The following is a 144,179-nucleotide window of genomic DNA, read 5'->3' as shown; positions in this document are numbered from 1 at the left end:
TGATACGGGAGGGCCTAGTCTACTGTGAGCAGTACTAACCCTGGCCAAGTGGTCCTAAGATGCATAAGAAAGAAAACTGAGCAAGCTGTAAGCAGACGTTCCTGCCTCTGTTCCTGCTTTGATTTCCTGCCCAAATTTCTCTCGGTGATGAAGTGTTGCCTGGAACTGTTAAGATGGAATAAACCCATTCCTCTCCAAGTTGCTTTAGGTCTGTGTTTTATCACAGCTACAGAAAGCAAATGAGTGCAGAGATTATTTCAAATGCCTAGAATAGACAATGATGAGCGTCTAAGAGAGAGCCCCAAGGCGATGATATGAGCATTACAAGGAATCTGATCTCTGTAAGATTCTTCACATGGGTTTCACGTGAGTAGGGGACTAATTAGAAGAGAAGAAAAGCATGGGGCTGAAGATGCTGCTCAGTGTATGGCTGTATTGAACTGGTGTCTTATCAGAGCATCAGCTGAACTAGATAGTACAGAAAGAAAAGTAGAATTCGGGAAAACAATAACAACATTAGTTGAAGATATTTGAGATTTGAAGCAGAAATATTCAGGCTTGCTTCCTTTATGTTTCCCCTAACTATAGTCTCTCCGTGGCCATAAGCAGACCCATGTATACGTACTTTGAAGCTCTGTGGCTTCAATGCTCAATTTCTTTTTCTACCGCTAAGTGAAAAATTCCCAGAAAAGCACTGACCATAACCCCAGGTCAGACAAGCATTGTGAGCAGGGTGCCATTTTTGGCTAGAATAGCCTCACTTTCCTACCCCAATGACTAGAGAGATAGAAGTATGTGTATATGAATTCCTGCATCTAATTTCTCAAAAGAGGCTTGGAGTGCAAGACACGGTGGTGCATGTGCACATACCTTTAATTCCAGCACCTGAGAAGGCACAGGCAAGCAGATTTCTGTGAGTTTGAGGCTGGCCTGGGCTACATAGTGAATTCCAGGTGAGCCAAATCTACATAATGAGACCCTCTCTCAAAATAATTAACTGAGATCTTTTTTTTTTTTTTAAAGCCTTTCATGCTGGGCAAGCTGGTGCATGTTTGCACTCCTAGCACTTGGGAGGTTGTCGGAGGAGCATCACTGTGGCCTGAGATATAGAGTGTGACCTTGTCTCAAACAAAACAAAGGAGCTGTGGAACTGGAAGGACGAACCCATAGATACCCCTACTATTTCAATTACTCTAAGTCTCTGTGACTTAAAACATACTCCAAGCTGGGCGGTGGTGGCGCACGCCTTTAATCCCAGCACTCGGGAGGCAGAGGCAGGCGGATCTCTGTGAGTTCGAGGCCAACCTGGTCTACAAGAGCTAGTTCCAGGACAGGCTCTAAAAAAGCTGCAGAGAAACCCTGTCTCGAAAAACCAAAAAAAAAAAAAAAAAAAAAACATACTCCATTATAGAGAGTAGGGAATGACTTGGAGGATAAAGTGTTTGCAACATGTTAGGATTTCAATTTGAATCTTAAAAACCTACACAGAAATTGAATGTACTCAATGAACACATGCGATCCCAGCACACTTCTACCCAGAGATGGGAGGTAGAAATGAGAATTCCAAGAGAATTCATAGACGGTCTCACTATGTAGATTTGGCTCACCTGGAATTCACTATGTAGCCCAGGCCAGCCTCAAACTCACAGAAATCTGCTTGCCTGTGCCTTCTCAGGTGCTGGAATTAAAGGTATGCACACATGCACCACCGTGTCTTGCACTCCAAGCCTCTTTTGAGAAATTAAATGCAGGAATTCACATACACATACTTCTATCTCCTTAGTCATTGGGGTAGGAATGACTACCCCATATCAGTCCATAAACCTGGCCTAGACAACGGAAGACTAGCAGACCCTGTCTCAAACAAGGTGGAATGTGAGGACTGACATTTGAGGTTGTCAGGTTGCCATCTGACCTCCACATGGGTGCTGTGGTACACGTGCATCTGCATTCACACACAGGAATGCGTACACATACATACACTCATACATCACACACCCACAAACACACTACACCCTCCATTATTGAGACATTGTCACCAGACCGAATTAAGCCAGAAGGAAGATTTGGCTTCAAAACTTTTGTGACTTCGAAGTCATTTTTACCCTTTGAATCTATTTTCTCATCTGAGAGATGCATTATAAATACATCAAAGGGCTATTATGGGATGGCATGAAATAATGTGTCTAAGACTACTTTGAAAATTGCAAAGCTCCATAAGTTGAGAGATCTTTCATTCAATGAGCATAGAGTACCCGCTGTGGGCTGTGAACTCTACTAGGTACTATGAATGCAAAAACGAGTACAATAGAGGTTTTTTTTTTTTTTTGCCCTCATATCATATAGGACCTTGTTAACATCTAGTACATAAATAGGCTCAGTACATCTTAACTTGTTTAATCTTTAAAATAGATCAAGTGGTTGAGAATTGGGTCAGAGGTTATATTAGTTTAAGAAACACGGGCATAGCCTCTATCTTATAGAGATGTTTTTCACAATCTGAGTGTAGCCTGAACTACTTGAAGAAAATCTTTCGTTTTACCACTATCATTTCATAGCATTCTCTTCTATTCGGTTCACCTCTTAAACAAATGATTTCCTCTTAAGGCAGGTGACAATGATGGCCCCTGTCTGGCATCTTTCTTTAAATAAGCTCCTGAGGCTTGTTCTGAACAGAATGCATCTCATTCCCCCATGCACAGTTAAACACCGATGCAGCAGTTTTTACCACAGACCTTCCCCCCCCCCGCCACAATTTTATTACTTTTCCCAAAGAAGCCAATTTTGAACTTTATTCACGTTGGGTTTTGTTCTTATCTTTTCTTGGTATAATTCTCTTATTAAATTATATCACCCTTGCCAAGCTCCTTCTTTGAGAACGAGCTGATAAACGTGAGATCTAAGAAGTTATTTTACAATTCTTTAACCATTAAACCTAAAATTGCCCATTATCATTTGCGTCAGTCCAACTGATTTCTCTGAGAGCAATTTGGATTTTACAAATCATCTTGAACCACATTTTCACAGATGACTTCTTACAAATTTCAAACTGATTAAACAATAAATTATAGCCGACTTTTTTGAGAACTACTTGTCAAAAGTATTTGCTTGCCTGTGCAAAACATTTACGTGGCCAGCACATGCTTTTGTAACCCGAGCTGAGCCTATTACATTAAGCTCCTACCGACACCAGAACTGTGTGAAATTTCCAAGCCTACGGCTGCTTAGTGAGCACGAGATTCATTTCCATGGATGGCAAGCACCAGTCATCTGTTTGGTCATAGCTTCCTAACATACTTTTCTTGAAATTCATTGCTCCGGTTTGTTTGTTCATTTCTTTCCTCAACAAGTATTTCTTGAAGGCCTGTTCTATGCCAGATGATATCCTTGGTAGACACAAAGTTAACAAGGTAAATTCTTCACCCTTGAGATCACTATCAAGCAGTGCAAAGGATGGAGAACCAAATGTAAGTGCAGCACAGGATTCGAAGTGCATGTGCAAAGGATAGTTTCCCCCGTGTGATCTTCCTTTGAGAAGCTTAGCCTATGCTATTGAACTGAAAGTGTTGACAGTATTGGTCAGAAATGGCCATAAAATTGTTTCAGAGTAGTCCAAGGACTCTCGAGATTTTCTGATAGAATTTTAAAGGAGGCACTGTTATTTATCCCACCAAGAGCCCCTACGTTAAAGGCTTGATTGCCAGCCTGTGGTGCTGATGGGATGTGGCACTTGTTGAAGTGGGATCCTGAAGTGGACATCTTTGGGTCAATGGAACTACCTGTTTGAAAGGTCTGGGGAACCCAGTCCCTTGATGCCTCTCTCTTCTGCTCCCTGGCCATGAAGAAAATGGAACTTCTCTCTCCATTGCATGCTGCTTCACCACAGATTTGAAAGCTGTTGGGCCAAGGGATTATTAATTACATCCTTCAAAACTGCTAGCCAAGGTAATTTCTTCTTTTTATAAATTTACCACCTCCCCTGCTACTGAAGATCATGTGGAGCCACACACCTCACACAAGTAGCACAGCCCACCCCTCGACTTATTTCTCTACACCCCACATGTTTTTTAACCATAGAAATTACATTTGGAGTACTAGATGAAATCTCAAAGTAGCTTTAGTTGCCATTTTCCTAATGGCCAAGGGTGATGAACATTTTTTTTTTTTTTTTTGGTTTTTCGAGACAGGGTTTCCCTGTAGTTTCTAGAGACTGTCCTGGAACTAGCTCTTGTAGACCAGGCTGGCCTCGAACTCAGAGATCCTCCTGCCTCTGCCTCCCAGTGATGAACATTTTAAAAGTTATTTCTCAGCCCCTTGTATTTCTTACCACGTATCCCTGGCTATCCTGTAACTTGCTGTATAGACTGTGCTAACCTTAAACTCACAGAGACCCACCTGCCTCTCTCTTTCAAGAGCTAGGATTAAAGGCATGTGCCACCATGTCTGCTACATGCTCCAGTTTTAATTGGGTTATTTTCTTTTTATTCAGGTTTGTTGTTGTTTTAGCTCTTTTTTTATATTCTTGATAATAGACCTTTGACAGATGTATAGCTGGTAAAGACTTCTGTCTACTCAGTAGTATGTCTATTCCCTGGACTGCTAGTGTTGTCTCCAGTAAAAAGCTTTTTAGTTTCATAAGCTTTTGTCAGTTGTTGTTTTTAATGCCTGTGTGACTCGGGTCCTGTTCAAAAGTCCTTTCCTGGACTATGAGTTGAAGTATATCTCCTGCTTTCTCTAAATATATCAAACTATTAGGTTTTATATTGAAGTCTGTGGTAGTTTGGATAAAATTGGCCCCCAGAAGTTCATAGAGAGTGGCATTATTGGAGGTGTGGTCTTGTTGGAGTAGCTATGGCTCTGTTGGAGGAAGTGCATCACTAGGGTTGTGGGCTTTGAAGTCTCAGAAGATCAATTCAGGTCTAGTGGCTCACAATCTCTTCCTGTTGCCTGCAGATCAAGATGTAGAACTGCCAACTACCTCTCCAGCACTATGTCTGCCTGCATGTCACCATGCTTTTTGCCATGATGGCAATGGACTAAATCTCTGAACTGTAAGCCAGCACTAATTGAATGTTTTTCCTTTATAAGAGTTGCTCCATATATGGTATATAATATAGTATAGTCTTGTGCGGGATAAGAAACAAAGATCAAGTTTTATTCTTCACCATATAGCTATCCAGTTTGGCTCTCACCATTTGTTGGAAATTCTGTCTTTTCCCCAGTATAAACTTTGGCTTGCCAAAAAGTCAGGAGGCTGTAGGAGTGTGAGTTTTTATATGAGTCTTCAATTCTGTACCATTGATCATTGTGTATTTCTGCAAGAACATGCTGCTTTTATTACTGCACCTCTGCAATATAACTCAAAATCAGAGATGGTGATACCTCCCAGTAGCGGTTTTATTGTTCAGCTCAGCACAGTTTTGACTATCTTGAGTATTTGTGTTTCCATACAAATTTTAAATTAAATTAAAAAAATCTGTGAAAAAAGTATTGGAATTTTGATGGGTGTTGCACTGAATCTGTAGATTTCTTTTAATAGGATGGTCATTTTCACCTATCCATGAATACAGGTGCTCTTTTCATCTTCCGGGGTCTGCTTCAACTTCTTTCTTCAGTGTCTGAGAAGTCTTCTTCGTACAAGTCTTTCAATTCATTACAGATATTTCTGAGGTCATTTTTTTTAATGAGACTGTTTCCCTGATTTCTTTCTTGGTGCGTTTGTTCTTGGTATGTGGGAAGGCTTCTGATTTTTTAATGTTAATTTTGTGTTATACTACTTTCCTGAATATGTTTATCAGTTGTAGGAATTTTCTGGTGGAATCTTTAGGATCTTTATGTATAAAATCATATCATTTTCAAAAAAAATACTTTGACTTTTTAGATTATTTGTGATCACTTCATCTCTGTGTCTTGTTTGAGTCCTCTAGATAAGACTATAAACACACTATTGAACAGAAATGGAGACAGTAAATATTCTTGTCTTCTTCCTGATTTAGTGGAAATGCTTTGACTTTTCCCCCATTTAGCTGTGGGATTTCTCCATGTTGGCTGTGGGGTTGTTTTAAAATGCCTTTATTATGTTGGGAAATGTTGTCCATATCCCTATATTCTCCAGGACTTTTATCATGGAGGGATGTTGGATTAGCAGAAATCTGACTAAGATGGACTTCATGCACCTTCTTGAAAATTAAGCAGCATTCCAGACTTGTCCTTGCTCTCATCACCCCTATTCTCTTTTTCTTTTCTTTCTTTTTGTTTGCTTGTTTTTTGTTTTGTTTTGCTTTTGAGACAGGGTTTCTCTGTGTAGCTTTGCAGCCCGTCCTGACACTCGCTTTGTAGACCAGGCTGGTCTCGAACTCACAGAGATCCGGCCACCTCTGCCTCCCAAGCACTAGGATTAAAGGCGTGTGTCACCACCATCAGCCTTTTCTTCAGACCTCACCCCAGGCCTTGTCCTTTGCCCTCAGTTGCTTACATCTGACACCTCGTTCCTTTGCCTCAACTGGGTGTGTCATGCAAACGACACACAGTCAGACTGGTTGCAGGGGAGGGAAAATCCAATTGTCTTCAGGGTTGTAACCCCTGTCTGTAGAACTCCAGTAGATAGATCTACATCCATGCACACACAGAATCACTAAGTGTAGTCAGTGAGTTTAAAGTGTTTGTGTGTGTGTGACGGGGGGGAGAAAGAGAGAGAAAGATGAAGGATGAAGTTGGGACAGCAAAGTGAGGGGTGTAGATGAGGGAGGAAATTGGAGTGGATTTGATTAAAACACATTGTGCATGTATGAAACTCTCAAACAACTAAAAAAACAACTGTAGATGTGAAAGAAATTCAATAATTCCCTACTCAAAAAGTCAACTACATGCAAAGATAGTACAGGATCGAGAGACAGGAAGCAAGGAGGCATATGGAAAACAGCCAGTGTAACCAAGATAAACTCTTATTATTAGCAATTAAAGCACTTTACAGTACATGCTCTCAAAGACAGACTGACGGAATGGATTGAAAAGCTTTACCCAAGTGTGTGCTGTCTAAAAGATTCATTTAATAGAAAAAGGACAAAAACTATTTTTAAAAAGGGGGAAGAGGGTGTACAAACAAATATGGTCCATTCAAACAAATTATAAGCAGAAGAAAAGGGGTGGCTGTACATTAAGAGACAAAATGAATTTGAAGTCGATGCAGAGAAGCTATGTATCTGCAGCCATCTAAACCTGGAAGGAAATAGCCTCTTTATCAAAGGAGCTCACTGTTAAATCTGTGAGATGAAAAACAAAGAGAACTAGAACCCTGCCAGAGCCGAGGGGGATTTTGCTCATCGTTGAATGAGTGGCTGAGCTCCAGGAGCAGTGAAATCACTGCTTGCCTAAGCCAGTGGCCCCAAGGTTGCGTTTCCTATTTCCTGACTCTTAGAAGCAAATAACTGGAGGATGACAGACATTTAGTCCAGACTGCCTGCATTTGATCTGGGAAAGTCTGGGCCTTGGAGGGGAAGTGACAGCTGCAAAGTCATACGGAGAGGCTGGAGAGATGACTCGGTAGCCCTGAGCACTAGCTGCTCCTCCAGAGGACCCAGGCTTGATTCCCAACACCCACAGGGCAATCCACAAACATCTATAACTCCAGCCATGGAGGATATGACACCCTCTTCCAGTCTCTGCAGGCACTGCATACACAAGATAGGCAGACACACACGCAGGAGAAAACCCACACACGTAAAACTCAAGGTTTTTAAGAAGTGATAGGCTGAGTCCCAGGAAGAGCCTCCATATACTCTGAGTGGCCTCCACACACTCCCCATTAGACCAGGTAATGTTTAATCCAATTTAAGCAGCCAGACTGATTCATTGATCCTTTCAGTTATGCTCAGACAGCGTTGCTGGTTTCATATCAAATTCCTAATTGATTTTAGATCTTTTGCCCTATTAAAAGTGATACAGTTGCTGGGCCGTGGTAGTGCACACCTTTAAGCCCTGCACTTGGGTGGCAGAAGCAAGTGGATCTCCATGAGTTGGAGGTCAGCCTGGTCTACAAAAGCTAGTTCCAGGACAGGCTCGAAAGCTACAAAGAAACCCTATCTTGAAAATCAAAAGAAAGAAAAAGAAAGAAAGAAAGAAAGAAAGAAAGAAAGAAAGAAAGAAAGAAAGAAAGAAAGATAGGGCTTAATTTTTTACTTTTATCTACATGTATTTTATGCCGAGTCTATTCCCATGCCATAAGATTGTGTTTCTTCAGTTTCTTCTGGGCTATCTTTTTCCCCTGTGCACCTCTCTTCTCTTCTGGCTTTGGAAGAATTTGTTCGTTTTCTGTGAGTTTCATCTCAGATTGGCCAGGGAGCGCATGCACGGGTTACTCCATCTGGTCATTAGCTCTGTTAAGTTCCTCGGCACACCTTGGGTGCTTTGCTCACCTGGATATATTCAATGACTAGAGAATCTACAGCTAAACCTTTAAGTTCAGTATTACTGTCTGCATCTTTAAGCATGTGCAGCAAAAATTCAACACTCTTTTTCGGGCCACCAGCCCTGTGTCCTGCCCTGCTGTTTGATCTGGGAGCACATCCTGACTGCACTACCATACTGCTATACACTACAATGTGTGCAACAACTGCACACACTGCTTTTTTAGGGAGACTTCTAACAAACTTCAGACTTTGGGCGGCTTTTCAAATATGCCTACCCTCAATGGACTGGGCAGTTTCACGGACATTCTTAAAGTGAACACGAAGATTTGAATCTCTTGATTTGCATGATTTTGTAGGGTTGTCTGGGTCACTAGAGCAGCAAACCATCTTCACAGGTCACCTCAGGGGCTTATGGGAAGGGGACAAAGGTGATAGGGTTCTAAAAGAGAGTACAAACCAACACAAAAGTGATGTTTGTATCTGGCAATACTTTTTCTTTTCAAGTAGTATGTAAGTGTACAAATAGGGGTTTTATTAAGACATTTTCTAGCATATATATCAGGTACTGTAATTATATTCACTGTTGGGAGCAGTGAACACCCAGATCCTGAATTTCTTGTAAACAGCTTGTTTTCCCCTAATCAGAGTGCCTACAGCTGCTCTGAGCACGAGACCCTAGGAGTTCCTGATGGCAGGGGAATGGTTTCTGGTGTGTTTGGCTTGGGCGTGGCTATCCCTATATAAGCTGCCCCTGAACACAATAAAGGGGGTATTCTTGGGGCATTCCTGTTTCAAGGAGGACTCGTGTCTCTGTCTGTCTTTGTGTGTTTCTATCTCCAGCCCCTTGCCCGGTTCATGAACTGTATGGTGTCACATAGAGTGCAGACGGGCGTGGTGCACTGCACTTCATGATCCTCTCATGCCCCTGGACCACTGCTGCTCATCTCTGTCTAGTCATAGACACTCCCCTTCTGCTTTCATGTTTTCTCTTTGCTTTTTTCTAATGCAGGTTCCACATAAGAGAGAAAATGTGCTATTTATCTTTCTTAGTCTGGCCTATTTTGCTAGACAGGATGATCCTCAGTTCTATCCATTTTCCTGAAAAGGATATAATAGCATTACCCTTTGTGTATATGTGCACTTTCTTTACCCATTCATCTACTAGTGGTCGTTTGACTTGGTTGCATAATTTGGCTATTATAAGTAGTGTCTCAGTAAAGGTGTGCTAGTAGTCATCACGACTGCATGCTGACTTGGATTCCTTTGGGTGTATATCCAGGAACGTTAGGGTTGGGTCATTTGGTAGTCAGTACTTTCATTTTTGTTCTTTGAGCAACTTCTATTCTAATTTCCATAATGGCTATTTTAATTTACATTCCACGGGAGAATATAAAAGAGTGATTTCCCCCCTGTAACCTAACCAAATTTTATTGTTTTCTTGACACTAGCTGTTGGGGGAGGCTGCTCGTTTGTTCCCAGCCTCACACAGAAACTGTATTAATTAAATCACTGCTTAACCTATTAGCCCTAGCTTCTTATTGGCTAGCTCTTACATCTTAAATTAACCCATTTCCATTATTTGATGTATCACCATGTGGCTGTGGCTTATCGGCAAGTTTCTGGAATGTCTGTCTCCTGCGGCAGCTATGTGGTGTCTCACTGACTCTGCCTCCTTTCTCTCAGGATTCAGTGTATTTTTTCTGCCTAGCTCTACTCTCCCCTATCACAGGCCAAAGCAGCTTCTTTATTCATTAACCAATAAAAGCAACACATATACAGAAGGACCTTCCACATCTGCTAGTCACTCTGGTTAGAGTAAGATGGAATCTCAAAGAGTGGGTAAGGATGTTGAATGTTTGTTCAAATATCTATTTTTATTTGTATTTCTCTTCTGAGAATTGTCTGCTTGTTTGTTAATCCATTTACTGACTGAATAATTTGGAATATTTGGTGTTTTGGGTTCTTTAAGGAGTCTAGATATTAATTCCTTGTTCAGGAATATTTGGCATAGATTTTTCTCATTCTGTAGGCTGACTCTTCATTTGGACAGTTATGTCCTCTGCTGTACAGAAGTTTTTAGTTTGACATTTATCCTGTCAATACTTGCTCCTATTTCTTGAGTTACTGGAGTCCTAGTCAGAAAACCATTACCTGTATCAAGAACTCAAAGAATTTTCTCTAGGTTCCTATGAGGAGTTTAAAAGTTTCAGGACTTACTTTAACCCTGATGCATTTTTTAAAAATATTTATTTATTTATCATGTATACAATATTCTGTCTGTGTGTATATCTGCAGGCCAGAAGAGGGCACCAGACCTCATTACAGATGGTTGTGAGCCACCATGTGGTTGCTGGGAATTGAACTCAGGGACCTTTGGAAGGGCAGGCAATGCTCTTAACCACTGAGCCATCTCTCCAGCCCCACCCTGATGCATTTTAAACTGACTTTAGCACAGGATGAGATATGGGGGTTTGGTTTAGTTTTCTATGTGTAAATGCTTTTTAAAGCAACATTTGTTGAAGAGATTGTATTTTCTCCAACATGTTTTTGCCACCCTTATCAAAAATCAGAGGGCTTATTTCTGTGCACTACAGCCTGTTCCATTCATCTACTTTTCTGTTTTTGTGCTAGAACCACATGAGTTCATTACTATAGCTATGAAGTACAATTTGAAATTGGCATTGTGATACTCCTAACACATCCTCATGATCTTAAAACATCCTAAGTATCTACCAAAAAGCTCAAGCTACAGACATCATCTACATATTAATTGGTGATTAAGTCTCCACTAGAGGAAAGTTGGGTGACATATTCAACTCAAATTACCAAACAAATTTAGACGTAAGAAGAGACAGACTCTATGACAAATGGATGCCGTTGCTGTGAACGCTGTCTCTATCCTCCATGTCTTCAATCCCGTTTGGGTAATTTCTAACCATGTGGAGTAGAAGGCAGAGAGCAAAGAAGGGCAGAAAGAAGACAATAATGGTGTACTGAAGAACACATCTTGCCACTTCCAGAAGTAACGGCTAGTTTGTCTGTAAGCTGCCTCCACCGCAGACCACATCAACATCACAGCAAGTGCAGCAAGAATAAATATTGAGAAAGTCCGACTATCACACTTCAAATCTCTCCCAGGAATGTCTTATCTTTCATCCATCAACACGGCCTTAGGCCAAGGATGTTCTTTATGAACTGCATGCAGATAAGAAATCAAATCCTTAACATTTTGAATGAGCTTTGGTTTTTATAAGTCTTTATAGCTGCTGGCTTCATTTACCTTTCAAAGAAAAACAAATGACTGCATGCATCATTATAGCTAGGGAATTTAAATTCTTTCAACTCTAAAGGGATAGGGAGGGCAAAAATTGAGATCAACTTTTGGCATGATACTTAGGGCAAGTAAAACATGTGCTAATAAAAAATGATTCATTCAGAAATGTTAGTCTACATCATGAATCAGTAGGAGAAAAAAGCCCTTGAAGGTTAATGGTTTTAGAAATAAGATTCGAAATTGAAAAATAGACGTGATGTAAAAACCTCAATAGGCTATAAGAAATAATTCAATTTATTATTGTATTACTATGGCCATATCATGTCCAGAAAAGGAATTGAAACTGAGAAACCATGTTACTCAGTGTTTTTTCAACCAGATATAACTGAATTTTAACATTGTGTAGTTATATGTGAATGGCACCTACATAGTGAGTTTTGACATGTTGCATTCTCCATGTAAAGGACATCTTTATCAACAACTGGCTTAAAAATAAGTAATTTTTCTTGTTGTGACAAAACTCTTCATCCTTTCCCCTTTCTTTTTATTATTAAATATAGTGAAACTCAGAGTTGAGCACAATTTGATTGAGATCAAAGATTATAATCCAGTTGATTGACATAATTTTATTAATTGAGCACAAGACATTTTTAATGTAAAGTCAGTATGTCATACATTTTTAGATAATTACCCCAAATATAGTCTTTTTTTGTTAGTGTGATAAAAAGGTGTTGATAATATAGGTAAGCTGTATTTCTGAAGAATTTTTAGTAAGACCAATGTAACAGAACAAAGTCAAAAGCATGTTAAATTCAGTGTAAAACCCTTCAAAACATTCTTTTTGCCAATAGGATAGTGTCTACAATACTACAGATTTAATAAAAATTCAATTTTAAAATTGATCATTTTCATTCTTTGTTTAAAAATAGCTCTTATTCTTAGCACATAAAAAAATAAAAAAGTGTCTTTCATAAGTGAACTCATGAGGAAAATCTTGAATATCTATCTTCTTTGTAGCCCCAGTTTCAAGACAAGAGATTAGGCAGGTGTCCGTGTGACTTAAGTCCCAGCTGTATAAGCTGCTTCAGAGGAGTTTAGAAGATTGCTTATGGCAGGATAGCACGGTCTGAAACATGGTTTTCTGGACTTGTTGAGATCTTCTAAGCCTCCTTATAGTGATGAAGGCAGCTGAAAGGCAGTAGCTGAATCTCTCATTTTTCTCCAATAAAGTACTCTGGGAGGTTCTTCTGTGATATCCAGTACAGCCGACAGCTGAGTCTAGATCTCAGACTACTTGTATATGTGTATGCAGTTAGGTACCTTAAAAATAAAACTTCATAGGTTTTATTTTAAAGGTGGCACATGCCTTTAATCCCAGCACTTGGGAGGCAGAGGCAGGCAGATCTCTGTGAGTTCGAGGCCAGCCTGGTCTACAAGAGCTAGTTCCAGGACAGCTAGGACCACAGAGAAACCATGTCTTGGATAGATAGATAGATAGAGAGATAAGTAAATGAAACTTCATTTGGTGGGCAACTTACAGTTAAACCACTAAAGCAATACACATGTGAATTATCAGCATATAAAAATAAATATGCAAATGACTGTAATATATTTTTCCAAAATAGCATCTTTAATAGGGCACCTTTCATAAGACTCTTTATGAAGTGATGTACTTTAGGTTGTTTTATATTTCAGAAGTACTTAGAACCAGCGGTTCTTATTTTTAAATAGAAGTGTCTTTCCAGCCACACCCAAATAAATGGGATGTGTGCACATGAAGAACCAGTGCTTATAAACACGTTTATTGTAAATTAAAGCATCAATTAAACACGTTTAATAAGCACTTTACACTCATAAGCAGCTTTTTACAATGCTGAATGCTCTAAGGTACAAAGTCTGATATAAGTTTTCCACCCCAGGAGCAGCAAGCCTTCAGAGAAACTCAAGAGTCAATACAATGGGTCCTATCAGGTGCCGTTTGCTTAACGAAGCCCCACTAAAATGTAGTGTTCTGCAAATATCATAAGAAGAGTGAAGAAAGTGTAAAAGTGATTTTCTTAAATTGGGTAGAGAATTTAAATACTTCAGAAAAATTTACTTCAGAAAAATTCTATCAAGGGCAAGTTCAAGGAACAGGACTATTTAAACATACAACGTAGACTGTATCCTCATGACTGATTGTATCCACTGTCTTCCCTACCCTTTAAAAACCCAGCAATCTAAGAAACCATTTTGGGATGCTTGCGGATGATGTGGTGTGGGAATTTGGACAGGACACAGGATTTGTTTGTCTCTTTCCTTGATGTCTCTAGTCTCGTGTCAAATGACTTAAACAACTCAGGGCCAGAACAGCTGAGAACAAAGTTGATTAATGACAGGGCTGGGATGATGGGAAGACTTGGCTGAGCTATCACTATTGACCATGTCTAGGAATGGTCTCTGCTTGAGGTTCCGTGTTCTACAGAATGGTTCCTGAGTTCTAGGAGGTTCAAGCTAACAGAACGTGTTCTAAGAACTTACGGCGGCTTTTAACTGCCACAGTTATTACATTTGTTCCGGGTCCTAGAGAAATCGATGGCTGTAGATTTGGACTTGGAAAGTCGAATGCTTTGCTGATGGCACAAATCCCTGAATATATACAGTGGGTACTACAACTGTCCGTCAAAATCTACCTGGCCTTCTTGAGGAAGAGTTATGGGTAGGCCCATGACATTGCTCAGAGACATTCTTCAGCCTCACCTGAAACTAGACACAATCAAGTCACTACCTTTCCACAGCGAAATGTGAGTAGGAATGTCTATTTTTGAGCCATAGCCTTAAGACATAGAATGTTATCACCTTCCATGATCTACTTTTCTTCTCAGAAAGTAGGTCATGGAGTTCCCTGACAAGCTTTCAGATGCGCAACTGCAAAGATGCCATAATTACTAGTAGAACAAGAAAGAGAAGACAAAAGTCCTCTGACGGCCTCAAGCGGAAGAGCCAGCCTGATAACTTGCTGTTCTGTGCACAAATATTACTGTTTCCTTACAATAACAAAATACTTTACGTAGGTTATTTATGAAAAGTGTTTTTTTAATAATAAAAAAAATCAAAACTGAGCTCACAGTTCTTGAGGCTTGAAGTCTAAATGGCTTCACTTCTGCAAAGAGGGTCACCCCTTGGTTGCACTGTCTCACGGTAGAGAGAGATGCCAGCAAAGCATGCCAGAGTGTGCAGTTATGATTCCGGTTCGGGGCTGTCAGCTTGGCCACATCTGGAACTGACTTAAACCCCAAGTGGCCAGATACAGCTGTAAGGGGTTTTTCTTAATTAAATCTTTGCAGTGGGAAGACACACTTTAAATCCAGATCCTTTGAAGGGGCATGGTCCTTGGAATAAGAATTGCTCCCATTGGCTCTTGGTGAGCTGCTTGGAAGGATTAGGAGGGGTGCCCTTGTTGGAGCAGGTGTTGCTGGGTGTGGACTTTGTCGTTTCAAGTCTGGTCCAGGCCCAGTATCTCTTTCGGTGCCTCTGTAGACCAGGATGTAGCTCTCGGCTACTTCTCTGGCATCTTACCTGCTTGCTACCATGCTCCCTGCCACGATAGTGAACTAAGCCTCAGAAACTGTAAGCGAGTCTTACCTCACTTAAATGCTTTCTTTCCTGAGAGTAGCCTTGTTCCTGATGTCTCATCACTCAAAAGAACAGTGACTGGGACAGGTGGGAAGTGCCACCTTCCATATGGGAGTCACCTTCTGGTGCCAGGCTAAATAGAGGAAAAGGAAGAAGGGCTTGCTTTCTGCCCGCTTGCCCTTGCTCTCTCTGACATGCTTCTTTATTCACTGGTGTAAGAGCCCACTTCTTTAGGATTCCAATATACACCGAAGGCCAGCTGAGATATATAGCCTCCAGATGGAACAGTTACTGGACTCTTTTACTTTCTATTGGTAGGCAGCCATTGTTGGACTAACTGGGTCACAGACTGTAAGTAAACCATGCTAATAAATCCCTTTCACATATATGTGTGTATGCATATAATTATATATGTATATATCATATATAACCACACATATCACATATAATCTATTATATATGTATATTCCAACACACACACACACACACACACACACACACAGAGTTCTACTCTTCTAGGGAACCCTAACTCATACATATGTGAAGCCTAGAAGCAGAAAGCAGTGAGTGGGGCAGAAAATGATCAGCGGGATTAGACTTGCTTCTTTTAAAGCAGCCTCAAGAGAGAACCACCACAGGGTTACATGGGAACTCTCCTTATTCTCAGGTTCTCCCTGCCAGAAGGCCAATTCCTGAAAGGTTCCACAGCAACTCACAGTACTGACACTTTAGCGAGTGGGTTCCAAACTCGGGAAGCTTTAAGAGGACATAAGGCACCTCCAACCTGCATCAGGAGGAAACATAACCAGTGTTCTGGAGTCTGTTACAAAGGGCAATTTACCATATACATTGTTACAGTAGCCTGATGCTGAGGAACTGATCAGTTCCGGAGTCTGTTACAAAGGGCAATTTACCGTATACATTGTTACGGTTCCAGAGTCTGTTACAAAGGGCAATATACCATATACATTGTTACTGTAGCCTGATGTTGAGGAACTGATCAGTTCCGGAGTCTGTTACAAAGGGCAATTTACCATATACATTGTTACGGTTCCAGAGTCTATTACAAAGGGCAATTTACCATATACATTGTTACGGTTCCAGAGTCTGTTACAAAGGGCAATTTACCATATACATTGTTACAGTAGCCTGATGCTGAGGAACCATCAGTTCCGGATTCTGTTACAAAGGGCAATTTACCATATACATTGTTACAGTAGCCTGATGCTGAGGAACTGATCAGTTCCGGAGTCTGTTACAAAAGGCAATTTACCATATACATTGTTACAGTAGCCTGATGCTGAGGAACTGATCAGTTCCGGAGTCTGTTACAAAAGGCAATTTACCATATACAGTGTTACAGTTCCGGAGTGTGTTACAAAGGGCAATTTACCATATACATTGTTACAGTAGCCTGGTGCTGAGGAACTGATCAGTTCCGGAGTCTGTTACAAAGGGCAATTTACCATATACATTGTTACAGTAGCCTGATGCTGAGGAACTGAGGGGGGGGTGAGTAAGCTTCTTGCCATGCTCTTCCTCCTCAAACTCTCTCAGGCATTCTGCATGGTCAGTGGTTTTGGCACTTATTCATCTGGACTGCCATTGGACAGTTACAGTTTTGCTTTAAAACAAGCACTAGTAAGTGGCCATGATTTTACATAAGCTGTCTCGTTTTCATGTTCCCTTTTCATTTTGACAAAGACAACTCAAATTTCTCATGTATTAACAACTTCTCACAGGAAAAGCTCACAATGCTTGATATGATTTGAATATGGTATGGACCCACTTAACACTTGTGTTGAAATTTGGTTTCCTCTATAGCAGTGTTGAGAGGTGGTGGGTCTTTTACAGGATGCTGTGGATGTTAAGAGAATGGCTGTTGAGCGTAGTGATATCCCTATAACTCCAGCTCCACTTGGGAGACTGAAACCAGAGGGTTGAGTTTGAAATCAGAATAGGCTGCATAACAGGAGCCCCATCTCAATAGATTAACTCACATATAAATAGTGAGTCCGAATGAACGAGTGTCTTTCTCATGGGACTGGGTTAATTCTCATGGGACTGGATTAGCTAGTCCTACAGCAGGCTGTCATTAGTGAGGGTGTGCTGGAGAGGTTATGTCAACTAGAGGAGGGAACCTCAATTAAGATAATACCTTCAAACAACTGGGCTGTAAGCAAGCCTATAGGGCATTCTCTTAATTAGTGATTGATGGCAGAGGGCTCAGCACATCGTGGGTGCTGCCATTCCTGGGCTGGTGGTCCTAAGTTCTATAAGAAAGCAGTCTGAGCAAGCCAGTAAGCAGCACGGCCTCTGCATCAGCTTCTGCCTGCTGTTTGAGTTCTGGTCCTGACTTCCTTCCAGGATGGACTATCATGTGGAAGTATGAGGCAAATAAGCCCCTTCCTCCCCAGCTTGAATTTCGGTCATGGTGTTTCATCACAGCAATAGAAACCCTCAGACAGAGGGTGTCACTTGTATGTGACACCTTTTCTATCTATGAATGTTTTCCACTCTCTTCTTTGCATGAGACCTTCATCAGGTCCAACCTCTAGAACTGTAAGATACAACCTGTCTCTACTTCATACCTCACCCAGTCTCAGGCGTTTCTTTATAGCAACAGAAAATGAACAAAGGCCGAAGTAAGTCAGAAGCTCTGGAAGCACAGAGATCCCGTTTCATCATTCACACGGAGCATTGCTAATCCAGTCACCAGCCGCAGCCCTACGCTTTAGCAGCTCTCCTTCGGGGCCTGCAGAAGACATGCAAGGTCACATCCATTTCCTTAGCAGTAGTAGGATGCCCGTTTTCTTTTTCACTCTGATGGCATTTTCCAGGGATTGTGTGGGAGAGGATAGGGCCATTACTTTTAAAGATTAATGAGCTGTAAGCCTGTATACTCTTGTGCTTTAAAACTTCTTTGGTTTTAACTTCTAAAGAGTAAACTTCAGAAGATGTAACTCATCAGGTCTTTGATAATATGTTAATACAAGAGATCTTCAATGTTTATATTATTTCCAGGTGCTAAAACAAAACACAGAATAGATGGCTTACCAAAACAGAAATTTGTTTCTCACAGTTCGAATGGCAGGAAGTCCCAGATGAGTGTGCCATGGCAGCTGTACTTCAGTGAGAACCATTTTCAAGTTGAAGAGTGATGGATTCTCCCTGTGCGCAGGAACACGGGAGTTCTCCTGAGCCTTTTCTACAAAGACACACTTCTTGTCCACAAAGGGGTCTGCTTGTTGTTAGAACATGAAAAGTCCTCCACAGGCTGACAAGTTTGCACTGTTTTGGGAAGTGGAACCTTATGGACATGGATAGCTGCTGAAAAAGCCAGGAGTCCAAACAAATCCCTTGTTTCTTGTCAGTTATTTGGTCACATCTTGACAAGAGTAATCTAGTCTCTAGTCATATGACCTAAGTACTGTCCTAAGGCCCTACCTCCTAACATCACAACTATTAGGCTTCCATGATGGGGGGCATTCAGTTCCTGAGACTGAGGGTTCCTGAGTGTGCATAATGAGTGGGTCTCTGCATTTATATCTGGGCTTTGTGTGTGTGCGCACTCATTTTTTTTTTTTGGTTCTATTCCAATGTGTTAGATTTTTGCCTTATCTCATTTTTTACTTTATTATTCTTTAGAAGTCTGTTTTTTTTTTTTCTAATGAGAGACAGAAAGGGGTGGATCTGAATGGGAGGGGAGGTGGAGAGGAACTGGGAGGAGTAGAAGGAGGGAAAACCATAAACAGGATATATTATTGTAGGGGAATATTATTTTAAGGTGTGTTACTTCGTTTATGCTATGGAGCATTTGTTTAATGTTTAATTATGTAAAGATGTGTTGCTTTTGTTTGTGCTGTATTTCTTTAACTCTGTGAAGCTGTGTTACTTTGCCTGTCTAAAAGACCTGATGGTCTAATAAGGAGTTGAACAGCCAATAGCAAGACAGGAGAAAGGATAGGCAGGGCTGGCAGGCAGAGAGCATAAACAGAAGGAGAAACAAGAGGAGCAACAGAGAACAAGAGGAGGAGGATGTCAGGAGCCAGCCACGGAGTCAGAGTGAAAGTAAGATACACAGAAGAAAGGAAAGGAAAGCGCTCAGAGACGAAAGGCAGTCTGGATAACTTAGGAAAAGCTGGCAAGAAACAAGCCAAACTAAGGGCAGACATTCATAACTAAGAATAAACCTTTGTGTGTAATTTATCTGGGATCTAGGTTGTGAGACCCACCAAAAGCTAAAGAGTAAAAAAGAGTTAAAAAATTAAAAATCAACATATTATATGGTTAAAAATTTATTTCCTGTCTTGAAAAAAAAAACAAAAAAATTATTTTTAATAGAAAGAAAAAAACTGTAAAGACAAAATAAAACTTTACTTTCCAATCGTGGTTTAAAACACCTTTTCAGGACTTCAGTGACTGTACCAAGGGAGAAGGTGGCATTTTCTGATATCTCTTTTCCCAAATAATTTTATTTGGGATAACAACTGAAATATCAGAATCTGAGAATGATCAAACTATAACAGGAAAAGGACCAAGGTTAACTTGTTTGTGGAAGCTAAGAAGAGGCATGGACTCAGCACTGACGTGAAAGGTACCACAGCCTACTGTGTGGCCTTCTATGCATACTTAGTAAAGTCTTGAAACGCTAGTGACTATAAGGCTGACTGGTCGTAGATTGCATTTCTGGCCCACAGCAATGTAGGCACTCAAGAAATACAAGCAGTATGGATGCTGTGGAAATATACGTGGGAAAGAAAAATAACAAGCATTTGAAAATAGCCTACCAGAGACTTCTGGAAACTGGATTGGAAGAAAGAGGCCCTTGACTTTAGAGGTTATGCCACTCAGCATCCAGAGCAGAATAGTTCAATCTCTGGTTAGCAAGGCCCTGGCTAAGATTGTTATACCTTCAGAAATGTAGAACATAGTTATTTACTACTTGTGCAATACTATAGTGCGCTGTATGAAACGTGTGCCTTTTTAGTGATTAAAGTCCAATAGAAGAGCTACATTACATACACGGACTCTACAGAGAAGGAATTTAAGTGACTATAAAATGCAAAAACAGAGTACTGTGGCAAGACTCCATCAGGCCCAAGATGTAATTATTATTTATAATCTGCCCAGCTGCTGGTGCCAGGAACCTTGGGGAACAAGCACGCCAGATAGAGGAGGAGTCTCAGAAGCGAAGGCTGCACCAGCTGAACTGCTGCTGTGCTTACCTGCTTGTATCCTAGAGCAGAACTGTGGTCACACTTTCACTTATGGTTGTCACCTGGACGAAATGGTTGGGGTGTATGAGAACACGCATGCACACACAACCATACATACATATACACACAAAATGCATACACATACATACACACAAGCTTATATATGCACACAAACCTTCATACACATACACACAAATATGCATGCATGCTTATATATGACAGATTTATAAGAACAAGCATAAACATAAACATAGCAATGGGACTTCCCGGAAACTGGCAGTCACAAGAACCAAGTTGCCTGCTTCTTCTGCCCTCTGTCAACACAGGTTCTCTGCTTCTGTTTGTACGTCAGTTTATTCTCCCAAATATTTTTTGCTGTGACTTGTTTGAAACAAGGTCTCACTATGTAGCCCTGGCTGGCCCTGCACGTGGGAGTTTTATCTGCCTCTGCATCTAGAGTGCTGGGATTAAAGACATGTACCACCATGCCAGGCTCTCCTATTCATCAGTAAAATGGGCATTTTCTGCATTTTTACTGCCATGACCCTATAAAGTACAACTTTCGGGGGGTAGACGGGGGGGGGGGGGACTGAACTGACCTAATTTTCTTTCTCAAACTTATTCTCCCACTTCCCAGCTGTTGCTTTCCTCACTGTGTTCCAGCATGATTTATTCAAATGAGAAATTTAGTAACTGTTTCCCCACCACACTGTTAGGATAAAGTCCTAAATCTCAATGTGTTATGAAAATTATCAGAGTTACCTGCATTTGGTCTCCTTGGTTGTGGTGTTCCTCTGTGTCTGAGGATGACATGCCCTGTCCTTTTGTCCCTTGATGCTCAGCCTAAGAAAGGGTTGGCTGCTCTGCTAGTCTGCTAGTCTGCTAGTCTGGGTTCAGACTGATGATGACATGCTTTGATGGCATGCAGCAGGAGACAAGCCTTGTCACAAACCACTGTGAATCTTTCAGAATATTTTGTTACACAGCATAATGTTGCTTGTCCTGACTGAGGTACATAGTCTGTGAGCTCTTGCATATTATCCCATCTCTTTGCTGCAGCTGGACTGGCCTTTCAGTAATAGCAAACTGGTTTTATTGTTTCTCCTTGGAGTTTGGTTTATCATTTCTTCTTTTGCCCGCATTTACCCACAAGGGAGATCTCAGCTGAGATCCCAAAGGTCACTTGGCCTTTGTGTAAAATAAGCCAAGACACAGACTGTGGCACAGGACTGTAATCCTAAAACTCAGAAGGCTGAGGCAAGAGGGCTTGCAAGTACAAGGCCAGCTTGGCAATTCAACGAGTCTGTCTCCAGTTAAAAGTGGGCTGTTGGTGTACCGCAGCGGTACACTTGCCTCGTATGGGCAAGGCCGTGGGGCACCACAAAAAATGAATACTACATAAACCTGCATTTAACTTGTCATCATATCTGGTTCAGGAAACAGCAAGTTCCATGAAGACAGAGATCAGATATTGTAGTGGCTTAGCATCCATGCTACTATGTGTACTACAATCCTGTAGCGCCTGTAATATAAGTACCATGGCACTATGCTTGTAGCTGTTGCCTGCACTACAGGATGGTTCTCGAGTAGGCCAAGGGGCTGTAGATTGAAACACACACACACACACACACACACACACACACACACACACACACACAGAGAGAGAGAGAGAGAGAGAGAGAGAGAGAGGGAGGGAGGGAGGGAGGGAGGTCATCCTTGAAACAAAAACGCCAAGAATGCACCCTTGAATCAAGAATACCCCCTTTATTGTGTTCCAGGGGAGCTTATATAGGGTCTCCTTGACCAATGGCCATGCCCCAACTTTCAGCTGCAAGCCCATCCGAAACCACTCCCCTGTCTTGTGCTCAGAGCAACTGCAAGCACAGGAAAACAAGTTGTTTTGCTCAGAGCAGTTGCAAGCTAACAAGATGTTTACTCTGGCAGGCAAGGGGCTCCACAGTCCCCACATAGTGGAACTTAATTTGTATTTTAATAAATAAAGCTTGCCTGGAGATTGGAGAAGTAAAATAGTCACACTGGCCAGCCTTACAGACCAGACAGAAATACACACACCTTTAATCCCAGTAGCTACACTAACTTGCTATCGAAACCAGGTGGCAGTGGTGCACACCCCTAATCCAAGCCCTAGAGAGGAATATAAAACAGGGCGAGGAAGCTCTCACACACAGTCTTATTCTGAGATTCCTAGAGGCAGGATTGCTGTTTTGGACTGAGGTAGAGATAAGAGCCAGTGGCTGGCTGTTTTGCTTTTCTGATCCTCGGGCAAGTTTTATTTATTAAAATATGAATACAAGATACGCTTTAGAATCAAAAGGCAGGAAATGCCATTCCAGTCCTAGTACTTTCTCCCTATTCTAGCATCTTCAGACTCTTGTGCAGATTCCAATTGTGTATGGTCTACCAGGGGAATGGTCAGTTTATTGGAGGATCTAAATTAAGCTCAGTCATCAGGGCTTCAGAGACATCTTCTCAGTGGGGTAGATTTTCAGTGTAGGGAGTAAGGCTCAACTGATATTCTCAGACGCATCTGCTACAATCACTACAGTTGCTTTATCTATTGTATGTTCCAGAGTCAGGCTTTTCTTCAGTGATCCTCATACGGTGTACAAGGGAATGTTTCTACAAGGAGGTTCTTAGGAAGGAATGATGATGATGAGATAGCTCTTTTTAAAATTTGTGTATTTGTGTGCACACCCAAGTGTGCAGGTGCATACGGGCATAAAGAAGAGAAGCTCCTCTCTCAGCCGCCATCCACCTTGCTTTTTGAAATAGAATTTCTCACTCACCTAAATCTCAGCCAATTAGACTATGATTGGCTGGACCCAGAGATCTGCCTATCTTCCCCCAAGCCTCCCTAGCCCCATCCCTGCATTCCCACGACAGATGTGTACCACTGTACCTGACTTTTTAACCTGGGATCTCTGGGATGCAGGTTCTCATACCTGTAGAGCAAACACCCTACTGACTGTGCTTTCTCCCTGATGGCTAGGCACTCTCATTTTGTCTTCCTGAGTTTTAGGATTCTTATTGTTATTACCATTACTCTCTGGACACTGGACATACAATCCATCTGAATAGGTGCTTCAACAGGACTGAAAAAGCACCAAGTCAATTCTACCACAATTTCCCTGTTAAAGTTATCTATGGAAAGGAAAAGATATCACAACAAAGGAAGACAGAGATAACATGCTTTATATAGTTGGCAACTGAAATTTTATATAGATATGTCTGGTCATTTCTATCTAAAAATCTTTAAAATATGTGAAAACATTTAAAAGGTGCTGAATAACTAGTGGTACAAATTAGGTATTTTAATGACTTTAATAGAAATTTAAATTTCTTTCCTCCTTTTTAATATAAATTAATAATAAAGTGAACTTTACTTATGATTCTCTAAAATCATCTATAAACGGGGGCTGAAACATATTTGAACACAGTTCTGAATCAAATTTGATAAGCATTTCCATAAAAACTTTTCCAAGCATGCATCAGTCTGATAAGAAGGATTTATTTTCTTTTAGCCCTCCCCCAACCAAAAAAAAAAAATAAGCTGGGTGATAGTTTTTAGCTTAATTTGCTTTGAAAACTATGATTCTGAAGTTTTTATGCTTGCCTCCACTTTGGGTTGTATTACTTTCCAGAGCAAAATTTATCTCAGAAGTAATTCCTACAATGTAGTGATATTTTATTTGCATTTTAATAAATAAAACTTGCCTCAAGATCAGAGTGCAAAGCTAAGCCACTAGAGGTCAGGAAGTGGTGGCACACACCATTAATCTCAGGACTCAGGAGACAGAGGCAGATGGGTCTCTGAGTTCAAGGCCACCCTAGGCTATACAAGATTGATCCGGAAACAGATCGAGGTGGTGGCGGCTCACATCTTTAATCTCAGTGTTTGGGAGTCACATACCTTTAACCCCAGCACTAGGAAAGTGGCAGACAGGAGTGATATGGCTGGGCTGAGAGAGGACTATAACGAGGAAGAGACAGGAACTCACCGGAGTGTGAAGTCTGAGGTTTGGTGGAGACACAGTGTAGTCTAGGCAGTCTGAGGATTGCCCCTTCAGTCTGAGCATTGGTAGAGGTTAAAGGTCTCTCGTGGCTTACTGCTCTTTTTCTCTGATCTTTAGCTTTAACCCAATATCTGTCTCTGGGCTTTATTATTCGTGCTACACTGCAACTTTAAAAACCTTATGCATTTGTTGTTTATACTTACAGGTGATCTGTAAGCTGGAGACTATCATACTTGATTTAACATTGGAACTATGAAACATTTGAAGTTTTACCTGTGGTAACATTCTAAGGGTACATAATGCTCTCTGAGTTTATATGAGGATTCTATTTTAAAGCACAGTGTAGATTACAACCAGTCAGAGTGGCAATGGGACACAGGTTCTAAGACTTAGCTCTTTTTCTGTCTTGTTTAGTGATAACTATCTTTTTCCTAATTAGTCAAACTAGGGCTTATAATTTTCAACTTACTGTAAAATCTAGGCTACATATTTAAGTGCCGCCTAGATCTAAAATTCCAGGCTGCTGAAATGTGAACACTTTCTCTTTAGATCTAAATTTGTTTTCCTAACAATGCTCATCGTATGTGTTTCTATTTTTCTAAGATCTTGCTTGAGTTTGTTTACCTATTAATTTGAGACATGGTCTCACTAAGCAGCCTTTTTGATCTGAACTCATTATGTAGACAAGGTGGGCCACAACCTCAGCGTTCTGTCCACCTCTCCTTCTTAACTGCTGGATTAAAGGGGTGCACCACCATATCTGGGATCTTAGTTTGGGTTTTTATTACTGTAAAAAGACACCATGGACACAGCAATTCTCATAAAGAAAACAGTTAATTGGGGTGACTTGCTTTCAGAGGTTCGGTCCATTGTCATCATGGCAGAGAGCAATCACCGTGTGCAGGCAGATGTGGTGCTCGAGCTGAGAGTCCTACATCTTGACTCAAAGGCAACAACTATAGCCCTAAATTGACACTTTAAATGATATTTTGTTATGTATCTTTTACAATAAAAACCATACTATTCATTTATTAACTTGTCCTAACACTTTGTACCTACCACCTAAAATCACATTATAATTGTTTTGGACACAACGCTGCTTCCCCAAAAGTATCCCCACCCTTGTTATGGACTCTTTCTTAATCCTATTTATAACTCCAGGGTCTAACTCCCCTGGCTATAGTTTCTAGGGAAGGTAAGTATATATCCTGGCTTTTCCAAGTGCTGTTAGTTCCTTGTTTCTTTCTTGATTAATAAAGACTCCATATTACTAGCAAGAGTTAAAAACATTACAGACATTACAGCAAGTATGAAGACAAAGTAATGTATTTCAGATGTACAGATTTCTAAAAGCAAAGGATATTAAAAGTCGATTCCAGACCTAAGAAACTATTTCAAATTCTGCACTATGATTAAGAAAGAAACTGGATGCCAGGTGGTGGTAGGGCACACCTTTAATCCCAGAACTTCAGAGGCTGAGGCAGGTGGATCTCTGGGTTTGAGCTCGTCAAATTGAGTTTCAAAATGGCCAGGGCTACACAGAGAAAGCCTGGCTCGAAAACCAAAACCAAAACCAAAACCAAACCAAACCAAAACAAAAAACCAAAAACAGAGAGAAACTGGATGTATGTTTACAAATTAATATTTCATTAAAGTTATAATCGATGTCTAGAAGTGAAACAGTATTAGCCACTAAACGCATTCTAAAATTTATTATGTAATTTAATATTTAAGTACTTGTTACTTTTATCATTTTCACTCCAGGTAATTCATTAAATATAAATAGTAAAATTTTTGAAGAATGCACCAGGCTTTGTCATATATTGTGAGTTGCAGTCACCGAACTCCAGATCATCAATGTTTGTTGAAACATACCCATCCGACTCGGAGCTACCTACCTAAAGCCTGCCTTTTAACGCCTCATCTTTACCTAAATATCTACGACCACCTTGTCCACACAGCTTTTAACCAGCAATGTATACTTAAACTTCAGGATCCCAAGTGAAGCAAATGCAGAGAATGTCCATTCACTGATTAGACAAAACAAAAGCTACAGTTTTGAGACTCTGTGCATACTTGCGAAACATAGTGTTACTTTTAGAAGACTAAGTAGACGACTGAGTTCTCCCTGATCCCTCTCCAAGCACAGTTGACTTTTGTCCACTCTGGACCTTGATTCTGCCTATCTCTTTCCATTAAACTTAGTTTTTTGTTTGTTTTTTTAAAAAGCAACAAATGAGCCGGTTCGACTTTGAGCTCGGTAGTTTCCCAGCCCAAACCACCGTTCAGAGTAGCGCTCGAGGAAAACGCAGTTTGTAGGGATTGCACTCAGAAGGTGTGGGCGCTCTAATCCCTCCCACTTTTTTTTTTCGCAAAGTGCCTTTTCCGGGCCAGCCCGGCTTGCGGGGCACCTGACTGGTGGCGAAGTGGCGCGAGCGCACGGCAGGAGGATGACAGGTGGGGGAGGGAGCGCGGGGCAGCGCCGGGTCTGGGCGCGGCTCCGGAGCAAGGCCTGGGGAGCGTAGGCCCGACCAGCAGCCAGCGCCCAGACTTAGCGTTCGCGCAGGGCCGTTAAACGCGGCCGGAGGTGGGTGTGGCCTGCACGCTCTTCCCGCCTCCCGGCGACGCGAGCCGGAGCCTCTCGCCCCAGTGTCACCCCGGCCAGCCCGGAGCCGGCCCCGCCCCTCCCCGCGCCTCCCGCCCCTCGCCGCTGGCCCCGGGGTCCCCGCCATTCCCCCTTCTTCCCTTACCCCGCCCAGTCGGGGGAGGGGCCGCGGCCGTCACGTGTGCCGGCGGCCGCCAAGCGAGGCGGCTTTTGCGACGCGGTGACAGCCAAATGGTGCGACAGGGGGAGCTGCCGCCGCGGCCGCTGCGCCCCGCACCGAGAGCTCCGAGGCGGCTCCCGGCTTCGCCCTGAGGGTGCGGCTGAGGGGACAGAGTCCGGCGGGCGGCGGCGGGCGGCGAGGGGGAGCCGCGCCGAGGGCCCTCGCTCCCCGCCGCTCTCCATGAGCCGGGCCGCCTGAGCCGCGCCTGCAGTCGGGCCGCGCCTCCATGACTCCCTAGCTGCTGCTTTCTCTCCGGTCCTCATCCCCCGCCCGGCTCCCGTCCCGCCTTCTCCCTCGGCCGCGCCGCTGGCCGCCTTCAGGTGCGGAGTCCCGAGTGCAGCGCCATGGCGTCCAACCCCGACCGGGGGGAGATCCTCCTCACCGAGTTGCAGGTAAGGGCCGCGGCCCTACGGGAGCGCCGGCTGGGGAAGCGGGGCGGGGGGAGGGACCCCGGGGATGGCGGCCGCGGGCTCGGGGACGCTGCGCACCGCGCCCCTGGCCCGCTAAGTGCGGAAACTCGCGTGGTGTCAGTCCGGAGCGGCTGCCCCACGCCCGGGACCGGTCTCCCGCGCGCTCTCGGAGGCCACCGGGCGGAGGGACCCTCCGTCCCCGCGGGCGGGGCCGTGTGCTCGCGCGGGTCCCCTCCCGGTGTCACCGCCCCGCCCTCCCCCCCATCCCGCTCCCGAACTCCTTTGAATGACTCCCTGGCTGTGGGCGGTTCCCTCCCCTTCCCCTCCGACTGCACAAAGAGCGCCCCCCAGAACTTCAGCCCCCCGGAGGGCTCGTTCGGAAGTGACGGCCTCGCTCCGCCAGTCCTCTTCAGGTGACCAACGGCCTTTAGCGGACCGTGCCTGCCGTGTCTTTTTCCACTTTTCCTTTCTAACTCAGGGAGAGATAGGTGGTCCTCCCGGATGGCTCCCTCTGCTCAGATCCGGAAGTTCAGATGCTGATGGGTTTTTTTTTTTTTTTCCCAGACTTTTATTTTCCCTCCCGTTTGGTCACAAGAGAAAGAGCTCCAGAAAGTTGTTTACAAGCCAGAGAACAGTTCACAAAGTGAAAACGTTAGGCAGCACATGTCCGCAGACGATAACAAAGTAGATGCCGTAATTATTGTGGTTGGTGTCGGAACAATATTATTATTCTTTCCTATTTCCAGCTAAATATTTGATGATGTAAGCGCGATTTTTGTTTTGAGATCTCTGTGGTGTCGGAGACTTGAGTTCATACACTGTTGGTTATGTTTCATTACTTTGGAGTATTCAAGAGATGTTTACATCTGGATTTAAATTTTGCCTCTAAACTGATTTTGGTTAATGTTTGGTTTGTTTTAATATACTCATATTTTGGCCACTCAAAGCTTAGAGAGAGGACTGAAGCACTTGCGTTAATTCTGGAAAAGTTGGACAGTTCATTTTTTTTTAACACGTGAATCTAGAGGGTTGATTATGATAACAAAATTATTCATTGCTTCTCCCTGTAAATTTCTTCTTGAAATGCCTTTGTCTTAGGTCCCGGCGTATAAGTTCAGTATATTGGGCCATCAGATGTAAGCCTGAGTGTCTTGGCATGATAGTTGGTGCATCTTTAAGTTAGAGACCTGAGCAGGGTACAGCTGTACACTACTGTGCCTGTGGAATCCTTTGGAAGTGCAAAGTGGAATTTCCTGTCATTTGAAAATGTCATTATATAACATTTTAATTACAATTAGCTCTTAGTAAGCAACTCTTCACAGCATGCTTTTGCTAAATGAATAGATTCTGTTCTTAATTTGCATGCTTCTAAAAGGAAAATGCCCTGAAGTTTTGGGAAAGAGCATATATTGCCTACTTTTGAAACATGAAAAACACACTTTGATTTTGATAAGATGCCATTAAAATGGCATTTTTTTTATCAGTGCTGTTAGAATTATAAATTTTATGGTGTCCTTGTATTTTCTGGAGGTAGGCATAAATGCCACTTATTTTGGCACTGTAGGAAAAAACATTTTTGTGTTTATTAAATTATATTTAGGGCCTTTTTTGTTAGTAAGGTCAATTTTGGCAGTAACAAGCAAGCAAGTTAAAGAATGAAAAATAACTTTAAATATGACAATTTAAATAATGGAAACAAAATAAGGAACACTAGATGCAGTTATGCTTTTCAATAAGAAAATATAACTCAGCTGGGCAGTGGTGGTGCATGCCTTTAATCCCAGCACTCGTGAGGCAGAGGCAGGTGGATCTCTGTGAGTTCCAGGACAGGCTCCAAAGTTTCAGAGAAACCCTGCCTCAAAACCCCCCCCCCCCCCAAAAAAAGAAAGAATAACTCCCTCTGAAAAAATAATAGTTCTTATTAAGTGTTACTTTAATATTAATCTTTATGTTGTCAGTATATATCTAGTACATATTTCTTGGTTTATTGTAGTCTCAGTTGTAATAAAAGCTACTGCATATAAAGTTTATACTGTTTATTAAAATATTTATATCACTTAAGATACATGACCATAAAATTTACTTCATTCAAATATTTATTTCATTTGGTCATGAAACAAATGTAATTGATCCAATATTTGTCAAAAGTTTACTTAGAGAGTTATATTTTTAAAGCTTCTAAATTGTTTGAAATTTTTTAGACTGAAAACTAATATAAATTTCTCAATGTTTATCTGTCAAACACACTTTTAAGTATTTAAATATTAAGTTATACGTGTTTAATGCCCGAACACTGTTACTTCACCATGTCTTGACTTGGGGATACTGTTTCACTCTACACATTGGTTTAACTTTAATGAAATATTTGTTTGTAAGCATACAACCAGTTTCCTTTTTAATCATACTGCAGAATTTGGAGTAGTTTGCAGGAGTTGGAATTGTCTTAATACAATGTTTGCTTCTAGACAGGCAAAACTATACATTTGAAACCATTACTTTGTCTTCATACCTACTGTAGTGTTTCTGTGAGTAACTCTTTTGACTCTTGCTAGTAACACTGAGACTTAGTAAACAAGGAGGCATTAGTAGAGTGAACAGGAGCTTTGATGGCCAGAGACTGGAAGGTGTATGGTATTACAGAAACAACAAAAATAGGCTATCAAAAAATTTAAACTCCATTGTCAGTTTCCAGCTTTTATATCATAATATATATTAATTTTTTATTAGAAGCATGGCAGGAAACTTATTTTTGTGAGGCCAAAAACCCTACATTTTATTTTTAAGAAAACTGGGATTAATGAAAAGTATTAAAAAATCTCCAAATGGCTATTGCAGTAATTTTAGAAAATCCAGAACCAAATTTGATTAGAACCAAATATTTAAATAATCTTACTGATATTGACGATTCATCACTTTCATCAAAGTTCCCAGTGAAGTGTTGCCTGGGTAAAGGAATTTGCTCAGTTGAAAAGTTTTGGTACTTAGCCTTAAACTGCAGATGTTAATGTCAACTGAATATCTATCAAAACTGTATTGAAGGATCTAAATATGACAGGGATTTTTTTTTTTACTTTCTAGAATAGCACAAATAGCTTTTGTACTAGTGGAGAGTTTTATGAAAGTACAGAGAGCATTTATTATTTGCTACATATTGGCCATTGTTCTTAGGTATCTTGTGTACTTTATTTGATATTCACAAAACACTAGTAAGGTAAGGTATTTTACTTCCATTTTATGAATTAGGAAACTAGCCTCAGGAGTATTAAGTTGTCTGGTATGACAGCACAGGTTATTAATTCCAGCACTCAGGAGGCAGAAGCAGGAGGATTGCTGTGAGTTCAAGGTCAGTCTAAATAGTGAGTTCTGGGCTAGTTAGGACTAAATAGTGAGACCCTGCCTCAAAAACAAAAACCAGAAAACCAACCAACAGACAAGAATGTTAAGTAAATTTCCTATGGTTATGCTGTTAACTTTAAATTTGAACTCTGATCTGTGTGTTTTCAATTACATCATTAAGTTGTCTCAGTTCTTTGGATTCATAAATGTTTTCTATTCCAGTGTTATATGAAAATTTCTAAAAATTGGTCTATATGTTGTTAATCAGAGTTAGCTTTGTTGTAAATTCTAAGATCCTGCTAGAAACAGGAAAAGTTTCATTTGATAGTGTATAATTTAACTATGCTTGATTAATTTCAAATAGGATACATTATTCCACAAAGAGTAGTGATATAAACAACCTTCTCCAGACTTTCTTCTCTTAACAATGACTGTTTCTGATGAGAGACATTAAAAGCTTGTTGAAAATCTGCCAAAGATTGATTTCTCAAGTTCATAGGTTAAATTTTAAGTTTGTGTATAACCAAGTTCTGTGTTGGCACTTAGAAGGTGTTTGGTATATTGATAAGAGGCTCCATTTCTTACCTACAATGAGGACTGTCCTGATCATTTTATGAGAAGTTCATTATTATTACTGCTCTATGCAGTTACTGTTAACCCTTGTATCCTTGGATTCTTCATCCATGGATTCGACCAAATGCCTCTGTTCCCAAGTGCTTGAATCTCTGAGTTTGAGGTCAGCCTGATCTGCATAAAGTTCAAGGAAAGCCAAAGCTACATAAAGAGACTCTATCTCAAAACAAGGAGGTGGGGGTAGACAGATGGCTCAGTGGTTAGGAGCTCTGGCTGCTCTTTCAAGAACACAGGTTCAATTCCCAGCACCCACATGACAGCTCACAACTGTCTGTGATGTAGCTCCAGGTGTTTTTACACCCTCAGACAAACATGCAGACAAAACACCAGTGCACATAAAGTAAAAATAAATAAATCATTAAAACCAACTCTATCTGTATTGTGCACGCACAAACGGTTTTCATCTCATTCCCCAAACAACATAGCATTTGCATTGTATTGAAGGATGTGTGTAGATGATATTATTACAGTTAATCCTTGAAATCAGTAGGGAATTCATTTCATAACACCTCTAGATCTCAGAATTCTTGGATGCTTAACTCTTATGTATGAAATAGCATGGTATCTGCATGTCTTCAATTACCTCTCAACTGTTTACAATACCCAATTCATATATGCCAAAGTGATACATTATAAAGATGAACTGATATACAAGAATTATATAGTATTGAGTGTAGATTTGTACACTCAATTTGTAGATAAAAGATTTGCAATGTCTACTTTGCCTAATTAGTTAATGGTTTACTGTCTTAGCACGTAGGCATTTTAATTTATTGGAAAGTAATTATGACAGACTTTGGAATTTACTTTTCCTTGTAGAAGATATGCCACCTAGTATGCTGATATATGTTAAGTAGCACGTACTTTATACCTTAGTCTTTCTACTGTAGTTGCAAAGGGATGGCTATTCTGGCTGTTTGAGAGCTTTCACTGAACAAATTACACACAATGTTTTTCTTTTAACCTCATGCATACTGTACTGAATCATTATTTGTCATAGTAAGTACTCCTGAACCACCACTTTTCCCTCCTCACAATATCTGCGCTGTAAACAGAAGTTTCTGTCCTGCCCGGCCCCGCAGCTGTTCAGTCCCAAAGAAACACACAGAGCTTATATTAATTACAAACTGTCTGGTCTATTGTTCAGGCTTATTACCAACCACCTTTTACAACCTAAATTAACCCATAATTCTTATCTGTGTTTAGTCATGTGGCTTGGTACCTTTTCTCAGTAAGGCATTCAGTTGCATTGAATATAATCTTTTTAACTTGGGTTTCCACCTACTTTAGATACTTATTCATATTATTGCTTGTTGATTTGTGTAACAGCATTGACTGTAGTTTCATTGAGTAGATATCTCCCATTGCTTGATATTTGAATATTTAACTCTTATTGGTGATTTATTTATTTTTTTGCTTTTCATAATGGTGAGTAAAGATCCTATGGACAGCGTGTTTCCTGTGTTTATGAAGGCTGAAAGCATATGTGGAGGCTCACTTGATGCTTTACAGAGCAGGCTAATGCTTTTAGCATTAAGAGGTGATACTGAACTTCATTGGGGTTATATGAATTTATAATTATGCCAACAAATATATGAAAATAAAGGTTCTTTTGTTACCTGTCCTTTCAACACCTTTTATTATCATTTTTAACTTTTACAAATCAAAGGGCCATAATACTTTGTCTCTTGATCTTGATGTTTCCTGATTATCAGGATATAGAATATTTCTCTTTTTAAGAATTTATTATTTTGAAGTATGTATAGGTGTGTATGTGTTCGATATGGATATTTGCATTTGAGTGTAGGAGCCCACAGAGGCTAGAAAGAAGCATTTGGATCCCTGGAGCTGGAGTTACAGAGGGTTGTGAGCTTCCTGACTTGGATGTTGGGAACCAAACTTTGTGTCCTCTGGAAGAGAATCAAGTGCATTTAACTACTGAGCCATCTCTCCAGGCACTCTGGAAATTTTCTTTTTGTTTTTTGACCTTTTATGTTTTTTTTTTTTTCTTCAGTTGAATCCCTTTTCTTTCTTGCCCACTTTTTCTTTTTGTTTGTTTTGATTTGTAAGAGTTTCTTATATTCTTTATTCTAAACCTGTTTATTGTGAATACCTTCTTTCAGTTTCTAAATAGTTACTTTCAGTTCAGAAGGTTGTTTAGGAGGAACAGTTATAAATCTTTTACCATTTTGGAATATATTCAGAATCATAATCTACAAGCTTGCAGTTATTACTTGTTGCAGGTTTGGTGTAAAAATAATGAAAGTATAATTTATTTCTATGGATTTGTAAACTTTCCAAATAAAAAGCCCCAGGCAGTTGGTAAAACATGTAAATCCCACACATGCTAAGCAATTAAATGTTAGTTAACATAGTGTAAATGTAGAAATAATGAGAATTATTTATGTGAATAGTTGATAAAGCTGCTCGTTTTCCATTCCATTTGTCTTAAATTACTTAATACTTTGTTATTAAGTAATGATATTTAATTCTTACGGTAGTAGATAGTATTGTATGATTATGAATCAGTTATATACATATTAGCACAGGTTATCAGTTTATTTCTGGAGTTGGTTAGATTTAATACTGAGTATAAAGCAAAAAAAAGTTACTCCTTATCACAATTTACTAATATTTGCAAACCTAGAATCCTATGGGCAATTTTTCTTATTGCTGTGGTATCCTTTGATGATGAAAAATTCTTAATTTTTAACATATTTGTTCATTTTTTCTTATAATTGTCTTACACTCTTAAGAAATTCCTTCTTAAACCCAGGAACTATATTTTCTTACCTGTATTTTCTAGTAAGATTATTTTTGAGATAGTCTCCCTAGGAGAGCCGCCAGAGACTAGTGGCCCAAAGAACCGGGCGCCAACTGTAGAAGTTAGCTTGATTTGGGAAATAACCAGGCTAGCTTAAAGATAAACAATTATATTTTTACTTATTATAAGGGGAAACTTATGCCACAAGAATGGAAAGTCCAAGTTCCGCTGTGTCCTGCGGGAATCACCCAGAGAGAGCAAGCACCTGGTCTGTCTCAGTTTTTCCTTCTGGGCTCCAGGAAGCCACTCCTTAACTAGGTTCCACTTCTTAAAGATGATTGGTTAACAAAGCTTCCCCCATCACTAGGCAGCCTAGACTGGTCTTAAATTTACAGTACTTCTTTCTACCTCAGCCACCAAGTGCTGGATCACACAGATTTGTGCCACTACCTTTGGCTTCTACTAAAATCTGTGATGTTTAATTTTATTTGTTATGTTTAAGTCATTCGGTAGGCTTTTTAAAAGAGCAGCTTTATGTTCACAGAAGAACTGAGGAAGACACAGATTTCCTAACTACCATAAATACATGTAATGACAGCTTCCCCTATCACCATGCTGATCAGAATGATATGTTTATTGACAATGATTAATATGCATTAGTATAGCATTTTCTTCCAAAATCCATAGTCTATATTAGGTTCACTTTTGGTATTGTTTATTGGATAGATTTGCCCAAATGTATGATAACATATATTTACTGTTGTGTTAGGGTTTCTGTTGCGCAATGAAACACCATGACCGAAAACAACTTCAGGAGGAAAGGATTTATTTTGCTTATACTTCCATATCACAGTTCATATTAAAAGGAAGTTCACATCAAAAGAAGTCAGGGTAGGAACTCAAACAGGATAGGAACCTGGAGGCAGGAGCTCAAACAGAAGCCGTGGAGGAGTACTTACAGACTGGCATTTCATGGTTTGCTCAGTCTGCTTTCTTATAACATCCAAGACCATCTTCTTAGGAGTGGCACCACCCCCAATGGGCTAGGCCTTCCCACATCTATCACTAATTAAGTAGACATGGCTACTAGTCAGTCTTATGGAAGCATTTTCTCAGTTGAGTTTCCTCCCTCTTAGATGACTATGGTTTGTATCACTGACATAAAATTAGCCAGAACAACCATTATACTATCATTCAGAGTAGTGGAGTGAACTAAGAATCCTCTGTGCTTCATCCCTTCATTTCTCCCTCTGCTCTGTTCCCTGAGAACAGCTGATCTTTTCTTTGTTTTTGTGGCTTTTCTTTTCCAGGATGACATGTAGTTGAAGTCATTATGTAGCATTCTAACTTTCACTTCTTTCAACAAAATGAAACAATCTTAAAAATTACACCAGAAAAGGAAAAAAATAGCATAGCTATTTCCCTAATAATCAAAATATAAGAGTCAACTGAAAAGGCTAAGATAGCAACTAATAAAAGTGACCAGATCTCTAGCATAGTCGGTAAGATTTTAGAAATTTAGAAGTTTCATATAGTAATTCTTTCATATAGTAATATGTACTTATGTTTCCTCTATATCCTTTCACGATTTGATAATTTTTTTTTCTGAGGGAGGAGGATCTTATATATCACAGACTGGCTTCAGACTTGCTACGTAACCTAGGATGACCTTGAGCTTCTGAGACTTTTGCCTCCATTTCCCAAATGCTAGGATTATAGGCCTGTGTCATTCCACCCAGATTATGTGGTGCTGGGGATCAGTCTCATGGGTACTAGGTATGTAGTCTACCAATGGAACTACATCCCCAGCCAGATGAAGTTTGTATGGTGATATGCAAGATATTCATCAGAGTGGCTATAGTATAGGGCCAGTTCAGTGGCCCTCTCCTCATCTGCTCAAGGAACAAGCGGGGGATATCTCCTTGGACACCTGGAAACCCCTCTAGAGTCCAGTCTCTTGCCAACCCTCAAATGGCTCCCTTAATTAAGATATATACTTCCCTGCTCCCATATCCATTCCTCCTCCATCCCAACTGTCCCATTCCCCCAAGTTCTCCCCATCCTCCCCTTCTCATTTCTCTCTCCTCATCTCCCCTTACCCCCCCCCCACCCCCAACCCCCAAGCATTCTTATTCAGAACCTTTATTTAAGAAGAGCAATTAGGGCTTATGTTGTTAAAAGAAGCTACACATCTGAATGGAGCCATAAAACACACTACTTACAGCTTAGGAAACTGATCTAAATCAACTCTGTTATTTAAAAACAAATGTGTAAATACCCATACAGTATAGAGCAAACGTCAGAATTTATAGGCAATTAGCTAGCTGAAGGTAAATTTGGTGCATGCCTTACGGGAATGAATGACTGGGGAACTGGTAAGTGCATAGGCAGTGAGTTGCAACCAGCTACTCTTGAGCTGTGGGCATTTATTTGTTTTCATATTACTGCTTTTCAAGACTTAAGCAAACAAGATGTGTTGGTGGAACTACATTTGCCATTACAGTGATGAATTTTTATCAAATCAAATATTTGCTAGCCACAGAGGCTCACACCTATAATTCCTGTATTTGAAAGGCTGAAGTGGGAAGATTTTTTTGAGCTTCAGGCCTGCTAAGGCAATGTCTTGAAACCCAGAAACCTTGAAAACTTTTAGTACTTACCATTGCCAGGTATGTTATGTCAAAAACTATGATTTGTTGAAAGAGACATTGGATCTGGCCATTAACCATTAGAACTGTGTTGCTCAGCAATAATGCCTGTTGTGATTAGTAACATTCAGTATGGTAGCCACTAGGCACACATGGTTACCCACACCAGAATTAAAGCTTAATGTGACTGAGGGTCTGACTTTTTAAAATTAAGGTTATGTTTACACAGACATGTGATTGATACTACTGACTTAGATAATGGCAATCTAGATTCTAAGTTCTCTTGCTGAGACAGTTGTGATAAAGCTACCATTTAAGATTTGAACAGCAGGTTGGAGAGATGGCTTAGTGGTTAAGATCACTTGCTACAGGCTGGGCAGTGGTGGTGTGCGCCTTTAATCCCAGCACTTGGGAGGCAGAAGCAGGCAGATCTCTGTGAGTTCAAGGCCAGCCTGGTCTACAAGAGCTAGTTCCAAGACAGGCTCCAAAGCTACAGAGAAACCCTGTCTCGAAAAACAAAACAAAACAAAAAACCAAAAAAACAAAAAGATCACTTGTTACTCTTGCAGAGGCTATTAATGTGGTTTCTAACATCCCCATCACGTGGCTCATAGCTGCCCGCAACTGTAATTCCAGAGGATCTGTCACCCTTTTCTGGCCTCCATGGACTTGGACATCTGCATGCTCACACACATATACATAAATAAAAATAAATTTTAGACATGTAAATTACATATCTGAAGAGCAGTAGTTAGTTCAAGGAGGATGGGATGAGAGCCAAATACATGAAAGCAGGAAACTGATATACTTTCATTCAGAAGGCTGCCCAGAGTTCTTGTAGTTTTTTTTTCCCTTTTCTGACAGACAAATTATTTAATAACTGCGGATGGCCTTGATCTATTTGCTGTATCTAAACCTGGTCAGCAACATGAAAAGGGGGTTTTGTATTGTTTTCTTTCTTTTAGTCAAAGAAGCAACCACAAAGATATAAGAAATACACATTTTAAAAGAACAGCTGTGCTTTGCTTTATGTTCTTGCTCACTCTTCTGCTTGGTAGACCTCCGAGTTTTACCACCTGAAGGTCTTCAGCCACTTTTATGCTCCTTACTAGGATGACAGCTTAAGTTGAACACCTATGGAGGAAGGCAATTGATAATTCAGCACCATGATCATCGTAGTTCTTAAAAAGAACACATTTAATTGACTTTACAGTTTTGGTCCATTATCATCATGATGGGGAGCATGGCAGCCTACAGACAGGTGTGCTGATTACATCTTTACCAAAGTGCAGCAGGAAGTCAACTGGACTGTCACACCAAGTGAAACTTGAAACCTCAAAGCCCACCCCCACAGTGACACACTTCCTCCACCAAGACCAGACCTACTCCAACAAGACTACATCTCCTAATAGTACCACTCCCTTTAGGGGGGGGGGTCATTTTCTTTCAAACCACCATAACTGAGGGGAAATTATCTGTTCAGTAATTGTTCGCTTTGTTCTTTGAATTATGTTTAATTCTGTAGCATTGTTTTTGCCTTTGAAACATGTTGTCCTTTTCTTTGGTATAAAAGCTATACTCTTACATTCCCCTATATCTTTTAAAAAAGATCTTGAATAAGGCCAGGCATGGTAACAAATGTCCTTAATCCCAGCACTCAGGAGGCAGAGACAGGTAGATCTCTGTAAGTTTGAGGTCAGCTTGGTCTAAAAATCAAGTTCCAGAATAGCCAAGAACTGTTAAACAGAGAAACCCTGTCTCCAAAAAAACAAAGTAAGGAAGTAAGACTAATGATCCAGTGCTACTCTGTGTAAAAATTGATTTATTAAAGATAAATATATTATTAAAATGTCTGTGGGAGAACATTTATCTGATCATCTTATATAAAAATAAAATGAGTTACTTTCGTGTATTACTATAAAATCTAAGGCATATAAAAGTTTTGTTATTTAAACCACTACTTTCTTATTAATAGTTATTTTAATTACCACTACTGAACATATTTTATGTATCATCCATATTTTGATTTTAATTTACAATAAAAGTTAGATATTTGTTGATTTCTGTTACTGATTTTTGTATAGGCTGGAGAGATGCCTCAACTATTAAAGACTAGGCTTATAAACAAAAATACAAAAATGTTGTTTACTGTGCAGATTAAATGAAATGTAGCATTATTTATCTTATGTAATTGTTCTTAATGAACAGCCTAAGCATTGTTGCTGTCTTAGTTTATTTTTTATTGCTGTGTTAAGACACCATGACCAACTGGGCGGTAGTGGTGCACACCTTTAATCCCAACACTCTGGAAGGACACCATGACCAAGGCAACTGATAGTTCTGAGTTTATTGGGGCTTATAGTTTCAGAGGGTGAGGGCATGACCATCATGGCAGGGAGCTGCTGGCAGCCATGGCACTGGAATAGTAGCTAAGAGATTACATCCTGACCCACAAGCACAAGGCAGAGAGCTAACTGGCAGTTGTATGGACTTTTGAAACCACAGAGTCCAACCCTAAATAACATACCTCTTCCAATAAGGCCATACCTCCTGATCCTTCCCAAATATTCCACTAACTGTGTACCAAGCATTCAAATGTATGAGCCTATGGAACTATTTTCATTCAACCCACCACACTTGCCTAACCTTCCTCATTCATACTAGCAGCTGAATAATTCTTTTTAATGTCAGTAGTTATATTTTAATTGATGTTATGACAGTTTCATGTAATACTATAAAGTCTAAAGCTGTAAAAGTTTTTATGATTTAAGGCCTGGTAGTGGTGGTACACACCTTTATTCAATCCTAGCACTCAAGAGGCAGAGGTAGGCAGATTCTGAGGTCAGCCTGAGCTGTTCTCTACAGGGCAAGTTCCAGGACAGCCAAGGCTATCCTGGAAACCCTGTCCACTTTAATGCTCCTTCCTAGGATGACAGCTTAAGTTGAGCACCTATGGAGGAAGGCAGTTGATAATTCAGCACCATGACCACCGTAGCTCTTAAAAAGAACACATTTAATTGACTTTACAGTTTTGCATTCTGATCTTCAGGCAAACTTTATTTACTAAAAAAAACACACACAAAAACAAATTTACTAAATAAAACATCGTGTGTGTGTGTGTCTGAGTGTGTGAGTGTCTCTGTGTGCTCTGTGTGTGCTGGAGATTGAACCCAGGGTCATGTTCATGCTAGGTAAACATTCTATCACTGATCTACATCCTTAGCCTTGTTTTTTGGCTCCTACCCCCACACATAATGTCTACTGATGTTCTGTACATAGACAACGGTGGCCTTGCTATTATCCTCTGATTTGGTTTGTGTGGTTGAACCTGTTAAACCTGTAATTCTTGTATTATGTGAATAAGAATAAGGAAACTAGTTGTGGGTATTAGCAGGTTCTTTATAGGTTTTTGTTCAGTTCCACCTACAATGGAATGTGTCACATTAGAAACTTTATTCTGTTTAATGATACAATATACTATAGCTCATGTGAGACTTTTGAGTACTGCTTGTGGAAAAGTTGATGAGCTAGTATATTTTTTTCTCTTTCTTGTTACTTTTAAGTATGCTAATTTACTGTAACCATTCCTCCATTCATTTAATGAACATCTGCTCTATTCATTATTTTGAGGTCTGGTCCTATAATAATTAGCAACATACTTACTAATAGTATATTTTCTTTTCTCATGAAGATTACAAATGGCAGAGATAGTTTTTAAGTAATTAAATAACTAGGCAAGGATAGTGGGACTTGAAGGGAACCAGGAATCACCCTCTTGAGAGCTGCTGAAGGTAGAATAGTGACTAGGGATAAAAAGAAAGCATGCAGTCCAAGTTGCTATTAAGGAAAAAACATTGATTTATTGTTTCAAAAGCCTATATGTTTTTTAACAAAATGAGAATTAATATTGGGAACATACATACCATTCTAAAAATGTCACTGAGAGTAAAAATGATACAGATTTATGAAAACACTTAAGTGTCGACATATGTTGAGACTTAAATTTATGATTTATTAGACTGTTTTTTCCTTTCATGGACTAAAAAAATTTAACTTTGGTCATCAATTGACCAGTGACAAATTTTAGAAAATATTTTCTCAGGACAATACACCTTTGACTATAATAGTGTATCAAGAATTTTTGCTAAGAGAATGAAAAGTGGTTAATGTAGTTATCTGCCTATCCATTGACTATGATGAGTGAAGGAAAGACAGTTTGGAAGTTTTCTGTGGGACAATGGTTTTACCCTGTGAAGATTTGTTTTTTTGTACTTGTTTAATAAAATGCTGATTGGCCAGTAGCCAGGCAGGAAGTATAGGCGGAGCAATGAGAACAGAAGAATTCTGGGAAGAGCAAAGAGTCAGTATGCAGTCGTCACCCACAGAGAGAAGAAGCCAGACACAGAGCAAGCAAGATGTGACTGCCTTGCTGGAAAAGGTACCAAGCCACATGTCTAACACAGACAAGAATTATGGGCTAATATAAATTATAAGAGTTAATAAGCCTGAGCTTCTAGGCCAACCAGTTTATAATTGATATAGACCTCTGTGTGATTTCTTTGGGACTTAACGACTATGGGAACCAGGCAGGACAGAAACCTCAGTCAACAGAAGTTGAAGACTTTGGCATCTTTAACAGAAATAGGGCGATTTGGAAAGACTAATAAAGTATTTATTTTGAGGCATGCTGAGTTTAAAATCCATAAAACAGCATATGTAGTGAGGTGGTATGTAAGCAGCTAGAACTGAGAAACTGATTCTAGGAATTAGGGGGTGGGATGTACTCTAGGAAGTCATTGGGTAGTATTGAATCATGCTGTTAGCCTGAGTGTATGAATGTTACATAACTAGAAACAGTTTGCCTAAGATGAGTTAATGAAAGGAGGCTTCCTAGAAGTGGGCTGAGATTCTGCAATGATAGGAAGGAAATTTTTTCTAGGGCTCTCTCTCCATCCTCCACTTTGTTACTGGTTTTTTGTTTGTTTTAGAGACAAAGTCTCTCTGTGTAGCCTTGATCTGGCTGTAGACTAGGCTGGCCTTGAACTCTCAGAGGTCCCTTTGTCTTTACCTCCCAACTGGTACGATTAAACACATGTGCCACTAGGCCCAGCTGTGCACTGTATTTTATACTAACTGTATTATGGAGAATTTTTATAATATCACCTTGAATTCTATGACATTCATTCTTTTCATTCTTTTCACAAGATTGTTCAAATTCTTAATTTGAAATTGATGTTTAGCACTGTTTTAGAAAAGAAACAATTGAAACATTTGAAAAAATCCTAGAATAAATCAGTGACAGAGCTATGACTAGAATTTATTCAGAATTCCCCTTGTCTTAGTTACTGTTCTTTTGCTGTGAAGAGACAAAATGACCAAGACAACTTTTTATAAAGGAAATCATTTAATTGGGGACTTGCTTACGATTTCAGAGGCTTAGCCTGCTGTCATCATAGTGAGGACATGGAGACATTTATTGCACTGGAGCAGTAGCCGAGAACTGCATCCTGATCTGCAGAGGGGTTGGGCCTGGCATGGGCTTTTGAAACCTCAAAGGCTACCCTCACTGACACAACAGGGTCACACTAATCCTTCTAATCCTACTATTAAAGAGATCTACTTCATGGTGACTAAACATTCTATATATGATGCTGTGGGGCTATTCTTCTTCAAACCACCACTCTCCTTCTTTTAAAAAAACAAAACAACAACAACAAAAAAAAAAAACAGTGCTGTGGGATAATGCTCTTGTACCCTGTAAAGATTTGTCACTTGTTTTGGTTTAATAAAACACTGATTGGCCAGTAGCCTGGCAGGAAGTATAGGCTTGGACAATTCTGGGAAGAGGAAAGGCTTAGTCTGCAGTCACCACCCAGACACAGAGGAAGCAAGATGGGAATATGGTGTAGGAGTTCCTTCTGTGTGTGTGTTGCTTTCATTGGTTAATGAATAAAGAAACTGCCTTGGCCTAGTTGGTAGGGCGGAACTTAGGTAGGCAGATAAAACAGAACTGAATGCTGGAAGGGAGAAGGGCGGAGTAAGAGAAGCCATGGGTCCACTGCCTGAGACGGACGCTGGTTAGAATATTTCCCAGTAAGCCATTGCCATGTGGCGATACACAGATTAATAGAAAAGGGTTAAATCAAGATGTAAGAGTTAGCCAATAAGAGGCTAGAGATAATGGGCCAAACAGTGATTTTATTAATACAATTTCTGTGTGGTTATTTTGGGGCTAAGCAAGCCCGGCAGCCGGGACAAACAAGTGGGCCATCATCCTTGCAACAGGAATGCCTCAGTGATAAAAGCTACTAAGCCACGTGGCTAACATAGACAAGAATTATGGGTTAGTTTAAGTTATAAGAGCTAGTTAAAAATAAGCCTGAGCTAATAGGCCAAACAGTTGATAATTAATATAAGCCTCTGTGTGTTTTGTTGGGACTAAATGACTGTAGGGCTGGGCAAAACAGAAATGCCATATACAAAACAACTTAGATTTTCTGTATATGAATGTTCTGCGTGCATGTATGTATACTCACAGTGTGTGTGCTTGATGCTGCAGAGAATGACAGGAATTGGCTCTCCAGAAACTGGAGGTACAGATGGTTATAAGTCACAGTGTGGGTGCTGGGAACCAAACCCTGAGTCCTCTGCAAGAGCAACAAGCTTTCTTAACTACTCTCTAGCCAGAGTTTTCTTTATTACTCTCTTAGCCAGCTCTCTAGCCTCCTCCGACTCTCCAGACTATACTTTCCATTATGATTATGTAACTACTAATAGTGTTGTCAAAAATAAAATAAACCATAGCCTAAGTTATTCAAAATGTAATAAAATGATTTTAAATGATTATTAAATCAAGATGTGTTATAAAGTAATAACATAATGTATCATGAAATAGAAAGCTTAAGTTAAGCATTTTAAGTCAGAATACTTACGACACGGACTAGTTATAATTTTCATTGACTATTTCTGGTTTATTTGCTCTTTATAAAGCTCATTTCTTTTTTGATTTTTTTTAATAATGTAAAAATTAGTAACATCAAACTTTACAGTCTACTGGGCTATCTTCTCGTATGCATTTATCTGGCCAAAGAACTGGGCCTTCTTGTTTGTCTGTTTGTCTCTTTTCTTTGTATCCATTTAATTTTTTCTTTTGGCTTTGGAGGGAGAAATCTACGATAAGGATAAAATGCAGAGAACTCCCTACTGTCTCCTCATGACTAGAATTCCCTTTTTAGACTGCTTATTTCCTTCCATCTCTTATAGTCTCAGGAGTATTGTTTCACCGTATTTACTAGATAAGAGCAAAGATAACTATTCCATCTTCTCAAGAACCAGTGATATAATAATTCTGACTTTTATTTTAGTTCAAGCAGGGGCAACCCTTCTGTCTCTCCTTTTATATAATTCTTAGTCATTGCTCAAGTCTTAAAATACATATTAGTGTCTTGCGAGTCTTCAACTTTTTTTTTTTTTTTTTTTTGGTTTTTCGAGACAGGGTTTCTCTGCAGCTTTAGAGCCTGTCCTGGAGCTAGCTCTTGTAGACCAGGCTGGTCTCGAATTCACAGAGATAGATCCGCCTGCCTCTGCCTCCCGAGTGCTGGGATTAAAGGCGTGCGCCACCACCGCCCGGCTTTCTTCAACATTTTAACCTAAATTTTGAGCGTGTTTATTATCTTTTTCTTTGCCTTGGTCTTTTCCTCTATTGTATACATACAGTTTTTAGTTGTGACTTGTCTTTCCATTGGATAACACTCCTTAAGTATAAAGATCATGGTTTCTAAAATAGATTTTTATTGGATAAATTTCCAGAAAAATGAACTTCCATGCAACCACTATGCTCTTGTTTAATTCAACAGTTTTTACTGCTATACATTAAAAGTGTGATGGACAGTAGGAGCCAGATTTCTCACTGGAGTAAGAATTTACAAATAAGCAAAGGAAGAAGATTAAAATGATCCATATTTTCATAGAAATGAAATGATTCATGTAGTTGTAGATTGTAGCTGTGTAGATTGCATCTTTTCTCCTTTCTATGTCTAATGTCCAGGAATAGCATCTATTAATAAATATCTAGCCAATATTTCTATGAATTTTTATAAAAGTATGAAGTATGTATCTTTTATTTGGGGGTAGGATTATATAGTCTATGTTCTCATAAAGATGGTGTGTGGAAAGAATTTAAGAAAACTAATATTGCATCATTATTTTTCTAGTATTATTAATATTTCCTTCCTTAAATTAGATGGTGATGTTTCCATTGAGGGTCCACAAAGAGTAATTAGATGTAATTAAAGGAACTCCTGAGAGCCTGGATTAACCACGACTTTATTCTCTTAGGTCTTTTTCTGCATACAAACATCCTGTGATTGTGGAAGAACATTAGGTGTTTTTCTGCTGGTCTGAGCTGGGCTCGCTGATGCAGCTGCAGTCAGCTGGTGACAAGTTGGAAAGTCCACTATAGACTCAGTGTCTGCCATCTCATAATAATAGCTGGGGCAGCTGGAGTACTTTATTCTAAGTAGACTCTGTGTGGCACCTCCCTTTCTCCAGGGCTCCCTGCTCTTGCTAGCAGAAGAGCCTTTATATAGCATTTGAAATTGCAAGAGTTTAAACAGAAGCTTTAAGTCCACTTAAGGCCAACCTTGAAAATGTCCTGAACAGCACATTGCTGTCACTTCTACTACATACTGTTAGTAAGTCAAAAGACTACCCCAGAGACAGAATGAAAGGAATGAGGAGTAATTCAATGCTGTTTGTACCAGCAATACTATTCCCTTCATAATGGGCTTTTTTTTTGCCAAATCCTGCCCCGAATTTCCATTTACTCATAGTAAAAATTAAAAACTTATATCGGTAATGAGGCCTTATATATTTTATTAATCCAAGTCAGCATTTATGATGCTGAAGAAAAGGAACTATTATAAACTATTTGTGTGGAGGGATGTAAATTAGTATAGTTGCTATGCTAGTCAATATGAATATTGAAAACAGAATTACCAACCCAGGTGATTGTGGCTCAAGCCTTTAATCCCAGCACTTAGGAGGCAGAGGCAGGCAGATCTCTGTGAATTCCAGGACAGCCAAAGCTACATAGAGAAACCCTGTCTTGAAGAAAGGACGGAGGAAGATAAAAAGAAAATAGAATAACCATATGATCCAAGTATGTCTCTGCATACATATAACTGAAGGACTCCAGACTGACATACAGCAGAGAACTTAAGACATCATATTTATTGCAGAATGCATAACAGTTTGTGGAGTCAACCTAGATGTTTGACCATAGATAAATGAGTAAAGAAAATGTATATATACTGTGGGGCTCTAGTGAAGCTGCTAAGAATGAATTGTCATTTGCAAGAAAATGGATAGAAATGGAGATTATCATGTTATATGAAATAAGGCACACTCAGATGAATACTGTATTTTCTCTCATATTAGAATCTGTATAAAAGAGGGACTGTTTGCAAGAGGAAGGGGACCAAAAAGAGTAGAGAAAGGGTGTCAGAATTTATAGGGGGTATAGATGAACAGAGTGCATGATAAATGTATGAAAATGTCAAAATGAATCCCATTGTGTGCAATGCTTATATGCTGATAATTGTTTTAGAGGCCAAGGGTAGGCAGTGTAGGAGTTGTGTACCAGGCAAATAAGGATATCTAGGACTCAGCCTCTTTTCCGTCATTTGTGGTGAATTGAGTTTTGTCTTATGTGTACTTCATTGTCACAGATGGTTGCTACATTTTCAGGCCTTGGATCTGTATTCCAGCAAAAGAAAATAAGCTCTGAATGCCACCGCAAAGAAGGAGCTAGTTCTCTTTCATAGGAGTTGTCTGTATGTCTATTTGTACATACAAGAAAGGCTGATGAAGTGAGAATTTTATCTGTACACTTGGATGCATCTAACCAAAAGTCTTAGTGAAGATAATGGGAGGGTTGGTATTATGTAGGAACCCAGTACCCAGCATTGACAGCCTCGGGGCTGTGTGCCAGGAATGGCACCGTTGCTGTGAAAGCACATTTCTTATATTTTGGTTGAGCCTAGCCTTTAATGGCTGAGCCATCTCTCTAGCCCACTACATTTCTAAATTCTGAGCATAACCTCTATAAGACATAGAAATAGTATATTATGGTAGTGGTGATGATAAAAAACAATGAAGAAATTGAAGCTTTAGCGTGATTGGAATATTAGATTTTATAAATGACCATTCTGATTTTGAATGCATCTCTCTTTATGTTACATTCTAACTTGGCCTTCAGCTAAATACCCATGTAGCCTACATTTGTGTAAATTGAGCTATATATTTTTCTCCACTGCACTCCCTTCCTGTACCCTCTCCCAAGGTCTCCATGCTCCCAATTTACTCAGGAGATCTTGTCTTTTTCTACTTCCCATGTAAATTACATACTCTTTGTTGTTTAGGTTCTCTGGAATTGAATTGTAGGCTGGTTTTTCTTTGCTTTATGTCTGAAAGCCACTTATGAGTAAGTACATATAATTTGTCTTTCTGGGTCTGGGTTTCCTCACTCAATATGATGTTTTCTTTTTTTTTTTTTCCAATATGATGTTTTCTAGATCTATCTATTTGCAGCAAATTAAGATGTCATTTTTCCCGGCTTTGTAGTACTTCATTGTGTAAATTTACATTTTTCTTATCCATCTTCGATTGAGGGGCATTTAAGTTGTTTCCAGGTTCTGGCTATGACAAACAATGCTGCTATTAACATAGCTGAACACATGTCCTTGTGATACAATTGAGCATCCTCTAGGTATATACCCAAAAGTGGTATTGCTGGGTCTTGAGGAAGGTTGTTTCCTAATTTTCTGAGAAATTGTCATACTGATATCCAGAGGGATTCTACCAAGTTGCACTCCCACCAGCAATGCAGGAGTGTTCCCTTTGCCCCACATCCTCTCCAGCATAAGTTGTCATCAGTGTTTTTGATCTTGGCCATTCTTATATTTATAAGATAGAATCTCAGAGTTGTTTTGATTTGCATTTCTCTGATGGCTAAGGATGTTGAACATTTCCTTAAGTGTCTTTCAGCCATTTTAGATTTGTCTGTTGAGAGTTCTCTGTTTAGGCCTGTATTTCGTTTTTTATTAGATTATTTGTTCTTTTGATGATCAATTTCTTAAGTCCTTTGTATATTTTGGATATCAGTTCTCTTTTTGATGTGGGGTTGGTAAAGATCTTTTCCCATTCCATAGTCTGCCATTTTGTTGACTGTGCCCTTTGCCTCACAGAAGCTTTTCAGTTTCATGAGGTTCCATTTATTAATTGTTTCTCTCAGTGTCTGTGCTACTGGAGTTATATTTAGGAAGTGGTCTCTTGTACCAATGTGTTCAAGTGTACTTCCCACTTTCTCTTCTATGAGGTTCAGTGTAGTTTGTTTTATCTTGAGGTATTTGATCCATTTGGACTTGAATTTTGTGCAAGGCGATAGATATGGATCACCTGAATCATTAGTGGCTCAAAGAAGAAATAAGGAAGAAATTAAAGACTTCCTAAAATTCATTGAAAATATCCACACAACATACCCAAATTTAGGGACACAATGAAAACAGTGTTAAGAGGAAAGTTCATAGTACCAAATGTCTACACAAAGAAGCTAGGAAAATCCCACACTAGTGCATTAACAGAACACCTGAAAACTCCAGAACAAAAAGAAACAAACTCACTCTGGAGGACTAGACAAAATCAAATTGAGAGATGAAATCAACAAAATAGAAACAAAGAAAAGAATACGAAATATCAATGAGACAAAGAGTTGGTTCTTTGAGAAAATCAACAAAACAGACAAACTTTTACCCAAACTAACCAAAAGGCAGAGAGAGAATTATCAAATTAACAAAATCAGAAATGAAAAGGGGGAACATAACAACAGACATGGAGGAAATCTAGAGAATCATCAGGTTATATTTCAAAAACCTGTACTTCACAAAATTGGAAAACTTAAAGGAAATGAACAATTTTCTGGATAAATATCACCTACCAGAATTAAATCAAGACAAGACAAACAAACAAACCTATAACTGCTAAAGAAATAGAAATAGTCATCAGAAGTCTCCCCCTGCAAAAAAAACCATACAAGATGGTTTCAGCTGAGAATTCTGCAGGATTTTCAAAGAAGAACTAATATTAATACTTCTCAAATTCTTCCACACAATAGAAACATAAGGAATATTGCCAAACTCTTTTTATGAGGCTCCAATTACCCTGATACCCAAGCCACACAGAGACATTACTAAGAAAGAAAATTACAGACCAATCTTATTCATGAACTTTGATGCAAAAATACTCAATAAAATACTGACAAACCAAATCCAAGAACACATCAGAAAAACCATCCACCATGATCAAGTTGGCTTCATCCCAGAGATGCAGGGAAGCTTCAACATATGAAAACCTGTCAATGTAATCTACCATATAAACAAACTGGAAAAAGACATGATCTGAAAAAAGCCTTTGACAAAGTAAAACATTCCTTCATGATAAAGGTCTTGAAGAGAGCAGGAATACAAGGATCATACCTAAACATAATAAAGGCAATATACAGCATGCCAACAGCCAACATTAAACTAAATGGAAAGAAACTCAAAATGATCCCACTGAAATCAGGAGCAAGACAAGGTTGCCCACTCTTCATATCTATTCAATATAGTTCTTAAGGTTCTAGCTAGAGCAATAACACACACAAAAAAAGGAGATCAAGGGATACAAATCGGAAAAGAAGTCAAGCCCTCACTATTTGCTGATGATATAGTTTACATAAGTGACCACAAAAATTCTACCAAGGAACTTTTACAACTCAATAACACCTTTAGTAATGTAGGAGGATACAAGACTAACTCAAGGAAATCTATAACTCTCCTTTACACAGATGATAAATGGGCTGAGGAAAAAGTGACTTCTATCTTTATATTTTCACTACTGTGTATTGTTTCAAATAAGTAGTTAAAAACTAAAACAACTGGAAAACCAAAGCCCTATTTTGTATATAAACAAACCAGGAAGTGGGAAAGTGCATGTGTGTTAGATCACTCCTACTAGGGATTGCATTGAACTGCATGCAGTTGGATTCCTAGATTAGGCCTCTGAAGTATAAAGGATGAATTAGGGTGAAGCAAGAGAGGAAGGACCTGTGTTTGCCAATGCCCCTGACTTGAGAAAGTTGCAATGCAAGTCATTTAGGTCAAGGCTTAGTTCAAATATAGGAAATGAGTATTCTGAAGGGCCCTCCTTAAAGAAGGTATAGCAAAAAAGAGCACCAGACCAGGAGTCAGAAGGCCACTGTGCTGAACCAGCCAGGTTACTGACTTTCTGATCTTAGATTATTTGCTTGATTGCTTTCAACCTGATTGCCTCAAACTACAGTCAAGGGGGTTAGACCAGATGATTTTTTTTTTATTTCTTATAGTCAACAGCATGTGAATTGTGACACCCAAGGTTTTCATGGGTATTCTAACATTTCTTGGCATTTGTCAAGTCAGACTTTTGTATTTCTGAAATGCAGTAGAAGTAACAGTCTTTTCACTTCTCTGGGGACCTTGCCAGTGAGGCATAAACATCTTTTCCTGTCTCCTCTAAAATGAAGTACTTGGTCACAAGTAGCAGGCTTTGTTTTTAAAGTCTGGTCCTATTCTTATTTCAATGTTTTCCTAACTATATTGTGAACTTATTGAAGTACAGTAGATTGAAAATGCCAATTTATGTTTTAAACTAAAACTAGAATTTTATTTCATAAAGTATGCGTTTTGTAAACATAGCTTTACAAATAATACATTTCTTCATTTGAAATGCCTGACTGTTAATGATATGGTCTACTTAGAGAAGAATTTGTAGTTCCATTTCTTACAGTAGAAATGTGTTGAATTAAAAAGCTTAATTAGCAATTACATGGTGTTAGATACCATTATAAATTTTTTAATTTGACAGAATTGAAATAAAGTGAATGCTGCTTTTGGTTTCTTCTAAAATCTGTCTTTATTATAGGCAAAATAAAAGAATAGAAAAATATCTTATTTCCAAAGGCTAGAAAAAATATGTAAAATTTGGAAGAACAGAGTAAAAATCCCTGTTAATATTTTGTCCTAGGAATAGCTATGACTATTTTAATATCTTTTTCCATTTTTATGTTGAGCGTAACATTTGGAAAAATTGTGTATACTTAGGAGATATAACTGTTGTGAGTGAGTGGGTTAATGGAAGCCATAAGAAAATTTGATTTTATTCTGTAAATTTTTTGTTATGACACTTCAGTAGCATCCTGATTATTTTTGTTTTCTTCTATTTTATTTTTACAATTATAATTACTAGATCAAAAGACATCATTGTAAGTTTCTATTTATATTAATAACTTTCTATTAAGGCCATTAGTCTTAGACTTTTATAAATGTTTATCAAATGGACAAAGAATGGTATAGTCTTTTTTTTGTCAAAGCAACAATTTTATTTAATGAAAATATTCAGATGAATTTTTATTTCTTAATTGGGAATTTATTTTCCTCAGTTATGTGCCTGATGTACTGATTATCTCTAGTCTCTTAGTCTATTCATTTAAAAATTTGTTTCCTCTGAAAATTCTTGTAATTTTTGTTTTGCCTATTATTAATTTGGTTGTTTTTAATTGTCCTGCCAATTGAAACCTCCTTATTTAATCATTTCAGTTGTAAAGATGATTCTTAGAACATTAATTTCACAAATGGGTTCACATGTTTAAAATTTGAATGTTGCTTTAAAGATAAGAGATGACAGAAAATTTATTACATATTAAATATTAATAGATGTGATTGATAATGCAAACCTTGTTAAAACAGTTTAAGACGTTTTGGTCAATCATTTGGTTAACATTGGACTTAGATTAGTTGTTTTTAAAAAAAAGCACTAGAGCCTTTGCAAAGCAAAATAAAATTAGAATGTATGTAAACCGCAGATTTCAGATTATTTTGATTAGAATGTGGAGTGGCTAAGCATGCAGTTTCAGTGATAAAAGATTGGGGAAATGTGGGTTTTCTTCATGTATACTCAGTGGTTGTGGATAGTCTGTCCAGTTGATAGTTTAACATTATGTCTAGAATTAGCCTATGGACTCATTATCCTCTCTTGTTCTTATACTTTCTGAGCATATTAAATAATATAAAAGTGACTTTGTAATTAGAAGTTTGATCCAATTTTATTTTTGTTGTTGTTTTACATTGTGGTGGTGGGGATCAAATTGAGGACCTGGGCCATGCTTGACAACTCTGTCAGTTTGTTTTTCCAGATATACTCTCACCATGTAGTTTAAACAGTTCTTGAACTGCTTGCTGATAGGCCAGTTAGTCTCAGCTTTCCTGTTTGCCTCCCAAGTGCTGGGGTAATAGGTGCATGCCTCCACGCTACACTTTCTGTAGAAAGATGTTCTGAACTAGTAGATAAAAGTATGAAGCTAGTAATTAAAGTAGGTATAGACTATCAGTTCTCCCTCAACAGAAAATACTAAGACAGAAATTGACACTAAGGATCTCCCACTGGTTATGAACTATTTTCCTGTAGTTAATTTAGTTTATTCAAATTAAGAGTATTATTTCATTGCTTAATAATAGTTTCTAGTGTTATAGTCATTTTTTAAAAAAACATTTGTTTGCTTATTATATATACAATATTCTGTCTATGTAGATGCCTGCAGGCCAGAAGAGGGCACCAAACCTCATTACAGATGGTTGTGAGCCACCATGTACTTACTGGGAATTGAACTCAGGACCTTTGGAAGAGAAGGCAATGCTCTTAACCACTAAGCCATCTCTCCAGCCCCTGTTATAGTCATTTTGTTTCTGGGGATAGAAGCATTACAATTTAGAGGATCACGTACGTTTTTTTCAGTTATTGTAAATATAAGAAAATTATGGTTGTTTTAAATAAACCTTCAGTTTATTCTTACTAAAATTTAAAAATTTTAATTTTTTAAGATGTTTTAAAAGGATAGTGGTGGCTCATGCTGGAAGCAGAAGGAGGAGGATCTTGATGAGGCTAGGCTGGCCTACAAAAGAGTTCCAGGCTAACCATAGCTATGTTGTATGAGGCTACTCATTCATTCCCGGCTCCTCAGACCTGAAATAATCACTCAAACTATATTAATTAAATCACTGTTTGCCCTATTAGCTCTAGTTTCTTACTGGCTAGCTCTTACATCTAGAATTAACTCATTTCTATTATGTTTTACCACAAGGTTCATGTCCTACCGGCAAGATTCCGACTGACAACTTGCATCTTTCTCCTCTGGAGGTTGCATGGCTTCCTCTGACTATGCCTTCCTTCTCCCAGCATTCAATGTAGTTTTCTCTGCCTAGCTCTACTCTACCCTATCACAAGCAGATTCTTTATTCATTAACCAATTAAAACAACACATATACAAAAGGACTTCCCACACCATATCTACATAGTGAGACTGACTATGCCTAAAGAAAGGCTGAGATAGGGGTAGAGAATATTCTAACCTTTTTGGGATCTGGGTCTGGTATCTAGAACAGTTGTTTATCCTAACTTAATAGCTATATTTTGTACACCCCTTGTTCCTGTCCTAAAGGTAATTGATTCATGTCACAGAAAAAGGTGGGAGTAATAATATGGTTACTAAAAAGTCAGATTTGTGGAAAAGAAGAGGGAGCCAATCTGTTATCAGTTATCAGTTTGTGTCTGACTTCTCAATGGTGGAATCCTAGTTTGCTTCTGAGCTTCAAAAAGTATTCTTTTTATCAGAAAGAGGGAAGCATGAGTTTTTAAATGTGTATGTGTAAATGTTTTAAACATATCTTTTTCTTTTTTAAAAAAGTTTACGTGCCAACTATAATCCTGCCATCGAATGCTCTTTGGAGTGATCACGTAACAAGAGAAATAACTATTTAAACAAGATCCATGGTACCAGCACACAGGAGAGTCATTTAACTCCTTAGGGACAACATTGGCAGGAAATTCTTTCCAGGAAGGTTATCATGAACTTTGAAACAAAAAGTTACCCAGGCCAAGAAGGAACTTGGAACAAGTAATTGGAGACAGAGAGGTGGTATATCCCAAAGGTATAACATTCATGGTGATGGAGCCAAGAAACATGGTTTCTCAAAGTAATTTCCCACAACTTGATATTGTTGGACTTTGGAGAACAATCTGAAAAGAACGAAGAGTGGAAGTAAGGAAGAGATGTCAAAGAATTCACATCAAATATTTGAGCTATTTTTATCTTTTTATTTTAACAGCCTTTAAAAGCTGTTATGTAAATGTTATACTTTTGTTTCAATTTGTATTGTCACTGTATCCCCCGGCTAAATTGTTAAAAAACAAATATTAAGGTAGTTGGATCTTACTATTTACCTAACAGAACTGTTGGGTAACTTTTTTGGCCTACATAGAATAAGGAAAGAAGTTACTAAAGTGAAGGATATCATGAACCAAGAAATTTTAAGGACTAGTGACTTATTGCATAATATTAATCCAAGAACTTGTTAATTTCTGTGATATTTTCTGGTGAACTAAAAAAAATTGAAATACCTAGTAGAATTGGATTTAGAGTCTTTTCTTGTCTAAGCATTTTTTGCTTCAGGCTATTTTACAAAAGGCTGCACAGTGGGAGTTTTTTATTCTTTGGCATTCATCATATGACTGGTGTTCCCAGTACCTAACCTAAGGTGACTTGGAAACTAAAATGATGAGACTCCTGGAGTATAAATGTTGAAGGAACTGGGGATGTAGCTTAGTGGTAGGGTGCTTGGCTAGCATGTGAAACTTGAGTTTATCACCAGCACTATGTGAATGAATGTATTTGTGAATGAATGCTGAAAATTTTCAGCAGTAATTTTATCCCAGGAAGAATAACACACTTTGATAAAATTAAATTTAAAGTCAATAGGCACATTTCAGGAATTAGTTTAGATAAAATGCATAGAGTACAGTATAGAGATTATATAGAGATGCATGTGACTTTTTTTTGATAGTTTTGTTTTGTCAGAATGTTAAGGAGATCTTAGCCTTAAGAATGTTAGAAACCAGTTAATAGAATACAGCTCCTTATATCCTTATGTCCATATATATATACGTGTGTGTGTGTGTGTGTGTGTGTGTGTGTGTGATGCTACCCTCTGCTGACCTTTCCCCCTAATTTGCATGACATATTTTTATTAGAGATTAAAAATTAGATGTAAAAGGGGCCGGATTGTGGTGGTGCACACCTTTAATCCCAGTATTCAGGAGGCAGGGCAGGCAGATCTCTATGAGTTCGAGGCCAGCCTAGTCTACAAGAGCTAGTTCTAAGACAGGCTCCAAAGCTACAGAGAAGCTGTCTTGAATTAGATGTAAAAGGTAATATACCAAAAATTTAAGTAGTACTTACTCATAGATATATGAGTTAAAGGTGTATGTATGTATATATATATATATATATATATATATATATATATATATATATATATATATATATATGATGGGAACTGAAAGGCAGTCTTTTATTTCATTAGGTCTGTATTTCCAGAAGTAGGTAAACATGCTGCACAGACCAATGTCTTCCTCTTTTTCATCCTGTCTACAAACTCAGCTCTTCTCAAAGGGGACCGATGTATGGTTACCTCTCAGAACTTAAGAATGTTCAAGCAATGCTATTAGACTATTATCCGCTATTATTAGTCTAATTGGACAAGTAAAAGTAGCTAAAACGTAACTTTGGCTGTTTTAAATGTATGTTGGATTTACTTAGCTGATGTTCTATATTAAGTTATTATACAGGCACCATCTTAGTATTTAAAGACACAATTTAGAGATATTTTCTATGAATAATTTTCTGTTTTTGTATTCCCAACTAAACTTATCAGATGAGATAGCCTTGAAAAATAGACATGCAATTCTGAATACCATGTTTACAAGTCTATGTATTGTGATGTGATAAAATATTTACTTTGTTTTGCTAGTTTACTTTTCTGTTTTTTTAAATAGAAGATAACATTATTTTCCTTAGAATTTTATTAAGTTCTTATTAATGAGGAAAAATTATACTTGAAATTTCTCTTAGAATGTCTTGAATTACCAAATAGCTCTGGAAGGCCACTAATACTAATACTGTTGTCCAGATTTTATAGATAATTTAATTGAGTTCTTAAAGATGAAATAACTTGCCCAGAGTTTATAATGTGAGAGTGACATTTAACCATCTTTACACAACTCTGTGATGCCTTTGTGCTGTAGATGTGTTATGATCCATGTACTTAACTAGATTATTTGAGATATAACCTTACTGTATAACCCAGACTGTCCCTTAATCTTGCCATCCTTCTGCCTCAGCTTCCTTTTGGGGTTAAAGGTATGAACCACCATGCCTAGCTCATTTCAATGTAAGTGTGTTTGTCAAATAACATTACTTAGTAAGTGGACAGAATATTTGAACTTTTATTCAATGTGGTTTTAATACAGGAAAATAAGTACACTGTTGCCTATTAAGGAGAAACTTAAATGTAATTCAGTTACTAAGAAGTCTTTTCATGATACAAGCACTATCCTTGATGCTACATGTGCTTTTCTAGATTCCAATGTTGGATGTTTGTTTACTTACTTACTTACTTATTTATTATAGGGAGATTCCCGGAGTCTTTCATTTTCTGAGAACGTGAGTGCTGTTCAAAAATTAGACTTTTCAGATACAATGGTGCAACAGAAATTGGATGACATGAAAGATCGAATCAAGAGAGAAATAAGGAAAGAACTGAAAATCAAAGAAGGAGCTGAAAATCTGAGGAAAGTCACAACAGATAAAAAAAATTTGGCTTATGTAGACAACATTTTGAAAAAGTCAAATAAAAAATTAGAAGAATTACATCACAAGCTACAAGAATTGAATGCACACATTGTTGTATCGGATCCAGAGGATGCTGCAGGTATTGTACTTCTTTGATTTTTATGTGATATATTAGTAGGATATATGTTCTTCCAGAGAATTTTGAATTTTATGACAGTAGTTTTTAGCTGTTCCAAAGTACAAAGACTTTGTCTTTGTGGTTAATGCCTTGTTTATATTACTGTTCATAAGGTCACTGAGTTGAAACATTTACTGAAAGATAAGCAGCTCTTGTATTTTCTTATCCCCAGTCAGTAGGACAGGGCGTGGCATTATTTTCTAGTATTGTCAATCTAGTGTTGTCTAGTATGTAGTCAGCCAAATGCTTTTAACCTAATGATCTGAAGCAAAAGTGTACCAGATGACTTTTAAAAGTGAAGAATTCATTCCACAGGGCTGACGAGACAGCTTAGCCACTAAGGGTGCTTGCTTCTGAGCCTTTGTGCTGGAGCCTGAAGACTTGAGACCTTTTAATACCCAGTAACCACATGGTGGGAAGACAAATATTCTTATGACCTCCACTTGCCCCCTCCCCAAAAGTAATTGTGGAATAAATATGCATTCCGTAAAAGTAGATAGTTCAGATTTTTCAGCCATTAATCAAATTTATCACCCTGGTGTTTGGGTACAAAAATACTGAATTAAGCACCTACATTATCATGCTCATTGTTTAATTCGGGAAAAAAAATAAAAAACAAAGCAAGAACTGAAACTTGCCTTTTACTTCTCTGTAATTATAGAAAATAAGAGGGAACTGTAACTCATGGTTCGAACCTAAGACCATTATTTTTAAAAGAATCAACAGTTAGAAATTTTTTCAGTAGTGCGAAAAGTGAAGATAGGAAAATTACCTCTCTCCTTCTTCAGACCTCTTCCTAAAGGCAGCTTTGCTTTTTTTATTGTATAACTTTTCAAGAAAAATGTCTATGTTTATACCATTATCCACTTCTCTATGTATATTCTTTCTATAGCTTTATACAAAACATTTAAGACACTTGTGGTATAATAGTTTTGTTATTGCAAATATGATCTTTTAAGTGACATAAATTAAGCTGTGTGATCCTTTCATTTGCAATAAGTGAACAGGTAAAGGAAAAGTCATTTATAAAGAGTAAAACCCTAGTAGCAGAGATTTTAGATGAATGTGTGATTAGCTAGTAAGAGTTAATAAGTGTAATACTAACAGTCTAAAAAAATTTCTAAAAATAACAGTATTTAGTACTCTTCCTCTACTTCATTACCTTCAACATCTGGGACTTAGGACTTTTATTTGGAGAAGGCTCTGTATATAGACTTCAACCGTGTACAAGAACTTAATCTTTAAAATGACATAAATAATAGGAAACCAGTCTTTCCGTTTTAGAACTGAAACAGTCCCAAAGGTATGAATTAATTTGCTCAGAATAGTCAAGCTGGTTATACACTTTCTACTCCTCGGCTAGCAGTCTCTTACCCACAAATTCCGTAATTATATTATAAATGGAAACATGTATTGTGAAAATTCCGTTTTTAGTAGTAGTATTTTATAAACTAAGATAGTCTGCTGTTGTGTTTGGTTCTCTGCCAAGTTCTACATGTCTTGCCTATTGCGTCTTTGGAAGTCTAAAATAAGAAACTGCTAGAGCTTTAAACTCTATTTAGAGAAAGCATTTTTTTCTTTAGAATACTGAGAACTGCCTTGTAATTCATGAAAATTTGAATGTTTTAGCAACACAAAATATAGCTAGCCCATTTGTTTTCTCTAGTCCCTGTTTAAAAATGAGCATTAATGGAATAAAATTACATATAAATATATGTGAATGGTTTGCATATATGGTTAAGTATACGATCTGATGGTTTTTTAACAAATGTACATAATCTATCTATAGATATATCATTAGATCTACTTAGAATGTTCCATTACTTCTCAGGTAGTTTCCACTCCCAGAACTGATTCCTGGAAGCCACTAATATTCTGTCCATCACTTAACATTAAATACTTTAGAATATTGACCATCTCTTTAAAGTTTTTTTAATGACCTCCTTTAAGCCCTACTGTCAAATTCCTGGGCTCCCTCAAAAGCTAAGTTGGATAACATTGTGAAACATTCCTGGCCAATTTATTCTTATCCTCTCTGTGCTGCTTTGCTCATTTGTTATTGTGATGTAATTTATTTCCATCCACGTTTATCCCTCACTAAACTGTGTGACCCTTGATGTTTCTAGGCTTGTTATAGAATTTGTAACATGGGAGCATATAACTGTGAATATTACAGATGTTTCAAATGCAGCAAATCAAAATTATGCTTCACTTTTGTAATTATTATCAAAGTATAATTTGTCATTTCACTTTAAAAATTAAATGAGGTAGAGAATAAGCTTAAAAAAAGTTTCAAGATAAAACCAAAACTGTTGAATATTTACTTTGTAGATAATTAGAAGCTAAATGTATAAAATATCACTTTGTGTTCTGATTACTTAACACATCAGTATGTTGGAGTAAAACTTAGTAATTTTGTTAAATTATGCATTTAGTTATTTAGTGTGTGTGTGTAGTACGGGCACATATACACATGCCATGGCATATATATGGTGTCAAGAGGAGACAACTTTGTTTTATTTTACTTGATACAGGATCTTATATTGTTTACTGCTGTGAACACCAGGCTAACTGGCCATTAAGCTTCTGAGGTTTCTCCTGTCTGTGCCTCCTATATCCCTGAGGGAGTACTGAGATTGCAGATGTGTGCATTTCCATGTCTGACTTTTATGTGATTCTGGGGATCTGAACTCTAGTTGTCAGAGTTGTACACTGATTCATCTCTGTAATTACTTTCAAATCATTGGTTGCACATGTGCCATAGCACATATATTGGGGCCAGAGGAGAGAGCTATGTGTGCCATCTTTTGTCTTTTACCTAGCTTCATATAGGGTCTCATATTGTATACTGTTATGTACAGTAAACAATTTTACCTATTTTCAACATAAAGATTTTTATTAGGTGGACTTCTTAATTATAAAATTCTGAAATGTTGTTTATCATAAAGGCCTGGTCAGCTTCTTTCATGATAACAACTCAACAAATTAGATGTAGTTAGAATGTTCCTCAATGTTCCTCAACACACATACATGCACATACCCATATAACAATATATGAGATGTAGCCTCACAGTTCACATTGTAATGCTAAATAGTTGAAAGCTTTTTCTCCAAGATCAGAAGCAAGACAGGATAACCACTCTTACCAGTTCTAAATAGTAAAGTCCCAGAAATCTTAGCCAAAGCAATGAAGGAAAAAAAGAAATAAAATGCATCTAGACAATATCAAAGAAAGGAATTATCTGTTTGCTGACAGGACTATTTTGATAGACTTCTATTTAACTCCCCAAAATTCAACTCAAAAACTTTTAGAACTGATAATGAAATTTAGTAAAGTTGTGTAATACAAAGTCAGCATACAGCCGGGCGTTGGTGGCGCACGCCTTTAATCCCCGCACTCAGGAGGCAGAGGCAGGCGGATCTCTGAGTTTGAGGCCAGCCTGGTCTACAAGAGCTAGTTCCAGGGCAGGCTCTAGAAACTACAGGGAAACCCTGTCTCGAAAAATCAAAAAAAAAAAAAGTCAGCATACAAAACTAGTAGTATTTTATTTATACGTCAGTAGTAAAATATCTGAAGAAGAAATTAAGAAAATAGTCCTACTTAAAATAGCATAACATTTCACATATTTAAGACCTTATTTAATCAAGAAGATGAACAAAAAGTCTAGTCCAGATAAGCTAGTTAGGCAATGTCTTAAAATACAGAGTAAATACAGATAAATACAATGTGTTAAAAATACAAAGTAAATACAAAGGATTGTGGATATAGCGCAGTGGTAAAGCCTTTGTCTCACATGTGTAAGTCATTGGGAGATGTAAAATAGATTTAATGCAGTCTCTGACAAAAAAAAATCTTAGTATTTTTTTTAATTAGCAGCGTGTGGGGTGTGCATGTTCAAGAATTGGTTCTCTCCATACATCCTAGGCTGCAGGGCTCTGACTTACGTCATTGTCCTGGATGGTAAACACTTTGACCCCTTGTGTCATTTTGCCAGCCTCCAGTATCATTCTTCACAGAGGTATTAACAGACAGTATCCATAAAGCTTGTATGGGATCACAGAAGATTGAATGACCAGAGCCATTTAGGAAAAAGGAAAAACTAGAAGTATCAGATTACTGGTTTTCAAAGTATATTTTTAAACTATACTAATTAAAACAGCATGATATTAGCACAAAACAGACATACCAACTAATGAAGTTATCTGGCCCAGAGATAAGCCTACACATTTGTGGTCAGTTTTGGCAAAGTGCTAGGAATATACAGTAGAGAAGACCTCTTCAATAAATAGTGTTTAGGAAGCTGGATAGCCACATGTAGAAAAATAAAATGGCCCTTTAACTCATCCTTACAACACAATAATTTAAAAATGGATTAAATGCTTAAGTGTAAGATTTGAAACTATAAGGTACTAGAAGCAAACTACAAAAAAAATTCCATGTCATTAACCTGAGTAAGGCCTTCTTGAAAATAGATAAATAAATGGGATTACAACAAATTTAAAAGACTTTTTCATGACAAAGGAAATAATGAATTGAAGAGGCAACACAGGTTGCAGAAAATATATGCAAATCATATATTACAGTGATTTTTGAGGAACTCAGACTACCAATAAAGAAAACATTACCTTAGGTTTTTTGTTTTGTTTTGGTTTTGTTTTTTTTTTTTTTTTTTAAAAAAAAAAAAAAAAAAAGACCAAAAACTTGGCTAGAACTGTAGGTGTAGTTCACTGAGAATGTGAGGCTCTGGTTTCTACCTGCACCCCAAAAATGGGGGGGATAGTAAAAAAAAAAACCAAAACAGAAACTCTAATTGTAGGCACTTCTCAGAAGTGCCTGTTCAATACCTAATTGTTGGAGAAATATAGCTGAAAGCCAGGGAGAGACATTTCTTCCCTCCTCTTAGATGGGTTAATTATTTAGAAGTTGAAGGATCCATACTGGCAAGGATGGAGAGAAAGAAATTCTTGTGTATTCTTGTTGCTATTGCAACTTAGTAAATCTAGTATGGGAAACAGAATGGAGGTTTGTCATAAGTAAAAGAAAAAATACGTCAGTGGTAAGAGTGTGTGCAAGCCACCATTCAGTCTCTAGTGCTACAAACACAAAAGAATTGCCATATAGTTCAGTAGTGTGTTTTACTTCTGGGTTTTTGATCAAAGGAGTCAAAATTATCACATCAAAGAGATGATGGCCACACCCCCATGTTTCTTGCAATATTTCCCACCATTTCTAAGCTATGGGCACAGTTGATGTGGTCATCAGTAAACAAATGGATTAAAAGTAAAATTTCAATCTGTGAATATAGCTCATTTGACAGTACTCTTAACAAGCACAAGGCTCCATGTTCAAGGCTCAGTACCACTGCACCCTCGCATGCTTTTATATACATGGGGAATACCATTAAGCCCTTAAATAGCTGGAAACAGTTACTGAAACATGTGTGAACATAGTGGGCATTATCTCAAGTAGAGTAAGCTATATAAAGTGACAAGTACTATATATCAATCAGATCATTTGCCTAACCTAAAAACATTCAGCTCAGAGATAGAGCATAAGGAGCTGGTTAATTAGCCTGATTTGGGTATTTCTGGTGTAGAAATGAAACATCATACTTTATACAATGGTTATTCAGCAGTTAAAAGTACAATAAAATTTTAAAAGGAATTATATCATGGAATGTTCTTTGTTAGCTCACATAGAAATTACAAGTGTATGGTTAGTTGAGGCTAAGTGGATTATCTATGAAAGGTTACCCATCTCGGTAAAATGGAGCTTCAGTCTAAGAGTGAATTAGCACCTGATATTCCAAAAGGAATTATTTGGGAAAGAACTATTTCTAAGTCTTGGTATCTTAAAGAAGTTAAGGAAATTATGCTCGTCTTTGTGGTGCCCTGTTAGATGGCTGAGACAGAGGATCAGGAGTTCAGGCCAGCCTGGGTTAGGCTACATAGTAGATTGCAGTCCAACTAGTCCTACACCGTGAAGTTCTGTCTCAATAAAAAACAGTAACATGTGTGAGGCATGGTGGTATATAAGCTTTAATTCCAGCATCCAGGAGATGGAGGCTACATTGTGAAACCCTAAAACCCTGTCTCAAAAACAAAACCAACACACACAGCATGTTTTAAATTCCCTGTTTTCATCATTTTTAAAAAATATTTCTTTCTTGTGGTGTGTGTGTCGGGGGGGGGGGGGTGGTAGGAATGCAGATGCCCTATAATCCGAGGATTAATCTCTAATTGACCTTAACACCAAGTGCCTTTATCCACTAAGCTGTCTCCCTGAACCATCGTTTTCATCTTAGTTCATTTTTTTATTTTCTCATACCCTCAAAATATAGTGACTAATTACACTAGTTAATCTAGTGTTTATTTTCTTTAATATCTAGTACACACATGCAGATGTCTTACTATGTAATTAACAAAATTGAGGTTTGGGTTTTTTTCCTTTCTCTGAAATAGAGTTAATCTTAGCTTTTTTTTTAATGACTAAAGCCTTATTTGTTAAACCATTTTTGGACAGTAGCAATAGAAATTTAATTTTCCTATTGTCACCTAAATGTGGCGTTTATTTAAAAATGTGTGAATATTTTGCCCACATGCATATGTGTGCTATATGCTTGTCTGGTGCCAAAGGAGGACAGAAAAAAATTAGTCTTGTGAGTTTCCATTTGGGTCCTGGGAACTGAACCTGGGTCCTTCTGCAAGACCAACAAATACTCTAACCTGCTGAGCCATTTCAGCTCCACTACTTGAATTGTTTGATGTACTTTAAAAAATTACTATAATATGTGGTAAACTTGGTTTTGTTTTTGCTTATTCTTTTTGTTTGTTTGTTTTTCTAAGTTAACTTATTGCCAACTTGCCATAACCTAGACTTAGTTAGAAAAGAGGAAGCCTCAAAAATCAATCACTCAGTGAGTTGACCTGTGGGCATGTCTGTGAGGGATTGTTTTTAGTGCCTTACTTGATATGGGAAGAAAACTGAAAAGGTGGATACTGCGTGGGCAGAAGAAAACAATGTCTTGATTGTCATCATCCCCCAGCTTCCCTACTGCTAAACCTTGTACTTACACTTCTCAAGACCATATTCAATGGCAATCATTTATGATTACTTTTACTTTTAAGAAAGTCATAAAAATAGAATCATAAAATATGTAGCCTTTAGAAACTGACTTTTTAGAGTTAGCATGTTGCCATTGAGCTTCATCTAAGATACATGCATCAGTAACTGTACAATTTTTCTGAGTAGTCAGTTGTATATATGTATCACAGGTTATTCATTCACCAGGGATATTAGAGTTACTGATCTGTTTTAGGCGATCATCAGCCAAGTTGCTATAAATACTCATGAATGAAATTTTGTATGAGCAAGTTTTCACTTTACTTTGATAAAATCTAGGACTGAGTTTTCAAAGGTTTGTTTGTCTTAATTAGGGTTTCTATTGCTGTGAAGAGACACCATGACCATGGCAACTCTTAAAAAGGAAAATATTTAATTAGGGCTCACTTACAGTTTCAGAGGTTTAGTCTATTATCGGTATGGCAGGAAGCAAGGCCTCATGCAGGTAGACATGGTGCTAGAGAAGGAGCTGAGAGTTCTTACATCTTGACTCAGAGGCAACAAGAATTGGTCTGAGATACTGGGCATGGCTTGAGCATATATGAGACCTCAAAACCTGCCTCCACAGTGACACTTCTTCCTACTAGACCATACCTTCTCCAACAACGCTACACCTCCTAATAGTGTCACTTCCTTTAAGGACCATTTTCTTTCAAACCAACACAATGTGCTTTATATATATTGCCTTCAGTCTAAACTGCTAAAATATTTTTCAGAGAAACTGTATTATGTTTCCTTCTCAACAACAATGCCTAGGGAGTCTGTAATATGGTAATATGTTCCCTAGCATTTACCATTTCAGGTCTGTTTTTCAGCCATTCTAAGGTGTGTCGTGGTTGTGATTAGAGAAATGAGCAGATGGATAGAGCGTTTATGAAGAACTTTAAAAAGCTGCATATACCTTAAGCACAGAGTTTATATACAGAATGAAATTCCCTTTCCTAGGAGATGCAGTATACAGCTTTCAAACAATAAGATGCAGCATGGTAGCAATTCTGAACAATGTTAATATCAGCATTGGTTCACCTTAATCAAAAGCTGTCATACCCCACAATCTTACCCATGTCCATTGCTTGTAATACATTAAGAAACTTAACTGGAGTTGGTATTGGTTTATTAAATAGCAAAATTGCTTTAGCTGCTAGCATCTGACAAAGTTCATCATGAGTACACAAAATACTAAAGCCCCATTATATTTTGAGTAGATTCCAGGTGATTCTAAGAGGTAAGTCTGCCTGTTTAAGTAGAAAAGTTGGGCTTTGGAGGAAGTATACGCAGGTAACTAACATATGACAAGATCCTGAAGCACTTTGTTTTAAAATCAATTTTTGAGTGACAAGTGTAAACCAAAATGTTGGTTAGTAAGTAGTACTTAGCACCTTGTGGACTTGTAGATAGATAGACGCTCAAGGAAATAGATAAGTAGTGCTTCCGTATAGTACTTTTCTTAATATAGATTTGGCCTGGTTTGTTTTAACTGTCTTTCCTCTTAACTGTTTTAATTGAAGTAAATAGCTTTGTCTCATAAGCAGACACTCAGGTTGTACAAGTACACCTTGATGAATTTTGAGTATAGAGTCAGTTAGCTATAAATGAAGACCAAAGGTTATATATGATTGAGTAGTCATATAGCTAGATCATTACATTGCTTTATGGTTGTTACCACTTAGATGACCTTCAGACTTTGTTTTTATTATTTATTAAAAAGAAAAAGAAGCTAGACAGTATGTTCTTCACTGGGGCATTTTGTGAACAACATGTTTGTAATAGCTTATGTGTCAAGCATAAGGCACCTAAGCTCAGCTGATCAGAATGTGAAACCTCTGTGGATGTAAGTAAAATCTTAAGAAAAGTTTTCTAGCACAGGGAAGGAAAGTGAATCAGTGGGGACTAGAGAGATGTCTAGGAGCACTTGATTCTCTTGCAGATGGCCTGAGTTAAGTTCTTAGCACCCACATAGCAGTTCACGGCCACATGTAACTCCAGTTCTAGGTGATCCAGTTCCACTTCCAGCCGACATAACACTGCATGCATGTGAGGAATTACATGCAGGCAACACATAATATGCACATGAAATGAAAGTAAATGTTTTTTAAAGGTCAGGGAAGCATTTGATCTAAAGATATTCCCATGTTCTAAACTACTAATATTTCTTCAATGCACTCAGTTGTGGTTTTGTTAAAATATTAAAAATGCCAGAAGCCAGACAGCAAGATGGCTTAGAGGAGTAAAGACTTCTTGCCTTCCCTGGTGACCTGAACTCTATCCCCAGGACTTCCGTGGTAGAAGGCAAGAACTGACCTCTACAATTAGTCCTCTCGCATCTGCACCTCCATTATGATACATTTGCATGTGTACACGTGCATGTGCATTACAAATACTACTTTAAAAGGAAAAGTACCAGAAGCAGCATATCAAACGTATTACAAATTTGTGGTGGGGGATGGGTGATAACAAATCAATATGTTCTGGCCTTCTGAAGTTCCATCCCTAGAGGTCTTTTAACCATGCTCTATTTTCTGATAACTCAAAAACTCTCTAGCCAGGATATGTTCTCTGAGCTGTACTGATAGTCTTATATCATATGACTCAAAGCCCCAACCCCCTATGTTATAATTACTCTTTCTAGAAATGTTATCCCCCATCATGAAACCGTTTGGGGACCTACAATGAGACACCTTATTAACATAAACTCCAGCATGGTCTGACACACCATGAGTACCAGATTTCTATACTGGGGACAGTTCAAAAAGTTTAGGACAGTGGTCCTAATGTTGTAACCCATTAATACCGTTCATGTTATGATGACCCCCCCAACCGTAAAATTATTTTCATTGTTATTTTATTCCTGTAAGTTTGCTACTGTTTTGAATTGTAAATATCTGTTTTCTGATGGTCTTAGGCAATCCCCAGGAAAGGGTCATTTGAAGACCACAAGGGATACAACCCATTTCTAAATTTTTGCCTGTATTTTCCATGACATCAGTGGCCATAATTAAAACTTGGCTTTTAGGATGGATATCATTTTTCTGGCCACCTTCACTTCCCATTCAGATCACCAAGGCCTGATTCTGTCCTTATCAGATCTGTATTTTCTTCTTTACAGCCAGTTTTTCTTCATTCCAATTTAAACATTGCTACCAGCATTATTTTTAACAAAGTGTGCCGTGGGGAGTTGGTTTGGATAGGTTGCTTGCCTCCTTGTGTTTTTGTTGTTGTTTTGTAAGGCAGGATCTTATAGCCTAGGCTGGCTTTAACCTTGGTAGTAACTAACGGTGACCTTGGACTCCTGAATGCTGGGATTATAAGTGCAAAACTCATTCAAGCTTTCTAATAATGTTTTGATCCTATTGTTTCCTTATTTATGTTTTCAGGTGGTGCTCCATTCTCTATAAAAATATAGCACAGATTTGTAACATGTTAGAGATTCCCTTTATGACAAGGCATCTACATATTACTTTGGGGCTAGAGAGATGGCTCAGTGGTTAAGGGCACTCCCTTCTCTTCCAAATGTCCTAAATTCAATTCCCAGCAACCACATAGTGGCTCACAACCGTCTGTAATGAGATCTGGTGCCCTCTTGAGGAAGAAACCTGCTTAGTCGTCCTCATCAACTATGAAACCCAATAAACAGAAACTTGTTTCTGTTGAAACACGTTCAACAGAACCGCCATATACGGGCTGCCCATGCATGCTTCAGCAGTGCTAGGGCATAAATTTCACTTTTCATTTCTACATATTACTTCAGTTTCTGCCATTAATCACAACTCCCGATTTTCCCCCTTGCAGTTATGTTTGCTTTGTCTCTTTTCTCTCCCTGTTCTTGCACACATGTTTGTGTGTAGGGGTTTGTATACCAGTGAGACACCCTTGGGGAAGGTAATTTTCCTTTGCAGGTGGTTAATTAGAGACTGCTGGGATAAAAGGCATGTGTCACCACCACCTGGTCATATTACATCTCTATGTCATTTGTATACACATGAAGGAGGGTGCATGTGTGGAGGTTAGAGGACAACTTTCAGGAGTCAAGGTTCTCGGCCTTGAACATACAAGTAAGTAGGCATGATGCAAGCTCCCTTCCATTGAACCATCTCACCAACCCAAATTTCCTTTATTATGTGCAGTGAATATTAGTGAAGGCTTTTTGTTACCACAGTTTTGAAATACTAGCAAGTACACTGGAAATGATTTACTTTCTAAAGCTGCCAGTTACCAGTAACCAAGGACAAAATGAGAAACAAGCAGACAGGAAGCATGCAGAATTTGCATCCCCTTACTCCCTTTTTCAGTAAGGTCTTACTCTAGCCCATGCTGACCTCAGCATCATATTTATCTTCCTGCCTCAGCTGCCTGAGTGCTGGAAGCCAGGCATGACAGACCACATACCTAGCTATAATTTCTCTAATTTCTAAATGAAAAGATGAGAGAGTGAGAAAGAGAGAGAACACAGCAGCAGCATCTTATTTAAAAAACACGTACCAAAAATTGGTGCTTGCATTTGTGACCTTAGAATTACATATGTAAAGATTAAGTGAAGAGGATGTCCACTGCTTAGATGAGCCTTGATTTAATTTATTTTACCTTTAGTGTGCTTTAAGCTCCTCATAATAGCAGCAGTACAACTATGTTAAGTATGTAGTCATAACCACACTGATTATTAACAGCCACAAGGTTAGCCATGCGATAGACTCTAGAGCTCTGGCTCACCTGTTCTTTTCCTTTGCTCCTGCGGTTCTTCAAACCAAAGTCAGTGTATACTACTTCGTTAACTTTACATACAGTAAGTAGTTCAATGTCAGAGTCAACCTGCAGTAATATACAGGGATTCAGTATACACCGTCTCTACCAAAACATATAAAATTTTGTATATATGGCCAGGCAGTGGTGGCGTATGCCTTTAATCCCAGTACTCGGGAGACAGAGGCAGGCAGATCTCTGTGAGTTGGAGACCAGCCTGGTCTACAAGAGCTAGTTCCAGGACAATATCCAAAGCTACAGAGAAACCCTGTCTGGAGAAACCAAAAGGAAAAAAGAAAAAAAGTTGTATATATGTTTCTAGAGACAGGGAACTTTGTTACATCTTCAGGCAATCCATATTGTTGTTAAACAACCCTAACTACAAGGAATTCATCTGACGATACAATTTGTGTCCCCACCACCTTTTACCCACTGATTCTCTGACCCATGTGGACACATCAAGAGGACAGTTTTCATTTCATTTACAGGCAAATGTTTAGACAGGGATCATTTCTCCCCTCATCCCAGGCTAAACACCATCTGCAGTTTTACAAACAACACATTCCTGTTCTTTCCTCGGCAGAGGGCTTTGTACTCTCCATACACTTTAGTTCTTCTAATTTAAATATGCTTTTATGGTAATTGTGTTCCAGATTCTGTGTGATTTGAGTGTTTTATACAACCTTTAAACCATTTATACAAAAAGGGAAAAGGAAAAAATGTTTTCAGAACTATATTGTGGATTGTATTATAACCTCAGCAGAGATTTTTTTCTATAGTTAATGTGGGGTTATTTATTATATATTTACTATGCACCATACCCTTTTCTCAAGTCTTTATACATAACCCATTTAATCTTGTGAGGCACATGGTGTTTTCATCCTAGAAGAACATGTGACACAGCCATTCAATAACTTTCCTGTATTACAAGGTTTTAGTTGGATCCCAGTGTCTAAAGTAATTTAGATGCAAGCGCTTTTCTTTTTTCCCCCTTTGAGGCCGGGTTTCTCTGTGTAACCCTGACTGTCCTGGAACTTTCTCCATAGATCATCCTGTCCTCAAACTTAGAGGTCCACCTGCCTATGCCTTCAGATGCTGGGATTAAAGGCATGCTCCCCATGCTCAGCTAGATCTAAGCGCTTTTATCCCCTGTACTGCATATGGTCAGTGGTTCCTGTGTGCTAATTTGAAAGCATAGGTATATTTATGTCACTTTTCTATAAGAATGTGTTGTATTTAAAATGAATTTGGCTAATTCACTTAAAATAGAACTATTTCTTAAAGTGAATTCTAGCTATGGCTTTGAGTCTTGAAGCAGGTAATATCTGTCTTAAAGGGTTACTTAAGGATTAGTAGCATACATACTCATGTGATTCATGGTTATACTGTTGTTTTCATAAATATGCATACATATACAGAGTGTATTGTAGTTGCTTATAGGCCTTTAAATGCATAACAGAATACATGCTAAACACGACACAGCACAATAATCAATAGGGTAGAGGTCAAAATAGAATTGATTAAATTCAAATCTGGTTTTACCACTTTAATGACTATATGGCATGGAACATGTTTCTTAACTAATTTTGTACCTAGTTTTCTTAATGGAACAGGCCTTGAAGTCAAGGTATTCCTGTTCCTCCTGACAAGATTACAGGTGTAATGTTCTATGTCTGGCCTAATTGTTTGTCCTGCCTATTGTTTTTAAATTATGAGAACAAGTGTGGATATGAAAGAAACCAGTTACCATCAATATGAACATTTAGAGACATAGTCAAATTATCAGAAATTAATTGCCAAACAGTCACTTTTGAAGTCAATTATACTTTTTTCATGTAAATATAAACAGCACAATATTCAGTACACTACACCATAGTCATAATAAATATTTGGTCTCTTTACTCCTACCTATCATAAAATTTTTTAATTAATTAATTAATTAGTTAATTTAGTATACAATATTCTGTCTGTGTGTATTCCTGCAGGCCAGAAGAGGGCACCAGACTTCATTACAGATGTTTATGAGCCACCATGTGGTTGCCAGGAATTGAACTCAGGACCTTTGGAAGAGCAGGCAATGGTCTTAAACACTGAGCCATCTCTCCAGCCCCCTATTACAAAATTTGTTGTCAGTCAATAGCCTTGAACAATTTCCATTGTAGTTGAACATTATCACGGTATAAAACAAAATGTACACATTTTTATGCTAAATTCGTTAGCACTTAATGTCAGCACCACCTTCTAAAACTCATTTAGTTCTGTTTATAGAGAATCACTAGGGTGGAATTTATGTAACATTTGGATATTTTATTCTCTTATCAATAATGTGACAAAGGGGAATTTTATTATTGAATAGAGTAGTCAAATTGTGCTGTGATTTAATTTAAAAGTAGTAATATTTTAAAAAAAAAGCCTTGGACAGGTATCGTTCAGCTTAAGATAGACTGATTTTAAGGTGACTTCGTACCCCACAGTGGCCTCAACATCGTATAGGGATTATACCATGCCAGGCCCCAAATGGTTAGATCTATAGGGTATAAAACTAAACTAGCAGGTTGTTCTGCCACTCAGGTAGTTCCTTTGCTTAAATTATTTAATTTTTATTATTTATAAACATAAATTCCATTTAAGTGGCTTGAAAATTATTTCAAACTCTTATTCTTTGAATATATTAACTTACAGATTTTATTTTCAATGATAATTTTTATTGTATATCACTTTATAATGGGTTTTATTGTGCCACGTTCACACTTGCAGATAATGTATTTTGGTCAGATTCACCCTGACATCCAGTTTCAAGCAGCAGTTGATCCTAGTAACATTAGCATAATATTTTATACACAGATTGTCCAAGGACTCCAGATACTCCAAATAGTGATTCTCGTAGTTCTACTAGCAACAATAGATTGATGGCCTTGCAGAAACAACTGGATATAGAGCTTAAAGTAAAACAAGGTGCAGAGAACATGATACAGATGTACTCAAATGGCTCTTCAAAGGTAAGTAAAGTCCCTAGTATTTGTAGATTGCATATTTATGAGTTTACCTACTTCCTAAAATTCATTTGTTACCCCAGTGTCAGTAAGAGTCTTTTGACTGTCATTGGCACATCTTCACAGAATGATGGACCTGCTTCTTCTGGCAATGTGAGTTCCTTGCTGAGGTGAACAGGTGATTACCACCTTCTAAAGCTCTCCCACTGCAAATAAGCATCTTTTTCATTCCATTTAGTGACACATTTTTCATATAGTTTTGGTTTGGGTTGATAATTTCAGAGTTTAAATAGTATATAATGGTCCTGAGACAATTTTAGCCTCAATATTAGAAAATACAGAAAAAAATAGAAATGTTTTTAAAAGCAGTAGTATAAAATTTGTGTATTTTCTCAAAACCTAGTTTTCTGTATTTGTGACATTTCTGTAAACCTAAAATCATATCAAAATAAACAACAAAAAAATCTATTCCCCCAAAAGAATCTAGACTATAATGAATTTTCTAGCCACTAGCAGACGTTGGGAAAGGGCAAGTGAAAAGCCAGTGTCCTAGAATTACTGATTACGTGACTTACTGTTGTATATTCTTGCGATTCTAATATTGTAACTACCGTTTGAAAATCTGTGTTGAGGGAGCATATGCTTCTAAATATACTGTGGCAGGAAAAAGAAATGCTGGGAACCTCTGAGTCATATTATACTAATGATTCTTCCCAACATAAAATTTCATAGATTTTATGATTCTGAAAATCTGGGGTACATTTATTATAAATTCTACCTATCTAATCTCGGTTATTTTAAAGGTTCTTATCTCTGGATATCAGTGTTTCTTTGTATTCTAAAGCTTACACGTATGTATTATTTTTTCTGTGTGGTGTGTATGTATGTGTTTGGGCCCACAGCAAGTGTAGAGGTCAGAGGACAGCTGTAGGATTTAGTTCTCACATATTATGTGAGTCCCAGGAGTCAGACTTAGGTCATCAGGTTTGGCAGCAGGTATCCTATTGTAGGAGGCCACTTTTTTGTTCCTGGCTGCTCAACCCCGAAATAATCACACAGAAACTATATTATTTAAAACACAGCTTGGCCAATGACTCTAGCATATTCCTGGCAAGCTCTTACATATTAAATTAACCCATTTCTATTGTTTTATATTTTACCATGAAGCTTGAGGCCTACCGGCAAGGTTCCAGCTAGCATCTTGCATCTTTCTTCTCTTGTGGCTCCTTGGTTTCTCCTGACTTCACCTTCTTTCTCCCAGCATTCAGTTTAGTTTTCCCTGCCTACCTCTATTCTGACCTGCCAGGTCCAAGACAGATTCTTAGTTAACCAATGGTATTCACAGTATACAGAGGGGAATCAGTATTCTTCACTCTAAGCCTTTTCACTTGCCCCAGTGTCTGTGTGTATGTGTGTGTGTAGAACTGTTTGGTATTTCAGCTTGGAAAGAATGTGAAATGAGAGTGGAGAGGATCATTTCTTAATGTCTTGTATCCCACTCTTTCACTGAACAAAGATATGTATAATAAGCAAGATTTTAAGGTTAATTATAAAAATTAGCTAGATGATATAAAATTAAAAATTTTAGTGGAATATGTTTTTATTTGATAAACTATTGCTTCACTAACCAACCTTTAACTAACCTTGGAGATAAAAATTATAATAATAATTATAAATTCCTGTTTTTATCTCCCTATCAATACCCTCCATTATAGTTCCTTTCAGATATTCATGTCAGTTTTCCTTTATTTTTTGACACAGTGAATTTAACCAGAGCCATCTATGCAATCACTGGGTGAAACTATCCATTGAAGGGCGCTTGTCTCACTCAACAGTGAGCATACAACTAAAGGTGCTAAATAACTCTTCCTCTTCCAAAATCTCTCGGTAGCCAGTGGCTCATTAGGGAGAGGGCCTATGATATAATATGTTTACAGTGGCAGTGTCTTGCCTCAAAGGTGGCAGTTAACATCTCTCTGTTGTCCAAATACGACAGTCTTTCCACTCCCTTTTCTGTGGTGTTCCTTAGTGGTATGGCTCTTGGTTAGGAATGCATACTCAGCCGTCACTTGATTTCAGCATCCCGAGGAACGACAAATCTATGAATTCACCAAGTCGTCTCCAATTAATGCTTTTTTGAGACAGTGTCTCCCTATATAGCCCACGCTGGCCTCACCCCACAATCTGCCTGCCTTGGCCTCCCAACTACTAGGAATACAGATATTTGCTAATGTGCCCAGTTTTATTGGCTTTTAGTGGTTTTACTATTGGCCTTTAGTATAGGAAATTTTTTATTTTTATGAAAAGTTATGAAATGTTCTGCTACATGATGCCAACCAAGCATTTTAAAATTAAATTAAGCCAGTTAGTGCTGTCTATCTTAAGATTTTTTAAATCCTAGGTTGATGGATTAATTTGTAGGGTTTAAGAGATCCCTTTAAAGTGTGGATAAAAGGACCATAGATTCCATTGTATTCTCCTAGAGTTCTTGGAGAATGGTAAGACTAAGAACCATAATATATCATTTGAACAGTGTTATGAACGTACTAAAATCAAAGAAGTATGTGGATAAATTACAAAAACCACAGATCCAAACTAAAACAGGCCTGTAAGAATAGTATTAGAACAGATATTTACATTCCTGTAGCTTTTTAATTACAATTAAGAAATCTCTTAATTAATTATACTTAATTAGAAGACCAAAGCCTATTAGCAGCTGCTTGCTGTAGTCACCAACACAGTCTTAACATCTGTCTTCTGTCTAGACGATTTTAACTGGTAACTTCTCAAAGGATCAACGTACATTTTTATAAGATTAGAGATAAAATTGAATTAGAATTCTCTAGAGTATTGAAAGGATCTAGTTTAATACTCGTGGTAGGTACTTGGATATAAACTTTTAGAAGACCTATCTTAAAAAGGCAATTACACATAATAGTAGTGGCTTGAGCAAATGACTCTGCAAATCTGGAGAAGGACCACTGAAGTTCTGTAACAAATTATTTAAATCTTAACTGTGGAATATGAAAGACAATTTGATACTTAAAACTAAATTTAGCAGGACTTAATGGCTCATACCTATAATCCCAACACTTAGGACACTGAGGCAGTAGAATCATAAGGCCAACATGGACTATGTAATGTAATGAAACTGTCTCCAAAAACAAAAGGCAACTACTTTCTAGGGATGGTGTATGAGTTGCCTGGTTAAGACACTGAGGTCATTGATAGGGTTATAACACAAATTTGTAGTACCATTTTTAACCTTAGTTGAGAGTAAGTAAAGTTTACTTTTTGTGTGTATGATATACACATATCTACAAGTACATATACAAGTGGGTTGCATGTGTGGGGAGGACTGAAGTTTGAGTAGTTTGTTTTTATGGGATTCCAGGTTAAATAACTTCATGTGTCTTGAAGCAGCAGTAAAAATAAAGGACATAGAATCAAGCTATTGGTATCTGGATGAGGAAGGACACAGTCAAAACTGACCCTTAGATGACATTGTAAAGTGCTTATTATTAGTATTCACTTTAATTATTCTATTAGGTGGAACCATAAGAAATTATTTTTAGTCCAAAGTTAGTTAAATACTGGCCTAAAACTGGTACATAGTAACTATACACTGTTGAAGATGGTAAGTATTATCCTAAGTCAGTTTTAAAAACCTTCATCACACTGTTGACATTTGAGCAGCTCTTCTGAAAAAGATCTGTGTGGGGAAAGTCTATTTAGTTTTTAAATGAAGTATAAGTGTTTTCCTTTCATGTTATACTAAAATAGTTAAAAGAACTTCTGGGATAAGAACAGAGTTTGGCTGATGCAAGTGCTTGCTGTTCTTATCAGTACTTAGACCAGGCAAGTCAGAAACAGGACTAGAAATTCAAGGCCATCCTTAGTGACACGATGAGTTTAATACCAGCCTTGGATAATAAGAAGCTTTTTCATGGGGGTGTTAGGGGAGAAGGGAGGGAGAGAGAAAAAACAAATTATCATAGTGATAAGATAATAAAGAAAATGGCTTTACTGAAAAACATAGCATTGCATAATTGCCTTACTAGTTATAATTTCACATTTAAAGATGAGGTACTGTACCATTCTTTTGTTGCCCTAAAAGATTTTAACCATAATTAATGCCCTAGCAGTATAATTTTAGTATTATGTAACACAGAAACTCTGTATTCAGAGAGCTGTATCTCCTTTTACAGTTTCTGAAAGAAACCAACAGCTTTACGAAAGTAGTCATTTTCACACACGAGACAGTTTGATTCATGTCTGATTAAATTATGAGTTTCAGAGCAAACATTTCTTTTATTTCAGATCTTTGATTTGTCTGATGTTCCTTCCCTCCCTCCCTCCTTCCCTTCTTCCTTCTTTCCTTCCTTCCTTCCTTCCTTCCTTCCTTCCTTCCTTCCTTCCTTCCTTCCTTCCTTCCTTCCTTCCTTCCTTCCTTCCTTCCTTTCCAAGACAGGGTTTCTCTGTCCTAGAAATCGCTTTGTAGACTAGACTGACCTCGAATTCACGGAGCTCCGCCTGCCTCTGCTTCCTGGTAATGGGATTAAAGGTATGAGTCACATCCACTCTGCTTTGTCCAATGTTCTTAACACTCAAGAAGCAGAAGAAAAGGAAAAATGCTTTCCTTTTAAATTTGAAAAGTTGAGTTGTATTCATAACAGTGTATATGCTATGCCTCAGACAGATACCAAATTCAAGCAGATTCCTCACTGGCAAAGGGTAATTAACAAATGTATATGGGGTATATGTTTGTGCCTTGATATCAAAGGGATTTAATTTGTCTGAGCCTGACTTCTTTACTTGGCATGAAATCAAAATATTTTATTAAAGAGTAAAAACTAGGTAGAAGTTCCTAAAATTATTGACTTGGGAGCAGAAAAAAAGTAAAGAAAAACTGCACAAATATGCACTCATTTCCCCAATTATATACTAATTCTGTTAAATACATCAAACATAAATTAAGAACTCACTTTTTCTCTTCGTAAAACATCACACCATACATACCCATTTTTCTCTTTCTGCAGTGTTCCATTCTACATGGTTGTTTAACTGAAATGGTACTGCTAAATTATGCCTGTTTCTTGAATTCTGGCCCTATGTATCGTGGACAGTGGAGCTTATTGTAGTCTATTTTATTCCCAAGTTAATACTAGTTGCCTTAATGGTTAAAGATTAGCCTACCATGTAGATAACTACTTACCAATTGGATTCGTTAATCAAGTGTTGTGGATACCTATTCTTTAAAAAATTGTTTGGTTATTAATTAATTAATTTAGTTTTTCAAAACAGGGTTTCTCTGTGTAGCCCTTGCTGTCTGTCCTAGAACTAGCTTTGTAGATCAGACTGGCCTTCAACTCAGAGACTCAGAAATCTACCTGCCTCTGCCTCCCGAGCACTGAGATTTGAAGAGTACACCACCACTGTTCAGCTAAATTACAATTCTTATAGTAGTTCTATTAATGTCTGATAGTTTTTAAAATTCCTTTGTTAAGTTTCTATGATTACTGTATGGAACAAATTGCATTACTTACTTTTTTTATTGTTGTGATTCCATGATCAAGGCAACTTATAAAAGAGTTTAATTGGGTTTATGGGTCCAGAGGTTAGCGTTTATAATAGTGGAACGAAAGCATGGAGGCAGAAAAGCCCAGAGCTCACATCTCAAACCACAGGCTCTGGCCAGAGAGCAAACTGGTACAAGGTGTCTGACCCCAGTGACATACAATTTCCAGCAAGGCCACACCTCCTAATCCTTCCCAGCAGCAACCAACTGGGGATCAAGTAATGCCTTAGACTTATGAGGAACATCTCATTCTAAACATCATACCAATTAGAGATTTAAAACAATGTAGACTTTTTTTTGTGTGTGACAGTTTTATAGTTATTTTGTCAGAAATAGACCTCACTAAGCTGCAGTCCAGGTGTTGGCAGATCAGTGTTTCTTCTTAGAGACTGCAGGGAAGATTCCATTCTGAGCCTTTTCCTCTTCTGGAAGCTGTGCACTGGGACTCCCCACCCGTGTGTCCAGTGTTTATCACATTCTATCTCATCACTGTAGCCTGTTCTCTCTTCCAGTTCTACATTTCAGGGCCTTTCTGTTCATGTTGCGTTTACTTGGATAATCCAGGATACTCTGTAATTTAAGGTCAGATGATTAACAATCTCAAATCCATCTTCCACAAAAATCCCTTCGCTGAGTAAGGTAACTTAGAAGATTCTCCCATTAAACATGGACATGGATGGGCGTTTGTTTAATGTCCTTTTATGTCATTTACCATCAGTGATTCTAGAATTAAACAGAATCACAGCAATTTTACTTAGTTCAGAATCTTATTTGAAGTCTTAAAAGATGACTAACTCCTCAATTTTGCAAAGAACCCATTCATGACCATCAAAATTTTCTAGACTTTTCCTCTTGTCACCGGTGCAAATCAGTCCTGTTTCTTGGTCTTTTTGCCTAATTTAAGGGAATACAAATATTTTCTAGGATTAAAATTTGCCCATGTATGTGACATTCCCTAAATAACTTTAACTCAAATTTAAAGACTATTTAGTTTTATGATTATGTATGTGGGTATATATATATATATATATATATATATATATATATGTGTGTGTGTGTGTGTGTGTGTGTATGTATGTATGTATGTATGTATGTATGTATGTATGTATGTATGTGAGTGCAGGTGCCCACAGAAGCCAGAGGAAGGCAGTGGATGCCCTAGAACTGTGGTTACAGGTGGTTGGTTGTGTCTGCCCAACATGGGCGCTGGGCATTGAACGCTGGTCCTCTGCAATGTCAACATACTCTTAACTGCTGAGCCGCCTCTTCAACTCATTGACTGAAATATAGTAAAATAGGAAGACATCTTGAAACATTTTTAAGTTCCATTATTAAAGAAAAACCAAAAAAAAAAAAAAAGAAAAAAAAATAAAGTAAACATCAGATACTGTGCTTCAGATTTGGGGAATTACTGATGATGATAAAGGAATATTCATCCCATTTTGTGTAAAACAAAGATGGGGCTGGAGAGATGGCTCAGAGGTTAAGAGCACTGACTGTTCTTCCAGAGGTTCTGAGTTCAATTCCCAGCAACTACATGGTGGCTCACAACCATCTGTAATGAGATCTGGTACCCTTTTCTGGCCTGCAAGGATATGTGCAGGAAGAACCTTGTATACCTAATTAATAAATAAATCTTTAAAAAAAAGATGGAAGAAAATTGCAATTTTGAATTTTTAAAAATATTACTAGGGTTCAAGGAGTGTCCATTAACTGATGAATAGATAAATTGTATGGCATACATATAACATTCAATAAAATACTGTGATACTGTGCTACCTTTCAAAGGGAGATTCTGGAGCAGGCAAGATGACTCAGCAGATAAACACACCTGCTGTGCACACCTGATCTGAGTACAGTCTCAGGATCCCATGATAGAAAGAGAACCAACTCCCAAAAGTTTTCAAGCTACCACATGCATGTCTACATTCAAACACAGACATATGCATGCACACACCACCACAATAATAAATTTTAATTTTTCACTGGTTATGGGGGTTGCACGCTTTTAATTCCAGCACTTGGGAAACAGAGGCAGATGAACTCTTGAGTTTCAGGATAGCCTGGTCTACAGAGTGATTCCAGGATAGCCAGATCTACACAAAGAAACCATGTCTTGAAAAATCTAAATAAATAAATAAGTTTTAATTTTAAAGACTGGTGTTCTTATATTTGTAATGATATAGCTAAACCTAGTGAACATCATGCCAAGTGGAATTTGCCAAGCACAGAAAGAAAAATGCTTTATGATCTTATTTGTATGTGGACCTTTGATAATAAAGTTGAGTCAATATAACACTAGAACCCTTGTTCTAGGACAAGGTGAGGGGAGAAACGGGGAGAGGTAGGTCTTGCAGGCTACAAGTTTTTAGGGCAGATGAATAAGTCTAGAGATCTTAGGTATAGGTTGAAAACTGTAGTTAATATTATGTATTGAAAGACTAAAGGTTTAGCTCAGTGCTATGTAAGGCTCAGCATCACAGAATTAATAATACTGTGTATTGAGAAATATATTAAAGGTATAGACTGTAGGTGCCTTTAGCACACAAACACACTATAAGGGTAACTAGAAGGTCATGGCTGTATTAACACTTTGTACTTTTCAGATACATAGGTGGAGATGTAACTGAGTGTGTGATAGAGCACACACCTATTATGGATAAAACCCTGGGCTTCAGTCCCCAGCAATGTAAGCAGTCAGTCTGAAGTAAGATTCACTTGTTTTCTCTCAAATTGTCTAAACCAATAATGTTTCTCTTTAAAGTCTTGATGGCTCATGTCTGTGTGTGTGTGTGTGTGTCTATGTGTCTGTATATGTTTAAGATTATAAGAAGCTGGACATGGTGGCACACATCTTTAATTTCACCACTGCAATAGGAGGCCTGGTCTACATATTGAGGTCCAGGCCACCCAAGGCTTCACAGGAGGACTTTGACCAAGACCAATCTTTATTATTAGAATGTGCACATTTTTTTAGCCCTTTTAATTGCTAGGTTATCACTTGATCTTTTAAAAAGATAACGATTTATCTTTTCTCCACTTACCTTTTCTAATTCATTTTTGATAGGATCGGAAACTCCATGGTACAGCTCAGCAACTGCTCCAGGATAGCAAAACAAAAATAGAAGTCATCCGAATGCAGATTCTTCAGGCCGTCCAGACCAATGAGCTGGCTTTTGACAATGGTGATGGAGTACACTTAAGTTTTGTTGTCTTTTACAAGTTTAGAGTGCTTATTAAATTCATTAAGAACGAGGCATATGGGCTGGAAAGTTGGCTCACCAGCTAAGAGCACTTAATTGCTTTTGAAAAAGACCTGGGTTTAAATCTCAGCACCCACATTGTAGCTCACAACCATCTGTAACTCCAGTTCCAGGGGATTCAACACCTTCTCTGACTTATGTGGGCACCAGGCATGTACATGGTTTTCATTCATACATACAACCAAAGCATGCATGCCCATAAAGTAGTAAAATAAATCTTTTTTAAAAAAAGCTTTCAAAAAAGGAAAAGAAAGAAAGTCATTCAGAGTTTAGGGAAAAGTTTTGGTGTAGAGATTTTGATTTGTTTATCTTGAGTTTTATATAGGATGGTTGCTTTCAGATATTTGCCCATTGTTTTTCACATGTGGAACAGAATTCTTCATTTCAATAAGCAATCAGATTTTTTTGATTAATGATTTAAGAAGCATGTTACTATTTAATAGTATTTCTTTGTTTAGCATTTTTCTTACTTTATTTAGATTTTTTATTCCAATGGTAGTCTTGAGCTAGTTATTAGAGAGCCAGAAACTACAGTTGTCGTTCAGTATCTACAGATTGGGTTCATGTCCTCAGTGGATCCCAAAATCTATGGATACTCGAGTTCTAAGTGGAACATATCATAGAATCTGCAAAGAATATTTGTGCTTCCTCTCACATACTTTATCTCTGGATTGCTTATCATACCTAGTCCAATGTAACCACAATATAAATAGTTCTGTTGTTTAAGAAATATTTACAATAACAAAAAGTTTTTATATTATCAGTACAGATTCAGTTTTTCCCTCAAACATTTTTGCTTTGGAGGTGGTTGCATTCTTAATATGGAACTTAGTAGTGTGAAGAACCACTGTGTTTCCATCTCATTAAATTATATATACCAGTGTCTTCAGGTGTAGAACCATTTCAAATGTGTGATTTGTATGTATAATGGCTTAAAATACCATTTTTCAGCCTTTTATCTCTTATTACTGTAGTGTTTATTGACTTAAGAAGACTTAAGAATGAGCCCAATGTCAGTAATTCATTTATTTTTCATGGACTTTAATCACTAGATGTTAGAAAGTGAAATGATTCAATTAATAAATTTTTGTTTCTTTTTTCTTCTAGCAAAACCTGTGATTAGTCCTCTTGAGCTTCGGATGGAAGAATTAAGGCATCATTTTAGGATAGAGTTTGCAGTAGCAGAAGGTGCAAAGAATGTCATGAAATTACTTGGCTCAGGAAAAGTAACAGACAGAAAAGCACTTTCAGAAGTAATTTTAAAAACAATTTTTAGCTGTTTAATATGTTATTTGAAGAATATCATGGCTTAGATGACAACAATATCTCTTTTCCTTGCAAGGCTCAAGCAAGATTTAATGAATCAAGTCAGAAATTGGACCTTTTAAAATATTCGTTAGAGCAAAGGTTAAATGAACTTCCCAAGAATCATCCCAAAAGCAGTATTGTCATTGAGGAGCTATCACTTGTTGCATCACCAACCCTAAGTCCGCGACAGAGCATGATATCCACGCAGAACCAGTATAGCACACTGTCCAAACCAGCAGCGCTAACCGGTGCGTAGTGTGTGCCTCTTTTTGTATGTGTTTGTTTTTGTTAACATTAGATTATGGATTAATAGTTGGAGTCAAGGACATGTATATAGATCTTTTCTTGAATTATAGTTTAGGTTCCTATAGTAAAATTTATTGCTTTTGCTGGGGCTGATGGCACAGCCTTTAAACCTAGCTACTTGAAATGCTGAAACAGGAGGAACACAAGTTTAAGGCTTGCCTGGAGAATTTAGTAAAATCCTCACTCAAAATAAAAAATTAAATAAATGATGAGAATGTAGCTCAGTGGAAGAGTGCTTGCCTAGCATGTATAAAGATTCACTCCCCAGCCTTGAAAGTTTATTTTAAAACTGTTCATAAGGGTATAAAATTCAGAGATTTATAATGTAATGTACAACCATCACCACTGTCGAGTTCTAGAACACTTCATCATCCCTAAAGAAAACTAGTACTCATTCAGTACCCCATTCTTCTTCCTAGGCTATGGCACCATTAATTGGCTTTTTGTCTCAATGCATTTGTCTCCTAGTTAGTTCATTTCAGCGAGGTTATATGCTCTATCACCTTCTGTATCTGGCTTGTTTCACATAGCACACTTAATCACCTTTTGACTGAATGGTGCCCATGTTATAGTTTTATATTACATTTTGATTGTTCATTTGTTAGGATATTTGGTTTTTTTTTTTTTTACCATTTGGATATTGTGAATAATACCTACATGAACATTTGTGTACATGTTTTGGTTTGAACACCTGTTTTCAGTCTAGATGAACACGTATCTAGGAATGCACGAACCAGGTCATATGACTCCTTTTTATTTAAAATTTGAACAGCCATCTGTTGTTGGATTTTCTTTTACTATGGTGTCACGTTGGGTGTCAATGTTGTTTCTGGTGTTTTTTTACTCTTGCCCCATGTTGGAACACCAAAACGTTGTTGTTGGTTGTTGGATTTTTTTCCTCTTTAATCTTTTAGATTTGGGGGGGCCCGCAACCCAACTCCCAAATAAATCACACACACAAAGAAACTTATTATTACTTATAAATGCCTGACCTTATCTTGGCTTGTTTCTTGTCAGCTTTTCTTAACTTAAATTATCCTGACCACCTATTGCCTCTGGGCTTTTTCCTTTTCTTCTGTGTATCTATCTTACTTTCCTTCTTACTCCATGATTGGCTGGGTGACTGGCTCCTAGCATCTTCCTCTCCTTGTTCTCTCATTTCTTCTTCCTTTATCCACGTTTTATGTAGGATGTCCTTCTGTATATGTGTTGCTTTTATTGGCTAATAAATAAAGTTGTTTGACTAACAGCTTAGCAGAGTAAAGCCAGGTGGGAAATCTGAACAGAGATAAAGAGAATAGGCGGAATCAAAGGAGTAACCTGCTTCTCCAGTAAGCCACAGCCTCTTGGCAGTACACAGATTAATAGAAATGGGTTAATTTAAGATGCAAGAGCTAGCAAGGAATATGGCTGACCCATCGGACAGTGTTATAATTAATATAATTCCTGTGTGATTATTTGGGTCTGGACGGCTGGAAAACAAAAGTGTAGTCTCCATCTACTCTCCTTCTTTTTACCCTCTCTGCCTGCCAGCTCTGCCTATCCTTTCTCCTGCCTTGCTATTGGCTATTCAGCTCTTGATTGGACCATCAAGTGTTTTAGACAGGCAAAGAATCACAGCTTCACAGTTAAACAAATGTAACATAAACAAAAGCAGCACATATTTACATCGTTAAACAAATGTTCCAGAGCATAAACAAAAGTAACACACCTTAAAACAATTCTACAACAGCTATCAAACTCCATTCCCCAAAACAAGTGCATGAGGGTTCTCTACATTTCACCAGTGCTTGTTATTTTCTTTTTCTTCAGTGAATTCCCTTTGTTGTTGTTGGTTTGAAATTATAAAGCTATCCTAGTAGGATCATTATTGAAAGTAGGGTATAGGTCCTTGGCTGTTTGTGTAGCTGTCTTTATTTTTTCTTTCAGTTGTGTGTGTGTTTCACTTTTTTTTGTCTCTGTTAGATGCATCTATTTTATAATTATTATATCTTCCTCATGAATTGACTTCTGTCAATATACAGTGTCCTTTTTTGTCTTATAACAATTTGATGTAAAGTCTGTTTTGTCTGACAATTATCATCTTTAATGCTTTCTGCCAGTAATTTTAACTACATTGTTTCATGCATTTATATTTATAATAACTGCCAGTGGTATTTAATAAATTCTAATGCCAATTACTGGAAGTTAGTTTAAATTTTATAGGGTTATATATGCTTGCCTTCACTTCAGACATGTAATTATAAGCTTGGAGGTCCAGTCATCTGTACTTCTGTACTTCTTTAGAACCTCAGGCTCCATTCCCTGGGACAGATTGCTGAACTCATGAAGGACTCTATTTAACATTACAGTTTTATTATAAATGATATGAATTAGACTCAGAAAAATACATCTTTTCTCTTACACGTAGAACCTAGATGTATATGTAATAAAGCAGAAGAGGGTAAAATAAAGGGAATCAGTCAAGGGCAGGAAGCATGGGGAGGGAAGTGAATGGGAATAAGTAAAATGACACATATGTGTGAAAATGCCAAAATAAAGCTTATTACTTTGTATGCTAATCTATAAAATTAATTTAAAGTAGCGTTGGAGATAGTAGGCTGAGCCACAAGTGAAATGCAAGAACTGGGAGGGTCTTTCTGGTTCTTAGGGTTTGTTGCCCTGCGTAACACATCCATGTCTGTCACCAACTAGGCTATTCATTTTAGTTTAGGGGGTTCTGAATTTTTATTGAACTTTACTATGTGGTTGTGATTGAGTGAATCATTGCTTTGTGAGTGAAGTCAATTCCAGCTAGTTGCCCTGTGCCCTGTTCAGGAGGTCAGGGCATCAGTCTTCTATCACATGACTCAAAGCCCCAACCCTGTATGTTACAATTACTCTTTCTAGAAATGTTATCCCCCATCATGAAACCGTTTGGGGACCTACAATGAGACACCTTGTTAACATAAACTCCAGCATGGTCTGACACACCATGAGTACCAGATTTCTATACTGGAGACAGTTCAAAAAGTTTAGGACAGTGGTCCTAATGTTGTAACCCATTAATACCGCTCATGTTATGATGACCCCCCCAACCGTAAAATTATTTTCATTGTTATTTTATACCTGTAAGTTTGCTACTGTTTTGAATTGTAAATATCTGTTTTCTGATGGTCTTAGGCAATCCCCAGGAAAGGGTCATTTGAAGACCACAAGGGACACAACCCACACAGGTTGAAAACTCCTGGCTTTTAGGGTATCCTTACCATAAACTAATAGTAAAATTCTTTTTAATATAACAAAAGTACCTACTAAAGAATGAGGCCAGCCTGGGCAAATATGAGACCTCTGTCTCAGAACACAATAGAGCCTGAGAGATGACTCATCAAGTAAAGATATTTGCTAACAAGCCTAACTCCCATAGTTTCCTCTGATCATACGCATGCTATGGTATGCACATACATAGATAATCAGTCAAGTAATGTAATTTGTAAATTTTTAAACAAAAGATTTTTTACTACTTTTCTATAAATGGTACTTTTTCCTAGAACCTTATGATATGACCTCTTTGTAGATTTTTCTAGTCTCTTATTTCTCATTTTTTTACTATTTAATTAATTAATTTTAAATTAGTGACTTATTTTTAGAAAGGTTATAATAGGCACATGCAGAATTTGAACAAGAAATAGAAGAGTTCATAAGCCAAATTTCTACGTATTCATCAACTCCCCTGCTATCAACATCTTAAACCAGACTGGCATGAGTGTGCTTTAGTTTGAGGTTGGGTTTTTTACACACACACCCTTTGTCATTTGTGTTTTAGGGGTGTACTGTTTTGATACAGTCTCACTTTGTATCCCATGCTAGCCTTGAACTCATCCTCACAGGGTGAGATTGTGTCTGAGGAGATTGCTATATTTCTGCAGCAGCTTCTCCTTTAGCATACAGTATAGCAGAAGTAGTAACATCTTGAGCCAAAGAAGAAACAGATAGCTCTGCTAGGATGTTCCCTTAGGGAAAAAGTGCAGAGCTAAGCTGTAAGGCTCTCTCTATGAGAGGGGCAGGCACAAGTCACAAATTTTTATAATTGGTGAGTCTACACTGATACATCATTGCCATCTGAAGTCCATAGTTTATATTAGCTCCTCTTTGTGTGGACATTGCCCAGGTGTTAGCCAGTAATGTAATGATGTAATATAATGTAATATATGGTACAGTGTAATGATGGGTATCTGCCATTATATTTCCCTTTTGCTTTCTGCCAGTTTGAGTTCCAGACTACAAGCCTGGTAGCCCTTTGCCTTTATATTTTTTGTGTGTGTGGTTTTTTTTTTTTTTTTTTTGGTTTTTCGAGACAGGGTTTCCCTGTAGTTTCTAGAGCCTGTCCTGGAGCTGGCTCTTGTAGACCAGGCTGGCCTCGAACTCAGAGATCCGCCTGCCTCTGCCTCCCGAGTGCTGGGATTAAAGGCGTGCGCCACCACCGCCCGGCCGCCTTTATATTTTTTTAATATTAAATTTGTTCCTCTCCCTTCTCCCAAATTCTGGAATTATAGGCATTTACCCCACACCCAGGTCAAGGATTCTTTTTCCAGGATATCATAGCTTGTGTTGAAATGTGTAGCCATTTCAAGGCTGTGTGTGTGTGTGTGTGTGTGTGTGTGTGTGTGTGTGTGTGTGTGACAGAGAGACCGAGAGACAGAGACAGAAACGGGGGGGGGCAGCATTGTATGTGTGATATGCCAGAATTTCAGCATTTTTTAGTACTCTACAAAAACTGTTACATACAGGTGTTCCTTCCCCCTTTCTTCTGCTGTTGAAGATTGTCTTTGAACATGATTTGCTCATTAACAATGTAAGCAAGTTTGGGTGTTACAGCTCTGGAGCTACAAAGATATAATTGGGAAGCCAGACCCTAGAACCGCAATAGGGGCAGCTCTGGAGGCTGGAACTGCAATAGGACAGCTCAGCCCTGGAGGGAATGGCACCCTGACTTGTTTGTAAGCCAGGCTACCTGAAGTTTGTGCGGCAGGGTATGGTTTCCCCCAAGATATAGCAACCCTGCCCCTCTCATAGAGAGAGCCTTACAGCTTAGCTCTGCACTTTTTCCCTAAGGGAACATCCTAGCAGAGCTATCTGTTTCTTCTTTGGCTCAAGATGTTACTACTTCTGCTATACTGTATGCTAAAGGAGAAGCTGCTGCAGAAATATAGCAATCTCCTCAGGCTCCAGGGAGAAGTTGTTATTTTTTCTGCTCAGCGTTTTTATTCTCCTGTTAAGGGAATGTCTCAGCAAGGTTTTTTTCTGTTCAGTCTCTCTAGGGGACATCTCAGCAAGGTTCTTCCATTCTTCATCAATGAACGAAGATCTTCAGCCAAGACTCTTTTAAGAAAGATTTATTTGGGAAGGATGACTCCAGGAGGGTGGCCACATCTACCAGGGTGGGAAATGACAGTCCATAACTGAAGAGGCAGAGGGTCTTATATAGGGCTTCTTAAGGTCAGAGTTTTATCTGCCCAGGGATTGGCTAGTTTTTCTGCTCAGGAATTGGTTAGTTTAGTTGGTCAGGGGTAGAGTTGGGGTTTCAGAGCCAAACTATGTTTCTTTGACTGGTCCTTTTTAGCTATTTTACTCTGTTTTCAGGGCTGAGGTTAATTTTGCTGGCTCTGGTTCTAGGGCCAAAGTATGTTTCATTGGCTCTAGGTTCAGGGATAAAGTTTCTCACTGGCTCTGGGTTCAGTCAGGGTATTCAGGGATTGGTTGGTTTTGTGTTTCAGTTTATCAAGGGCAGAGTTGACTCTGGTTTCAGGACTAAACTGTGTTTCTTTCACTGATCTTTTTAATTTTTTATTTTTTTTAATAGCTTTCTGGCTCTAGTTTTGGGGACGGCATATTTCTTTCACTGGCTCTGGTTCCAGGGCCAAAGTGTGTTTCTTTGGCTCTCGTTTCAGAGTTAGGGTGTGTTAAAAATAATCACAAACCCAAAATAATGGTATTTGCTTTAGTATATACTAATGTCATTTGTGTTATAAGTGTTCATTATATTTTCTTTGGTTTCAAATCTTTGGTTACTAACTAGTGTCTTTTCACTTAAATGTAAGCCATTTTCTTTAACATCACTTCTGAGTAGGTAATGTGGTGAAGGCTTGCCTTGGAATTTGTTTTTATAGGGGAATATAATTATTCTTTCATTTTTGCATCACAATTTTGTTATATATTGTTGGCAGAGGCCGCTTGTTTGTTCCTGGTTGCCCAGACCCAAAATTACCACACAGAAACTATATTAAGTAAATCACTGCTTGGCCTCTTAGCTCTAGCTTCTTATTGGCCATCTCTTTTTTTATGTTTTTTATTATGTATATAGTGTTTTGGGCACCAGATCTCATTATAGATGAGTGTCTATCATCATGTGGTTGCTGGGAGTTGAACTCAGGTCCTCTGGAACAGCAGTCAGTTCTCCCAACCTCTGAGCCATCTCTCCAGCCCAGGCTATCTCTTACATCTTATTTAACCCATTTCCATTATTTTATTTTTTACCATGAGGCTTGTGGCTTACCAGCAACATTCCACCTGGTAGCCTGTGTCTTTCCCCTCTGGTGGCTCCATAGTGTCTCCTGACTCCCCGTTCTTTCTCCCAGCATTCAGATTAGTTTTCTGCACCTATCTCTCTTCTGCCCTGCACAGGCCCAAGACTAATTCTTATCCATTAACCAATAAAAGCAACATATATAGAAGGGAATCCCACATCATTATATAGGATTTATTGACATTGTCTCTCAAAACTTTCTTAAATAGTAATTATTTTTATTTTATGTGCATTGGTGTTTTGCCTACATGCATGTCTGTGTGAGGGTACCAGATCCGCTGGGACTGGAGCTATAGATAGTTATGAGGTGCCATGTGGAACCTGGAAATTGAACTTTGGTCCTCTGGAAGAGCAGCTAGTGCTGTTAACCTCTGCACCATCTCTTAAGCCCTCTCTTAGTGGTTTTATGAGTGCCTGTGCTCATTCATTCATGTATGTGGATTTGGGTGCACACGTGCCATGGTGTACAATCTCATGTATCAGTACTCATCCTCCACCTTGTTTGAAACAGGGTCTTTTTATTGTTCCTCTGCTGGGTATGTGCCAGGCTGCCTGGCTCTTAACTTTCAAGGACATCTTTTCTCTGTAACCCGCCTTCCTCCAGCTTTTGCCTGGGTTTTGAGGATGTAAACTTGGGCACAAAGAGATTATTGGGAGTTGTTTCCTTTGTCCCATTATATGTGAATTGCTGATCAAACTCAATTCATCAAGTTTGTCTACAAGCGACCTTACCTCCTTAACCATTTTGCCAGCCTAATGTGGTAAACTGACAGAACACTTGAAGAAAATTTTATAATTCAGCTTTATTTTGTTACTAATTAGAATCATCCTAAACTGTAGCTCCCAATTTGAACTAAATCTGAGTCACACTGTGGTGCCAAAAAGAATTTGGAATACAACAGGGTATATATTTGAGGCCTCACAAATACCACACTTAAGCTAACCATCCATGCCACTGGCAGTTTCTCTCCTGCCCACCAGTTCCCAAATAACCACTCTGAGGTTTAATATTAATTATAAACTGTTTGGCATATTAGCTCAGGCTTATTATTAACTAACTCTTACAACTTTATTAGTCTACATTTTACCATGAGGCTCATGGCTTGTTAACCTCTTTCTTATCTGGCCACTGCTGGCATCTCCAAGACTCTGTCTTCTTTTTCCCTTTATCTTTGCTTGGATTTACCACCTTGCTCTATTGGCCAGCTAAGCTTCTTAATTAATAAATGGCAATAAAACATATTCACAGCGTAAAGAAAGGTATTCCACATTTACAGCTTACTGCAATTACAATTTGAATCCCAGCTGGAACTACGTCCCTTTTGACATCTGATGTCTGATGTTGTAAAGCTGAGTTTTATTTTGTTACTATATGAAAAGTTAGTAGAGGAGGAAATCAAGGTGGAAATTTTGAAACCTACTTCAGAGTTTGGGAAGCTTGTGCATTGCTTGGCAAATGGCCCCTACTAGGAAATAATCTTGCTTATTTAACTAAATAAAAAGTATTTTTTCAAGTTGTGTGAATTACTTTTTCAAATAGCTATTAATTTATGATGATGTCAGTAATATTGAACTATTATTTAACAAACTTTTCTATAAAGCTTGGAAAACTCTAAAGAAACTGCATATTTTGACACCTGTGGACTTCTATAGCTATAGCTTATATGGCTCCCACCACAAATATCTTTTCACAATTCAAATACTTTGTAAGCCGTCTCCTGCTATCTTCTTTAAATGTCTTGGCCTTATTATCCATCTTATAATATTGTATGTATGTTTTAAACTCAAAAAAAAGTGTAGACCTATAGTAAGTCAACACACCATCTTATTTATTCCACAAACAGTTGGTAACTACTATGTGGTAATTAGGTACACGCTGTGCTTACTCTCTTAAGTTTGATGATCTGTTAGGTTAGTGTTTATTCTCAATTTCTCAAAGATTCATTGGTTAAAGTAGATTTCAAGTATTTGGAAATTGATATTATGATATAAGAGTAATAAAGCCACACTTTTGAAATTAAGCTGATATCCTTACAATTTTATTTTTTGTTCTCTATTCTGGTTTTGCTGGCTAGTTTTATGTCAGCTTAGCACAAGCTAGAGGTGTATATTAGAAGAGGGAATTGAAAACTGTCTCCCTGAGACCAAGCTTTAGGCAAGCCTCTAGGGCATTTTCTTAATTAGTGATGTTTAGGGGTCTAGCCCATTGTGGGTGGTACAGTCCTTGGGTGCGTATCCTGGGTGCTACAGGAAAGCAGGCTGAACAAGCCAACAAGCATCACTCTTCCATGTTTGAGTTTTTTCTGTCCAGACTGTCTTCAGTGATGGACTGTGCTGTGGAACTCTAGCCTGAAGTATAAACCTTTTCATCCCAAAGTTGCTTTTGGTAATGAACTTTCACCACAGCAGCAGCAGCCCTAACTAAGACATGGGTTTTTTTTTTTCATAATTTGTTTTAAAATATATTACTCAGTTATGCCAAGAATGTAACTGTAGCATAGTGGTGCATGTTGGCAATCCCAACCCTGGGATAGCTGAGATAGGAAGATCGGGGTTCTAAGTTAGCTGGGGCTACACAGAAGGCCTCATCTCAAAACAGCCATAGCAGGTAATAACATAATTTTGTAGGTCAAAAAGTTAGTAAAAAAGCTTATGAGTGTATTTAGTTCTTAGATTCATGTGCTTTAAACTTTTTGTATTATGGTTTATGAAGGTGAAGAATGTAGTTTTACCCTATTTCTAATGTGGTTACAAGCAATTGTAATTATGCCATGTCATAAAAGAATGGAATCTCTAGATGTTTAATAAAGATCCTAAGTTTTTTTTTCTCTAAATGAAAGCAGGTGGTAAGCATTGTCATGTCCTAATATTTTGAGATTACTGAAATATTTAATAAGCCACCAGGATTTGAAGTCGTAACCAGATGTTTTCAGTTTCCCCAGGATAACTTTTACAACTTAGTATTTACACTGGAAATGAGAAAAGTTTGTCATTGTTTTCAACAAAACAAGTAAAGTACAAGCACAACAAATTTTTTTTGAACAACAGTAAAAAGATAGCTACCCTGCTTAAACTATCTTGTTGCTCCAGAGCCTAACAAGCTTGAACAAAAAGATAATTGTTGTTCTTCCTACCTTAACAAGTTTGCTTCTGCAAAGTGATTTAGTAGGATTCACCCATCTTAAGAATACCATTTAGCTGGACAGTGATGGCGCACGCCTTTAATCCCAGCACTCGGGAGCCAGAGGCAGATGGATCTCTCTGAGTTTGAGGTCAGCATGGTCTACAGAGCAAGTTCCAGGACAGGCTCAAAAGCTACAGAGAAAACCTGTCCGGAGGGAGGGAGGGGGGAGGGAGGAGAAAACTGTTTAATAACTTTTAAAATAAATACATATCACCTTTTGAAAGTATTGAAAAGTAGTTCTGCCCTGTTTTCCAATGAGAAAATTACTGTTATTTTAATCTCTGTTCTTCTGTATGTAGTGTTATTTTCTTCTTGTTGCCCATGGTGTTTTCTGTTTATCAAAAAAAAAAAAAAACCCACTATGATATACTTTGATTCTTTGATTCAGTGATCATTGAGCTTCTTGAACTTACCATTTTCATAAAATTTTGAGAGCTTTTAGCCACTTATAAATATATATATATTTCTGCTTCCCATTCTGTCTTTTTTTTTAAAGTCAGGAACTTCATTTAAACTTGCATGGTTCTGTCTAAGTATAAATCATAGTTCACGTATGTGTAATTCTTTTCACTGGGGTATTAATCTTGTCTGATGCTGTTGTCTTTACTCAGACAACCTTTTCTTTTTTTGTACTGCCTAAAATTTCAACATGAAGGCAACATTTTTAAAAAAGATTTATTTATTTGTATTTTTTAATGTGTTTTGGTGTTGTCTTTTTATATGTCTGTCTGTGCACCACATCCAGGCTGTTCACTTAGACAGTAGAACAGTTTGTCAGATACTCTGGAACTGTAGTTACAGATAGTTGTTAGCTGCCACATGGTAAAAAACAAACCAGTATGTCTCTTCACTCCTGGGCCGTCTCTCCAGCCCTGAGACAATACTTTTAATTAAAGTTTAGTCCGCATAGTGACAAACCCATGTATCCAGATAGCTTGCTTTAGTCACAGTTCTTTGTTTTCATTTTGAACACCTTTATTTGTCTAAGAAAAATATATTGTTGTGCTTAATTATAACCCATATTTACTCAACTTTCCTGATACAGAAAATAAAATGTTAATTTTACATTTCAAATAGAACAGGAGCTGTTTGTTTATGCAGACAGCGAGGCAAAAGTACTTTTCTGTATCAGCTATGTAACTGTTAAGCATAGCTGTTATTTCATTTAGAATTCTTTGTATCTAATCTGAATGCTATTATTTAGCTTTATTTTTCTCATGTTTTCTAGCCACATAATTCTAAAATCTTTATGATTATAAAAGAATTATTTGTACGTGTGTTTATTTTGTGCCCCCCCAAATAAATATTGGTAAATATTGTTCTTCTAAAGTTATTACTTATTTGTGTTAGTTTGTTAAGACAGGTTCTCTTATGTAGCCCAGGCTGGACTTGCACTGTCTGTATAGTTGCAGGCTGTCCTTTAAGGTCTCTTCTGCCTCAGCCATATGTTCTGGCATAACAGGTGTAGCCTACCCTTCTGGTTGGTAATGTTCCTTTCTATAAAAACTATTGCAGATATCATGATTATAAGAGTTTTCAGTTGTTTCTTTTAGTGGGTGAAGGAGGATGGTAGATTCTTCACAGATTCTCTGTTGAAGAATTTTTGTTATTTCAGCAAATATCTATTTTTTCCACTTTCTAAACAGATGAGACATGGCTTTGTATATTACAATTTTTCTTATTTTATATTTATTTATTAACAGGTACTTTGGAAGTCCGTCTTATGGGGTGCCAAGATATCCTAGAGAATGTCCCTGGACGGTCAAAAGCAACATCGGTTGCACTGCCTGGATGGAGTCCCAGTGAAAACAGATCATCTTTTATGAGCAGAACTAGTAAAAGTAAAAGTGGAAGTAGTCGCAATCTCCTGAAAACCGATGACTTATCCAGTTCAGTAACCATGCTTTTTAAAATCATGTCACAGATTAAAGGGCCTTATCAATGGAGACAGAAAAAAAATGGGAAGTGTCCAAATAGGACCAAAAGAGTTAATTGCCATAATTTAAAATTTTTTATAATTTATAATAAGAAATAGAAAAGCAATACATTTTGTTCTATTAAAAATGAATGAGAATACATGGCAAATAACAAAATCATTTGAAAGAATGAAATGCTGAACATCATTCTTTATACCAAAATGAAGGGCTATGGACACTTGACATTTTTCTTCCTAGTATTCTCTATCTTGGTTCTTTTAATGGTTTGGTGACCATTACAAATTGAACTTTTAGTAAATAGCTAATGGATGAAATTGTGTTGGAATAGTGACTGTAATCAGCTTTGGGAGGAGATGCTTTCAGGGTTTTGAAAGCAAATCTAAGAGATTTTGGAGCATATTGAGGATATCCTAGTATATAACACATAGCTGAGAAGGAAGGCTAATGACAATTTACCATTCTAGAGAATACAAAAGTTGCTTTCTTGTGTTGAGAGGGTACTGGAAGAGAAATGAAAATAATATTTAAAGCAATGAATGAGCCCTCTATCTAGCAAATGTAGTGGGAAATGATCAGATGGCTAATATGGATATGCATATAAGCAGGGTAGTTGAATTACATTATTACATATGAAAAACAGCTTTTAGTGTTTGTGCTTTATCAGAAACAAATGATAATGTAAGAGGAGCTGATAGGAATGTTTATATATACAAAAGAAACCCAATTAAAATTCCCACAGTTCAATATTCAGTATACAAAGAATCCTCAGACTGTTGGTACTGTAAAATAGTGTTGATTATATTTTAACAGTTTACAGTTTTTAACCAGGCTTTCAAATTCTAATTACAGATGATGTCTGTGCTGTTTTGAAGCTAGATAATACTGTGGTTGGTCAAACTAGCTGGAAGCCTATTTCCAATCAGTCATGGGACCAGAAGTTTACACTGGAACTAGACAGAGTAAGATGAGAAATTTTTATTTGAAAATAGTGTAAAAATTTTACTTATTGGAAACTTTTAAGTTTTATTGTATTACATTGTTTTGTATTTTGAGGTCTTACTATATGTCCAGGCTGGACTCTAACTCACAGAGCTTCCCCTGCCTCTGGGATTGAAGGCATACACCACCACACCAGGTCCAAGAAGTTTGTAAAAGAACTTACATATTTCTGACATTTCTCATCTGAGGGATGTGTATACGCTTGTTTTAAGACATAGGTATATATCTGAATGCTGTAGTAGCTTTAGTTTGCAATAATATGAAAATGTGTAGTTTATATCAACTAAAAAAGTCTGTAGTGGTAAAGTCTAGTACCAGAGTATGTGTATGTTTCTACAGAGTATGTTAGCATTGGGATTATTTTGTATTGTTTTTCGGTATAGCTCCAATTGGCTCAATTGCCAGTTTTCTTTCCTCAACCTGTGCTTGGATTACAGCCCTCTGCCACTGCCATGGTCAGCTATTTGTATTTAATAACATACAGTCTTTTTACTGTAGTGATTCTTCTGTAGCAAGATTTGCAAAATTGACTCTGAAAGGAGTTCTTATGCTCTGTTTTCCCAATTGTCAGTGTGTCAGAATGGTGTTTATAGCTAGGGTCTAGTCTGTGTCTGTATAACAACAGAGGTCAACACAGTACATTTAAATCTGCAAGATACTTTTAGATTTTAATTCATCCATTAGTCTAGAAGAAAAGTAATCAGCCTTTATTGTATTTTGGTCTAAATGTAATAGATTTTACTATTTAATGATCAATAAACCTATACTATTTTAATTACATGTGTCAGTTAGTGAAAGCTTTTATTTGTTGTCTAGGGGAGATTATAGGCTTTGGAAGTGCAGCCAGTTATACCTCTAACTTCTACCTGTAAAATGTCTTTCTAATTTTTTTGATTTTATTGTCAAAGTAAACATCCTGTTTCAGACTTACTGTTGCTTTTATTGTCTCATAACTATATCTGCCAGATAACTTTTACAGATATGTCATCTTTTCTGTATTCCTCTTCAGTGATATGTGAGGACTAAGTCCATATAATTTTTTAAAGAAGTGTTGAGAATTTAGTGTTCACTTTTTCACTAATCTAACTAATCTCTCTACCTAAGCACCAGACTGATCTTCAGCAAATGCTACTTTCATCTCAGTTCGGAAACATTCATTCATTAGACGCTCCTATTTAATCAAATATTTATTGATTACTGTAGCAGTAATCCCAGTACTTCCAGGTGCAGATTAACAATGAACAATATAAACAAGTCTCTCAGGTTCTCTTAAAAGTTTTATACTCCCCTGGCTTTTCAGTATATATCTCCTTCGTTGCAGGCCTTACTATTGCAACAGAATTATCTATGTGGTCTATTACTTAGTTTTGAAGTCATATCTTTATTCTAATGACTTCATCTTAAAAGATAATGACTTTGCTATTCATACTTTGTGGTAGTGTGCTTAGAAAATTCGTACAAGAAATCTTGACCTTAGGGAATTTATGTGAAGAATAAATGTGAGGGTGAAGAGATGAAAGGCATGCAGATTGATAGATATCTGTCAATGAGATATAACTTTAAGGTAATGAGAGGTAAACTAAATTGTGTTAGTAGGAATAGAAAGAATGTGAAAGATGAAAGGCAAATTAGTAAAACTTAATAACAGAGTCGACTCAGATCCACAGGAAGAAAATGCTGTCACAATGGTTTGAAAATAGTTATACTGTAGAAGGATAAGTTCTAGAGTTCTTCGAGTTAGAGATCATAAATGAATCAGTCCCATCCATCTATAAGACCATTCTTTGTGTATTTACTCATCAGCTTTTATGTGCCAGGCATTTTATCGGATGTAGGTTCACAGAGATACATAGTCACAGTGTAACTCAAGGCTTACTAGTCACTGATTTTACATGCCAAGTATTATATCATTGCTGGCTGTAATTGGTCCAAACAGTCAAAGTCCTATAGAAAAAGAAGATAGCTAGTAAACAGCTTAAAATATGCGCAGAGATATAGTACATGGTCAGAAGTGAGGGACTGCCGTAGACATTGGAAATTATACTTAACCTGAGACGTGGTGTGGGAAGACGTAGACAGATTGCTAGGATCCAAAGAGTATTTCTAAAAGAGAAACAACTCCCTAACACAGATGGGAACTTGATTTGTGGCCAGCAAAAAAACCTGAGGTCGAGGTGTGGTGTGATGTAAAACAGCAGAGGCAGAGGGGTGCCACGTTATCACATAGTTATAGGCTGTGAGGTAGAAGAAAGTAAAAGATCTTTTTGTTGTTACTCTTGTCTTTGTTTTGTCTTGTGGATTTTTTTCTTATAAGCTCATTTTGATCTCAAACGTGCTCTTCTTGCCTCAGATTCCCACATGTTCTTGATCTCTGGTTTACTACAGTAAATGATCTGACAGAAAGAAATACCATCTATTAGAGAAGCTACCACTAATCTACAATAAAAAAAACAGTCTTTGATAAGCAATATTCCAGAAGTAGAAAGGGGGTAGTGAGGGATGTTGAGTGGTTGATTGTATCTAGAGCACCGTAGTTACTTACTCTTATCCAGTGGAGAATTTCCAGGATGGTAAGATGGTTTAAAGTTAAAGGAGAAATAAGAAGAAAGTTTGACTAGGAATATCAATGGGGTTCGAGTTTGAGTCTTAACTCACTGGAGCAAGTTCATAAGGATCTTTCTTGGGCAGGTCTTGGTTTTAAGAGATAATCTAATCAGGTAACAGTCTTTGCCAGATGCTTGGAGAAGAGATTGAGTATGCTTCCTGACTTTGAAGGACAGGGCACTAACCAGTAGACAGATTCAAGTCTTTGAGTCCATTTACTGTCTTTTAATTGTCTGATAATATCACAAGTTTTTAAAGTTTACTTTCGTCCATTTGGCTCACTATTTCTAAGATGGGTGTTAAGGATGAAATACAGTAATGTTAGGTAGAGAGGCAGGCACAGTGTATATACAATGCCTTTTATTATACTGGCACACTTTAGCCATTCAGTGATACACTAATAAGCACGCAAATGCGTGTATGCATGCACTGGTGCTTCCACAAGTCCGTGCTCAAATACCAGGTTAGAACATCCTGTGTTATCTATATTCCCTTCAGATAATACTACTATAAGAGAAATGAAAAAAATTAGAAATGTTTCTTCCATTAAAGGTCCTAAGATTGGCAGGTTAAAAACCAAATTGTGACAAAATAAAAAGTTAAATAGTTTGGAATCAGAAAGTTGGATTTTACTTAATATGAGCTTGTATCCAAAATTTGAAAATAGATGAAAATACAATGATGTTTAAAGAGAAATAGATAATGGGATTGAGATAGAGAATTTGAAGTTGATGTTCAAATGTTTAAAGAGAAGTGTTTTTGAAAACTTGGGTGAATAATGAATGATAAACCAAAATGAGTAGGCAGAGTTTTTAAAAATGGAATGAAATTAAAGATGTATTTTGATACAATTGATTTCATTTTGATACAATTGATGGGAAGCAGAAAATAAAATGTGGTTTGGCCATTAGTTGATGAATTATTTATTCATATACATGGGAAGGAGAACTGATAGAACTTAAAAAAGTGGCAAATGTTACATTTGAAATTGAAGATGAGTTAAATGGCTCTGAGATATAGCTGAAGAAGTTGTAGGAAGAATAAAACGAGTTTTTATAAAAATTATGATAAAGAGGCCAAGACACACGAAGGGTAGAACAAGAAGGCCAGCACACTAAGTAGAGTTCAAAATGAAGGAATAGAGGGTAGCCATGTATATGAACTTTCTAGAGGCAGTTATAATTATGAACTGCAGATTTGAGAATCCAAGTTTCTAGAAGAATAAGATACCCACATATAAAAAGTAAAGAGAGAGGACTGTGGATGTTTAATCTAACCTTAATGCATGAAGGGAGTTGTACTGCCATAAGGAAGACAAGTAGGAAAATCACCTGTTTTCGTTTGGGAAATATATTCAGATTTAGAAGTAGGAACAATAAGTGTATAGAGACAGAAGAATATATAGGTTTAGAATAGAAAGAAGGCTGTGGACGAGTATGGACTGACATAGAAAAGAGTTATAAGAAACATAATTTTATAAGACAGTAATTCACTCAGTTCTAGTTGTTTGCCTGCGTCTTTCCTGTATTGGGTTAAGCAGTGCTTCTGTGACAGACTGACTTTTCAAGCATAAATTGTTCCTTGTCCCTGTGTCCTGTTCTTTGTTCCTTCTTGTCACATTTTTTTCCAGCTGTAGAATCTCCTCATTGGACTCCCAGAATGAACCAGATATTATTGTTTCCTCAAGTGATTGATTTGTCTTTGTCCCCAGGAGCTTCTAGCCTTCTAACTTTCTTGTTCTGTCTTTTGTCCTAATAGGCACGTAGCAGTGGAGTGTTTGAATTGCTGAGCAGTGTCCTAGAATAAGAGATAGTGGTAGATGAGGGCAGGAGCATTGGAAAGTTAGTATGCACTCCCCTCTCCTTCACTTCTTGGCCTTGCTTTTTACAGCAGTGTTCTGTAGTTACTGCCCCTTCTGGGTGGTTGTCTTGCCACATCCATCTTCACTGGATTCTGATAATTATTGGATCTTCTTTGTTTTATCCTAAGAGTGATCATGACATCTGCTCTAGTTAAGTACTCAGGTTTTTATTCTTTGTTCTTTAATCACATCTTAATAAAGTTTTATTTAACTTTAAAGTTTTTAGTATGTCATCTGCTTGCTTGCTGCAAAAACCCACGTTTTCCTCAGAAGCTCACTAAAGACCAATAATCATTACGTGCACCATTGTAAACGTCACCATTCCTTAGCTCATGGATTTTCAAAACTGAACTTTTTTTTTAACTTTAGGACAAACAAAAAGTTTACTTTCTGCGTTTTCTTTTTTGCAGTAGAATTTCATTCTCCTTTACTTTAGCAGAGCTCTCAAACTTTTTCAGTTTAGTGCTCCAGTAAACTTTTTCATGGTGTCTCTATAAGCCAAAATATAAAAGTAAATACATATCCCATGGTTGTCTTCATTATGCCAGATGAGACATAATTTCAGCACTTAATGAGGTTCAGGCAGGAAAGTTTAAGGGCAGCCTGGGATATGTATAGTAAGAGCCTTTCTCAAAAACAAAACATTAGACTAATTATTAATTGGAATTTGCATTTATGTTCTTGAAAGTCAGTTTTGGGGGAACAAGTGTTAAATGCTTTTATGTAGTCCTCATTTAATTACAAATAATAAATAGTATGCATGTATGTTGTCCAGAATATAGTTTTCCAAAATTTGGGATCAAATGGACCCTCATTTCTTTTTGCACTTTTTTTTGTTGTTGTTGTTATTGCTGAAACGGAATCTTAGTAAAGATTTGATGGCATCAAGATAGATATAGCTCTAAATCTATATTATAGTGAAACTGTACATAAACCTCAGCTGGTAGTTCTCATTGTGCACCATAGATATCACTGTGTTCCCTCTGAAATGTAAAGGTATTCCCAAGTGCCCTGGGCTTCTCAGCAAATCATTTAAAAATTTATCCTTCCTCATGCCTCTTTGTGCTAAATGTACATCTTTTTTCTTTTAAGTTGCAATACAGTATTGTATTTGCTATACTTCTACTATAGCTACATGTAAAACTGACTAGGTGGCTACCTCTTGTCTTTTTCTGTTTATATTCCAGCCCTAGAGTGATAAGCCACACAGATTCCTTGTTCATACCCTAAATTCAAATTCAAAATGAAGCAGGAGTTGTATAGTCAGCCAGTATTGCCAGCTATTACTTAACTCAGATCCTATTGTCCAGCCTTTTTGAATTGTACTTTTACCCTATTTAAATTGTATTTCTCCTGTCCTTTGAAATTACTTGTAAAGCCCTTGCCCTTTAGAACTAACCTATAGTTTCCATTCAAGACAGTGGTGGTATCTCTTTATATAGAAGCCTTAGTCTGTATGCTTTGTGCCTCAGATTCTATATCTCTAGCCAACTTTCCTAAATTACTTTGGGTATTAGGGGTTAAAGAAAACTGACAGTTTGTTGTATAAATTATAGAGTACTGATAATATCTCTAGGTCATAATACTGCTCAGTTTGGGAAGAGTGTTCATAGGGAACAGTGCAAGGGACAAAAAGTAAAGGTTATTGTCCCTGAAACCTTGTTGAACTCTAAGAATACTCAGCTCTGTGAATTCACATTCTATACCAAATCTCAGAGCTTTAATTTATTGCAGATTGACATACAGACTAGAGATAGGGAAAAGAAAAATCAATTAGTAAGTTATAGACTCACTAGAGTGGGTATCAGAAGTGAAGTGACTGGGACAACTCTTCACATCATTCCACCACTAGCATTTGTGCCTCCTCAGGCTGCTTAATCTATTAGCCTTTTGTAGGAGGAGGTGCTTGTTCGTCCTGGCTGCCCAGAACCAAAATAATCACACAGAAACTCTATTAATTAAATCACTGCTTGGCCCATTAGCTCTAGCTTCTTATTGGCTAACTCTTACATATTAATTTAACCCATCTCCATTAATCTGTATATCACCATGAGATCGTGGCCCACCAGCAAAATTTCACCATGCTCACCAGCCTTATTGCCTTGTGGGTAATCTTTTGAAAATTCAATGGCCTGATATTCTCATAGTACTTATAGTATATGGCACACAAAAGTGTAGAAGAGAAGCCATTCCAGACATCTGTGGCCCAATAGTGGGTCAAAGAACTGGGTTTTTTGAGGGAAGTCCTGTGACATTTTTAGTGGCAGGACAGTAGCAATGATGATCTTTGGAGACCCAAAAGACTGAGGTTCTTAGTGGGACTGAGGTTTTTGTAGTTACTGATGGTTCTCAGCGTGTTCTTTGGGCCTTGAACCTTAGAAGTGCATTAGCAGAGATGGTGTGAATATAAGGTTATTTGTTATTTGAGTTAAAATTTGTTAGATAAAAATGATATACAATTGAAAAAATTAGTGTTATTCAAAATACTGGATTGTAATGTGTACTTTATTGTATTTGCATTTCATATATTTTGTGATATTTTATTCAAGTGTGTGTCCAATGATGTCTTTTCTGTTTGTTTGTTTTCTTTTTGTTTGTTTTTTTTTAATTACTTAGTCACGTGAACTGGAAATTTCAGTTTATTGGCGTGATTGGCGATCTCTGTGTGCTGTAAAATTTCTGAGGTTAGAAGATTTTTTAGACAACCAGCGGCATGGCATGTGTCTCTATTTGGAACCACAGGGTACTTTGTTTGCAGAGGTAATAATGCATTTTATTCAATGTGTATAATACAGTAGAAATTGTATATGTCGGCAGCATGATAGAGAAGTGTCAAGAACGTTATGTCAAAAGACAGATACCTTGAACTCTTGACTACTCTGCTGCATATTAGGGGTGTGACTTGGAGAAAAATCATTTATCCTCTTTAGGTCCATGTTCTCATCTGGAAAATGAAGGGGTTGGACTCAGTTATAGATCAGATTCTATTAAATTCTCAAAAGTTAGGAGTCTAGTAATAATTTCATGAAACATAATCCTTAAAGTTTTCATGTTGACTTAAATTTTCTTTACCACAGGTCACTTTTTTTAATCCAGTTATTGAAAGAAGACCAAAACTCCAAAGACAAAAGAAAATTTTTTCAAAACAACAAGGTAATTACTAAGAATTGAATGCAGTATTTAATTTTTAGAAAATCCAACTGTCGTCTTAAAAGTAATTGTATTTTCTTTCTTTGTAAGTTGATTTCTAACATTTTTAAGTAGTACTTAAACATATTCTTAATAATAGCCTGTGTGATCTCAAATTATCTATCTGACCTCAAAGTGTTCCCCCCTGCCTTTGTCCCTCGGTGCTTGGATCATAGGCATGCACCATCATGCCTGGCTTAGTCACTGAATTCTGCGATAATCAACTCCTGATTATCTTACCATTTACCACCCACTGCCTGCCCTGCTTTCTGAGCTTATTTGAAGCGAACTCAGGTATCACTGAGTCCTGTTGTTCATTATTATAAATGTCTTAAACTTTAGTCGCACCTAACTACTAGAGTTAAGAAATAATCCAATTTTTTTTATCTATTTTAAAAAATTATGTGTGTGATTTACAATAGTTTTAATAAAAAATAGTTAAGTAGAAAACTAGTTTTTAAGTTACAAATTTTATTTGTTCTTCATAAATTATAAACTGATGAATATGGATTTTTAAATTTTTATGGCTTTTGGTAATATATAAAGAAATTACTTATCCTACTTTCATTATCCACTATATCTACAGGCAAAACATTTCTCAGAGCTCCTCAAATGAATATTAATATTGCCACTTGGGGAAGGCTAGTGAGACGAGCTATTCCCACAGTAAATCATTCTGGCACATTCAGCCCTCAGACTCCTGTGCCCGCTACAGTACCAGTGGTTGATGCACGCATCCCTGAACGCGCTTCTCCAGCCAGGTATATGTCTTAGAAGACTTAAGTATGTCTTACACAGCCATTACTGTGACATCATAATATGGATTACAGTGGTTGTACTTAGTCCCAGTCTTTTCCAAGTAGAATTGTGAAACTACTGCACTCCTTATTTAAAAGAAGTTAGTTTCCTTTTATTTTGCAGCTACTTAAAAATAAAGACCTTGATTGCTGTTTCGGTAAATTGCTTTGTCTTCTGTAAGTGATTCTACAGTAACCAAATTGGACTTTGATCTTGAACCTGAACCTCCTCCAGCCCCGCCACGTGCTTCTTCCCTTGGAGAGATAGATGAATCTTCCGAATTGAGAGTTTTGGATATACCTGGACAGGCAAGGCATTCTAACCCTTCCTTCTACAATTCCTTCTTCAGTAAAGTTATTATAGTGACTAAAGTGTATATTTCAATTAAAATTACCAGCATGAGCTATGAGTCTGCATTTTGTTTTGGGGGGTTTTTATTGTTTTGTTTAGGTTTTTTTTTTTTATGAGTAGATTTCCTCCAGGAGATGAAGTTGAGGGATGTGGCCGCTTTCTTTCTGTGGAGCAGTTGTCCTTGCCCTCTGTCTTCTGACAGGCCAAAGGATACAGTGGGCTGCATCAATTAGAGGAGGATACTAGGTTACTTTTTCAGATTTTTGTTTGTTTTTCCATAGGAACCTAAGGAACCAAATTTGAAAAATTTTTAAAATGCTTTTGAAATTGTTACTCCAACTTTATGATTATCAAATAATTTTTTTACTGTAAGTTCCTCTAGTTTATTGAGCACTTAATATTTTGCAGGGTTCAGAAACTGTTTTCGATATTGAGAATGACAGAAATAACATGCGTCCAAAATCCTGTTCTGAATATGAGCTTGACATTCCTGACTCAGGTCGAAGCTGTTGGAGTGTTCGAGAGCTCGAGGAAAACAGGTGAGGAACAAGAAGATGAACTGTGCTACTGCTGTCTTCTTGGTTCTGCAGTTGCCTTATTCTAATTATTACTGTTTTAGATCTCAACAAAGGTTTCAGTTCAATCTACAAGACTTCAGGTGCTGTGCTGTCTTGGGGAGAGGACATTTTGGAAAGGTAATGTATCAGCTCTTTAAGAATACTTACAAAAGCAGTCATTCAAAAGGATATGAACTGTTTTAATCTTATTTCAGGTGCTGTTGGCTGAATATAAACATACAAATGAAATGTTTGCTATAAAAGCCTTAAAGAAAGGAGACATTGTGGCTCGAGACGAAGTAGACAGGTCAGTTTTTTAAAATGGAAGTTTTTCTTCGAGGCAAGAGATTGAGTGGATAGCATTAAATCTGAGGTCCCATAAATATCTGATGAAGCTAAATATTTCTATATGGCAAATGGCAGACACTAATTAAATGCTGTTTTTCTTTCCAGTCACTTCTCTTCCTTACTCAGTTTTGTGGATACCAAGTAAAAACAGTGGAATGTTTAAACTAATTCCATTACATTTTAATAAGTTGAGATGTTAATAAAGTTTTAGCATGGAACTGTTTCTCATTGTAATTTAGTAAAACTAGTCATATTTTAGCCTTTGAAGCAGATAAAATGTCACTTACTGATAACCCACAAGTAACTCAATTGGTTAATACCATCAATTTTTGAAATACATCTTTATAGCCGGGCGGTGGTGGCGCACGCCTTTAATCCCAGCACTCAGGAGGCAGAGGCAGGCGGATCTCTGTGAGTTCGAGACCAGCCTGGTCTACAAGAGCTAGCTCCAGGACAGGCTCCAAAGCTGCAGAGAAACCCTGTCTCGAAAAACAAAAAAAAAAAAAAAAAAAGAAAGAAAGAAATACATCTTTATGAATTGTCCCTTCTATGTGTTTGTAGGAGGAGGCTGCTTAGCCCCATACAGAAACTGTATTGATTAAATCACTGCTTTGCCCATTAGCTCTAGCTTATTTTTGGCTAACTCTTATATTAATTCAACCCATTTCTATTAATCTATATTGCAACGTAGCTGTGGCTTACCAGCTACAGTTCTGGCGTCTGTCTCCTGATCGTTATTTTGCCTCAGTACTAAAAATTAATATGTTAATTCAAGTTCCACTTAAATAACATACTATTACTAATATTTGACATCAATTTAAGTGTTAATACTTAACATAATTTTCTTTAAATTTCACTAAATATTTTCAAAAGGAAGAATTTTTTTTTTTTGCTGTTTAGCAACATAATTCCATATTCAGGGAGCTTTGCCATATTCCTTTCAAGAATTTGTCTTGTTCTTATGGGGATTGCTACAGGTATTTGTATAGTATCTCAGAAAATCGTGTTGTTCTCAAAGTATTCCCTTTTGAAACATGTAGAAGTCTTTTAGCTTTCTAGTCAGTCTTCTAGATTAAATTTTTTATCAGCCTATTTGTATCTCTCAGCTTCATATTTTATATGATAAAAATTTGAATACTCAAGCTAATGAATTATAAATGCTGTTCTTGGAATTACCATGTTCACAAACTTTATTTACTTTTTGGGTCTCTCTATGTAAATTAACTATAATTACAAGCTTCATTTGTACCAGGTTGATATTATCCTGTAAGTTATATAATCTTTATGTCTGCTACTCATTAATATATTTTCAATTACCATTATATATCAAGTAGAACTTTTCTCATAGTATTGCAAAATAAATTTTTATGATTTTTAAATTCATAAAAGTTAGAAATTTTATTTCAGGTTTTGGAAATGTTTTTCTCTTACAGCCTGATGTGTGAAAAAAGAATTTTTGAGACTGTGAATAGTGTCAGGCACCCCTTTCTGGTGAACCTTTTTGCATGTTTCCAAACAAAAGAGCATGTTTGCTTTGTGATGGAGTATGCTGCGGGTGGGGACCTGATGATGCACATCCATACCGATGTCTTCTCTGAACCCAGAGCTGTGTGAGTATGCCTTAGACACCTGCCTCTCTCTCCGGGACTAATCGCTTTCTGAGACTAAAAAGAGCTGCGACTTTTTACATCCTTGCTTTTTCCCTAATGAATGTAGACCCTATAAGAAATAGTAGAATTTCTTACATTTGCTGAATACTTTTTGTGTTTATATACTCTGTTGTCCATGGTGAAAATTTCATGAGTTATCATTATTTCATACTTGATCATTTAGATTCAATTTAGGTTATATTTAGATCATTTTTATTTTAGTTGTGTGTGTGTGTGTGTATTTTAATATAGGAATGTTGGTATCTCATATTTAAAATATTTATATTTGTGTTTTAAAGGATAAATCTGTATTTATAGTATTTCTCAAACAATGCTTTAAAAAATTTTGGTATAGGTTGATTGCTATTACACAGAAAAACAGAAGTGTTTTAGACTTTGTTTCTTCATTGTTTGAACATTTGCCTAGTATTCCAGATCCTTAATCACAACATTCTCTAAGTTCTGTACCCCTACACCAGATAAGGACTCCCCATATTACACAAACTAACCTAAAATTTGGTATGTATTCTAGTCTGGCCTCAAAACTCATAGCCATCCTCTGTCAATCTCCCCAAGTTTTATGATTGTAGGTTTGTACTGCCATCCCCAGCTCTGAAACTTTCTGAATGAGAGGCCGTGCTTTTGCATTGGTTACGATCTCATGGTGATGTATTGGGGATCCAGTGGACATAACACAGAATGTTGTGTTAGAGCCTTTCATATTTCAGTTTGGAGGATTAGGGATGTTCAACCTGTATTCTTATAGCCTCCAATAAAAGGGATGATAAAGAGACATCAGGATAAATCATTTTTGTAGTTCAACTAAATTGTATATTAAAGTTAACTTATTCAAATACTTAAAAGTCAAGAGTAGTAAGCATTTTAGATTATTGGCCATATGCAGTGTATTATTTATTGTCCTAATTTTACAGCTTTTGCATAGTAGAGACCTAGAAGGGTACTCTATTAGCTATATCTTAGGAGACCCACAAGTTTACATCTCTAGCCCCAATCTCTTCACTAATGATCCAGCTATTAATAGGACCAGCTTTTCCATTTGTATGGCCCATAAAAATCTCATTTAGCATCTCAAGTTGTTTTCCTGCCTATTTTTTTTCTACTGCTTTGCAGACCTGCTATTACAGTCTTCCTCATCTTATTAAATAACAATATTATCTTATGTTGTCCAAGCCAAAATGCTGAGTGTCCTTCATGGTACCCTTTCCCCTCACCTGTAACATCCAAGGAATTAGCAAATCCAATCAACTCTCTTCAGAATATTCCCAAATCATTATACTAAAAAAATCCAGTAGTACCTTTTTGATTTTACTTTTGAATTATCTTAGTTCTATTTTCTGATGAATCATCAACTAACATTCATGTAGCAATTTCTTTCACACTGTTGATTTTTTGTGTAACTGTTAGAGGTGTGTATATATAGATAGTACCACAGCTTTCAGTTTTCAGATAGGAAAACAGGAATTAATTCTGATGCATAGTAAAGTATTTTAACATTAGGCTGAGTAGTAAAAAGTCACCAAGAATTAATTTTCCAAATGTTTAAAACTTAAATTTTTTTCTTATTTCATGTGTGAGGGTCTGCATGTGTCTTTGTGTACTACATGTGTGTAGTGCCCATAGAAGTCAGAAGATGGAATAGGAGCCCTCTAGGTACATTAAAATTTTTAAGGTGGTAGTGCAAAGTAGAACCTCCATTCAGTATGTGGTCCCAGAAGGATCCTGAATTTAGGTCAACCTGACCTAAATAGGTAGTACCTTGGTCCACAAAAAAAAAAAAAAAAAAAAAAAAAAAAGCATAGAATATATTAGGCAGATATTCAGATATTTGCTATGCATGGGAATTTGTTTTGTTTGTTTGGTTTTGATTTTAAAGAATTATAAAATGTGTTATTTCCTTCTATTATTAACTGAGGAACAGATCCTATAGCCTGCTAAGTAGTATGACACTTGGAAGAGAGCCTGGCACATAACGCAGTGTGGGCCTGTGCCACCTTAGACTGTGCTATCAAAGTACTTTAATGTTTCTAGCTGTGCTGTTTTTCAGTTGTGTGGCTCTGAACAAAGGAGTTCCCTGTCTGAGCTTCATGCTCTGTGTTTGTAAAATAGAGACTTTAAGAAAAACTACTAACAAAATATCTGACTATACTAGACTTAGTGTTTTCCTATTTGGTTTGTAAATTGAGTATAATCAGTGCAATCTGTTTTAAAAACAGAAAAGGAGACACTTTTAAATTGTTGCAATATTGTTTTGCTACTACAATGTTTGCTTTAAAAAAATCTTGAAAAAAACTATTTTGATTAGTGTATCAAGTTTAACAAATTGCACACATATACCATAAGATTTAATATACAATTAAATATATACTTGTAAGTAGTTGTGTAAATTCTTAAATTACAGTCCCATTTTTATGAAAATAAGTAAACTTTAAATCTGAGTGTAATACCTATATGTAATATTAATGTATTCATTTCACTTAAAAGAATATAATTATCTCTGTGGATGGCAGTTGAGTTGCAGTGATAGGAATAGATTGCTGAGTAGAAAATTATACTTTTGCAAAAGGGTAGGTAATAATGCATATTTTATAGAGGAAAATAATTATATTTTATATAATTAAGAACATAGTTTTCCTAGATATCTTTAGATCTGCATTTATAAATTCATTCGTTTGTTTATTCTCATCCTCACTCAGAAAACCTTCTGTGGGTCATGATTGTGCTATGCCTTAAGAATCAATATTTCAACTGTTTTTCTTGGAACCCAAGGCCATGTGTCCATGCTAGGCTCTGTTTCCTGCCTCACATACAATTCTAAATTCCTACGTCTAAAGCCAAATATTTTTTCCAGCAATACTTTATTTTTTTTAATTGTTATCTATTCGTTTCTATCTTTACTATTTCCTGATCTTGGATAACTGTTAAGTTCTCTGCTAGCACTCTTCTTGAAGTCCTCATCATCTTTCTTCTGTTCTGTTGTAAAACCGTTTTTGTTTGTTTTCTCTCTTCACTATATAATTCTATTCCAGTACTTACAGTGCCTCTAATATAAAATGTGCTCTCTCATTAAGGGAAGAAATTCCTGATAAGAGGTAATTTCCGTATCTGTTGCTTGGTATTCATGATTCTACTTGGGTCCTTTCAGCTTGATTTGCTATGCTTCCCATGGACTCCAATCCTGTGCTTTATTCACAACTGTAATGAGTATTTTTCTCTCCTGCTGGCCAGGCTCCCAAATAATGACAATGAGACTTATGAAAGCTCGGCCTATAGCTTAGGCTTATACCCAGCTCTTATAACTTAAATTAACCCATTTATATTAATCTACTATCTTTCATGAGGCTTTACCTCTCTTCCACCTTGTACCTCCTGTTTTCCCTTTGTGTCTGCCCACATCTCCTGCTCACCTAGATTCATCTCCTACTCTTTTTTTTCCTCCCTGGAAGTCCCGCCTATACTCCCTGCCTAGTGATTGGACATTGAGCTTTTTATTACACCAATCACAGCAAATATACCTTCACACAATGTACAAATATCCCACAACATACAACAAATATACCTTCACACAATGTACAAATATCCCACAACATACGACACATTCCTTACTAGTTGTCAAACTGGCAGTTTCCACGCCTCTGCTCTTGTTCTGTCTTAAGGGATGGCTTGTATTTGCTAACAAAACTTCTGCTTTGGCGGCTGTCCTTCCATGCTTACAGCGCATTGCAATTCCTCCCTACAGAACCAAACCAAAAGTCCTCTCTGAGGACCCTCAATGACTACTATGCAAGTAAAAGCTGTCCATTGCTATAATCATATTCTCTCAGTTTTTAAATTTATTTTGAATAGCACAATATATTGTACGTGGTGAGAATAAATATTTGAGTAACTACAAAGTGTCCATTGAACTATAAAAGGGTTCAAGAGCAATGAAATTTATTAAACATTTTATTTAATTTTTCTAACAGATTTTATGCAGCATGTGTAGTTCTCGGGTTACAATATTTACATGAGCACAAAATTGTTTATAGGTAAGTACATTTTCCTTGTTTCTAATAGCTTACTTCCTTGTGAATTGGAATTCAGGATAATAAACCAGGATATTTTGTGCTTAACCATTTTTTTAAGTTTTCTTTTTGTTAATTAGCCTGAATTCCAATTCACACGTGAGTCCTACCCCAACTTGGAGTACTAGCTCACCGGCGTGAGAGTTGTTTGATGGACTTCTTGGTTGTTGGGCCTCTGCTTATTTCCTAATTAAAATAGTGAGAGAGTGAGTTGGCCAGTTCACCAGTAGCTTTCATCTAGCCGTTTTATTTAGCCATCTACTACAGAGAGAGAAAAACAACTATGCCAGAGTGTAAGCTACTATGCTGTCCCTCATGAGGATGTCTTCAGAGCATGGACTGAGAATAATGGTAGAGAGGTTATGATATGTGATGCCTTGGGTTTAATCTCCCACAGAAGAATGAATGAATGAATAAGAAAATGTTGCCATCGTCTGAACTTCAAAGGGTATTGGTGATATAGCCCATTCATATTCTGGCTCTGGCTCCTTGTAAAACTGCAGAACAGCTTGTGGCCAGTGTCTGATCCCCTGGCTACATTGAGTAGTGCTGTTCTTACTTCCCATTAATGCACTGCATGGTACTGGAAAGCAAGCTCACTTTGGGAAAGCCAGTCAGAATTTGGGATCTTAATGGTTTAGTCAAGCTTCTAACAATGTTTTTAAGGCTTCCTCATGATTCCGTTTACTTAATAAAGTATTTTAAACTACCTTTATGTGTAATCACTTAGCCTTCTCTTTATGTTAAACTATATTCTTAAAAGTTAAATCTTACACTTATACTGTTAGCTTAAATTCTTTCATAATGCATATGAACAAAGTTCAAATTGTGACTAAGTCAGATTACCCTAAATAAAAATTTAAACTTCAGTAAAAGGTATTTAAACTGATTCTGTATCTTAATATAAACAATTAAAAAGATAGAATGTTTATTTTGTAAATATATTCTCATGTATATAACAAGAAAAAATTATTTAACTTTTATTACTATATAAAAGGAAGAAAAATGAGAGCATCCTATGCTATAACTTGGAAGAAACTGTTCCCAGAAGACAAAATTGGGCTCCTCTTGAAAATAAAAATTCTATCTTGTACTATGTAGTTTACAGACTTATTTTCATGTTTCCACCTTGAACAGAGATTTGAAGTTGGATAATTTGTTGCTAGATACAGAAGGCTTTGTGAAAATTGCTGACTTTGGTCTTTGCAAAGAAGGTAATTGGACTTTTAAAGTTCTGCTCTATTAGATTATTATTCCTTTGTACTTCAGTAGCTTTCATTTGTGTAAGAAAAACATTTTTTATTTTAATTTATTCATTTAAAACATTTAGATTGCTCATATAACTCAGTAACCACATCAAGACTTTGATCTGTGGATATAGATAGTTGGTATTTTCAGAAACTATTGTGAGACTCAGCTTCTCTGTATGGTTGATGTTCTTGCCAGTATTTTAACATGGTGCTAAGCACTGGTTTGTTAATTGGGAGTGAGCCAAATGAAGTACATGCACCTAATGACGTTGCCAGCTTCTTAGAACTATTAACATTTTAAATTGGAAAAATAGAATTATGCAAATATCTCAAGATTTTATATATATTTAGGGATTAAATAAAGCAGTTAAGCTGAGGCAATTCAAATGAAAAGTCATGTGAGAAATTGTAATGCTGATGATGGATGGAAACAGTGGATACTGCTAGGTTAGGTCTGACTCCTTACAAGACATTCACTCTTTATACATAATGTTATAACTGATGTTATATGCTTCCTCCTTCGTACACTAGTAGTTTTATTTTATTACTTAACTTTGTTTCCATTGTATGTAAACACAGTTCTTGGATATCTTGGAATTAGTGAATGTTTACTGAATCATGAGTTTGATGGTTGAAACATTTGCAAAGTCTTGGTATGTTTAGTTACAAACATACATGTACAGCAATGTTAGTTTTCTTTCCTGCTTAGGAAATTTTTATGACATTTTTTCTTTGCCAATAAATACTTGAATTTATCATCTCCAGGAATGGGGTATGGAGATAGAACAAGCACATTTTGTGGTACTCCTGAGTTTCTTGCCCCAGAAGTATTGACAGAAACATCGTACACAAGGGCTGTAGATTGGTGGGGCCTTGGCGTACTTATATATGAAATGCTCGTTGGAGAGGTAAGCTGCAGGAAGTAGGTAGATGAAGAGAGGGATGATGATAGGAAGGAAAAAGTACATCATTTTTATAAAGACACTTCCATGTGTCTCCTATATAACTAGAAAATCAGTTTTATGCTAATAATTGGCTGTGTTTCTACAATATCTTTACTAGCCTAGTAGTTTAGATTTTTATATAGTGGGTAGACTATATTATGTATGTTTTCAAATAGCCTCTAATATTTAAGTATTTTAAGATGGTTATGTTTTGTAATTTTAATATAACTGAATTTCATAGGGAATAGAACTACGGGAGAGTAATAAAAATATACTCTACAAGCTGGTGTAGTGGTACATACTTGTCATCCGAGCCCTCGGGAGGTGGGCAGAAAGACAGGGAGATTATGAATTTGAGACCAATCTGGGCTACATAGTACAAACACCTTGTAATTGAATTAAAATGCAAAGAGAAAAAATATCTGCCATATATAAAAATAAATGTGACCTTCAAAAACAATAGCAGGGTTGGAGAGTTGGCTCACAGTCAAGAGTGCATATTACTGTTGCAGAGGAGGAACTCCGGTTAATTCCCAACACCCTATTCTGAGCTCTTACAACCACCTGTGACTCCAGCTTCCGGGAATTGGACACCTCTGTACTCTACAAGTACCTGCACTCAAGTACACATATCCCCACACGGATAGACACACATACACATATTTAAAAATACTTATAAACCCCTTTTAAAAAAATAAGCAGACTTGAAGCAGTTGACACTTTACTCATTTTCTTATATTAACAATATTAATCTCTGAGAGTAACTGAGTTTAATACAGAAATCCTTATAATTTATGAAACTTAGAAAATAAGTGAAAATGATAAGGCCCTAATGTATGTTTTATGGATTGCTAAGAACGATAATGGTAATGGAATTCAGAATATTTTTTGTCAAGGCAGTTGAAACCGTTCTCAAGAGGGGTTTTTCTGGAGATACAAGTCAACTTGTTGGTAATGAATCATATTCTGGAGTTTCCCATTGCCAGCCACCTTCCTTGTATATCGAAGTCATGAATCATTTAGTGGCTGAATGAATGAACAGATGCCTTCTTATTTGTTAGATGGTTCTGAAGTTTTAGTCTGTGTGTTGTTTACTAACACTTAACCATAATGAACAGATCTGTCCAGTAGATGATAGTCCTTTCAGTGTGTCAAATTGGAGTAGATTCTCTGGAAAAGGAAGAAAGAAATGGCTTATTAAAAGAGCTATGAACTTTATAAATGTTAGCTCTGTTCATTTTGCATCCATCAACATTTAATAAACTCCTAACTAGTAGTACTGCCATTTTCAGATATGTAAACAACACAAGTGGTTAATAACTCGTCACAGCACTTGTGAGTTAGGGCTGCGCTTCTGTTATCCTCTCCCTTTTCAGAGCCTGTTTCTAGACCCCGTGCTTCGTGCATCAGCATCAGGTATCAACTCCATCTGGTCTCATTTTCACAAGACCTGTGACCCAGATTAAATCTCCCACCTCTGTTTAGAAAAGCGACCTTAGGTATTTGGAATGGAATTAAATTGTTTTAGCCTCAGTATTCGCTATTCGCAATAGTCTTACTAAGGTGATGGAAATACTGTTGTTGGTGACTATGGCATACTTAAACTCTGTCACCTCTCCAGTTTTGAAAAGAATGCTTCTGTTGCCATATTTTTAAATGTATCATTTAAGTAAGTCCAAGATTTATTTCTGAGCCAAAATTGTATTCTTTCTTATAATTTACTTTCAGGAAGCAGAGGCTTCTCTGAGTTTGAAGATGTTCTGGTCTACATAGTGAGTTCCAGAACAGCCAGGGCTCCACAGTGAGACCCTGTTTTAAACTCCAACCCCATCCTCCTAAAAATATTTTTTATGTTAGAAATAACATGCAAAAATTAGTTGTATAAATCTTGCAGAATTAATATGCTGTTGATTTTGCCTTCTTCTGTTGAAACCACTGGTCTAACAAACAAGTGAGGAAGTCTCACTTTCTAGTTTTGAAAGGATTTCTAAATGGTTGAGTTTTAAACACACCCAGAAGGCACTGCTATTCCATTTTAGTTGCCTTTCAATTCCATTTATCTTTAGTGCCTCCACAGGAAGGTAATTAGGAAAGGAATTAAACTTAAAACTTATTTATTGCTCTGCATTATATTTTATAGCATTATTGAAGCTTCAGTTATAATGGTTTTTGAAGGTTTTTTTGGTTGTTGTTTTTAACTGTTGAAAGTGTGATTTGGCTATACTGTGTTCATTTGTTTGAGTTTTTTGTTTTTATTTTTGTGTTTGTTTGTTTTTGTCCCATTGAGACATCCTCTCCATTTTTTGTGGGGAAGTTTGAAATAGGGTCTCACTTTGTAATCAACTGTGGTCCTCACACTTCATTCAGTCTCCCAACTTCTTGGATGATAGGTATAAGCCAGCCTACACAGCTCACAGTCAGAACTTCTTAAAGTATTTGTTGTTTCTTTAAATGTGGTTTCATGTAGCCCAGAGATAGCACAAGCCACTACATACATTCACTGTGTAGTGGGGGCTAGCCTTGAAGTTCTTATCCTCCTGCCTCACCATTTCTGGTTTTATGCAGTTCTGGGATTGAACCCAGGACTTCTTATATGTTAGGCAGGCATTCCAACTAAGCTTAGGGTCCTGTTTTTGTTTCCTCCCCCCGCCCCCAGTATTTCAAGACAGGGTTTCTCTGTGTAACATATAATAGCCCTAGCTACCCTGAAACTAGCTCTTGTAGACTAGGGTGACCTTGAACTCACACAGATATGCCTTCCTCTGCCTCCCAAGTGCTGGGATCAAAGGCGTGTGCCACCACTACCCAGCTTCATTTCATTTTCATTGCCTGAATTTTGGTTCTGCTTTGAATATATGGGTTTTTGACTATCTGGGACTTCATCTTACTAAAAAATATTTCTTCCAGTCTCCCTTTCCTGGTGATGATGAAGAAGAGGTATTTGACAGTATTGTGAATGACGAAGTAAGGTATCCAAGGTTCTTATCTACAGAAGCCATTTCCATAATGAGAAGGGTAAGAAATTAGGATTAAGAATTATTTTTTTAAATTAAGCTTAATCTTTAAGTTGAAGAAATTTTCCCAGTTTATTTTAGTTGTTTTTAATTCATAGAAAACACATATTTTAGACAAATCTTTAAAAAAAAAACTAAGTCTCTGAAAAGTTGTGAGAGTCTCTGTGATGAACTATGTTCTATTGCTTTCATCTTATTTTCCTTGTTTTGTTTGCTAGCTGTTGAGAAGAAATCCTGAGCGGCGCCTGGGAGCTGGTGAGAAAGATGCAGAAGATGTAAAGAAGCACCCATTTTTCCGGGTAAGTGCAAAAGTTCAATTTTTTTTTTTTTTTTTTTATGAAACTTAAGTGATTAAAACAGGAAACTAAACTGGTTGTTTTATGTTTTGTGACCCAGCTAACTGACTGGAGTGCTCTGATGGACAAAAAAGTAAAGCCGCCATTTGTGCCCACCATCAGAGGACGGGAAGACGTTAGCAACTTTGATGATGAATTTACCTCAGAAGCACCTATTCTGACTCCACCTCGAGAGCCAAGGATACTTTCAGAAGAGGAACAGGAAATGTTCCGAGATTTTGACTACATTGCTGATTGGTGTTAAGTTACTGGACACTGTGAAACCAAGCAAACTGACTAAAAAGAAGACCTCTTGAAAACAGCACCCTTCATTTGCCTTCTGTGCCACCAGGAGCTTCCAAGGTTTTTAACGCACGTGAAGATGTGCTTAAAGTACTCTTTTAATACCTTCTCAATGTTTTTAACGTAAATCTGAACACTGGAAGCTGTTTCATGGAGTTTAGGCTGAGTGAACATTGGCCGTGGAAATTCATTACGAATAAATACTTTTACATCGATACTCTATTTTTAAAAAGAAGAAGAACCACTCTTTAATAGTCCTCATCTTTGCCCTAGGCCTGCCTTAAGTGGAAGAAAGATTAATCACTTTACTGTGTTTTACAAAAGAAAAATAGGGCTTTGGAAGCTATTACTGTTCACAGAGTGTGATTCTGTTTGAAAAAGGCAGTTTGTTTGTTAAGAAATCACTATAATAATATGAAAAATGTGGCAGTTTATACACCATTGGTGGCTTGATTTAAAGGAAAAAACGAGAATGTATTAATGCCTAGTTTTATAAATTTTCTATATTTATCAGGAGAACACTCTTTATTGCCTTAACTCCCCCAGCCATGCAGCAGAGCCTCATTCATAGCTTTCCAACAGAGCTACCCGCCAAATGAGCTTTTCTTTAGTAAAAAATGCTGCAAAAATTAGGAACATCGGCATTTACTTAACATTAAGAGAGTGAGGACTTCTGATCAGCTGGAACCAAGATACTGTGCTAACTGTATGCATTCCCAAAGTCAAGACACCCTGGAGGCTGTTCAGTCAGTGAGCCTGATTAACACTTTATTGGTATGCGTTCTACACTTTTATCAACGTAGTCATCTTGTTCCTGTGTCTGCTGTAGAAGGGAACTCGATCATTGTTAAACCATAGAGATTATCGTGTATACATGCTGTGAACATGTATATGTACAAGTTGTAATGTATTCCGTGTTGTAGGCATATTATTTAATTTCACCACTTCCTCACTTTTGTACAGTGGCCAAGCAGACACCTCAAACTCCAGCATTTACATTAAGTGCATTTGTACATTTTAGGCCACTGGATCCAGATTTTATATTGGCAGTTATTGAGGGCAAAAGCAATATATTATAACAGAATGTATAAATATTTTTGATAAAACAGTCTATATTTTATAAAAAGTTATTATAACACTAAAGCTGTACCTCAAAAGTCTCACAAATAATTTGATCAAATACTCTACATATCTTCAGAGGATCCGTTTGTGGCTTTTTATCTTTCTTATGGTATGCCTTTTTACAAATCATGACCTTCACTTGGCTGGAACTCTTTTAGGTGTTTTGTTTGTTTTTACTTTTTCCTCCTAGCCTGTCACGTCATTGTTTTTCCTCAATTTGATATCATTGATGATCCTGTGCTTAGCATGTTAGGGCCATTATACCTCAGGAATAGCAAGTTGGTAACTAACCACACTTGAATTAACCACGCAATCATAGTAAGCTCATCTCTTAAAATTGTCAAAATTTGAGTCTAATGAGGAACATAAAAGCACACTGATACATGAAGAGTTGAGCTTAAAACAGCCTTGCTAAGATATGTTGGCATGTTTGTATTGTACTCTAAGAACAATTAAAATTGTTCAGAGATACTTTATATTACCTTCCAATTCATTATGATTTTAATTCCAAGATCCTTTGGAACAAAATTTTATAAGAAAAAGGAACAATATATTGTTTTAACTTGCTTTACCTTAATTAATTAATTACCTTGGAAAACAACAATAGAAAAAAATTTTCTAGCTTTAATCTGAACAGTGTTAACAGAATATTAAAATCAAACACTTTTGAGGTACAGTCTGCATACCTTTGTTGGTTCTGAATTATGCATAGAAAGCAACGTTTTAAATGGGCTTGTTGCATTAAAAACTGACATAGAGTTATATTCACATTGTACAGAAATTTTTTAAATTGAAGTCAATCACTAAAAAATTTAGAGGTCAAGGCATAGTCACACAATTATGCTGAAAAAAAGCACTAATTTTTTCTGTAGTTTAAATATATATATATATATATATATATATATATATATATTTAGCCAGATTTTAAATTTTAAGAGTGTAAATAGATTTTGTTTTTACTGTATGTGTATGTGACTGCTCAAGCACTTTGTAAGAAAACCGGATACTTTAAATGGTACCCTATGCATCCAAATGAATTGTGCCTTTTCATCATTCTAAGAAAAAAGGTGTTTTGCAGTCATAAATTACCACAAATGCACAAATTAAAGTTTAAAATAGATTAAAATTTGTAAGTTTGGTTTTAAGTATTCATTCCTTTTAGAAGTTTCCTTGTGTTAAATAATATTGGCTCTACTATGTTCAAGATCTGGAGAAAATTATTTTTAGTTAGCTTGCCGGTAAGTTATTTTTGTTCTGGGAAAGGCATTTTGTCCACGTTACTTGGAATAATGGAGAAAACTTACATTGTATTCTGTATTCAGCAGTTTCTTTCATCCATGCATAAAATGTCCAGTCACTATGCACTGAGGCTAGGAAAGCTGAGTGGAGGCGAGAAACAATGACGTTCTCAAGACCAAAGAAACCAGTGTTTACATGTTGAAATGTTAAAATGTAAGCAGTGGCAGCATGTACACTTTTCTCATCAGAGGATAGCATTTTAATTTAGATCTGACATTTGAGAAAATAGGCAGATTAGTAAAGCAGATTGCTAGCCATTTTGTAGTAATAACACTAACAAGGTATATTTTAAAAATGTACAATGATACGTACTATTGTTGGGACATAATGAACATTGTTATTATGTGCTGGTCTGGTCAAAACTGACTTCCAAGCTCAAATCTGACAAAATTGTGGAAGTTATGCCCATCTTCCCAGAGAAGCTGATAAGGAAAAACCCAAAGTAGAAGAAAAAAAGTATATATGTTCATGTACAAGAGTAGAGGTAAGTACCTAGATAATTTGGAAATCTATTTGTCAAAATCCCTGCTTGATGTCACTCACTACTAAGATCACACTAGAAACACTAAAGCATTATTGGTCTCATTAAAGGTAAAATGAACTTTGGCAGCGCTTCATACCAAATAAGGAAATAGTCTTGAGCAGGAGTGTAGACAGACTAGTATTTAGCACCCAAAGTTAGAGTTAGTGTAACCAAAACTACAAGTGGTGTGTGCCTATAAATCCTAGTACTCAGGAGGTATAGGTAGAGAAACTATGCAAGCTTGAGGCAACTTTGGTGTCCTTGCCAGCCAAGGCTACATTGTATAATTTGCCCCCTAAAATACACAAATCATTAATATAACAGTGAATGAAAAAATATTTATCCAGACATTCCAAAAAGATTGTAACCTCACAGGAGTTTTTAATAATGAAAAAAATATCACTTTGTACTATGAAATCAACATAATCTAGATAAATTAAGCAGAGATACTTTATTACTAGCAAATGTATTAGATCAAATATGACCATGCCGGAGTCAGCAGCATCTGAAATAGATACTGCTTTATTAGCAAATTTGGCTCATTCTAGGATTGCAAGTGTGATTTATTACTACGAAGTCCCAAAGGCTACTTGCTGTATTAATAAAGAAAATGATAGATTAATGGTGATATCATTCCTGCTTTTTAAAACAAAGGAAGTAGTTTTCTTAACCTGATAGATGGTGTCTGTTAAAAACAAATGTAACCAATGTCATCATCCTCTGTTGTCTGAGGGTACACTAAGTTGGGACTAAGGCTAGGACATCTGTCATTACCTGCTTTTGACATTGTACTGTACAACATGTTTATCACAATGCAAGATTCAGAAAGGGGAACAAAATAGCCATTTGTGGGTGGATGTGATTGTCTACTTGGAATATACTAAGGAAACAGTGTGAAAATTGTTCTGTGGAGAAAAGCAGTTTTGCCGTCGCTGAGACACTGCCGTCTCTGGCGTGGTTTCTTACATATGCACCCTAACACTACTGTTTCCAGCAATCGGAGAGAATCTTGTTCTTTATCCCAGCTACTAAGATGTTGGTAATTCCTAGGTTATAAGAGTTTCTGAGATGATTCTTAGGGGAATCGACCATATGATTAGAAGGTAGAACTCTGAACACTTACTTATACCCTATACCCCTAATGCCTGGCAAAGGAAGATGTGCTGAGGGATATTGATACCAATGGCCAGTAATGTAAACATCAATTAGACCACATAAGAAAGCTGCCATAAACACCTAAAGGGGATGGAGTGACTCTTTTCTATCATCCGACCACTGGGAAGACTGAAGTAGAAGGGTTTCAAATTCCAGGCTCCATTGAGGTGCTGTTCAGAATGCCAGATTATATACACGCAGCTCAAAGAGCAGTTAAGAGCTTCCTAATCGCTGGCTGTGTGATGGTTCCTGGAGGAGGGAGTGCCCAAGGAAGAGCCAGAGTTCTGCCTGTGGCACAGCCTTGGCCATCAGGCTGTTGACTTGTGTCCTTTTATTATAAGGAGCAAGCTGGTAAACCTATTTCCTTGGACCCTGCTGTAGCAAATTAATGAAATTAAAGTGAGAGAGCTTCAATTATCAGTCAGCTGACAGGGATAGCAAACTACTGTCTGCAATTTACATCTAAAGTGGGGCTCAGTTTTGAACCTGTTGGAATCAGACACTACCTCTAGTTAAGTGGTGTTGGAAATTATTCCTAAGTAATGTCTGTTTAGGTATTACTTGGTTTATAAGAAAACTCCCTCACACATAGCCTACACACACACACACACACACTCACATGCACTCCACACATAACCTGCAGACATATACATGCACACAAACTTGTGTCAAAGTGATTGGTATGTAGGAAGAAAGTTCTTTTCCTCTCAAAATTGTACTTTGATTTTCTCTCAAAGGCCTTTTGAAGCTAAAGGCCACTGCTCCCCCACCTCAGACCATGAAAGGTAATAAGGGAAGTATGTGAAAAACACCAGGGTTGCTCTGATCTGGAGATCATCTGAGAATGTCTTTATTGTGATACCATGCAGTCCTGATACCGAGGCATCTGTGTGAGTATCTGGGATGGGGAGAGCATAAGATGTCTTGAGGGACTCAGGGAGTCTGAGTAGCTCAACCATTGTTAGATGAGATGAAAATCCAGCATCACAAAAAGTCAGGGACACTGACATTTGGAAATATTAGCATGGGGCATAGAAGCTTTTTGCCTGGATAAGGAGCAGATGGGTCCTAGGCTGACCCTTTCAACTGTTCATCTAAATAATTAAAGTAAATCTCACACCTGTGGTAGAAAATTACCTCAGGACCCAAAGACAGTCATGGGTAGAATACATTCACTGCAGTGAACACAAAGGCTTACTATCAAGAGATAGTAACAGTGGTGCAGGAATTTTTAGTTTGGAAGAATAGCTAAAGGGCAATTTCTAGTTAACTCCTTGTCACCAGGCAGATTCAAAAGTTATTTTATTTGCATGTCTGTGGTATGCACATACACATTTGTGTTTCCGTGTGTGCAGGCACACGTGGACATGTATGTAGAGACTCAAGGTTGACCTCAGGTGACTCTTGACCGCTTTCTACCTTATATATTGAGGCACAGTCTCTTGACAACCCAGAGCTTATGTTTCTGCTACTCTGCCTAGCCAACTTGTTCTTGGGAGTTCCAGTTGGGCCCTCACACACACCCAGTTTTCAAGTGGGTTCTACCCTTTTCTCCACTCCCCCAAAAGAATTTACTCCTCTCTTTTTCTCTTCAAGATAGGGTTTCTCTGTGTAGCCCTGGCTGTACTGGAATGCACTGTGTAAACTAGGCTGGCCTTCAACTCAAGAGATCCACCTGCCTCTACCTCCATAGTGCTGGAATTAAAGGCATGTGCCACCACCACCTGGCTAGAATTCACTCTTAAAAGCTTTTTTGTAAGAAGCTATATGTACGTTTTGCTTCTAAATACTCTTTAATAGAATTCTACTTGAACAATACAGCTTATCTCAGTACAGAGACAAACTTCTTGTAAAATCATTCTCTGGTCTGGTTTCATGGAAAGAACAGTTTCTATCAAGAGACCTCAGTCCCATCTCAGCTACTAAGTGAATGTAGGTCTAGAGACATAAGTGGGAGAGAGGACCTGTGTGACAGGGAAGATAGTGCAAAGGATCCTCCATCTTGTATTGTTGCTCATACTGTTTCAGGTTTAACTAGAATTTGATGAACTTGATGGAGAATCCCATGTAAAATTGCCAAACTATTCTAGGAACCCAAGGCCAAGATACCCTTGTGAATTTAATTTCTATTAAACTGCCTGCTTGTGCAGTTAAGCCCTTAGCTTCTATCAAATTGCTTGCATACTCTAATCTGCCTCCTCACCACTGCAGCTGCCGAGCGAGGTGCCAAGAACATGGCTTCTGCCTTCAAAACCTCTTGCTGTGGTCACTTCGGGCTTCAATTGGCTCCCTAATACCTGAGTGCAGTCTTAGCCAGGTGGAACAAAGACTTCGAATTGGTGTGGAGAATTCCCTGGAACAACAGACTGAAAGAGTATGAAACTGACAACTAAGACCTGAATTCAGTAATAAAAGACTATCAACCAAGGTAGTTTCCAGTGAGTGACTTCAGGTGACCTCAGTGTTTTAAGGCATCACATGCTAACATGCACAGAATGGATTTGCATGGAAAGTAGCCTGTGCTAAGCTCAATAATTACCAACTTGCAAGATAGCTTAAGGAAACAATGATCTAAATCTAGACAACTTATGGGGGTTCTATTTTCCAGCTTTCCTGAGGATTGAACTATAGTAATCGCTAAAGCTACACTTCTGAGACATAGTTGTGGTGGCAGATTGTAGTCACTCTGAACTAGGAGCTATCTGTTCCTCACTAAAGCCCAGGGAACATACAAGTGTACTGTTGTCCTCCTTCTACATGAGATGTGACATACTGAGAGTCAAGAATGGCACCCATGAGGGAAACATGGAAGAGAGACTCCTTCCATGTTTAGGCTTGAGCTATGTTGCTCTGGGACAATGGTCTTGTACCCTGTAAAGATTTGTCACTTGTATTGGTTTAATAAAATGCTGATTGGCCAGTAGCCAGGCAAGAAGTATAGGCAGGGCGACCAGACTAGAATTCTGGGAAGAGGAAAGGCTCAATCTGCATCACTCTGACACTGAGGAAGCAAGATGAGAATGCCTTACTGATAAAAAAGGTACCAAGCCATGTGGCTAACACAGATAAGAATTATGGGTTAATGTAAGATGTAAGAGTTAATAAGACTAAGCTAATAGGCCAACCAGTTTATAATTAATGTAGGCCTCTGTGTGTTTCTTTGGGACTAAACGGCTGCAGGACGCAGCAGGACAGAAACATCTGTCAACACTATGTAGAGGATAAACTTCACCAGGTGTGCTGTCTTACACTTGGACTGCAGTCTCCAAGCATCTGTTTCTACCTAGCTTTGTGCAATACCATGTAATGCAAGCAAGCACTCATGTTTCACCTAAGGAAAAAATAATGGTCATGTTCCTATGCCCATCCTCCTTCCAAGAGCAGTAGAATGACAGGGGTCAAAGTCCTCTATTGACCAAGATCTGAATGTACCCCCAGAGCTAATGACTATAGAGTGAGGACCAGCAGTCTATATTAGTGATGTCTAACAGAGTCAAGTTACCCATCCAAACTAAATAAATGGCAAAATTTTTAGTTTTCTCTTCTAGTGCCTAGGTTAAGATACCTTCAACACTGACATGTAAAATATTTAGATTATAAATGGTATAAACTAAAACAATTCCTAAACACTCCTAGGATCCAGTAATTGCCATACAAAGTAGAGTACCCTTGGCATATCCCAATAAATATAAGAACCTTAGACAAGTGGGTTCTGTAAAATGATTTATTAACATTTCAAATTTAATCAGTTGGTCTGCCTTTATTTCATCATCCTTTATGCTCACAAGCTCATCGAGAACAAGCTTCCAGACTGATGCTTTTCAAGACCTAGCATATCACTTCTCATACAACCTCTTATGTGTGCCTGTGGTTTGGATACTCAGACTACAAAATGTGTTGTAGATGTTAACAATGGTTCTCACGCTTTTGCTATTTCTGACTTAAAATTAAGAACATAAATATAAAAATGGTGGGAAACAAAGCTTTCTCAGCTCTTTTACCTGTAATAATATACAGAATTTATAATTATAAATTTTATAACAAAAACTTTAGTTTTAAAAAATGTTTTATTTGAGAATTACATAGTTTAATATCTTCGAAAATACTGTTTCCTAATCACTAAAAAAGAAAGCAGATTCAGTAAGAAATTTAAATCATTAAATATGTTGCACTAATATATACATACAGAATGCTAAGTAATAATATTTAGCTCTGGAATGCGTACCATCTTTTTCCTCATTAAAGGCTCAACCAGCACAATGTATGCTATGTATAAAGTTCCATGTACATGAGAGTATGACACTTAGTTGCTTCAACTTATAGCTGAGGTAATTTGTCCACTGGGGTGTCAAACTTGAAGTCTGAAGGGAAGAGATCTGGAGCCCGAGGGTAGATCAGTCTGTAGGACTGTCTGATTGTAACATCAGCAACACCAGCAATATCTCCAATTTCTAAAGGACAAAAAAACAAGACATTCAGTTGATCTGCTCTTACTACCAAAGGGCAAAACAAAAAACTCTCAATTTCACTTTTTAAAACTGATAATGAAAATCCATTTTAATAGGCATGACAAGAGATAAAGTCAATATGAATAGTGATATTGGCAGGCCTCTTTAAAGGTATCTTAGTAATACTAAAAGACATAATATATGCAAAGCAACCCAGAGAATGGCACTATGAGTGACAGGTACTGTGTTGCTTTTGCCAGGTATTGTTGCAAGGTTGAGACAATATATACTTTTCATGTGCAAAGCTAGGTTTATCTCTAGGATGGCATAAAGATCATCCTCAGCTACACAGCAGGTTTGAGGCCAGTGGGGGATACATGAGACCTTGCCTCAAAACAAACAAAAAAACCAAACGGTGAAGGGCTATAATGTACAATCCCTCCCCGAAGGACCACTGACAACTATTAGTAACATTTTCTTCAGTGATATATAACCGCTAGTAAGCTGCTCATGCTCCAATAAATAAACCTCCCATAAAAGATATAAATTAAAATTAAATTCAAACAGGAAAAGGAGACTTGTATACTATGCCTCTAATCACTTAAAAGCAAAATTCTATATTTTCTAAAGGTGTTTTATGTCTGTTTTGTTTTGAGGTGCTGGGCCAGGCCCTCGGGCACACTCAGCAGATACTCTCAATGAACAGAACTATATTTCAACCTACTTCCTTCTGTGATAATGTTTCTGAGGGGTTCTGAATCATTAGCCTTCTTAACCGTCAACTCCCAGCCTTGCCATCTCTCCGGCACACTTCCTAATAAAGATCCTACCTTTCTGTGTCCTCTTCTCAGCTGATGCCTGGGAAGCCATGTAAATAGCTGCCGCCGCCACAGAGATGGGGCTCCTGCCAGGAACCAAGTCCAGCTCCACAGCCTTGCGGGCTATATGTGTAGCTGCCATCTGTACTTGCTTGGGGAGGCAAAGGTTCGAGCAGAATCTGGACATGAAGTCCCCAGTTGTGATCAGATCCACACTGGTTTCCAAAGCTTTCAAAATCAGTTTAAAACAGCGGCCAATTTCTTTTTTAGAAATTCGAGATACGGCACATATTTCTAAAAGAGAAATAAAATTGAAAAAATGCAGAAGTTACAAAGTTCATTTTGTAATTTATCATTTTTTACAAAAATAAAATATTCTAGTTGTTAAAAATTAAATCATGACTTAAAGATGAGACCCTAATCCTCTCAGCAATATTTCCCATGGACCTTATTTATTTAAAAATAAATTCTCAGTTTATATTTTTATCATAATTTAAGGCTGTATTCTTTCAAAATAAAAATTTTTTCTATTTCAATTTATTAAGAAACAGTTTCGGGCTGGAGAGATGGCTCAGCGGTTAAGAGCATTGCCTGTTCTTCCAAAAGGTCCTGAGTTCAATTCCCAGCAACCACATTGTGGCTTACAACCATCTGTAATGAGGTCTGGTGCCCTCTTCTGGCCTTCAAGCATACAGACAGAATATTGTATCATAATAAATAAATAAATGTTAAAAAAAAAAATCTTTAAAAAAAAAAAAAGTTTCTCTAAGTAATCAAAAACCTCTCAAAAGATTAGTATTTTATTAATATAATTTGTATTAATATAAAGATTAATATTTATATGTTAATCTTTGTAAGGAATGTTCTAAGGAGAATGAAAGTACTCAAGCTGAAGAATGCCAAGTGCATGTATACTCTTTATCTACATGCTATCTCTAAATAAGCTAAAATGTTAGTCACCGCTTGAGTTACAGTCAAAGGATGTGTGATATAGTCTTGACTCTTCACTTTGACACAGGAAAACTTGAAAGATACTCATTGAATATATGGTGAATGTAGTGTCCAACCTGGACCTGGGCAATGAAAGTCAGTTATGTATCATAGTAAAACAGTGGGAGTAGGCTGTCCTGTACTCCTAAGTAAACACAAGCTTGACAAAACCCAGTAGTGATCAATGATCTCAACGTCTTTGCCTTGCACAAAACTGTTATCACTAGGCCTCAAAAAGAAAAAAAAATTACACTGAGACCTTTCTTCCAAGACTTGACACACATCAGAAGCTAGCTAGTAGTTGTTTTCATCACCAGTTACAGATGTCACTCCAGTGTAAAGCCTCTGTAGCATGTCAGGCCACAAAGCAGAGTCAGGTGGACAGTGGACTTACAGTAGCTATTAAAATGGTGTCACCTGCGAAAGCAGCTTGCAAAGAAGACTGTCTTTTCTGTCAAAGAACAAAATAAAGATCCACTGGCAAATGTCGTTGTTTAAAGGTTCCTACTGCTGTGAAGAGACACCATGCCCAAGGCAAGTCTTACAAAGAAAACCATTTAATTGGGGTGGCAGCTTACATTTCAAAAGTTTAGTTTATTATCATTATGGTGCAACATGGTGGCATGTAGACTGTCATGGTGCAGGCTACATCTTAATCAGAAGGCAACAGGAAATGAGACACTGAGTGTATCTTGAACATATATGAGACCTCAAAGCCTGCCTCCATAAAGACACACTTCCTCCAAAAAGAACACACTCACATCTCCTAACAGTTTCACTTCCTTTGGGGGCCATTTTATTTCAAAATATCACAGCCATGTACATGGATTACTGCATGCTATGCTGAAGACAAGCACTATCTGTTAAGTGACTCTACTTAGAGCAGTTGAAGCTTTACCTTTAAATGTCCTCGGAACTCCTTCTTGTCTACAGGCAATGTACAGACAAGCAGAAGCTATCGCATCATTAGCTCTTCCCTTCAGGCTCTTCTGCTCATATACTTGCTTGAATAAATTATTTGTTCGATCCTTCAAAGCAAAGAAACTAAGTTTAATTAAATATAGGCCATTTAATTACTTACAATATCAAAATTTTATGTGTTCATTAAATTATGCAGAGTAAATGTCAGAATGGCTTAAAGCACATGGACAAGAACTTACAACTATATTTCGAGGGAGGTTGATTCTGTCTGCCATGGTTGTGATTTCTTTGAAGGCATTCATCATTGCTCTATCAGAGCTACTCATTGTTCTCCGATTCTGATACTTAGAATTGCCAAACTCATCAAAACTTGCAGCTCCTGTACCCTATAAGACAAAGAGTTAACCTTGCTAAACATTTTTGGAAATTTTGAACAGACAATTTCTATGAAAATGAAATTTATACAATCTGACTACGTGTATCCAATGGAGCCTGTGCCTCAAACGGAAACTTCCAGGTGAAGATGCTTTAAAGAAGTTTGTTCACAGACACTAAAGTAAATCTAAACAATTGTTCCAGAACACAGAAAACAGAAAGTGAAAGTTCAATTGAATTTATAGAGTTCATACCTATGCTGGGTCCGACACTGATTCCAAATCTTAGGGAAACAGATATTCATGTTGCATCTCGCCAGAAAAAGGCTTACACAACAACTATAAAAAATATAATACTGTTTTTGTAATTGTATGTTTATGGGTAATTTGCCTGCATGTGTGCCTGTGCACCAGTGCCTGACTATTGCCAATAGAGGCCAGAAGGATATTCTGAAACTGAGTCAACAGTTTGTGAGTCACAGTGTGGATCCTGGGAATTAAATCCACATCTTCCAGAAGAGTAGCTCTTAATCCCAGCCCAAGATTATTATACTGATTCCATGTTCTTCCCTCCATGATGAGAAAAAAACCCAGATCAGTAGAGTTCCACAGTGCTAACACTGGCAAATCTTATCCCCAAGTCAAGAGTCTCCTTTGGGTTAATGATTGATACTTTTGCAAAAAATCCTAACTTTCCAGATCTTTATCTCATCCACCCCCCTTGGCATTTTTTATTAAGTGGAATTATTACCTTGCCAATCATGGTGGACAAATCTCCATCACTCAAAAGAGGATTCTGAGAATCTCCAACTCGAGAAGGGTCTTTTGTTGCTTTATCATTGCTAAAAGTTCTCCATTCAGATCCCACATCGATAACCCGGTCCCCTAAGAAGGTAAGCACACAGTTACTTACTTAGCCAGGAACAGAACTGACATCCCCATGCTGGCTAATCGCTAGCATCTCAACATGGCCACCTGGGCTCCAGCTTAGTCTTACATGTCTGCTCTGCTAGTCCAGTAATAATAAACTATGTAAATAGTATGCTATCATTATTCATATCCCAACTCTTAGAAGAAAAATTTGGTTAAAAATAACACAAAGAAAAAGCTGATGTGGTAGTATGTGCCTATAATCCTAGTATTTGGGAGGCTGAGGCATAATAGAGAAAAATCAAGGCTATACTGACTACATATACATAACAAGACCTTACCTCAATGACCAAAGCAAAATAATAAAACTATTCTTATGTGATACAAAGAAAAACAATGAAGCCAGGTACAGTGGAGCAAGCCTCTTATCTCAGGACTCAGATGATAGAGGCAGATAGATATCTGACCCCCATGAATTCCAGACCAACCAGGACTACACAGTGAGACCTTATCTCAAGAGAGAGACAGAGAGAGACAGAGAGAGAGAGGGGTGACTCAGAAATAAAATTTTAAAAGGCAGCAAGCACACTTTTCAAGCAAAGAGGTTATGATTGGGTGTGTGATATCAAAACACCTGGTCACTACTTTAGTAGGAGGAGCTCAATGTCTGGAAATATCTTTAAAGTAGACAGAGATAACACTGAATATTAAAATACATGTTGGTCAGTGTGTCCACTGTAAATATTACCAACTAATCCCAAGAGCTACATAAACACAGGTACCACTTTCACTGTTCCTCACAACTCATGTTATTTGGCCAAAGATCCCACAGCTACAAGTGAAATGTGTATCAGCTTCCGACCAATTCCACTGAACTCTTTCAATGAACTGTACCTTGTTCATCTTTGCCAGCAATTACAATGCGTTTCAGTATGGACAGTCAACAAATATAATTACAGATGTTGAAACCAAGTTGCTGCTTAGCTTTGGAAAAGTTATTTAATTAAAAAAATTTAAATGAAAGTCTGAGGAGGTAGCTCAGTAGTTGAGAGCACATGCCATTTCACCAGAGGACCCAAACCTGGTTCTCAGCACCCACATCAGGTGGCTCCCAACCACCTGAAACCAGCTCCAGAGGATCCATGCTCTCTCTCCATGGGAACTTTATTCCTGTGCACATATCCACACACAGACGCAGACATATGCAAATTTAAAATAAAAATTTTAAGTTTTAATTGCATTTACTTATTTTGTGTGTTGGAGGGCACATACACTATACATGTGTAGAGGTCAGAGGATAATCCTCTCCTTCCGCCATCTGGGTTCAGACAGATGACTTAGTATGACAGGCTTGGTGGGAAGCACTAATCTGTTGAGCCATCTTTATGACACCATTTTATTTCATTTCTATGCCTTATTTCTTCAGATTTCCCTAATAACTTCACATTTTAAAAACTGTAAGGTTAAATGAGTTAATGCACTTGTATAAGCATGTAAAGTTCTTGAAAGTGGCTGTAAGTTCTCAATGTCTAAACACTGGCAGATGTTCTCACTCTCCATTTCGGGGGAGGGGGTGGGGGTGATGACAGAGGCATTCATCTGACCCTTAGATTTTAACATGACAGTTAGTATCCTCACCTGCCATCTCCATATGTACTGAGAAAAAGCAGGGAGAAAGGAGCAAAGACCAACATTAGAAGGCATTTTAACATGCCAGCCTGACTGTGACTCCAAGGAAGGACAAGGTTAAGTGAAAACGACATTGTGTGGCTCCCATGCACTTGTGTTTTCAGAAACAGTCAATGAGGCCAACTTTCCCAGTCAGCAAGACAAAAACAAAAACACACACAAACATAAATTACTGTGGTCTTCAAAGCAGTTACCAAATTTGAGAAGTTAAACAGATCAAATGTCATTAACTTATATGTAGCTGTATATACATGAAGCACATAAAGTTTTTTTCAAGCACTTAAAGCCTTGAGCATGCTAGTCAAGTGTTCTCTGAACTTCACTGTCAGCCCTATCTTTGCTTTTATTTGAAGCAGGGTCTCAGGAAATTGTACAGGCCAGCCAGTGACTCATTCTAGCCTAGGCAGGTATTTAATTGGAATTCTGTCTATAATTCCTAGTAGCTGGAATTACTGTTCCACTAGGCCCAGCTAACGTTATGTTTTCAAGGGACAAAATGAATATATCAAGAAAACCGTACAGGTGGAAATGCATACAGGTGTGTCCACATGCTGTAATTCTACCTGCATATTTAGAGATAAAGCACCAGCAAGCTAAAATACTTCATTTCATAACATTTTCCTTTGGCATAGAAGTACCTTATAGAGATTGCTTTATACTGTTTTTAAAAAGACAAAATGGACTTTAAAAATAATAATTACAAGGTGGCCTAGTACATAGTATAAACAGAAAGCCCAGCAATGAACAATGAAGTAAAGTTTTCCAAATATGTGGAATGATCTAAATGACTCACTCAAGAAATCTGGTTTATAATAAGAACCATTCCCTTTTAGACATAACTGCTCAAAATAGCATTTATAAGAATCAAATTTCCGCTGGGCGGTGGTGGCACACAACTTTAATCTCAGCACTCAGGAGGCAGAGGCATGTGGATCTCTGTGAATTCGAGGCCGGCCTGGTCTACAAGAGCTAGTTTCAGGACAGCTAGGACTGTAAACAAAGAAACCCTATCTTGGGGGGTGGGGGGAAGAATCAAAACTCAAAGAGCACAGCATGAAATAAAAAATTATTCAGAAAAATGTCTGAATATATGATTCCTGCTTAAAATTCAAATGAGACAGTATTAGAAAAGTTTCCTGGAAGAAAACTGCAAGTCAGAATCACTTCAAGGGGAGAGTGATACAAGAAAGCCCAATGTGTAGACAGTACAGTCACTGACAGAGGAAGCCTTTGTGTAATCAACCTTTATAGTGAGAAGCCTACCATACCAGTTAACAAGCACACACACATACCCTCAAGTATCCTAGAAACAGAAACAAATGCCATTTTTCTCCTCTTAAACTACACACTGACTCTGTAAACTTAAGCAGATGGGAGCTCTTCGTGACAACAGTGCTAGAAGCACTGACAGACAGAAACCTCCACTGAGACCACCTTCATCTCTGTGACACAGCCTTACAGGCTTTTACTCTAAGTCCATATAAAGAGGAAGTCATGCCCAGCACACGTCACTGAACTTCAGTGTATAAGCCAGACCAAAGAGTGGCATCTAAAGAGCATCATCACACTCTAAGGAAATAAACTGTATCTATTCGTTGAGAAACAAATGAAAGTAACATCAAAAAAAAAAAATCATTCTTGCTAGTTCAAAACAGTCATCACTATAGCACCTACCTTTTGACTTATCAATGACTAAATTTTGGAAGAAAAGGTCAAAATGACTATTTTTCAGATCTATTTTCCTTATGTTGTTTTTAAAAAGATGAATTTAAATTTAAGTGGTGAACATGACATATTAAACTGGAAGTGGAACTGCTAATTTTAAGCAATAGTAATGGGAAATCCTAATTCATAAGGCATGATACTGATTTTCTTTTCTCAGCAGTGTCGATGTTGAAATAACGTTTAACCCAACAGGATAGGCATTTATGCTCCCATTCAGCTACATTCCCTAGCCCCAAAATTATTTTCTAATAGCTACGAATGCAGCTACAAACCTAATATTTTGCTGATTATAAATCAATATACAAGCAATGTAATGTACAAGGTCAAATTTAGGAACAAACTGATAAATACCCTAAATATTGTACTGCTATCTACTGCTGAACCAACAGTGACACTGTCACATTATTAGGATCTAGTTGGGGGCAGGGACTCAGCAGTTTTGTGGAAGGAAGGAAGCTCTACCTCACTGGCCTGCTTAGTCACAACACACCTCAAGAAGCACCAAAGGGTGAGGTGTGGTAATGCACTCTTCTAATCCCAACAAGGAGATTGAGGCAGACAGATCTCTGAGTGACAGACCAGAGAGGGTTACAGAGAGATGGCTCAGTGGGTAAAAGAAAGTAAGCACGACCACACATTTGTTAACCAGGTGCAAGGGGTGTGGGTGGAGACAAAGAAGTCTCTGAGCTCATTTGTCAGCAAGCCTCACTAAAGGGCAGCAAGCTCTAGGTTCATTGAGAGACCCTGTCTTAAACAAATAGGGTGGAAAATGATAGAAGACATCCTTGACCTCTGCCAGCTAACAAGCTCATGTACACACATGCACATCACAACCCACAAACCAGCTAACAAGCTCATGTACACACATGCACATCACAACCCACAAACCAGCTAACAAGCTCATGTACACACATGCACATCACAACACACAAATCAGCTAACAAGCTCATGTACACACATGCACATCACAACACACAAATCAGTGGTAAAACAGTGAATGGCAAATCACAGCTTTTCAATATATTCTACAGCTCATGTGAAAGTCAAACAAACCACTATTATACACTGAACAGTTAGTTACATGGCTGGTTCTTGTGCCAAAGTGGAATGGATTTCTACAATCTCCCAATCTGAGTGGTTCTTAAGATTTCACTGACCAATCCCATGCACTCTGGTCTAGACACAGTCTTTGGTTTCCTTCAAAAAAATACTTGCATTCCTGGTAAGTCTCTTTTTATTTGTTTTTTGTTTGTCTTGTTTTTCAAGACAGGGTTTCTCTGTAGCTTTGGAGCCTGTCCTAGAATTCGCTCTGTAGACCAGGCGGACCTCCAACTCACAGAGATCCACCTGTCTCTGCCTCCTGAGTGCTGGGATTAAAGGCGTGAGGCATGTGCCACCATCACCTGGCGATAGTTCCTTTCTAAATCAAGTATATGAAGAAAACATGACTACTCTCCGATAACTACAAACCTAGTTTATTCTGTTTTTATTAAGAAATTCTGGTGTTATTAAACAGCCCACATTTTTTCTGACCACTGTCTTCCTGGGGGTATTCTGAAGAGTCATTCCACGTGTGCAGCATCTCTGCATAACAAACAATGGCACTGCTATCTAATCAACAAGCTAATGACTTCACTCCAGCTTAATGGGCCACAGATTTGTTTGGACATGAGTACAAGATAGTAATAAACACTATAAAATGTTGCAATACGGCAACTTGCATGCCACTTACAGTACCGTTGAGTTCGATCTCCACAACTGAAGTTTACAGTACAACTGAGTGACAGAGACAAGCAGCAAGAGCACGCCTGTGGTTTCTGCTGCAATTACTAAGTGGTGAAACAACTGAATATGGGCATGTTCCAATAAAACTTTATGCATTACGAAACCTAAATATGGTAATATTCTCTTATACCCAAAATCATTATTATTTCAATTTTTCCTCAACCACTTGAAAGTATAAAAGCCATGAAAGCCATATTAAGAACATGTGTTAGCAGTATGCTGGCACCAGAAGCAATGGATCTCAGTCTCTATTAGTAATTCTATATGCTTTAAAATTCCCACTGTAAGCTAATCAAGGGGGTAAAAAAGTCTTGAATACTTAGTGGTAACAACAAACAAAACCTTCCCAGTGTAGGTAAGAAGCAAGCATTTGTCACAGTTTCCAAGTCTAATAGCAATTTTATTCAAAAGTGACTCAAATTGCTCAAAGGTGGGGAGTAGAGATCAGAGAAAGAGTGCTTCCTTAACATGTAAGGCCTGTGCTTCATTGGCCATACTCAAGACAAAACAAACCACTACCACTTCTGCTCTCGCTACTGCTAAACAGAATCCTCATTCTTCTGTGTATCTAGATTAGTGAGCAAATAGGCATAAAACTGAAACTGTATTCATTTTTCTTTTTGTAGTAATGGGAATTGAACAAAGAGGTTCTCCCAGTGCTGGGTAAGCATGTTACCACTGGCTATATTCTCAGCCCTAAAAGTAAAATTTTAAGATGTGACATATTTGAACAATAACACTTTAAGCTAGATATTCTATATCCTGACACCATATGCAATATTTTTTTAAAGATTTTATTTATTTATTATGTACACAACAATCCGCCTCCATGTATGCCTGCAGGTCAGATGAGGGCGCCAGATCTCATTACAGAAAGTTGTAAGCCACCATGTGGTTGCTGGGAATTGAACTCAGGTCCTCTGGAAGAACAGTCAGTGCTCTTAACCTCTGAGCCATCTCTCCAGCCCACCATATGCAATCTTAACATACCTTATTTAACTATAAGCCACTAGATGAGGCTCAATATTATTACTATGAAATCTACCATATTTATTTTAGTAGCATACAAGTGACACAAAAGTTAGATATTTATTAGTTATTTGAGTATCACTCCATCTCCTCTCTCTCTCACACACCTTCCATTAACTATTTAAAGCTAAGGATGCAAATACTGTGGCCTTTTCATTTTTCTTTTTGTTCTGAGGCAGGTTTTCTCTGTGTAGTCGCAGACTAGATTGGCCTTAAGATCCGCAAGCCTCCTGAGTGCTGGAATTTTTATTTTTTTTGATTTTCGAGACAGGTTTGTTTTTGGTTTTTCTCTATAGCTTTGGGACCTGTCCTGGAACTAGCTCTTGTAGACCAGGCTAGCCTTGAACTCACAGAATTACACCTGCTTCTGCCTCCAGAGTACTGGCATTAAAAGCATGAGCCACCACTGCCCAGTGAGCCTTTTCCTTTCTTTTTGGTAAATTTCTATTGTGGGAACTCCTTCAACCAATAGCCTTTTAGATACCAGCCCATTTTGGGCATGGTCTGAGGTACTATATAAGCTCAGTTGTAAAGCGTGCTCAGCTCTTTTCTGCTGAATTCGGTTCCCAGCTTCCAGAGCACACAGAAGACAGCAGATCTTTACCCTTATTGTGAACTTTATTCCCAAATAAATAAACCTCTGTTATAGTCCATTACGAGCTTTTGAGCACTCTTTAATACGCCTATACATTTCTACCTATATTACAAAACATGTAGTAGTTACATATGTGCAATGGTACATGGCAAGTCTGCAGACTATGCACATTTCTATTTCTCTTTTTACTTTATTGTAACTGTGACTTGCTTGTGTGGGGTGAGAGTTGTTAAAATGTATTCATTAAAACTTTTTTTTTTTTTTTTTTTTTTTTTTTTTTTTTTTTTTGGTTTTTCGAGACAGGGTTTCTCTGTGGCTTTGGAGCCTGTCCTGGAACTAGCTCTTGTAGACCAGGCTGGTCTCGAACTCACAGAGATCCGCCTGCCTCTGCCTCCCGAGTGCTGGGATTAAAGGCGTGCGCCACCACCGCCCGGCTCATTAAAACTTTGGAAGCAGTACAAAAGCAAAGTACTGTGGATTGTGATTTAAATTAAAACCTTAATAGCTACTTACCTACAACTAAGCCACATTCAGGGCAGATCATATCGCCGGCTCTGTAGTCCTCTACTAAAATTGCATCTGGATGATTCGGACATGTGACTCTTGGGAGAGCATCCAAACTACATGGAAAAAACAACAACACATTTTTATATTTTCCAACTAATAAACAAGTCTGAGTTTTATTGTCTTCTAGTAATAGGTAAGCTGCTAAGATTTTGAAATCCTTGATTAGTATAATAACAACTTATAATCACAATAGCCAGCAGCATTTATATATAATTATCTGATTTGTGATCTTTGCTATTTATTTCTATTGTTAGGGAATAATGGTGTTTTCTACTTGTCAGCCACCATAATGATGGATTTAGCATAGCACAGTAAAGGCAACACACATTGCATGCAAGACAATCAGTTGTAGCTGTGCTGGTCTTAGGTCTGATGATTTTAGCTAGTGAGGATTTTAGCTTTGCTGGGCATACTAACACGTGCTATAGTCCCAACACTTGAGGCTAAAGTAGGATTCCTTGAGTCCAGGACTTCAAGATCAGCCCAGACAAAAGACAAAAGTATTTTCACAAGTTAAAAAAAAAAGAAGAAGAAGAGGAGGAGGAGGAGGGGAGGATTAAAAACTGGATAACCATACACAGAAGAATCTAGATTTCTATCTATTATGCTACCCAATCAATTCAAAATGGACCAATGACCTTCATGTAAGATCTAACCTTGGGGGCTGGAAAGATGGCTCAGAGGTTGAGTGCTTACTGCTCTTTCAGAAGACCTGGGTTCAGTTCCTAGCACCCACACAGTGACTGACAACCACCCATTAACTCCAGTTCCAAGGAGTCTGATACTTTCTTCTGGCCTCTAAGGTCACCAGGCACACACCCAGACACAAAAATAAAAGTAAAAGAGATCTGGCACTTTGAAAGCACTAGAGGAAACAGGTAAAAGGTACTTCAAGCTGTAGGTATAGCAAGGACTGTGTAGGAGGAGAGAGCTGCTTGTTGGCTCCCACTACCCAGAGCTGAAATAATCACACAGAAACTGTATTATTTAAATCATGCTTGGCCCATTAGTTCTAGCTTCTTATTGGCTAACTCTTACATATTAATTTAACCCATCTCCATTAATCTGTGCATCACCACGAGGTCGTGGCCTACCAGCAAAGTTTCAGCATGTCTGTCTCCGGCAGTGGCTCCTTGGTTTCTCTGACTCCAACTCCTTTCTTCCAGCATTGCATTTAGTTTTCCCCACCATAGGTCTAAAGCAGTTCCTTTATTACCCAATGACAGTCACGGCGTACAGAGGGGAGTCCCACATCAGGACTGTCTTAAAGGATCCCAGCAGCAAAGGATATAATCCCAAGAATGGAAAGGGTGACTGCATGAAAAAACTAAACGGCATCTACACCGCAAAGAAAATAATCAGCAGAGCTAACACAGTGCACAGAGTAGGAAAACCTCTGCCAGTGACATAGGAAACACTGTATATTAATATCAAGAAGCTATATTGCACTCCAAAAATTAAGGACCAAAAATCAACTAGTAGACTAATGAAAGACAGTTCTCAAAAAAAGAAAAAAAAAAAGAAAAGGAAACACAAATGGCCAATATTTGTAAATGTATTCAGTATCTTTAGCCACTGAGGAAATTAAAACTGCTTTTTATCTCATCCCAGTCAGAATGGCAATTATCTAGAGACTAAATGACAGCAATAGTATGGCAACTGCGGAAAAGAAGAATCATCACATGCTGCTGATGGGAAGAGAAACTGTTACAGTTGCTGTGGAAATCAGAATGGGCTTTCTCAAAAGACAAACTATAGGGCTGGTGAGATAGCTCAGTGGGTAGACGTGCTTATGGACAGGCATGATGACTTGAGTTCAGCCACTGGGACCCAAATGGCGGAGGGATAAACCAACTTCCATAGGTTGTCCTCTGATGTGGTTAGAGGAGAAAGCAGAATCCCACCAACTGTCCTGACTCACACCTTGGCACAGGCCCTCCCCCCAATAAATAAATACACTAATAAAACTTTTAAAAATAGAACTATGTAATAGACTATACAACTCCTAGGCAGATACCTGAAGGTTCTAAGTAAACACATCACACACACACTCAAATACCCATGTTCATCTGTAACAATGTAATGAAGTGGAATCAACTTTAGGGTAAAAATAATGTGTTACCAATACACAGCCTTAAAAAATGAAGCCTTAGGAAACAAATGGAAATGGAAAGCATTAGACTAAGTGAATAAAACAGAACAATAAAAACAAGGACAGCATGATTCTTTCATGTGTGGAATTTGTATTCAAGTTTTCATGTATGTATATTATACATACCCATACATGTTACATATGTATGTAGGATCTGAAAGAAAAACAGGGAACTGTAAGCAGGAAGGAAGTAACCTGAGGGAGGAGAAGGAGGAAGAGTGAGGCCGAAGGGGCACTATTTGGAAGAAGTGAACCAGCAAAAAGGTGAAGTCAGGACTGACTAATACAAATGTGTACACCAACGTAAGGCGTGCCCTAAGACCATTATACTGCACGCTAGCCTAAGAAACTCATTGCAAATGAAAAATAATGACTACAAAGCTAACATATTTACTTAAGAGTTATGACATTAGTAACAATATTTTCCTTTTATTTGTTTAAAAGACAGGTGTTGCTCTATAGTCTTATTGGCCTCAAACACACTATACAGCCCAGGCTGGCATCAACCAGGAGCCTCTTACCTCAGCCTCCTGAAATGAGATCACAGGGATGTGCCACAAAGCCCAGTTCATGATATTAGTAACTTTTTTATTTATCTTGAACAATAAAACAGCTTGGGGAAATTGATTAACCTTAAATGACTTGATAAAACATGCTTTTAAAAAACAAAGATTCTTGGTCAAAACCTTAGTATTGTTTTTGGAAGGTGTGAGCCCTCTTCTAAAGCTCACTTGACATGTACACAGCTAATGGTTCTGTCGCAGTCACCACAAGCATACACTTAAAACACAAAATTGACTCTTTACAACATGTAAATAGACATTTGTGGTTTAGGGTCAAGTTTCTCATGCTAGCTGTTATAACTCAGAACGTTTTAACCACTAACATTGTTTTTCATTTATTTACTTTAAAGGTATATAATTTTTGTTTTATGTATGTATTATGTAAGTGCATGCATGCATGTCTAGTGCCCAGATGTCAGAAAAGGCATCAGGTTCCCTGGAAGTGCAGGTACCATTTGGGTGCCAGGTCCTCTGCAAGAACAAGTGCTCTTAATACTGAGCCATCTTTCTGGCTCACTAACTACCAACTTTGAAGTCACATAGAAAACTTATTTTAAAAAAAAAGCACATAATAACCACCAAATTTACTCAACTAGAACATATCTTGGACTTTTCTAATAAGGAAAATTGAAGAGGGCAAAAATTGCTTTATTCTGGAAATTTTTTTAAAAAATTATGAAAAATAATAGTACATAAAAACTGAAAGGCTGTCGATATAAAGGAAAATGTTAGCAAAATAAGGGGAGTTTTCAGTAAATGAAGCAGGAAGTTACCATAACAGTATGTTACGGATTATCACAGTTTAGCACTTATTTCGTATGTTTTTGTTTTTTTTCAGATAGGGTTTCTCTGTAGCTTTGGAGTCTGTCCTGGAACTTGCTCTTATAGACCAGACTGGCCTTGAACTCACAGATAATCGCCTGCCTCTGCCACCCTGATGCTGAGATTCAAGGCGTGCACCACCACCGCCCAGCCAGTTTAGCACTGTTAACAAGTAGATGAAGCCAGCTGTGATGAAGAATACCTGTAAACCCAGAATTCCAAAGCAGAGCTAGATCTGCTACCATATTTAGGCCATACTAATAATGATACAAAGATACATGGTAAGTTCTGGGGAAGCTTAGACTAGAGTGAGCATCTCAAAAAGGAACTAAAAGTACATTAAAGGGGCTGGGAAGGGATTGGAACTCAGTGGATAATAACTATACAATGAGTTCCAGAGCAGCTTAGACTATAGTCTCGAAATGCAAAAAAAAAAAAAAAAAAAAAGAGGAAAAAAAAGAAAAAGAAAAAACACAAACAAAAACAAACAATAAAAGTAGGTAAAGGGAATGGGAATGTAGCTTAGAGGGAGAGTACTTGCCTAAGGTCCTGGGCTCAATCCCTAGCACTTAAAAAAGGGAAACATAGGAAAGTTTACAGTGTTTTTAAATGACAATGGAATTATTTAAAGTATAGGTATTTTGTCTGCATGTATGTCCGTGAATCTGTGCATGACCTGGTACCAGCAGAGTAAGAGGGCACCGGATCCCCTGGAGCTGGGGTAACTGAACATTTTGTGAGCTGTCGTGTGGGTGCTGGAAACTGAACCCAGGGTCTCTGGAAAAGCAATCAGAGCTCTTAAATTTGCACAATATCCTGCAAGATAGGCACTCTTCATTTCACAGGTCCTGGCCATAAATAAATAAACAAACAAACAAATAAATAAATAAATAAATAAGTTTCAAGGAATTTTTTAAATGACAAGTTTAAAAATTGTAGCCAGTGAGTTTACTATATGTACTATTTAACTACAACTTGTGTTTCAAGAACACAGAAGTTCCCGTTCCAGAAGATGACAAGCTGTGCTTACATATGCACACATTCAGCTTTCACGCAGCCATGGGAAAATTTCAGTACTGGATAATTTGGAGAAGCTGCTTTCAGGTCCCCACAAGGAAGTCTTACCTGACAAAACCACACCCAGATGGAATGATTAAATCATAATTAAATCTAATTTAAAAATAAGTTAGAACCGGTAAGCAAGAGTGTCAATGGCTTTAGTTCCACACAAATAGTTAAAACTGCTCCTCCCCATGTCAACCTCTCGCTTTTTATAATACAGTGTTCGATGTTCCCAGAAAGGATCTGCGTGCGCGTCTGTGAATAATGGCTTCCCCTGGTGACGTTTATCAATTCCACACAAAGTAACCACCTCAGGAAAAAATGTGCCAGCAAGTGCAGAACTTAATTTGATACTTTGAATACACTCTGTATTAACTAGAAACCAATGGAATGCTGATCAGAAATAGGCATGCATGCTGGGGCACTCAAAAGGTCAACACACTGGCATGACTCAGTTTACACATATGCCAGAATACTAATATCTACCTCACAGTGGTTACAAGAGATGTAATTAGGGTCTGCAAAGCACTTTGCAAGTCACAAGATTAAAGGCTGTCTCTGAGGACCCAACACGCATTTCCTGTAGATATTAAGTACACTACGTTTTAAAAATACATTAAAAATGACTTGCAGCATATGTAATTAATTTCTGGCAGACAACATCTCCTTCGGAGTGCTCAATGATACTGGGGGGGGGGGGGGCTTTAGGAGAGAATTATTCAAGTCTCCGTATGTGCATTTTCTTTCCACTTCGGGGGGCGACCCGTTTCCACCAGGCTACCAACGCTGACGTTTCCCAACTTCCTAGCTGACAGATCCACAGGGACCTAGCACGTAGCTTCCCCAGCTGTCTGGAAAGGAGGCGACGTCACAGCCCCTCACATTGGATGGGCCGTCGTGGGGGAAACACACAGAAAACAGGAACGTGACACAAAGACAGCTGAGGGGTCCGGAGAGAGACGGAGGCCGGGGCGGCGCAGAGCCGCGGGGACGAAGCTTGACCGCGGCGACTCGGGCGAGCAGGGGACGCCTGCGGCAGCCGTCCTTCCAGAAGAGCCTCGGCCCCGCGACCCCCGGTTCCACTCGTTCCGAGGCCGCCGAACTCACCGGCTGGTCGACGCCATCTTCGCGGCTCCGCCAACAGCTTCTTCCCAAGCAGGAAGCGACTCCGGCGGCCGGACGCCCCGAGCCGGCCTTTTATGCGCGAATCACTCGCGCGCAGTTTGCGCGACTACGGGTCGGGAGGCGGGCCAAAAAGCAGGCGATCCTAATGACGCAAGCTAAACGCTTCCTGGATTTCTTTGCTGAGTAGCTGTAAGCAGCAGGTCGCTGGAAGAAACTTCGGAGCCACCGCGGAGAGAAGCCAGGCGTGGTTACTCACACCTTTAATCCCAGCACGCAGGAGGCAGAAACTGGATAATCTCTGTGAGTCCGGGGAGCAGCCTGGTCTACGCAGCGAGGCTCGTGGACAGTCAGGACTAGAGAGAGAGACCCTGTCTCGAACTAAACAAAACAAAACAAAAAAACCGACCCAGGAAGAGTCTCAGAGAATCCAGCGAATGAGTTCAGAGTTAGTTCTCCAGCAAACCGAATCAAAACTCAAAGAAGTTGCCCGTGGTGGCGAAAGGCGTAAGCATCAGACCAAAACAAAACACCACAAATCAAATGGGCAGATAGACAGACAGACAGACAGACAGATAATAGGTAGGTAGGTAGATAGACAGACAGATAGATGATGGTTGTTAGGTAGGTAAATAGATGAGAGAGAGAGAGAGAGAGAGAGAGAGAGAGAGAGAGAGAGAGAGAGAGAGAGAGAGAGGAAGCAAAGCTGTTTGAAAGGGGCAAAGCCCTTACCTCAAACCACTCCTTTACTTTCAAATCAATTTTCCCTGTCTGATTGAATTTCTCATTTGCCCTGAGTAAAGAATTTGGAATAAAAAGAAATTGGCTTTGGTCTTTAGGAGTGGCTATCAGTTCAAGTTCTGTCACAGACCAACAAGCTTCGAATTCCTACAGGTCTTTTACCTCAACAGTGTAGGAATTGAGTGGATTTGCCTCAGAGGCACTTCTAGAATCGACAGGAGATCAGATGGAGCCCAGTGACAGCGGTAGTGCATGCTGTGAAGGAAAGGGAGAATCTGGTCCTGCCATGATCCATGTTGTTTGTCTTTCCCCAATCATCATTGGACATTGAACATTCTATCTAAGGATAGAAAATGTAATAGAACACCTAATGACTGCACAAGGGCCTATTATACATTTATTTGTTTGTTTATTTATTTATCAGCTAAACTGGCATCAAAATGACAGCCTCAAGGCAGGTCTTGTGGTTCATCCTTGTAATCCTAGCACTTAGGAAGCAGAGGCTGGAGGTCCAGAGATCCAATATAGCATGGGTTACAGAGTGCGAGCCTGTCTCAGTCCTTGCCCGTTTACTTAACAAAGGGAATGTAGCAGCATTTCATTTGTATTTTAATAAATAAAGCTTGACCCACTGCCTAGTCTTACAGTGGTGACACACACTTTTAATTCCAGTAGCCACACTAGTTGACATAGAAACTGAGCAGTGTATGCCTTTAATCCCTGCCCTAGAGAGGATTATAAAATGGGAGGAGACAGCTCTCAGGCTCAGGCTCATTCTGAGATTCCTGGAGGCCGGATCACCATTTCGGCCTGAGGTCGAGATAAGAGCCAGTGGCTGGCTGTTTTGCTTTTCGGATCTACATGCTGAACCCCAATTTCTCTTTCTGAGCTTTTATTAATCATGCTTCATGTAATAATGCTACTTCTTTGTGAATGAACCTCCTGGCAAAGTTGGAATTAAAGTAACTGCAAGAGAGGCATCTTCCACTGTGATAAAAACCCAGATATTAGCATTAGTAAACACTTCATTTGTTAGTGGAAATCAAGGGCCTCTTAAGCAGTCGTTGTTTTCTTGAACAGAGTAGAAGCTAGGAGCTTCCTTTAAAGAGCAAGAGTTGCTGGGAATGCAGTCAGTTGTCTGCACTGCAGGAAGGCCCAGGTTCAGTCCCAGCACTGCAGAAAAACAGGTGTGCCAGTGCAAGTCTATAATCACCACTTGGAAGGTAGAGACTGGAGGAGGGGTTCAAGGTCATTTTTGGATACCTCATGAGTTTGAGGCTAGCCTGGAAAGCCAGTCTGTTGTAAGCACTCTGAGCCCTGAGTAAGTTGCCCCAGGAGATTTTTCGACAAAGCCTTTGACTCCATTTTGAGGGCGGAGAGTGACTACTGGTTTCTTCCCACAGTATGAGAACATATTGAATGGCAACAC

General features: G+C 37.8%; 2 protein-coding genes and 1 pseudogene across 2 annotated transcripts; 1 reads left to right on the top strand and 2 right to left on the bottom strand.

The window, feature by feature from the left end:
- Nucleotides 1-8,206: 8,206 nt before the first annotated feature.
- Nucleotides 8,207-8,795, bottom strand: LOC121676990 (annotated as a pseudogene).
- An 18,613-nt stretch (nucleotides 8,796-27,408) lies between these two features.
- On the top strand, nucleotides 27,409-119,944 carry Pkn2 (protein kinase N2). The gene is made up of 22 exons (XM_038311000.1): nucleotides 27,409-27,767; nucleotides 56,761-57,061; nucleotides 71,805-71,959; nucleotides 80,599-80,716; nucleotides 81,902-82,047; nucleotides 82,137-82,350; nucleotides 93,861-94,046; nucleotides 94,944-95,053; nucleotides 102,175-102,318; nucleotides 102,636-102,711; nucleotides 103,334-103,508; nucleotides 103,727-103,853; nucleotides 104,305-104,435; nucleotides 104,516-104,591; nucleotides 104,669-104,760; nucleotides 106,235-106,411; nucleotides 110,434-110,496; nucleotides 111,670-111,746; nucleotides 112,548-112,690; nucleotides 115,634-115,741; nucleotides 115,959-116,039; nucleotides 116,137-119,944. Exons 1-22 carry the CDS (start codon nucleotides 27,720-27,722, stop codon nucleotides 116,338-116,340), a joined length of 2,952 nt encoding a protein of 983 aa, XP_038166928.1. The 5' UTR covers nucleotides 27,409-27,719; the 3' UTR covers nucleotides 116,341-119,944.
- A 4,243-nt stretch (nucleotides 119,945-124,187) lies between these two features.
- Nucleotides 124,188-142,141, bottom strand: Gtf2b (general transcription factor IIB). Its single transcript, XM_038311305.1, has 7 exons — nucleotides 141,995-142,141; nucleotides 136,235-136,341; nucleotides 128,780-128,913; nucleotides 127,894-128,040; nucleotides 127,632-127,761; nucleotides 125,756-126,037; nucleotides 124,188-124,928 (listed from the first exon to the last, which is right to left on the bottom strand). Exons 1-7 carry the CDS (start codon nucleotides 142,009-142,011, stop codon nucleotides 124,795-124,797), a joined length of 951 nt encoding a protein of 316 aa, XP_038167233.1. The 5' UTR covers nucleotides 142,012-142,141; the 3' UTR covers nucleotides 124,188-124,794.
- Between the last annotated feature and the right edge of the window lie 2,038 nt (nucleotides 142,142-144,179).

The sequence above is a fragment of the Arvicola amphibius genome, chromosome 14 (genome assembly GCF_903992535.2).
Source record: "Arvicola amphibius chromosome 14, mArvAmp1.2, whole genome shotgun sequence".
Taxonomy (NCBI): Eukaryota; Metazoa; Chordata; class Mammalia; order Rodentia; family Cricetidae; genus Arvicola; species Arvicola amphibius.
The sequence above is the reverse complement of the archived record's forward strand: the minus strand, read 5'-3'. Positions and strand labels throughout refer to the sequence as shown.

What these genes read in the sequence shown, in the direction of transcription:
- Pkn2 (XM_038311000.1), top strand. Translation starts at nt 27,720, where the DNA reads ATGGCGTCCAACCCCGACCGGGGGGAGATCCTCCTCACCGAGTTGCAG. An exon ending in AGGGTACTTTGTTTGCAGAG is followed by an intron (nt 102,319 to 102,635) that starts GTAATAATGCAT and finishes TCTTTACCACAG; the next exon opens with GTCACTTTTTTTAATCCAGT. An exon ending in TTTTGGATATACCTGGACAG is followed by an intron (nt 103,854 to 104,304) that starts GCAAGGCATTCT and finishes AATATTTTGCAG; the next exon opens with GGTTCAGAAACTGTTTTCGA.
- Gtf2b (XM_038311305.1), bottom strand. An exon ending in TGAATGTGGCTTAGTTGTAG is followed by an intron (nt 128,914 to 136,234) that starts GTAAGTAGCTAT and finishes TTACCTTCTTAG; the next exon opens with GGGACCGGGTTATCGATGTG. An exon ending in TGTCCACCATGATTGGCAAG is followed by an intron (nt 128,041 to 128,779) that starts GTAATAATTCCA and finishes TTTGTCTTATAG; the next exon opens with GGTACAGGAGCTGCAAGTTT.